Genomic DNA, 141286 nt, shown 5'->3' on the forward strand with positions numbered 1-141286 from the left:
CTGTCCTTGTTCACACTGAGGATGTCACCTCCCTGGGACCCCAGCTCTGCATGAGTTTCTGGGGCAGCCTCCCACCTATTTCCAATGGCAGCAGCATGAGACAGAAGGGCCACTTGGGTGAGTGGGCAGTGAATGTCCAGCTAGACAACGGCTTCAGTTTAATCATGCCTCCTTACAGGTTTTCTTGTCAGTGTTGGCCTTGTAGGAGTTCTTCCTCCTCTTCCTCCTCCTCCTCCTCCTCCTCCTTTTCCTCTTCTTCTTCTTCTTCCTTCTTCTTCTATATTCAGTGAGAGGTGGGGAGGCAGAGACAGACTCTCGCATGTGCCCCGACTGAGATTCATCTGGCAAGCCCACTAGGGGGCGATACTCTGCTCATCTGGGGCCCTTGCTCCATTGCTCAACAACCGAGCTCTTCTTAGCACCTGAGGTGGAGGCCATGGAGCCATCTTCAGCGCCCAGGGCCAACTCACTCCAATCAAGCTATGGCTGCAGGAGGAAGAGAGAGAGAGAGAGAGAGACAAGAAGGAGAGGAGTGGAGAAGCAGATGGGCGCTTCTCCTGTGTGTCCTGCCTGGGAATTGAACCTGGGACATCCACACACCAGGCCAACACTCTACCACTGGGCAAACTGGACAAGGACCACTATTTTTTTTAAACCACTTCAGTCCTGTATATTTTAGAGGTTGAACCCTACCTTTTTTTGTTATGTTTCATACTAGAAACTGTTTTCAAGACATACCATATATAAGATCCTCAATGAACAAGTGTTCTTATAGTGTGGCCTATCATGTCCCTGGTCCCAGGTTACAGCCGGGAGGGTCTCGGTGCAGAAGGGAAGGGTGTCCAGATGACTGGGGACACCCAGCCACAGGCCTGTCTCCTCCCTGACGGCCCTGAGGCACCTGCTTGAGGGAGTCGGCGCACTAGGAGCCGTGATGAGAAGGATGATGGATGGTATCTGGCCCTTGGACGGAGGTGCACACACAGGGCCTGTGTGAGCGGTCTCAGCAGCAGCCAGAGCTGTGTGGTGGGTGGGATCAGGAGCCCCGCGGGTGGTGTCTCCTCTCCCACAAAATCAAGGCCAAAGCAGCACCCTGAGGGTCCCAGGTCCAGCCTGGATCCGGTTCTGGAAGGCACAAATGCTGTCGGAGCTGCAGAAGCTGCTCCCCTCATCAGACAGAGCCGTGGGGTGCTCCACTCTCCTCCTCCTTTTAGGGCTATTTTACTTGATGGTCTTTTTCTCTGAGTGTGCCCAGGGGCGTCTGTTCTGAGGTAGCTAAGGCCCCAGAGGGATGGCTGAGACTGATCTGCCCGTGCCTGACCAGGGACCCCAGGCAGGGGATGGGACTTCTGGTGGTCAGGTGCCCAGGGTGAGTGGGTGAGTGGCTGTCTGAACCAGGGTCCTGGCTGGTACCCTGCAACCACACCTCAAGGCGAGAAGCCCCCCAATAATGCAAGCTGCCGAGCTCTCTGTACACCGGGCACTGTTTTGCAGTGGCATTCAAGCTGCCGAGCTCTCTGTACACCGGGCACTGTTTTGCAGTGGCGTTCAAGCTGCAAGCTCTCTGTACACCAGGCACTGTTTTGCAGTGGCGTTCAAGCTGCGAGCTGTCTGTACACCAGGCACTGTTTTGCAGTGGCGTTCAAGCTGCGAGCTGTCTGTACACCAGGCACTGTTTTGCAGTGGCGTTCAAGCTGCGAGCTCTCTGTACACCAGGCACTGTTTTGCAGTGGCGTTCAAGCTGCGAGCTGTCTGTACACCAGGCACTGTTTTGCAGTGGCGTTCAAGCTGTGAGCTGTCTGTACACCAGGCACTGTTTTGCAGTGGCGTTCAAGCTGTGAGCTGTCTGTACACCAGGCACTGTTTTGCAGTGGCGTTCAAGCTGCGAGCTCTCTGTGCACCGGGCACTGTTTTGCAGTGGCGTTCAAGCTGCGAGCTGTCTGTACACCAGGCACTGTTTTGCAGTGGTGTTCAAGCTGCGAGCTGTCTGTACACCAGGCACTGTTTTGCAGTGGCGTTCAAGCTGCAAGCTCTCTGTGCACCAGGCACTGTTTTGCAGTGGCGTTCAAGCTGCGAGCTGTCTGTACACCAGGCACTGTTTTGCAGTGGCGTTCAAGCTGTGAGCTGTCTGTACACCAGGCACTGTTTTGCAGTGGCGTTCAAGCTGTGAGCCGTCTGTACACCAGGCACTGTTTTGCAGTGGCGTTCAAGCTGCGAGCTCTCTGTGCACCGGGCACTGTTTTGCAGTGGCGTTCAAGCTGCGAGCTGTCTGTACACCAGGCACTGTTTTGCAGTGGTGTTCAAGCTGCGAGCTGTCTGTACACCAGGCACTGTTTTGCAGTGGCGTTCAAGCTGCGAGCTCTCTGTGCACCGGGCACTGTTTTGCAGTGGCGTTCAAGCTGCGAGCTGTCTGTACACCAGGCACTGTTTTGCAGTGGTGTTCAAGCTGCGAGCTGTCTGTGCACCAGGCACTGTTTTGCAGTGGGGTTTGGAAAGTCCTGTGCACACACGCTGCTCTGGTCTGGATGTTTGTTTCTTTCCTCCACCCCCTCACCCCTGCCCCAAATTCATATGTTGCAACCCAGCCCCCAGTGTGATGGTGTTCGGAGGTGAGCCTTTTGGGAGGTGACTAGGTTTGGATGAGTTTGTGAGGATGGAGCCCCTGTGATTGGGTTGGTGTCCTTCTATGAGTCCCAGAGATCTTGCTTTCTCTCTGCTCTTTGCCATGTGAGGACATGGGGGCTGACCACGAACCAGACAGAGGTCATCACCCGTCATGGACTCTGCCAGCATCGTGACCTTGGATGTACCAGCCTGCAGAGCTCAGAGAAGCAGAGGTCTGTGTATGCCCGTCTGCAGCGTTCTGTTGTAGCAGCTGGAATAGACCAGGATGCGTGACATTCTTTCACTGAGCTCCCTGTCCCAGGTGGTGCCCTAGACAGCAGGGACACAGCCGTAACAAGAGAGCTGAGGAGTGGTGGACGGGCTGCTGAGCAGAGAAGGGAGGTGGACCTGGGATGGGGGTATATTATGAGCTTCAAGGACATCTTACCCCTCTGCACGGACAAACCCCATGCCCCCTTTGCTGGGTTTCCGCAGGAGCTGCTGAGTGATGTGTTTTACCTTTGGAGTGGCAGGAATCCTCCACATCACACGTCAAGAAAGGGCAATGAAAAGCCCAGACTGAGCTCGTGAGATGCCGTCCTCCGTGTGACAACTATTGGTTTGAGCAAACTTCTCTCACTTATGGGCACTTGAGGTCTAGTGTTGCCGGGGACTTGGCCAGGAGGACACCTGGGGAGGGGGACGGAATCCTTATGACCCCCCAACAGGCCTGGGAGGTTGGGCCATGGGTGTCTGGCTCCCACCCACTTTATGGACCCTGTGACGCCACGGCATGGAGGGAGGGTCGGCTGCATGTTGGGTCATCTCCATCCTGCCTGGTCGTGGGGCAGGTGTGGAGCTCACAGAGCCGGCTTGTCAGCAGTGGAGTGGCCACAGCTGTCTCTCCACTGGCCTCCCCATGACAAACCTCACCGTCGGGACCTCGTTTCCACTACGCACCTCTATTTTACCATTCAGCTCCTTAAAGAAGCAAAAAGTTTGCCCTCCTAATTCTGAACATGGAAAACGGGCAAAAGGCGGTGTCCCAGAGATGGGTCCCCGAGCCGCTCTATTTCCACGTTTATTCATCAGTTGGGAGAGAAAACACAGACTATCTTCTAGCGGATTCCATTATTTTCTTACCCTAAAAGTATTTTAGGAAGATGAAAAATATTAAGACAATCAATGGTGCACAGTCATTGCCTTAGTCTTTTTTTCTGTCAAAAAATAATTTATAATCATGAGTCGAGAATTTGGATGAAAGGATTCTGATTGCTGAATACAGAGGGGTTTGAGCTGGTTGGTCAAGTCAAAGACCGGTGGCTCAGACTCTCCAAAGAGGAGGAAAGAGTGGGATCCTGAGGTCAAGGCTGGACACGCCCCCCTGGCCTGACCACCCCCCGCAGCTCAGGCCGTGAAGGGACCCACTTCCTCCTGGTCACTGAGCCCTGCTTGTGCTCACGCTGGGCGGTACCCAGATATGGATAGTCTTGCTGCCCAGCAAGCCTTCAGCGGGGGCTTCCATTGGGCAGCTCAGATGCCCTACCGGGCGAGGCCGTGGGGGACCTTCACAGCTGCGGTCACCTGGGCACGTGTGGGCATCCGCAGCCCGGCCAGCCTCTCCCCCAGACCTGCTCTTCTGGAGCATCTCAGCCACGGTGCCCCGGGTGCCGTGCGCCCTGGCGCTGATGTGACTCAGCTGGGACGTGCGCAGTGGAGCCAGCGCGCAACGAACGCGGAGGAAGCTGATGAGCCACAGCGAGAACCCGAGAACCCAGTACGTTCAGTGCTAATTGCCAGGTCTGACCTGCTCCGCGGGGGGCTCCGCGGGGCTTCCCCTTGATCTCTGGTTGGTTTATCTCAGCGAGATGGCGGGTTAAGACCGCATTGATCACCTACACTCTCCTCCAGCTCAGACCAAGCCGCCGCTCCTGAATTATTTCCAATTAGCGGATTTGTTGTTACACGTGTCTGTGCGTGGCCTCTCTTACATGCCAGCATGTGGCACAGCCACGTGTAATTAGGTTGAGTGACAGCCAAACGGGCCTCCCCACAGGGACACGAATGGTGCAGTTTCCACCCTTCCTCTGCTATAGTCACGACCCTCCCGGGAAAGAGCACTTTACCTGAGACCAGCTGGAGTGGGGTTGACGCGGTGGCTTCATCCCGTTGGGCATCCACGCACGGTGATGGAATAAAATACAAGTGTTTGTGTCAAAACAGGGAGCCAGGTGTCTCCTGGTTGGCAAAAGGCCTACTTGGCATGCACCATGATTGCGTTGCCATGGTTTGGTTAGGCTTTGGAGAAAGTGCAGACAACTTCATGTCTCCACACCTGTAGTCATGCCACGAGGTGCGTGCGCTGGGAATCGGGCAGGCAAATTGGCTTCTGAGATCGCACCGCTGAGCCTCTTCCTTCCCCTCCTGGTGGTAAGGGCCCATAAATCATTCTTTGATAAGATTAAAGGCCTTGTCTCCTCCTCACAGCTGGAGCTGCCAGTCTTGGAACAAGAAAGGGCACAGGAGGGTCAGGGATTGCCATGGGGTAGGGGAGCAGAGACCCCACCACTGCAGAAAGCCTGTCCCCAGGGGCCCAGCTCCGCCCTGGGCACTGCCCTCCCTGTCAGGAAGAGTGGGGGTGGGTGGCGTGGGTGCAGAGAGACTGCAAGGCCAGACCCTGCTCTCACCCTTTGCCCTCTGGACCCCAAGCACCCAGGACAAACAGGGCCCACTGCTCTTTATGACCTTGTGTTCGGTGGCATCTCCCTGCTTCCAAGCTTCGCCAGGGACATCTATCTCATCACTGTCATTCTTCAGACCGACACCTGGGCTGCCTTTGTGTGGGTCTCAGAAAGGTGACCCTCTGGGTGGACACACTCTGTGCTCATGTGTGGTGTGGCAGACATCTGGGCTGGGTCCCAGTCCCCTCCCCTGTTCTTGGCTGGGCACCATCTGCAAAGCCCTCCTGGAGGAGATGTGGTCATTTAGCAGACCTGTCTTTGCATCCAGGGGCTGAGTGACAGGCCCCCCAGTGACCCCAGGTGTGGGGGGGGGGCTGCAATGCAGCGTGAGCGTTCCGCTGTCCCTTCCCCGTGCATTTGATTTTTTACCAGGTGTCTCGGGACAGAAGAAGGGATTGGAGCCTGGTTCTCACCAACGGGCCTCTGTCTCGGCCTTGCGCAGGAGCCTGGCCACTGCCCACTGCCCACTGCCCGGGTGTCCGATTTAACAGCGACCTCACTCTACCCCGTACAACCTGTGTGCACTGCAGTATTTGGGACACTTTGTTTATGTCTTAGAGAAATAGACAGACAGGTAGATGGATAGATAGGTACTACAAAATGTGTGACAGGCTCTTGAGCAGAACGTCCCCATTGTCTGTCTCACAATTGACTACTGAATTCCCAGGAGGGCGTACTTCCCTAAATTCCTGAATGACCTCAGGGAGGTGTTATTCTGCTGTTGATGAGGGGAAATCCTCTCAGAATCTTTAGTAATGTGAAGAAATGCTCATACTATGACAATGAGTGAAAAATAGAATTTAAAGTCACATGTAGTACGAGCTGAATTAAAACTATTCTAAAATGCAGTATTAACTACAGGTGACCTATGCAGCATGCACAGTATCATATGATATGCAGAGATGAACAGACCTCCCGGGGAGGGGAGGTCACTGAGTGAGGCTCACACTCGTCTTGCCTGGGTCCCAGGGTGGGTTCATTATGCCTTTCTGTGTTCCCCAGATATGTTCTAGTAACACCTGGATGATAAAAATGATGATAATGCCCTTTACCGAACAAGCACACTCATGTGTGTCCAGGGTGGTTCTGTGGCCGCCACCTGCCTCAGTTTACCTTTCTGTGCTCCCATCACCCGGCCCCATGAATGGCCTCCCCTCCCCCAGGATATGCTGGCCAGGTGATCCCATCCACACCTGGACTTCGGCGACCGAGGGCACCTGTCACTCTCAGTTCCAATTCTGCATCTCCATCCAGGGCTGCGCCCCGAACCTCAGACTGACATTAGCACTGTGACCCTGGTGGCTCTTCCCAGGTGGCCCGGGGCCTCCAGAGTCACCACAACAAAAGCCATCCTCTTCTCTGCTTACCCACAAAGGCGTCTCACCTGGAGAAGGGGTACTCGGCCACGTACACCCCCAAGTTGAACAGAACCGAGGGGTCTGCTCTTACTCATCACCCCGCTGAGTCAGGATCAAACTGCCAATTCTCCTCCCAAGGACGCCGCCCCCCCCCTCCCCCGCTGGCTCGCTGTGGCGGCTGTCATCCAGGGCTCACCATCTCACAGTTGGTGAGTTTTCAGGAGGGAAGGACCTGGCTGGATCAGCATGCGTTTGGGAAGAGGCTCTGGCAGTGTGGGTGGGGCAGGGAACTGCTGATGTGACAGGTCGGTCCCCCACTGCCCTTTCTCACATTCCCCTGGGTTTGTTTGAACGCTGCAGGCCTCGGGGGGAAAACATTTTCATCTCTCTCTTGGATTCTTGTATTTTACTTAAAACAGCAGAGTAAAATGACTTGAAAAAACCCCCACCACCTACAAGCTGCAGAATTTTGTTTCACTGATCTCTCCCTGTCACCCAACATTATTTTTCCCGGAAGGTGACAATGACGTGCACGGGCAGACAGTCACATGTTTCTTGGGGTTTGGATCTGCTTCTGCTCAGGTCCTATTCTGCCACACCTTAGCCGGGACTTCCTGCTAGTTTGACCTGAATAATATGGAGAATTATGGTTATTTTTATTGGTTAGGAAAACTTAAAGAGTAGATTGTGTAGAAAGCCCTTTATAAAGAAAATTTCTCACTGTTTATTTTTTTTTGCAGGTAGATAAAAGGCCTGAGTTTATGGGGCACTAGTCATGTGCCCTGCTGGGGTCTGATCCCTGGGGGGTGCTGACGGGCCAGTAGATGTGCTGGTCAGCAATACAGGTCTACCTGGCATGGAGCCTCTGCTGATAGATGGGCCATTCCTCTGATTTCTGTTCCTCTGGAGAACAGGGTTCCCTGCTTTAAGAGAGTCCCTGAAATCCCCATTGGGATGAGCATCTTCCATTCATGGGGGTGCAGGGTTGTACTTGGGTTGAGCTTGTGGGGTCTCTGAGATGAATCTGGTTGAATCAAGAGCCAGAAGCAGGGGAAAGCCTCTGTCCTGGGGGCCCCATCGTATCAGTTAATTCATTAGTGGAAATCACCCTGTACCTGTTCCGTCCTGCCCCTGTCCCTAGAATGCAGCACACCGCCAGGCAGGGCGGAGGCTTCAAAGCCCCGCGCTAAGTGAATGCAGCTCAGCCCACGGCAGGAGATGGCGGAGGAGTCTGGCTGCTTTGAGGTTCTTTCAGGGAACCGTTTCTCGTGGTTTCAGCTCCTGCCCGGAGCCAAGCAGTCACCCCAGGTGCCTTGCACTCAGGGCACAAGGAAGGCAGGGAGGGAACAAGCATTTCCAGGCAGGCAGAAGCTGACTTTAGCAGAACCACTCCAAGGACAGGGCCACGTGGGGATGGGGAGAGACCCCACACACACACCAGTGTCTGTGGAAGCACCCACAGATGGTGGCTCCCACCGTCCGGGGAGCATAGGGTCAGCGCACGGGGCGCTTTGTTGTTGCAGAGAGCAGCACCCAAGCTGGACTCTGCCACGACTGGTCCCGGGCTCCCGCTTCCAAACGATGGAAGAAAGGGCTGATAGCTCTTACTCCAGCAGGACCCCGAAAAAAGGCCCAAATTTCCTGCCTAGAGATGCCTTCCCCAACGCCTCAGTCTGGCTCTGACCATCAAGACGAAGACACAGGTCGCATTGTGGACACTTACAAATGCAGGCACATGGGTGAAACGCTGGGGCTGAATAGGCACAGGCTTCAAATCTGCAGAGCTTTCTGATTTTAGGTGAGAGAAAAACGAAATCTTGCCAGGACTTTTGCATCAAAAGGAGAGAGATCAATTTGCTAGTTGGAAAAAAAAAAAAGGTTTACATGAAGAAAAATATGGAGATGCCAGCTATGCAAATTAACATATGCCCAGATCTAAAAGAAATCATGCCAGAACAGGAGGAAATTAAGCAAATTAGGATTATGAGGAAATAACGCTAAAGACAAACTGAAAGCACTCAGGTGCCTTCGTTTATCTGAGGAGGATGGTGTGGGCCAGTTCAGAGGTGAGGAGAGTCCCAGGCGTGTCTGTAGCTGCAGGTGGGTGAGTGCATGCTGTCCCCAGGTCAGGGTGAGCTCTTCCTGCGGGCTCTCCAGTGCAAGCCTCCTAATACTCCTTCCCCTCTCCTGAAAACGCACGGGGCTTGCTCCGCAGGTAACTGTGGTAGGGCTTTCAAATGGAGCGACCCGAGGATTTGCTTAGCACGGGGAATCCTCCGTCCGGTCCCGAGCACGCACTGCCCACGGCTGGGGCCAGGTCTCAGAGCTGCGGTTGCAGGCAGGGGACCCCAAGGAGGAGGCTGAGTGTCCGAGAGACCTGGGTCCTGTGGGAAGAGGGAGGTCAGGCAGGTGGCTGGGACGCACGCCGCCTGGCGGTGACTGCACGTGAGCAGCGCTGATCCAGGCTGTGGGCCTCGCCAGGGTCCTGGGAAAAGGGGTCCATCCTGGGCCCCAGGTAGTTCGTGGTGCACTGCAGAGGCCACGTGCGGCGGGTAAAGGAGGAACACAGAACCCAGGACCAGTTCACAGTGGAATTCCACGCAGCAACCGGGACGTCCTGTGCAAAGGCCCGGAGGCGACGGCCTGCTGCGTGGCACCGGAGCTGGTGGGGCGTGGGGTTGGGGCCGCTGGGAAAGATCACCCACTGCGGGTTTAGTAGAGTGTTTGGCAGCTTTTTCCGAGAGAGAAATCTACCTGTTCCCAGCGGCCGCCTAGCGTCGGGGTCTGCAACCAGCAGCTCCCCGGGGCTCTGCGCCCTTGACCGGAGTAAAGCCAGGCAGAGAGCCGACCTTGCGCGGTTCCGGCTAGAGTCCCCAACTGCGCCCGGCTCCTGCGCCGCCACCTGGGCCTCCGCTCGCCGCCGCGCGTGGATTCCGGCTCCGGGCCGGCAGTGTGTGCCTCCCGCGCCGTGCGTACCGTCCGCGGGGGCCGGCGGCCTCCAGCGGTAGCCGGGGAGCCCAGGGCGCGATTCGCCGGATCCCGGCCAGGCGCGCCCTCCGCTCCCCGCGCCCCGCGCCCCCGCCCGCCTGCCCAGTGGTCCGGAGGCGCGGGCACGCGGAGCCGCGGAGGGTGTGGGCGGGCAGGCGGGCGGGGACCTGGAGTCGGGGCGCGCGGGCTGGGGGCGGAGGGTGCGGGCAGGACCCGGGCCGAGGTCCGGGTGCAGGCGGGCCGGGTCGAGCCGAGCCCGGGGGACGGCGGCGGCGCGGCGGCCGCGCTCGGAGGGGCGGGGGGGCCGGGCGGCGGGCGGGAGGAGGGGCTCCCCGCGCGGGGCAGGGGCGGAGCGAGCGGCCGCGCCGCGGAACCAAGTGAGTTCGCTCCGGAGCCCGCGCCGCCGCCGATCCGCACCTCCGGCGCCTGCCGCCCCCGCCGCCGCCGCCGCCCGCGCGGGGATGTAGGATGCTGGTGGGCGCCAGGCTCCAGCGGCGGCGGCGGCAGCCTCTCCTCTGGCCGATGAATGCAGAGCCGCCGCCGCCGCCCTGGGTTTGGATGGTCCCCAGCTCGGCCGGGCTGCTCCGGCTGGGCGCCGGGGTCGCGCCCCCGCCCGTGCTGCTCGCCGCGGCCCAGCCCCCCGCCATCCCGCTGCTCCCGGGGCTGCCCGGCTGGCCAGCCCCCGGCGAGCCCCTGCTGCCGCTGGTGCCGCTGCCCTCTGCGCCAGACCACGCCGCCGCCGCCGCGCACCACTACCCGCCGATCCACGGGCAGGTAACGTGTTCCCGCTCCCGCCTCGGGCTCCGGGTCTCCGCGCTGCCCCCGGCCCTGGGCGCGACCCTCGTGGGTCCGGGCGGCTTGGGCTATGCGGCTCGCGCTCTCCCGTCCCCGCTGTTGCTGGCTCCCCAAACCTCCAGGGCTCAGCCTTGCAGCCAGGCATCCGCAACAAAGTTCACGCTTAGACGTCCCGTTCTGCCTGCAGGCAGCCCCCCCCCCAGTATTTTTCGAAGTCTCTTAGCCTAGCATTTTAGGGACCCGCACCCCAAGGCCAGAACTAGGATCGTCCTGGCCACAACTTTCGCCGGGGCCGGGGTCGCTGTCCAAAGCGCGGCGCTGAAGTGGCCGCCGCCGGAGCCCTGCGTTGCAGCCGCGCACCGTGGCCGACTTATCGCGGAGAAGTTAATACTTTTACAGTCTCTGCCAGACTTGAAAAGCAAGCTGAGAATCGATAGCTATTTCTGATTCTGATCTGGTTGGCTTTTTTTTTTTTTTTTTTTTTCATGGGAAAATAGACTCAGGACGATGCTTAAGAGAATTCAAACCAATGGCCCCCGGCAGGAAAATCCGCCTGTAATACTGAGAAATGTCACCGGGGAGAAACTGCCCCCACACCCCGCCCCCAACCTAGGTTCGCCTGAGCCCACCTAATTAGCGAGATAATGCCATTCTGCACTTTGAAATACTTCAGCATTTAAAACCCGGAATTAAAAACTAAAAAGTGACTGTACCTTTGATTAATGGTGCGACGGAACAAGGCAGGCTGGTTTTGGGTAAGATCCATTGTTTGCTACCAAACTATGCAGATGCACTTAAATCTGGGAGTAATATGTATTTTATTCCAAGGGCCGTCTTCATTAGCATAGTCAAATGAGTGGTATGTTAGAATACACCGTTTAATTAATTTTATTCCGTTATTATCTGATGAGCTTTTCTGAAAAGTGTTGTTAAACTCCTCCTACGCGGGTCTTTAGACCCAATGATACATCACTTATGCGGTCCTGGATATCGTATTTTGATGTGCGATATGCAGTTCCTATCGGTAGCTTTTTCTGTCTTTTCAAGAGGTTGCTATGACAGAGTGCTACCACTAGAGGTATACAACGTCCAGAAACTACATCCCACCGCCCACCCCGCTTAGAACACTGCATTTTTTTTTCTGTGTAAATTTAAAAGAAAAAAAATTAAAATCCTCATTATTCATCTTTTAAATATATATATATTTTGCGCTACATGTTTTCTGTTAAATGACAATAATTAGAACCAGAAGAACATGTTCCCATAACAGGAAAATTAAAAAAAATGCTTTTATGTCTTTGAAAGAAATAGACGTTGATGCATTCCATGTCATTGAGCAATGATTGTATTAGTTCTCCGCCGATGAAGATTCAGTTATGTTAATTAGGGAGACTGTCTGCCCTTTTCAGTATTTGCTCTTTAATTCAATGTGTGTGTGTGTGTGGGGGGGGGGGGGCCTTTGGTTATTGATGAGCTCACTTAGGGCTCCTTTGCCTTGGAATCTGTTTGCATTTGTGAGCCTTGGGCAACTTTAAATCTTAACCCCTTCATCATATTCTGAAAGCATTAGCTGTGTTTGTCTTTGAAAAAAGTGTAGTTCATACAACATGTCATATGGAAAGGCATATAGCACCTCTGCTCACTTATGAAAAGAATTCAAGAATTATGAAAGGGATACTCAGCATCTTACCTTTCCACCGTGGCTCCCATGACCTCAGGGCAGAAACCCCGCTTCTTGCCGTGTTCTGGCGGTTTTGTGCTTAGAAGTTCTTTCTCAGTATTGAAGAAGGCAACCTGGGTATGCTTTGTGATGATTCTAATGGGAAAACTTAGACATTTTCAAAATCGGTGAAAATTTGTGGGTTTTTCTTACTGGGGAAAGAGGTATTTTTTTCTCACAACCGAATACATATATTTTTAAATTTTTATTTAAAAAACAACAACAACAAAGAAACCAACCATTCCAGCATCTTTTGGTGCCAAGTAGAGTTGATTGACATAGACTAACAGCACACTCCCTTCTGTCTTCTTGGGTTCCAGGTGCTGGTCAGTGGCCCTTCTCCGTCACTAGGCCTGTCTCCCTCCTCCGCTGTGGAGCTGGTGCCCATTTTCCCCCATGTCTGCTCGACCGCCCTCCCACTTCCTGTTGGGAAAAGTTGGATAGACAAACGGATACCTAACTACAAGGTAAAAATGCAAACCGTTTCATCTGGTAAATGGGCTTCGGTTATTAAGCTGTTGTGTATTTCCATAACAACAGAAAACAGCGCGTTTTCTATTTGCTAATCAACCCCTGATTGACCATCAAGGTGTAAAGAGACACCTTTGTGGAGTGAGACTGGTCTGTTCAAAACCAGCAGCCAACTGGGAAGGGGGAGGGTCATTTCGTTTTAGCTTAAAACTGTTGGATTCCACAGAACAATATAAAATTTTACATTGTGAATCAGAATGTACATTTGACAATTTTTGTTTTTTTTTTCTTTATTAAATCTGTAGTCATCAGTCAAAATACCACCTGAGACATCCTATAATTCAAGTATAAAATTGAAAAGCAAGGTTTCCTTGCCATTACTACTTTAAGTGTTCATCCTTCTGATTGTTTATTTTGGCTTTGGAATTCAAATGTACTGACTACACTTGTTTAATTGAAAACTAAAAAAAAAAAAAAAAAAGGTAATGTGGTAACTTGTCTATACCACATGACTGACCCATTGTGGCAACTCTTTTTTTTTTTTTGTATTTTTCTGAAGTTAGAAGCGGGGAGGCAGTCAGACAGACTCCTGAATGCACCCGACCGGGATCCACTTGGCATGCCTACCAGGGGGCGACGCTCTGCCCATATAGGGGTGTTGCTCCATTCCAACTGGAGCCATTCTAGCACCTGAAGTGGAGGCCATGGAGCCATCCTCAGTGCCTGGGCCAACATTGCTCCAATGGAGCCTTGGCTGCGGGAGGGGAAGAGAGAGACAGAGAGGAAGGAGAGGGGGAGGGGTGGAGAAGAAGATGGGTGCTTCTCCTGTGTGCCCTGGCCAGGAATTGAACCCAGGACTTCCACATGCCGGGCCGACGCTGTACTGCTGAGCCAACCCGCCAGGGCCGTGACTCTTTAATCTGTACACTGGCCATGGTGCTGAATGGATCCAGTCAATAGTAGAAGACCAGCAGAGACAACTTTAACAAGACAGTGATTGTTATTGGAGCCCCGTGGATCTTTAAGTTGGAGAATGATGCGTTTACAGAGTCCCCACTTATAGACTCGCCAATATTTGATCAGTGTAAGACAAGATAAATATTTCACCGGAGCCTTTAGCCTTTAGCATGTGCGTGGGCTGAAATGTTATTTATACTTGCTTTCTTTCTTTTTTTTTTTTTTGGACAGATTTTTTTCAACAATTCCTTTGCTCTGGACTCAATGTGGATATACCCCGAGGAATCGAGATTGGTCCATGGGTACGAGAAACCTCATTTATTGGCCAATCAAGTCATGATGTCTCTGTCCAGGCCAGCTCCCGCCTCCAGGCCTCTTCCCACGATGGTGTTTGCCCCTCAGCCTGTGGCAGGTTGGTGCCCAAGTCGCCGTGGCAACGTGCTTTTTGTTTGTTTGTTTGCTTGTTTTGCTTTTGCCACAAGGCAGTTGGTTTTCGGCATGGACACTCTATTTGTCTTTCTCATCAAACAATTCTTTCAAATTCTTTCAGTGCAAATATAATTTCTTTTCATGGGCATAATTCCTTTGGATAAGGAGATTGCGTCTTGAGTCACTTGACTGTGTTTTGCGGCATGGGATTTGTCTTAAGAGGAAGATACGGCTAAAGAGATTTGTCCCAAACCATAGTTTTGGTGCTTAAGTTTTAGAATTGGACTAGATCTTCTGCTGGTAGTTTATAAAGAAGGGCACTAAGTGATCAGGAAACTCATTTTAAAAAACGTTTCTTGTGTGGGGTGGAGTGTGTATATCAAGGCTCCCTGGTCGGCAGCACATGTGAGGTTTTCATGAATTTTGTCTTCCTGTTGGGCGTGACCCTGGGTGTGGTCCTATAAAGGTACCGTCTTTGGGAGGTGGATTTTGTTCTGTCTTTGGAGTCTCATGACCCGAAAGGACATTTGTCCCGGAGTAAACTCCCATGGCACAATCCCCGGATGAACGATGGCATAATAAACCCACATCGTAACAGGGGGATAAAATCGCCTTATGAATTTTTAAATTGATTTTTAAAATCACCTTACCATGCGAGCGTATCCTGAAAGTGAACGTTGCCTGTGCCAAAATCATCTCGCAACACCTTCCATTACAGAATATTTTATGACTTTCAGAATCACATTAGCTGCCTGTAATTTCCTACCTACCAAGCCTGTCTCAGAGCGTGCCTCTGAAATTTAGTAATAAGGACATGCCCCCGTGGATAACGTGGTGACGATTGAAGAGACAGATCTGTTTGCCTCTCTGTTTGTCTACCTTGCGTCTTCTAATTTGCTGTGGATCTCATCTGGTAATAAGTCAGGCAAGAACCACACTCCACTGTTGGTGCTTTTCACGGGCTCTAATGATTCTTGACTGAAACTTGCCTTCTGTCCTTGTAATTAGGCATTAGTGAGTTATTAAAATCTGCGTGAGCACCATCCATATGTGCGCTTGTAAATATTTTACACGAAGATGATTACGATTCCTATTTCACGTCATGATGTTAGATGATGATTAGATGGCGTGCCTTATACCGGGATTCCAGCACTTGCAGATGGCTCTTTTGGAATACATAAGAATATTTTGGTTTCCTAATGCATTGGCAATCACCGTTGCCGATATCATTTAGAAATTTAGTTGAAAAAAAGAGGTGAATTGGTTGTTAGAACTGTGTAAACAAAATCTCTGAGTGAACTCTCCACTTCTTGGCTCATTCCTGAATATATTAGAGATGTTTTGCAGCATACCTTAATGCTCTTTAAAAAAAAAAAAAAAAACCAACCATGCTATGGATATTTTAAATATCTATTCAGCTGAAGAAGCCATCGATGTAGGAAACATTCAGACCTGTAGGGAATTTTTAATGAGAGTTTATTTGAGCCACAGTGATGACGGTTGCCAAGAAGCAAGATCCCAAATGCTCCTGAGGATAGCAGTTTTGCAGTCTCATGTATGCCTTTGAAATTAAGGAGGGAAAGTAACGAAGATTAGGGGGAGCAAGGCGGCGATCGGCTTACAGGAGAGTTAATAAGATTATGTTCTCTCTGGAGGGTGGTAATACCCTTTGAGGGGTATTACATTTCCTTTTTTTATTTGAAAGGTGCGTTAACGTAGATGTGTAACAGCAGTAGACAGGGCTGGCTTAGAACCTCTCACTAAAGAAGAGGCCCAAGGGGGGGTAATGGAGGGAGATGTGACTCTGGGCGGTGAGCACACAATGGAACACACGGACAACGTGTTGTTGAGTTGTGCACTTGAGACCTGTAGTGACCTATTAACCCTGTCACCCTAATGCCTGCCATATGAAAGGAAGTTATAAACCTGGGACGTGGCTATCCACCATGACCTGCCCAGTGAGGAATTCATGATCAGGTCACTTTGTGCGTTGATGGTCTTTGTCATTTCTCCCATTTGGTTATAAATCAGTCTGGAAGGTTCACGGGTAACCCACCTTTGTGTTGGCTGGCATGGTCTCACCATGGCTAGAGAAGGCTCGTTCCTAGGAAGTCTCCGGACGGACGTCGTCTTGTTGAAATGGTGGACCCCTGGGGGAGGGGCAGAACAGTCACCCTGAGATGTGAGGCTGAATTTTTATCCACAGGGAGAGGGAAGGGCAGGTAAATGGAAGGAAGTCAGGTCCTATGGCATCGTGGACAAAACAAAACAAAACACTCTAGATCATTCTGTCCTGGGAACTGTCATGATCTGAGTTTTGCCCTCTTGTCTCATTTTTTTCTCTGTTTGGCATCAAGTACGACATGTCAGTAAGCCAAGGAAGAGAGTTTTAACAGTTGTTTTATACATGTCCAGTGGTCATAAACAGTCGGACTATATAGGAAAACCGAAAGAACAAGTGTAACGATGATCAGGACTACCGTCATTAGTGGATAGGTAAGACGATCTGTTGATTTCTGCGGTAAACACCAGTCTGCAGGTGTACAGGCCTTGCTGATGTCTTGCAAGAGCCATCTACCTCTGAGGCGACTCCTCATCCTTGGGGCATCTTGGATGTCGGTGGTAGGCTCAGGCGCGTGTCGGGGACAAGGACCTGTGTCCATTTGCGATTGGGCCCCAGATAAGCTCCCTTCCAATGGAGCTGGAAAGTGTCTTTTGTCTGGTGTCCTTCCCAATAAACACAATCTCCAGGTAGCCGTCAGTGCACTCTAAAGTCTGGGTCTCCTGAGAGCTGCCTGTGACAGGAAGTGGCCACCTATCTGGCATTGTCTTGAAGTGACTTTATTAAACCTTGACAGGACCTAAGATGTCTCCTTTCCACCATGTCAGCTCCTAAATCCCTTCGTCCAAGTCCAGCTTGAATGCGTGTGAACATGGGGTTTAGGCCTGACCTGTGGGGGCGCAGTGGATAGAGCGTTGACCTGGAATGCTGAGGTCACTGGTTCAAAACCCCGGGCTTGCCTGGTCAAGGCACATATGGGAATTGATGCTTTCTGCTCCTCCCCTCTTCTCTCTCTCCTCACTAAAATAAATACATTTTTAAAAATTAAAAAAATAAAATGGGGGTTTATCAGGGAAGGACCCAGTGGCTGTTTTGGTTTTCCCATAACCCTGACGACTTGTTTAATTCACAATCGCTGTTAATCCACATGATATACCAGAAACATTTTCCATCACTTATGTCTTTACAACAGTTCCCATGTGATTTAACATAAAAAAAAAAGCTGCTGGAGTATTCCAGGGCCCTTCTAAAACACTGCAAAGTTATTCCTACACATATTGAGATTGTAACCCTTAAATAAACCTCAATTTCTAATCAAAACAAAGAAGTCAGCTAGCATTCTTCGGCTTGGCAAATTTATAAAGAGACTTTATAATCTCTAGAAATATATTCTATAGATTTCACAGTCATTTGTTAACATGGGTTTATATTTGTAAACCTGGGTAAAATAGGAATGTTATAATTATCATCAATAATTCAAAAGACACACCTGTTCTTAAACCAACAAATTTAAAATAGCTTTTATTTAGTAAGAATTAATGTTAGAGTACGTGAACTTGGAAAGCACTTTAGTTTCTACATCTCGGAGTATTTTAGAATACCCAATTCTTACAAGGACTTTCCTTTCAATTAATTTTACCAATGCCATTCGAAAGTTGAAAATGATCTTACGTTCACAACATTCATATGTGGACACACACAGACAGAAGCAGACTTTTTAGCCATGAGAAAAACTCACTAGTTGAATGTAATTTTTATTTTGGAGCTATTTACAATTTATATCTGTCCTTGACAAGTCAAATTCTAGATGACCACTCCCTTTTAAAACAAGGAAGGCCATTTTTAATACCGTGAAGAGTTGGGCTGATACCCAGTGACATCGTAGGTTGATCTAAATCTGCCTTTTGAAACTTTGAGAGACCAACAGGTTTTCCTAATTTTATAGCCAGCTTCTTCATTGTGTGTGCAAAAAAGATGGACTCAGAGGTATCAGAGGGCCCTCATCTCAGCTGTTTCATTGTTAGTGGGAGGCTGGCTACTGTGGGACTTGTCGACCTTGAAGGCATGTTTTCCCATGTTAATTTTAGGGTGTTTTGTGTGTGTGTGTGTGTGTGTGTGTGTGTGTGTGTGTGTGTGTCAGAGACAGAGAGAGGGACAGACAGAGACAGACAGACAGGAAAGGGGAGAGATGAGAAGCATCAGTTGTTCATTGTGGCTCCTTAGTTTCTCATTGATTGCTTTCTCATATCAGGACGTGCCTTGACTGGGGGGCTATAGCAGACTGAGTGACGCCTTGCTCAAGCCAGCGACCTTGGGCTCAAGCTGGTGAACCTTGCTCAAACCAGATGAGCCCGCGCTCAAGCTGGCGACCTCAGGGTCTCTAACCTGGGTCCTCCGCATCCCAGTCTGATGCTCTATCCACTGAGCCACCAACTGGTCAGGCTAGGGTTTTATTTTTTAGCTCTGTTAGGTCTGAACAACCTTCTGGCGAAAACCAGCCTTTACACGAACATTTCCAGATGAGCTAAATGTGATGACTCTCCCTATAGGATGGCTATATACCCTAGAAGGTTACAACAATTCTTAGTCACCCAAGAATACCTGAGCAAGGGCCAGGGAGAGCTTACTGTGCTCCACCAGAACTACGATGCTGTCCAAGACATGGGCACCTCTCTCAGGGTGAACATCCTTTCATGATTAAAAAATAAAGCCTTGATTGGGTAGCTCAGTTGGTTGGAGCATCGTCCCAGAGTGCCAAGGCTGCCGGTTTGATTCCCAGTCAGGGTGTGTATAAGAATTAACCAACGAAGACATAAATAAATAGAACAACAAATCAATATTTCTCTCCCTCTTGCTCTCTCTCTCTCTGCCCCTTCCTCTTTCTCAAAAATCAATCAATAAAAGAAAATTTAAAAAAAACTTAACAAATTGGATGTGTAAGAAACACATGTCTCAGCATAATAAAGGTCCTAGACGACCATCCACAGCTGACATCGCATTCAGCAGTGGAAGGTCAGAAGCTGGTCCTCATGGCTCAGGAACGAGATGTGGACGCCCACTCTCCCCACTCCTAAAGAACGTAGTATTGGAAGTCCCAGGTAAGGCAATCAGACAAAAACACCCAAGGCATCAAATCAGAAAGGAAGAAGTAAAGTTGCCTTTATTTGCGGATGACATGGCCTTATACACCGAAAACCCCAGAGACTCCACCTGTTGGAACTAATCAACGAAGTCAACGATGTTGTAGGACACCCAACCAGCACTCAGAAACCATCTGAGTGTCTAGACCGTAACAACAAGAGACCTGAAAAAGAAAAGGATTGTAAACAAACCCATTCACAGGAGTACTGAAAGCGATAAAATACTTAGGGGTACGTTTAGCTGCGGAAGGAAAAGCTCCACACAGTGCAAACTACATGACTTTGACTGAGAAATTAAAGAAGAGACAAACAGCAGAAAGATGTCCTGTGTTCATGGGTCAACACGGTTAATATTATTAAAATATCCATACTGCCTACAGCCATCTGTAGGGTCGGGCAATCCCTTTCAAAATTCCAATGGCATAGTTTACAGAAGTAGGAAAAAGAATCCTAAAATATTTATGGAACCGCGAACAACCCTGAATACCCCAAACCGTCCTGAGAAAGAACAAAGCCAGAGACATCACGCTTCCTTACACAAACTATAATACAGAGCTGTAGTAATCAAAACAGCATGGTACTGGCACGAGCATGGACCAGTGGAACAGACTAGAGGACCCAGGAGTAAACTCGGCCTATGCTGTCAACCGATATTTGGAAAGGGAACCAAGATCACTTCCTGAGGAAGGGACAGTTTCTTGAATAAATGATGTGGGTAAAACTAAGTAACCACATTGCAGAAAAATGAAATCAGACCCCTATCTGACACCACTCACAACAATGAACTCAAAATGAACGAAAGGCTGAAACGTAAGACCCGAAATCATCAAGCTGCTAGAAGAAAACGTAAAGAAAGTCTCCTTGGCACTGGTCTTGGCAACCGTTTTCCAGATATGACACCAAAGCAGAGGCAACAACAGCAAAAAAATCAACAAACGGGACCACTTCCAACTAAAACTCTTCGACCGGCACAGGAAACAAGGAAATGAAAGGCAACCAGAGAAATGGCAGAAAATATTTGGAAATCACGTATCTGGATAAGGGGTATCTATCCAAAATACAGAAAGAACTCATAAAGTCAATAACAAAACCCCCAAACAAGCAAACAAACAAAAACCTCCAAACAATCTGATTGGAAAATGGGTAGAGAAACTAAACAGACATTTCTCCAAAGAAGACAGACGGGCGGCCAATAGGTCCATGAAAAGAGTCTCAGTATCACTCATCATCCAGGAAAAGCGAATCAAAACCACAAGGAGCTATCACTGCATACCTGTTCGATGGCCATTATCAAAAAGACGAGGGATAACAAGGTTGCAGGTTAAGCTAACAAAATATGCACCCAGAAAAGTAGAAAACATGGATTGGAGAAGTCAGACCTCAATCAACAGAAAGATATTTTGTGTTAGTTCGCTGGAAGATGCAATAATGTTACAATGTCAGTTCTCTCCAAACTGACCTATACATACATTTCACGTCCTCCCAAATAAAACCTCAATTTCCTAGTGATTGGAGGAGCTCATCCTATCATTGGTGTGGAAAGCCACAGGAAGCAGGGTGGCCACCACAGTTTTGGAGGAAGAAAATTAAATGTGGAAGACTCATAAGTAAGTGATTTGAGTGCTTGTGATAACATTGCAGGAACGCAGGCTTTGTGGAACTGGCAAAAGCATGAGAGCAAAGATCAATAGAAATCATAATAGACCTTCCAGGAATAGACACACCTATGTGGCTGATTGATTTGTGACAAAGGGTTGAAGGCGATTCAATGGAGAAAAGCTTGCCTTTCCAATCAATGAATGGTTTGGGAACAACTGAGCACGCATCTTTAAAAATAAACAAACAAATCTTGACCGAGACCTTGTATCGTATACAAAATTGAACTCAAAGTAGTTTAGAGATGTGATTGTAAAAGCCTCAAAATGCTAGAAATTCTGGGAAAAAACCCCCAAAAAAACATAAAAGAAGAACTTGTGACTTGAGATAGGCGAAGATTTCTTAGCAGGAACACCAGAGGCATGAAACATACAAGAAAATGTATCAATGAGTCGGACCTCAGCCCCATGAGATGCTCTTTGAAAGTGTTGTTAATGAAATGGAAAGGAAGGCGGGGGAATAGGAGACACATTCACAGACAGCATTTGGAAACGTATCTAATGGAGAAGTAACCTCCAGAATATACAGAGGACTCCCACAAGCCGAAAAGAAAATGAACAACCCAACAAAAATGGTCAGGATATGTGAGCAGACTCATCACCCAGAAAGGCACAGGGATGGCTAATGAGCCCATGAAAATGTGCTCAGTCCCACCTATCCTCGGGGACACGCACCCCGGATGAGAGCCCCACACGCCCGCCCGGGTGGCTGTAACTTCCACGGGGCAGGGAGCCGCTGGTGCCGTCAGCATGTGCTGGTGGAAACACCACACGACACGGTCACTTTGGGATCGGCGTGGCAGGCTCCTCCGGGCACACCAGCTTCCTGTACCTGTTTTACCCGGCGAGTAGAAAACATACCCAGTCATGTCAAGCCACCGTATTTACCCAAGAAAAACAGACGCGTCCACACAAATACCTGTGTGCAGATATTTATAGCGGCTTTACCTGTAAGCAGCAGAACCGGAGAACAACCTCGATGTCCGTTACCTGGCAGTAGATCGACAGCGTCGGGCACAGGCAGCCCAGGGACGATGATGACGGAGGTCACAAGGAACAGACTTCTGGGGCAAGCCGCCGGCAGCTGAATCCCAAAAGCAGGTGCTGAGTGGGACCGTTTAGAAGCAAACATTTACATCACAGAGGAGGCCCTTGTCATGGGTTAAGACCCAAACCAGGTCAGTGGTTTCCAGGGGTTGGGGTAAGAGGAGGTTACAGATGACCGGGGGTGGGGAGAGGTTTAGGGGTTCTAGACAGTCACCTGATGATGCTGGTGGTGGTTACGTGACTGCTTGTGTCTACTGAGATTCAGAGAGCTGAACACCTAAAATATACTCTGCTGAATATAGATTGCACCTGCATGCACCCAACTTCTTTTATTTACTCATTTTTTTTCTAATAACACAAGAGACTTAAAAGACATACTCGGTAGGATGTGTGAATTTTATCTGACCCCGGTTTGAAAGAAAAAGTTGAAAGGCGATTGGAGCCATCCGGACGCCGACTACATATCGGGTAATATTAAGGGAATTATGGTGAATTTTATTAATCTGTCGGCGTGACCCGAGTTCTGCGCCTGCGCTCATTACAAGAGACTTTATACCTCAGAGACTGCCTCTGAGACCTGCGATGACAAAATGACGCCCGTCCAGAGTGTGCCGGGGAGTCAGGTGTGACGGTAAAACACACTGGTCTTGGCCAGCGCTCGTGGGGGGTGGGTGAGGTGGACGTGAGGCTCACCACACTGTTCTCTGTTATGTTACGGTTGGACCTTTCCCTAACGACCATTAAAGAAAAAAAAGTGGTAAAAAAAAAAAATAACACCATGAGGCACTCTTCAAAAAATGACAGTCCCAGACGGACAGGCACAGCGGTGCCAGATTGTGCCCCAGACAAGATGCGGACTCAGTGCAGCACGTGTGGGCGGGGGCTACCTACCAGGAGCACGTGTGGGCGGGGGCTACCTACCAGGAGCACGTGTGGGCGGGGGCTACCTACCAGGAGCACGTGTGGGCGGGGGCTACCTACCAGGAGCACGCTTTCCTGAGAATTTCTGTCTTAGGGATTTTCTCTCTCAAATGTGGGATGTACTCACTGGGGGTGCGGACGGACCCTGTCTCGGCGGCCGTCTCCTGGGAAGGCGTGTGGGTTTGAGGAACACAGCTGTCCTGTGGACGCATCTATCCTGGCGCGATGCCCTGAGGCCCTGCCCACCGTCCTGAGTAGTTTTGCAAGTGACCAGCCACACGTGTCCATCCGACGTCCGTCCACACTGGCAGGTGCTGTTTGCCGCCTTTTATGAGACAGTCAATCGTCTTCACTGCGTAATGAAGATGGGCAGAGCCAGCGCCCTCCTGAGCGTCGCCAGCTGGTGGACGGCACCGCTCTGGAACTGGGCCTGTGGAGACCAGACACAGCCGGGCGTCGTCCCCTGCGCTGGCTGGAGTGTCGGGATGGAGGCGAGGTGTGGCGGGGGAACACACCTGCCGAATAGCACCGGGCGGAGTTCTGCTCCATGCGCCCAGAGCCTGTGCCCGCGGCTCTGCTGCTGCGCAGAGGGGTCCAGCCGCTCTTATGGTCGGCGACCCTCAGGCTGCCTGTGCGGGGTGGAGTCTGCTGCTGCAGCTTTAATGAGGCACCCATCACCGTGTGGTCGGGGACAGTGGCCTGGAGGGATAGTGGGTCACGGGGTCGGGGGCTCAGCGCTGATCCTGGATCTTTAGGTCTACGACTCTGCCCCCAGACCCTGAGCCCACCCAGTCCACCCAGGGCAACAATTCAGCGTAGGGGGCTGAGGGTGTGGAGGGGGACACGCTCACACTCACCACAGCTGCAAGTGATGATACGGAGGCCAGTGCCGTCCAGCTCGGACTCAGCCCCCGGGAGCAGCAGAAAGGACCTGAGCTATAATAGAGTGGACCGCACAGGATAAAACAGGGTCTGGATGGGTGGGGACTTGGATTTCTCTCTGGAAATCTGATCTTCTCTCTCTCTGGGCAGCTTTTCATCTGGGAATGTCACCCCTCTCATCGCTGACTCTCACTTGGGGACAAATCTGGACATTACTTTCTTATTTCCTGGAAAGACTTGAGAGGAGGGGGTGGCCCTGGCGGAGGTTGGCCGGGCTCTGAGGTTCTGCTGGGTGTGCTGCGGTCCCTGGTCCTCTGGGAAGGCCGGTGCACATGGGGGCGCTGGGGTAACAAGGGGGGGCCGAGAGGGGTGCGAGGACAAAGGGCCTTGTCAGAGGGGAGGGGGCGGGAGGCAGCGCAGAGCTGGACCAAGGCTCTGTGCTGGCAGGCGAGGCCGGAAACGCGGCCATCGGTGGAGAATGGTGGTGTCGGCCTGGGAAGGAGCTGCTGCCGTCCGTGGGGTGGGGACTGAAGGCTTCAGGGGAGAGGGGAGGGCCACCCCCAGGGGACACAGGCTACTGGGGTGCCGTCTGGAGGAGCGGTCAGAGGGCCTGTGAGCTGTGGCTGCAGGAGCACGTGCTGTGTCCAGGCTCTGGCCACTGGGGTCCTGCGGCGGGCTCCAGGGGGCTGTCCAGATGGAGAACTGCAGGCTGAGAAGGTAGGACTGGATGATGGGTTAGATGACGGTCCCGAGAGGAGGAGGAGTCTGGGTGATTCCAGCGTTTTCGCCTGGGTAACTGGGGGCTGCGGGGGAATCCAGGACCCCAGAGCCAGCCTGCAGGGACCCCTTGAGAGTCCCAGGACCCCAGAGCCAGCCTGCAGGGACCCCTTGAGAGTCCCTGGCCGTTTGTGGAGAGACCGGGTGAGCCTTGTCAGGGCATCTGTTGTTGGGCCGGCAGGTGGTCTGTCCTCAGCACTGTCCCCCTCACTGATGAGGAGATCGGGAGGAGCAGGTCCCGTGAGCTTCTCCAGGTCACACTGCTGGTTGCTGAGCCTGCTGAGGTCAAGGCCGACACTCTCCTCGTCTCAGTGAGGCCGGGTGGCACCCAGGAGGGACGGACTGGGCAGGCTTCCTTCCTCTGTGAGTGGCCATGCAGTTCCCAGACTGGGCTGGGATGTGGAGTCAGATCAGGGTCATCCAGCCCCTGCCCATGTGGGTTCTGGGCGAATGGACACTCCCTTCGAGTCCAGGTCCCACTCTGCCCCCAGGTGTCGGGCGACAGAGAAAACAACCGAGGTGGGCTCCCCGAGCTGTCTACACCCCACCCTGAAACCGACAGCCGTCCCCCGCTCCTGGGAAACTCCCGCTAAGTCGGGAATCGGGTGATTCTTCTGAAAATGGCCAGAATGACAAACACCAAGAAAAGCTGACAAGACCAGGAGGTCGCCTCCTTAAGCAATAGTTCCAAACATGTGCGATAACGTGAGCTGACCCATCGCTGAGACATGAAACCCCATCACTGGGCCTCCCTGAAAGGGGTGGGTTGAGAACTTTGGGGTTCCTTATTCCTGGAGCTGCTGTGCCCAGGCTCGGACACAACACTCTCAGAGGACAGGGAGGAAGGGAAGGACCTGTGCTCTCGACACCCCTCCCTCTGCCCGCCAGACGTCAGACCACAAGTGCCCGCTGGCCCGAGACCCTGGCCTTACCCCCTGGGAACCCTGCTGCACCGCAGCCCGCGAGCCTGGGTCACCGCCCTGATCACACCACCATTTCTGCAGATACAGTTGCCGGTTGGTAGAGATGCACCTGAGATTTCCACTGGAGCTGAGATCACTTGCTAAATAGACACAATAAACTAACGGTTGTTTATTTATTTTGGAATCTGTGGCTCTGCACGGTGAGCACAGCAGCTGGAACTCTCGGGCGAGGTTTCCACCTCCGCGGAAGACCCTCCCAGCCGCCCCTCTGCCGTCCTGGAGATGCGGGGGTCTCCCCTCCACAGCATCCTCAGGCAGACCTGCCGTGCAGAGGCCCCCACCCCTTCCCTCGGTAAAGGTGCAGAGTTAAATGTAGATGTTTTATCGACTGCAACCCCAACTGAGTGTTTGCTGACCCTGCAACCCCAGAATGTCCTCTGGACTCAGCATGTGTCCGGCGCAGTGGCTGGAGGCCCAGGCCCGGGCCCGGGATGAGGTCCCCCCCAGCACTGCCTGGTCTCAGCTCTTCTCTGAAGAATGCAGGCAATGACCCTCTGGGCTGAGAGCGGGCTGTCCCCACGGCACGCCTAACACAGACGAGAATTCCTGGAGGGCGTGGGAGCAGGTGGAGCCATCCGGCCTCGGAGCAGCACCCTGTGTGGGGACCCTGAGTGGACACCGCGGAAACTTGCAGCACTGTGCCCGATTAGCACGCTCGGCCTGATGCTCGATGGATCTTGAGCCCCTGCCCGCCCCACTGTCCCAGTTCCCACCAGTTCCCATGGTGCCAGCCTGTCTCTCTCTTACTCTCTTTGAATACTGGGAAAAGCGAAACCAGACTGCAGTCCGGTCCCAGCTCTGGAGGCAGGTTCTCGGAGGCTGTCAGTCAGCAGGTCGCCTGCGAGCACAGTGGTCAGCACAGGGCCCGCCTGCCCCCCACGCCCCCGCCGTGTGGCTGAGGCCAGTGGAGGTTTAGATAAGTCAGCGTGCCAGCATTGGCAGAGGCCTCCTGTGCACAGGGAGGTGCCAAGGAGAGCGTCCCCCCGACGCGTGGGTGTCTCAGACCGGAGGGGCCGCCTGCAGAGGGGCTGGGTTCAGACACAGTGCTGGCGCTGTCACCGTCCACGGCCCTTCCTGACGTCCCTCAAACCTCCCTGAACCTGCAGTCTTTGGCGGCCGACAGGAACATGTGGCTGTGAGGGGGTTCCTGGGGACGGACACCCCAGGAACACAACTCTTTGCAAGCGGGGTCGTTGCGGGGGAGATGATGATGATTAAGTTAAGATCTAGGTCAGCACAGAGCGGAGCACCAGCCCCTGCAGCTGCTGGCCGCCTCCAAGGGAAGCACATGGTTAATTACTGTTTTGCTTAAAGCACTGATTTTTATAAGGAACCCTTGTGGGAGAGCCACTCTGGCGTCTCTCTTAGCTGGCTTAGCACTTTCTGTTTTTTCTTTTTGGCCAGACCTGCCTTATCTCACTGTTATTCCCTCGGCTCAGGGATTCTCAGCCGTCCTTTGGGGACAGCGAGCGATGGAGATTATTTATCAGTCGGCAGGAGTTGCTGAGTGCCTGATCCTCTTCCCGGAGTCAGCTCGAGAGGCTCTCTCGGGGAGCAGCTGGCGTCCCCGGAGCGCCCCAGGGCCTCCGTGCACCTGCGAGCCGGCTCCTTGGGCAGCCGGTACCCACAGCGTGTATCCGTTTGCATCAGCGTCTCCCGTGGCATCGTGTTTCCGTTCCCGGCGTGTGTGGTCAGGCGTGCAGAGGTGCTGGGCAGATGCCCGGCCACGGCAGGGGGCGGGGAGTATGGAGAAGGGTGGTCAGACAACCCTGCAGGCCTGGTTCCTTCTGGCCCCCACCCGGCAGGGGGAGTTCTTAACACCCGTCTCCCAGCGTGCATTCTGCTCCCCGATGGGTGCTCGTGTGCATGTGTCTGTGTGAACTCACGTGTGCTCTCCGTGTGCTGGAGGCGGGTGCCGGGTTCTGCTCCTGCACGTGTGCACGTGTGCATGTATCTGTGTGAGCTCACGTGTGCACTCCATGTGCTGGAGGCGGGTGCCGGGTTCTGCTCCTGCACGTGTGCACGCGTGCATGTGTCTGTGTGAGCTCACGTGTGCTCTCCGTGTGCTGGAGGCGGGTGCCGGGTTCTGCTCCCGCACGTGTGCATGTGTGCATGTGTCTGTGTGAGCTCACGTGTGCTCTCCGTGTGCTGGAGGCGGGTGCCGGGTTCTGCTCCCGCACGTGTGTACGTGTGCATGTGTCTGTGTGAGCTCACGTGTGCTCTCCTTGTGCTGGAGGCGGGTGCCGGGTTCTGCTCCCGCACATGTGCACGTGTGCATGTGTCTGTGTGAGCTCACGTGTGCTCTCCATGTGCTGGAGGTGAGTGCCGGGTTCTGCTCCCGCACGTGTGTACGTGTGCATGTGTCTGTGTGAGCTCACGTGTGCTCTCCGTGTGCTGGAGGCGGGTGCTGGGTTCTGCTCCCGCACCAGGCACCTGGTTCTAAGGTCCACACTCAGTGCTCCCCGCCGAGGCCTTGGGGTGCCTTCTCCCTCACCCCCGATCAGGAAAGTAATTTTGCTGATATTTGGTTATTGACTTTCCGTCTCCACTGATCATACCCGGCCGGTTTTGTGAACTCACTGGTGAGTGTGTTGCATTTTTTGTTTGTAACCAAATAAATTTAAAACAAGTTAAAACTATCTTTCCATGTATATGTTTTTTTCTTCAAATGAGCAGATACGTTTATTTCCTCATTTCTCTTTTCAGCTGACGCATCCTGTTGACAACAAAATCGTAGAGCGGGGATGAAAATGTCCCCACACTCCCACCTACAAGGCGGCCTCAGCCTTCACATCCGTTTCTGTTGAAACACTGTTTGCTTCTCGGTCATCGGTAAACCTTCGCTTTGAACATGGGTGACATTTGTTCCACGAGGTCGCTGGGCAGCGGTCCCCGGGGTCACCAGGTTGGGCGCTGTCTCCTCGCAGAGAGAGAGGTTGGCTTTAGAAACGGCATGTCCAACCACCAGGCACAGCAGCAGGCCTGCCCCTGAGCCGGGCAGACAGGTGGATGAACCCACCCCCTTGGACGCCCCGCGGAAAAGGAACACGCACATTGGGTCCCGAGGGAGAGGAGCGTTCGTAAGGGGCTCGGCCATGTGTCGACTTCCACAAAATGGTTGTATCGACCGAGGCATGCATGCCCCAAATGCTCACGGTGTTTGACCCTGGACCTCTGTCTGAGGGCAGTACGTGCAGGAATTAGCTTCTGGGCATGTGGTTATTACAAGACCATACCTGTCACAGCGGGGCTGCTGGGGGAATGTGGCGTGTTTGTGTGGCGGGTCCTGTGCTGGAACGCTGGGCTCTGATGCATGGTGGGGGTTGGGGAGGTGTTTGCTGATAAGGGGAGGGTTTGTTTTGTAACCTCTCATGGTCAGAACTCTCCGGCAACCCCACTGAAAGCAGAAACCCACCTAGTGGTTCTCAACCCTCTGTCCCTGCTTTGATTTTTTTTCCATGGTGCTGTCAGCCTTTGCATAAAGCAAACCAGCAGGATGAGCACGGGGGAGCGTGTCCCCTCCTGACGGGGGTGCTCCTGGGCCAGGCCTTCCACTCGCTGCCCGAGGAGTGGGCCGTGCCTGGTATCATGCCCGCCACGTGCAGGACCGCACGGTGCAGACGGATACCCGAGTCTGTAACTGGCTGTGCTCCCCGAACCCACTGTGACTTGTCCCCGCGTAGCGCGTGTCCCTCCCGGATACGACCGTCCCGGCTGCTGATGCCCCTGCCCCGGGGTGCACGCACCATCCCTCACGCCATCCCTCACGCCATCAGGAGCGGGTGGCTCATGTTTCCAGTGTCTTGCCGTAAACCCACGTCTACCTTAAGGCACGGGACACGTGGGCGAGTCATGGGAAAGGACCTGCTGGACTCAAAGTGGCGAGCTGTGTTCAATTTATTAAAAACAGAAAAACCCACACGTTTCCAAATTGCCTTCCAGAGCGGGGCACACGTGAGGTTTCCACTGTCCATAAAAACCGGTATCTACAAACTATTTCTTAGAAACTGTAATTATTTCAGGGACTGGGGATTCCATTTAAAAAAAAAAACAACAAAAAACGTTTGGAGGGAAAAGCAGAGACAAAAGCAAACTTTTACGTTCTAATAAAAGCCAAAACCTGCAGCTGGGATCTGTGTTTGGAGCCTGAGCCCGGGCAAGGCGCTCCGGCGCTGAGACCGGTGTTGGGGTTTCTGGCATGTGGTGGCCCCTCTGCTCAGAGCACAGCCCCTGCTCCGAGCTGAGCCCGCCCACCCTGGTCTGTGTGGCCTCCTCCCCTACCCCACCCCCAGCATCACCCCTGAGTCTGTCCTTCTTTCCCAGGACCCGGTGACTGTCTGCGTTGTGGTCCGCCGGTCGTCACACAGCGGCGTGGGCCCCGTGCACCCCCTGGTGCTTGGTGAGCCCATCCCGCTTCGTCCTGGGACAGGGGTGCCCCGATTGAGCTTCCGGGGGAGCAGAGGGTCAGCACTGCTCTTTCTTGTTTTCTGCGCTCGCGAGCTGTGTCGTGAACTGGCGTCCATCTCCTGTGCCCGCTGGGCGTCCCCGTGCTGACCTCCCTGTCCCCCTTCTGCAGGTGGTTGCCACAACAGCCATAAGCCGGTCGGCAGCAGCCCGGCCATTGCCATCACCGCCGCCACAGCCATGGTCGCCGTGGACCCTGAGGGGCTCGGGGGCCCGTCTCCCCCCAGCGAGCAGCCCTGCCACTTCCTGACGCTGGCCCCCATCACGATACCCCTGCGGACCGCGCCCTTCTCTGGTAAGTGAGGGCCGTGCTCCCAAAGCCTCTGCGGGCTCCGGGTTCCAGACGCCCCAGCGTGTGCACCGAGGCGGGGACGGTCTGCCCACAGGTGCCCGGCTTACTGCGTCCACTGCTGTGGGGCAGCCTGGCTGGCTCGGGGGCGGGGGTGGGCAGGTTTGGGAGGTCAGAGGGGTTTGCCCATCCTCAGTCTGTACACGTGGACTAGTCCGTTCAGCAAGGTTTTGTTCAGTCTGTCGGGCGTTTTCCTGCCATCAGCCGAGCCTGTGGTTTCTGTTTAGAAATGGCCCCCCCTTACTGACCATTAGGGGCCGGAATGTGGAGAACGAGGCATGGCACCGGGAAGTTGGGAATTTTCTTACGTGGAGCCTGGAGGGAAGGAAGTGAGCCGGATGCTGGTTAGTGTCTCAGCCAAGGCAGTGCGGGAATGCACGCGTCCCATGTGGAACGCTCTGGGCCTGCTCTGAGCACAGGGGCCAGAGGCCTGCCCACAGTGGGACCTGTGTGGAAGCCCACTGAGGATCGTGATCATGGGTGGCCACAGAGGTATCCGAGTCCTAGCACCATGGCCACGCTCCCCTGCAAAGTCCTCAGGGTGGCAGCCAGCAGGGCTGGTGGACTTCCCGGTGTCCTGAGCGATGCCGGGTGGGTTCTGGGGCTCAGGACGGAGGAGGGGGACCCGGGTGCAGGATCGGTGGTGACTCCGTGGTTCACAGGGGTGTCTGTGACCTGTAACCAGCACGTCATGTGTCCCAGCCGTCCTGGCGAACGCACAGTCAGGTCCTTCCTGACATGCAGCAAAAGCCACGTTGATTGGGAATGAACGACCTTTAGAGTAAAGCGCTCACGTTTGGTGGACGAGGAGTGTTCCAACTTTGGTGTCGGCTTTTTCTGCGACCCAGTGGGCCTGGGGCAGAAATTCTGCAGAATTCCAATATGAACTTGACACTGAAATTCCCATGCTGCGGTCAGGGTTGTGGATTGCTCGGCTGCCAGGAACAGGGAACTTGTTGTGTGAGCTCCTGGTGGAGAGAGAAGTAGCCGTGTGGGGTGTGGCTCTGGGAAAGCCCGAAGGGGTCTTCTCGGCACCAGGCCTTTGGCCCCCACGTGCCTCTCCAGGCCTGGTGACTCCCTGGGGTCAGTCGAATGTTACCTTCTCAGGAACTGAATCTCGCGTCCTCCTGGGGTCAGCGCGGCGGCGATCGTGCGTTTAGGGTGGGACCGGGAAAGGAAGGAACCACGTGGACGATCTCTGGTGTGGAACGTAATCTATGTATTTACAGCTGCGTCAGGATTTTGGTTCCAATCCATCGGCTTCATCGGTGTTGATGAAGGAGGACTTAACTGGGTTTTTTCTTCCCAAAAAGTTTATCTTAGGAGAGACGATAATGCCACGCAGCCCAGGGTGTGGGTGTCACGTCCTGCATCCTCTTGGCGGGTTTATAAAAGTGACATGCTAATTAGGCGTCTTTTTGTGATGGCGCTTTATAAAGCTACATAATCAAACTTGTCATTATGTGCGTTCGGGTATAAAAAGACAGGCACGAGCCCTCCTGATGGCCCGGACGCTGTCAGAGAGATGGAGGGGCCGGGCTCAGCGGGCCACTTCTGAAATTGTGTTCATTGTACTGGCTGTGGTCTAGTCGCCTCGAAAACCTCGCTTTACTGTAGAGGCACCTGGTTCAGTGTGACATACAGGCCATTGGCTGGGTGTGGACCAATGACCCCAGCCCGGTGAGTGACCTCTGAGCTCTGTGGCCCATCCCAGGCATCTGTAGTGATGTGGGTGGACCCAGGTGCCCTTGGTCACAGGGCGTCTCTGGACGATGTCACCTCCGAGCAGTGTTTTCCTGGCTCTCTCCTCCTGACCCCAGGGGGAGGCATGTGAGTGAGTGGCCAGGTTCACAGTGAAAACCTTTGTAGAACTCCCCCCCGAGCCCGTTCTGAAAGCCAGGGCTCGAAGGGGACATATTGGGGGAGGGGGGATGGTTTGTCTGCCTGGGCTGCTTTGAACTTGAGCCACAGCCAGTAAATGCGTCCCAGTGAGATGAGGGTGTGAGCCCTCCTGGTGAACGTTCCTGGTAGGGTTCAGGCACCTGCTGTGGAATCCCTGCTGCTTTAAACACAGGTGGACTGGACGCGGAGGGGAGGGGGAAGAGGAGGAGGAGGAGGAGGAGAAGGAGGAAGAGGAGGAGGGAGGAGGAGGGGGAAGAGGAGGAGGAGGAGGAGGGGTAGGAGGAGGAAGAGGAAGAGGGAGGAGGAGGGGGAAGAGGAGGAGGAGGAGGAGGAAGAGGAGGAGGGAGGAGGAGGGGGAAGAGGAGGAGGAGGAGGAGGGGGAAGAGGAGGAAGAGGAAGAGGGAGGAGGAGGGGGAAGAGGAGGAGGAGGAGGAGGAGGAGGGGTAGGAGGAGGAAGAGGAAGAGGGAGGAGGAGGAGCAGGGGGAGGAAACACCCTGTCCAGGGCCAGGTGGGGGCTGGGCAGAGCTAGGACGGGCGTTGTTAGCACAACAGAGTTCGTGGACCCAGAAAACGCAGCTCTCAGTGGAGCTGGCTCCGTATTCAGATGGGTTTGTGTAAAAGCGTGGGAACTTCTGTGTGTCCACAGATGAATAATCCTGCTGGCGCTGAGAAGCTCGTTCCCGTGTGTTGGTTGAATGAGCTTGATAACCTGAGAGGTCCCGCACGGTCTAGTGCTCTGGCTCTGAGCGGGGGCGTATTTGGAAATGGCCAGAGACGTTGTTTGGGGAGGAGGTGTGGGTACCGGGGTCCCTTCCACAGCACCCAGGACAGCCCCTGGTGTCGTGCCCGGAGCGCGAGCAGCGTCTCGGTGGAGAAGACCCGCTGTGTGTTCTAGAATTCCGCTCACGCTGGAAACGGGCCGGGGTGTAGGAGCAGTCTACTCTCACCTGTGGGAGCCAGGGACCCCGTCACCGCAGGGCTGGGAAGGAAACAGGTCGGCACTGGAAACGTCAGCATGAGCGCGTGGTGCGAAAATGATAAGCCTCTGACATGACTCAGGGTTTCGGTGAAGATACGGGTCGAAAGCACTCCGTGACCCGTTCCAGACAAGCTGCGTGTTCCCTGTCAGAGGCTTGCCGGCGCCCGCAGACAGGCTGTTCTTCTAGAAGGACCCGTGCCGTCATGGGTGCCCGCGGGCCTCGTGCTCACCTTGGTCTGTTAACACCTGTCCTCTCGCTGGACGCTGAGTCACCTGCTGGCGGGCTGCGCTGCCTCCCCTGGTCCAGTCTTCCCCGGAACCCTGGGCTGTGTCCACGTGAAGGGTCTGTGTCCTGAGTCCCCCCCGGTTCCTCTCTGGCCTCTCTGTCCACTCTCCGCATTGTCCATCAGTCGGCTGCGTAACCTGTTTGTCTGAGTCACAGAATTTCTGATCCTCGCCGCAGGTCTGCTCCTGAATCAGACATGAGGGCAGAGAGGTGGGCGCAGTGGGGGTTATCTGCAGATGTGGGCTGAGACGGGGGCGCTGGCCCAGGGGACAGTGACAGTCGGGTGCCTGCTCTGCTTTCCTGCCCCTCAGACAGGTGCTGACTGCGCAGTCTTCCTCCTTTCCGACCGTTCCCTGCAAGCCTCAGAGTTTTAGATCCGGGAAGAGACACTTTAGGGGCAAAAACGTGCCTGGCATCCTAGGGGTGTCTTAGTTTATAAGGAGAACGTGATGTGCATCGAGGGGAGAAGGCACCCTTAGCAGGAGGGCTTGTGGCAGAGCACGGATCGCTTTCCAGACCTCGGGGTGAGTCCTCCGGCCTGGGCCGCCACCGTCCGGTCCGCAGCCGTGGCCCAGGTGCAGCTGGGCGCACGCCGTCGGGGGGCGGGTGGTCATGATGCAGCTGCAGTCCTGTGCCCGCCCCTCTGATGACAGAAATGAGAGGACTCTTGTTTGAAGGACAGCGGTCGTTCCTCTTAAACTTTCCTCCCACCGTTTCCGCAAGCGTGCAAGACAAGATGGAGGACCCGGTGTGCGAGGTGCTTCTGGACACTCGTGGAGCAAATGACCATCTGGTGCGACGATGAGGAAGTGCCAGCTGCCCGGGAAGCCGTTCGCCACCTGTGCTCTACTTCCAGGACAGTGGAACGATTTCCTTCGAACATTTTGTCCTGCCGTCGCACAGCTGGGAAGTGCCTGGTGTTTGCTCCCCCCTCTTGGTAACCTCCCTGCAGAGCGACAGAAAGTCCCCTTGCTGGGGTTCCCCGCATGCAGCCTCGCCGTGGCCAACGCCGCCCTGCCGTTCGGGGCTGCAGACCTTCCTCGTTCTCATCCAGGATGTGTCTCCTCCTCCCCTGTCACTAGAACTGTCATGAAACATATCGACATCTCAGAGATTCTCGGAGACTCAGATGCCGTTGCAGCATAATTACTAGCACTCCCAAGTGCCCGAGCCTCAGCCGTGTGTTTTTCGTACAGGGATTGAGCAGCTTTCCCGGGGAGGAAAACACTGGATTTAAACAACCCCAAAATAAAAGAGTTGGTACAGTTTGTCGTCCACAAATGCGCTCTTGTGGAGGAGCCGAGCGACCCTTCGCTGAGCTGACGCCCCCCGCAGGGTGTCAGGTGCAGGGTCTCCATGGTGGAGAGCCCACTGCCGGGGCCCAGTGGGGCGTGGCAGGAGGGTGCCCACCCTCAGCGGGGGTGTCTGTTCTAGCTCGCCCATCCAGAGAGGTCCTCCTCTGCCCGTGGCTGCCAGCCGGGCACCGTTCCTTGCCGACATCCCCGCGGAGTGAACGCGAGCATTCGCCGTGCCCCCCTTGAGCTCATCCGCTCTTGGAGAAGAAAACGGGAAACAAGCCAGGCGCACAGAAGCACGCGTGTGTCAGCGCCGATACACAGACCCCCCGACCCTCCCTCGGAGCCCGAGAAAGCGGGCATTCCTGGCCCCTGATGCTCCCAGGAGCTCAGAGTCCTGGCCACCGGGGACTGTCACCCCCTGGACATGTGCCCGATGTTCCTTCGCTGCTTGAACAACATGCCAGTGACACGTGTCAGCTCTAAACTACACGCTGCCGAGTTTAGGCTTTTCCGAATTTCACATCAGTGTGTCATCGTTCACATGTTCTTCTGTGATTGCCTTTTTTTCTCTAAATGATAGTTTTTTTTATTTTGTTTTGTCTTAATTTTTAAAAATGCCATCTCTGCCGATGCTATTCACTGTCACACAGTCCCGTCCCATTGGCCTATGCCCGTGACTTCACACAGTTCCGGGCACCATGGGGGGCTGTCCTGGCCATTTTCTGACGTCAGCTCAGGGGCCCCCTCCCTCTGGGAGTGCTTTCCTCTCCTGCAGACACGGCTCTGGCCGTTGGGGCCCCTGCTCAGATTAGAAGCCGGGTGTGCCATGACCTCCTGCACCCCGATTTCATCTTCAGCCCGTTTCTCCCTTGAGCGCCAGGCTCACAGGTCCAGCCTCCACTGGACACCTCACACGGGAGGCAGCGTTGGTTCCGACCCGGGGTCCTGCTTACAGAACCAAACTGAAGAATCTGTCTCTCTCGTAATCTTCGAGTGAGCCTTGCTCTCCCCTCGTGCTCCCCGGGTCAGGCTGTTGCACCCCAATCTGCCCGGTTGAAGCCCAACCAGGGCTCTCTCTTGGCTCCCACTTTGGCTAGACCCCTCACCTCCAGCCCACGAGCCCTGTTGTCCCTCCTGGACTCTCCTGTCCACCGTCCTCGCCCGAGCCAGTACCCTCTGCCCACTCCGCCCTGCATATGCCTCTTCCACCCGGGAGCCAGAGCTCACTCCTCAGAAATACGTGTCAGCCCCGGCTTTTCCCTGCTGAGAGCTCCTGGCCACCATCTCCCACTGAGCTTAGAACAAACCCCAAACTGCCCCAGTCTCAGGGAGACGCTCTGTGACCCCAGTCGGGCCTCCCTCATGTCTGGCTCCGCTCTTGTCCTTCCATCATGCTTGAACCCCAAACATGTCACCTCCACAGCTGCCTCAGGGCCTTTGCATGGCCTGCCCTGGACCTTGAAAGCTCTCCTCCCTGTGCTGTCCATGCTGGTGGCCCCTCCGTCATCCAGCCTCAGCTCTCTGAGACCTGCTCATCCATCCTAAGTGCCCGCTGGAATAAACTCATGACCGTTCAGTCACTTTGTAGCAGTTTTCCTCCTCTGGAATTGTCTTTAGTGCCTGTTTCTGCTTATTTTCTCTTCACTGCCCCTCCCCCCCCGCCCGCCCCTGAATGCAGCAACACAGGTGTTTCCTGGAGTGAGGGGGGAAGGGACACAGGCCTGCTCTGACCCCCACCCGCCCAATCTTCACACACAAGGTCACAAAATGGGAACACTCCTTCCGTGCCTACCTGCACACCAGAGGGTGTCTGCGCCGGGTCACCTGCCACAGAGCCCTGCTCCAGACCTCGCTCCCCGGCTCAGGGACGGGGACGTTGAGTTGGGGACCTCAGAGAACAGGCTGCTCTGGGAAGCGCTTCCCATGAAGCCAGTCTCTGCATCCCCGTGAGATTTGAGTGTGACCAGCTGGCCCTGCTACGCTCACACGCCGGCGCACGGGTCCGGTCCCTGTGTGGGACCTGGGGTCATCTTGGGAGGGGACCCGGGGAGTACTGTGAGGAGAGGGGCAGTCAGACGAGAGGACAGAAGGAAGAGGTGTGGCCGCTTGCTGCTTTGGTGGGAAGCCCCAGGGAAGGCTCGGCAGCTGCGCAGCTGTGTGTGTGTGTCCTGTTGCTGTTGTCTCCACACGCTCACGCCAGCCGGGGTGGCTCCTTCCTGGGCCGGGTCCTGTGTGCAGTCCATGATAACAGCACTGTTGAAGACGGTACCCTTGGCCGGGGCCATCGGAGGCGACACGGGTGACCGGGTGACGTCTGTTTAGATGTGGGAGGGGACAAGTGCCCTGTTGTGCCATCTCTGGGGCAGTGGCCCCATGGGCTGCCGGACATCTTCAGGCTCAGCTGCTCTGGTCTCAGGTCCTAACTGAGGCCAATGCTGCAGGGAGGGGGCTGGGCACACAGGGAGGGGCCGGCTGGAGGTGAGGGGCGAAGGGCGAGCCCTGAGTGCAGGCTGGAGGGGCAGAGCCTCCCTAAGCAAGCGAAGCCTGCCTCCCGGGCGGGCGGGCAGGCAGACACGGCGGGTAGGACGGGGACCGGGGCTCCAGGGGGTGCCCCCGAGGCCAGACTGGAGGGGTCCCACTGTTTCAGACCCCGGAGCCCGGAGCCCTGTTCCTTTGAGCTGGATCGAGGGTCCCCCCGCCATCCATCCTTAGAAACGCGCACCCCAGGGACACCTTCCAGGCGTTTTTCTTCTCTTTTCGGGAGTGAGGCTGATGGGCACATTTTTAAAACTTGAGTTAGAATTTCACATGACAAAGCGGATTCACATTAGCCATTTTGCCGTCAATAAGTCGGTGTCACTTAGCAACTGAAGGTGATGCAGTTGACACCACCATCCAGGCCCAGAGCATTCTCACCACCCCAAAGAGAGCCTTACACCCTTGAATCAGCGCCGTCCGCCCCCCCCTCCCCAGTCCCAGGGCAGCCTCTAAGTGCTGCCTGTCCCTATGGTCGCCTGTCCCTGTGGTCGCCTGTCCCTGTGGTCGCCTGTTCGGGGAGCTCCATATACATGCAGTCAGACAGTATGTGACCCTGTGAGTCTGGTGTGTGCAGACCCCAGAGAATAAATTGAATACTCTCTCTCTCTCTTTTCTTTTTTTCTGGAAGATTTTCTGTAAGACGATAACAATCTGTTTTCTTGAAGGGCCGACAGAACTCTCCTCCGACTCTGTTGGGCTTTGTGTTTTTGTTGTTGTTGGAAGATCTTGAAGGGATAAATTAATATTTTTTCTAGCCATGTGACAATTTCAATTTTCTTTTCTTTCTTTTTTTTTGAGTTTTGGAAAACTTTTTTCTTTCTGGACATTTGTCCATTTTTTTTTTTCTAAATTTTCAAACTCGGTGATGTGCAGGTATCAGAGGCCTGCCCGGATTGTTCAACTTCTGTGGCAGCTGGGTGTCTGCTTGCTAGTGAGCGGGTGTTGCTGTGTGACAACCGGCTGCGGCCAGGCGGTGGGGGTGGGTGTTTGTCCTCCCTTCCACCCTTTAGGGCGTGAGAGGAGCCCGAAGGAGCCCCCCTGCCGGGAAAGCACCCAAGGCCACCACTTTCTGCTAGCTGACGGGTGTGGATGGAGCTCCAGAGCTGGGCTGACGGATTGTTTACGTTTTCTTTTATAGTCAGGACAAGGATGATGTTGGGGGTAAAAATAAATGAGGACTGAATGTTACTTTATCACCCAGAGACTCTAACGCTCCCTGAGTCAGCGAGCAGGGCTCTGAGCTGTCTGTTTGTCTGTTCCTTACACACACACACACACACACACACACACACACACTCACCGTCCTTAGGGGCAGCCATGGTTTTAGGGCTAACCCTGGGGATCAGCTCTGGGGAAAGGGGCATCTCAGGTGCTTCCCACACACCCAACGTGGGGTCCTCAGGTTTTTACAGCTGTGTTTCCAGCTCACCTCCCCTTTGCTCCATCCCCCCCTCCCCCCTGCTCCACACCAGCTCTGTGTTTCCAACTCACCTCCCCTTTGCTCCATCCCCCCCCCTCCACTCCAGCTCTGTGTTTCCAGCTCACCTCCCCTTGGCTCCATCCCCCCCCACTCCACACCAGCTCTGTGTTTCCAGCTCCCCTCCCCTTTGCTCCATCCCCCCCCCTCCACACCAGCTCTGTGTTTCCAGCTCACCTCCCCTTGGCTCCATCCCCCCCCACTCCACACCAGCTCTGTGTTTCCAGCTCCCCTCCCCTTTGCTCCATCCCCCCCTCCACTCCAGCTCTGTGTTTCCAGCTCCCCTCCCCTTTGCTCCATCCCCCCCCACTCCACACCAGCTCTGTGTTTCCAGCTCACCTCCCCTTTGCTCCATCCCCCCCCACTCCACACCAGCTCTGTTTCTAGCTCCCCTCCCCTTTGCTCCACACCCCCCTCCACACCAGCTCTGTGTTTCTAGCTCCCCTCCCCTTTGCTCCATCCCCCCCCCCACTCCACACCAGCTCTGTGTTTCCAGCTCCCCTCCCCTTTGCTCCATCCCCCCCCACTCCACACCAGCTCTGTTTCTAGCTCCCCTCCCCTTTGCTCCATCCCCCCCCCCCGTCCACACCAGCTCTGTGTTTCTAGCTCCCCTCCCCTTTGCTCCATCCCTCCCCCCCGTCCACACCAGCTCTGTGTTTCCAGCTCACCTCCCCTTTGCTCCACACCCCCCCTCCACACCAGCTCTGTGTTTCTAGCTCCCCTCCCCTTTGCTCCATACCCCCCCCCGCTCCACACCAGCTCTGTGTTTCCAGCTCCCCTCCCCTTTGCTCCATCCCCCCCCTCCACTCCAGCTCTGTGTTTCCAGCTCCCCTCCCCTTTGCTCCATCCCCCCCCACTCCACACCAGCTCTGTGTTTCTAGCTCACCTCCCCTTTGCTCCATCCCCCCCCCACTCCACACCAGCTCTGTGTTTCTAGCTCACCTCCCCTTTGCTCCATCCCCCCCCACTCCACACCAGCTCTGTGTTTCTAGCTCACCTCCCCTTTGCTCCACACCCCCCCCCCCCGCTCCACACCAGCTCTGTGTTTCTAGCTCACCTCCCCTTTGCTCCACACCCCCCCCGCCGCTCCACACCAGCTCTGTGTTTCCAGCTCCCCTCCCCTTTGCTCCATCCCCCCCCCCCCGCTCCACACCAGCTCTGTGTTTCTAGCTCACCTCCCCTTTGCTCCATCCCCCCCCTCCACCAGCTCTGGAAGTGGGACCCTTTCTGGGAGATACGCACACTAGACCAGAGCCTCTCGGGGGACGGGTTAGAGGGCTTGTCCCTTTCCAGCTGTGATGTCCTGGTGCCCCCGGCAGCTGGGTGTTGTTTTCCTTCCGTTCGGGCACAGAGTTGGCCGGGGAGTAGAGGGAGGAACACGGACACTTAGAAATGCTTCAGGCTGGGGAGTGGACTCTGGGCCCCTCCCTGCGGTGGCTCTGCCAGCTCTGAGTCCCCTGTGGAGGAAGGTCTCTGTGTGCCCGAGGGCCGTGCCCATCTGCGGAGCGGGAGTCCAGTGCTTCCGGGGAGGGTGCCAGCGGGAGCAGTGGACTGCAGCGGCCAACCTCCGACTGCCGGCAAGTGTGGATCGATCTGTGGTCAGCACCACGCACATGGTCACCTCCGCACACTCGTTAAACGTGCTTCCTCGTGTCTGAGCCGGAGTGAGGGGACAGTCTGAGTCCCGCTCGCTCGCCGGAAGCGCGGTGGGGGCCCGAGGGTCTGGTGTCTCCACCCAGAATTCGGAAAGTTCTGTCCGGCTGGGTCAGCAGCTCACGCGGACTCACTCCGTGCACGCGCCCACCTGACCGTGAGGGTGTGACCCGGCGGTGAGCGTGAGTGTGAGGGTCGTGTGACTCGGGCCACACAGGTCACTGGGTGACAGGTGCTGCTGGGGGGGGGGGGCTGCAGGGACATAAATAACTCTGGGAGGCGGATTTGAGGAAGCATCTGTGTCACAGGGGCGTGTCCCAGGCGGACGTCCTGTGGATGTTTAAGGTCATTTAGGGGCGCGAAGCCTGGGCACACAAGGCTGGCCACGCAGATGCCGTTGACCCGCACGCACACGTTTCACACTCGGATGACGGGTGGGCGAGAGCGTGCAGGTGTGGGTTGCCACGGCGCACACAGGAGACATGCACGTGGAGCCCTCACTCTAACGTCGTTAACGGAGAGGACCCCGCACAGGTCAGCCGCTCAGGCTGTTTCGGAAACAGGCACTCGGACGTCCTGGACACGGAACAGTGCCAACGGCTACGTGTGTTTGGACCCAGACAAGGCAGAGCACCTGGTGATGCGGACAGACAGCGCCCTTGGCCCCCACGCTGCCTGCCACAGAGACCCCCCCAGTCCTGGCCTCTCGCTGGGCCCTGGGGCAGCCTGCCCGAGGCCCCTCGCAGCCCTGCCTCCCATGGTCCTCTTCTCACACGGGCCCAGCCTGGGCAGCCTGGGGCCAGCTCCTTACTGGGACACCTGGTTTAACCATTCACCGCAGTGACTGGCCAGCTGCCCTGGGGAAGCTCTGCCCCCAATCAAGGCTGTCGCCCTTGGAAGCTGCTGCAGAAACAGTGTCCCCGAGGCATGTGGCCCTCTGGGCAGGGGCGGGGGGGGGCTGACTTGGAGAGCCGTGCCCCTACCTTTCCCCGGGTGACAGCGCACAGCCAGGAGGAGCGCCCCCCGCCCCCCACAGAGTAATCACTGCAGGCACTTAGCTGAAGCCAATGTAAACCTCTCAGTGTTTTTCCAATTTATTATCTTAAGCCTATTAACAAGCTATGACGGTGGCTGCTTTTTCCAAAAATAATTAATCAGAGACGAAGCCAGAGGATCCCGAGGAGGGGCAGCTTGGCAGGCCTGCCTGGCGGATTAAATGCCGCAATTAGCATCTCTCCCCCGGCCCCCGTCCTCTCGACCCTTTAATTACATTTTGCCGGCGCGCTCTCCAGTATGTGTTGGGAGTCACGGTCCCTGCCCCGCATGCTGGTGGCAGCGACACCCTCAGAGGGCGCGGAGGTCCTGCCAGCCCCTCCGCAGCACAGATGTGCTTCGAGAGGTTCTGATCCTTCCGCGGGGACGGTGCGAGGGAAGCCGGGCTCATTCCAGGCGTGGGCCCCAGGCGTCAGGGACAGCGATGTCACCGCCATGTGGCCCCGTCTTTAGAGCAGGAGCTTGGTTTATTCTGGGCACCCAACAACCAGCCCTGGGTGGGTTCCACTTCACCCCATGCCTGCCAGCAACCCCCCTCCTGGCCCCTGCAGAACCCGCCTCTTCCTGGGGTCACCCCAGCTCCTCCGTGCCGCTGCCCCAAGCCCAGAGTGTCCTGGGCAAGAAGACCTGGCCGCCTCATATGCTCATGAGGAGGGACACGTGCCAGGTCTCTCGTGAGTCTCTCCTGACCCAGGGAAGCGGCACCGACTCCAGCTCCGCGGCCAAAGGGGCCAGCTGGGCTCTTGGGTCCATTCTTCTCTGACTTTGTCTGGAAGGAAAGCGCGTTCAGACTGCGATGTGACTGCAGGGTCTGTGATGTGATCTGGAGGAAGAACTGATTGCTTTGCCCCGACCTGTCAGGGGAGTCCCACCACACCCAGAGCACCCCCGAGCCTGACGTCCTGGCTGTGGCCGGTGGAAGGACCCTGGGCTTGAGCTCACTGCCGTCCACTCTCATGCTAAATTTTAGTTTTACCCCCCCTTCCCCAGCGAGTCTTCGTGACACGGCACTTCAGGTACCTTCCCCCCCACCTCACCGTCTTTGCCGCCTGCCCAGAGCGCCTTCTCCTTCCCAGGGGTCCCCAAACTTTTTACACAGGGGGCCAGTTCACTGTCCCTCAGACCGTTGGAGGGCCGCCACATACAGTGCTCCTCTCACTGACCACCAATGAAAGAGGTGCCCCTTCTGGAAGTGCAGCAGGGGGCCGGATAAATGGCCTCAGGGGGCTGCATGTGGCCCCCGGGCCGTAGTTTGGGGACGCCTGGCTGTAACCCAAGCCACCCGCCCACTTCACATAGTTCGCTGCCTGGGCTGCCCACCCTGACCTCGGATCTCCGTCCTCGTGGGGGTGTCTGAGTCCCCACGGAAGCCCGTGCCAGCGTGCGGGCAACGCGCCTGGCCCTGCGCTCTGGGCACGCCCCCAGCTCTGGGCTCTCCCCTTTGCACATTGGTATCTATTCATGTGCCTGCACACGTGGGGACAGTCGGCCAAGGTGAGGAACCACGACTCCCGCTGCACCCTGGCGGCCGGGAACCCATTCCAGAGGCAGCCTCTCTAACGGCTGCTACTTTTATGGGTTGTTTTTTTTTTTGAAACTTATTACACTTATTTTATTTGACTTTAACTTTTTTATTAACGTATCGTAGGCACACAATATCATATTAGTTTCCAGAGCACACCACAGGGAATTCCACACGATGTACCTTATGATGTGATCACGGATACATGCACAACAAAAGCAAAACCGGAAACTGGACCACTTCCCTACATTACACACAAAAACAAACTCAAAGTGGGTGGCAGATGTCGACGTCGGACCCAGAACCATAAAACCCCTAGAAGAAGACATGGCCGGCGACCGCTGCTGTTGGTCTCAGCAATATCTTTACGGTCAGGCCTCCTTGGGCCAGAGCAACAACAGCAGAGGTAAACAAACAGGACCACAGTCAACTGATAATCTTCCACTTCCATGTTTCGTATTTTTGCCGATTTTCTGTCCCTTTCTGACCAGACTGTTGGTACCTTTATTGCCTTTGACCTGTCGCTTTCGGACAACGGCCCAGACGTCGTAGGAAAGAGGGATCTTATTGCTGGTTGTTTGCTGCAGTGTCACGGAGATGTCAGCTCTCACTGACTAACAAGCCGTCCTGACGTGTGGTGGTTCTTCCGGACGACCACCTGCTCCTCTCCGGAGTCTGTGGACCAGCAGCTCCGGCTGGGCTCAGGGCAGTGGCTCTCCTGCTGGTATCAAGCTCTCACAGCCGTTGTGGGTTTCCTACGTGTTAAATTCGGCACAGGACACACCCGCGGGCGCTGCGGAGATGTGCCTTTTAATCCAGTGACAGCAAGTGGGGGGGTGGTCGGCATCTGTGGAATTGCGCCCCAACAATTTTTAGAGGCCTTTTGGTCTAGCTGCTGAACAGCGCCCCGAACCTTCCAGAGGTCTCAGCATGGTGTTTTAGGGTGACAGCGGTCATTCAGGTTTGGCCCTGGCTGCGTTTTGCTCTGAGAATCACTCCCCACCTGGGGCACCTGGGCACTGGAAACGGGGTTCTTTCTCCAGCTCGGCAGGTCTTGGGCCCTCTCGGTGCTGCTGGCAAACCTGTTTCTGGTCTCGCTGCCCTGGCTCTGCTCATGTCCCGGCAGACGCGGAGGGCAGTGGCTGATTGACACTTGCAATCTTGTCTGGAGTCATCTTCTGAGGTCTCCAGGTGGCTGAGTATTTCCCCGTCTTCCGCGTCACATGGGAAGACACTGCGCACAGTGGGTCTGTTCGCCCACTTTCTCCTGTCCTCATGGCTTTTCCACCTCTGTGAGCAGATCCTCCCGTTTTCTGGCACCCACTTCCCACCCGGCCCCCAGGGGACTCCCATACTTCCTGCTTCCTGCCCGGTCCCCAGGGGACTCCCCACACTTCCCACCTGGTTCCTAGGGGGCTCCCACACTTCCTGCCCGGTTCCCAGGGAACTCCCACGCTTCCTGCCTGGTCCCCAGGGAACTCTCACGCTTCCTGCCTGGTCCCCAGGGAACTCCCACGCTTCCTGCCTGGTCCCCAGGGAACTCCCACGCTTCCTGCCCGGTCCCCAGGGAACTCCCACGCTTCCTGCCCTGTTCCCAGGGAACTCTCACGCTTCCTGCCCGGTCCCCAGGGAACTCCCACGCTTCCTTCCCGGTCCCCAGGGGACTCCCGCGCTTCTTGTCCGGTCCCCAAGGGACTCCCACACTTCCTGCCCAGTCCCCAGGGGACCCCCACACTTCCTGCTTCCTGCCCGGTCCCCAGGGGACTCCCCACACTTCCTGCTTCCTGCCCGGTCCCCAGGGGACTTCCTGCTTCCTGCCCGGTTCCTAGGGGACTCCCACACTTCTTGGCCTTTGGCTTGGGCAGCACTTTCTGTGCCAGTTGCTGTGCCAGTCACCTGTGGCTGCAGGCGGTCACCACAGTACCGACCTCCCAGTGCCCAGAGCTGGCCCTTGGGGCTAGGCGTGGCTGGCGTTCCTCTGCCCCTTCACCTCGCTGTCAGCGGTCAGTCTCCCCCAGGGCTGGCTGAGGCCGGTGCCACAGGCCTGACAGTGGTGACTGGCCCTGTGCTCTCCTCTCTGTGTCCACACGGAGATCACAGGGGTCTAGGAGCAAGACGGAGGACAAGCCCAGGGTCAAGCCTGGGCTCATCATGTGCTTACACAATCCCCCACAAAGGTATTGATACCCTTTTAGGTGTTTTAAGTTAACTATTCTTTAAATAAAACACTTAGAACTTTCCTTTTTGCATAAAATGGCGGGTTTCTTTCCTAAAGTGGTGTCTTTTCTTCATAACCTGAGGATGTGAACATCCTGATTCCGGCTCAAGGTCTGAGTCCCTCCCCCACACCCCCTCCACTCCCCCACCCCCCTCCACTTCCCCCCAGCCCCCCCAGCCCCCATCCACTGCGTTTGTGCCTCGTCAAGAGTGTCAGGAATCATATTCTGTCCCCAGGCACTGCCAAGAGGTGTTGGCTTTGTTCCTAGGCTGGCTCTCCCGGTGGAGAGGTGGGTAAACACATGAACAAGTTTTCAGTGTTAAAATTAATACAGAAAAGGTGCTATTCACACGAACAAGATCCGGTCCCACAAGCGTCCCCAGCCTGGGACAAGACTCTGGTGTCCAAGTCCAGTGGACACGTCAACTCAGCTCTGGTTGTTCACGGTCCCCGTTGCCGAGGCCACGGTGCTGAGCGCTTGCATATGGCCAGCCTGTTCTTCAGACCCCTCCCTGCACCTTTCTGTCTGTCCTCCCCCCACCCTCCTGCCTCAAAGCTCCTGTCACCCCGAGTCTGTCCCCCCGGTGGTGCCTGCAGCGGCAGTGTGGCCGTCTGGGGCTCCTCCCAGCCTCTGTCTCCGAGCCCCTCCCAGCCCCTCCCAGCCCCTCCCAGCCTCTGTCTCCGAGCCCCTCCCAGCCCCTCCCAGCCGCCAGCCACACTTTCCGGGGGCGTGCCCTGCAGTGATGTCCCAATAAAAGAAATTTCCAATTCCTTTGGTGTTTAAAATTCTCATTTGCCTTTGGTCTTGATGGATAGGTTGTCAAGTTACACAACAGGCGCTTGAATTGTTTTTCTCTCGAGAAATGGCTTTCCCAGTCCTCTAACATCGGACCCGCGCTCGGGAAGACGCGTTCCTGTTCCCGGTAGCTCGCAGGTGGCCTGCGTTTCCTTTTTTGGGAAAATACTGTGGTAATTGTACCCCTTGTCTCTTTGATCTACAGTGACTTTATTTTTTTCTAATAGAATCTACACATTTAAAAATGTTAATTCTGTGGAAAATTCTGTGGTCCTCTCAATACAAAAACTTACGTTTTTATGCTGCTGGGAAAGTCTCTTCTGTTTACACACATACACGTGTGTGCTGTTCATATAGATCATAGATGGTATTTTATAGTGTGCTACATGATACATGACAACATGTACTCTGTGTAGGATAAAATATCTGCAGTATGATAGGAGTATCTTCTCACATAGTCCATGTTCACACAGATGTTGACATCTGTAACACATGTTACAGTATTATGCTGTCCCCTCCCCCACCTGCATGTGCTCTGCTTCTGGGGTCCCATCAGCAGGCCGCCATCTTCTCTTCTTGTTTTATCTCATATTTTGTAACCCTTTGACTTCTTTGCCCACATCCTGAGAGGCCACTTTACCTGTTTGCAAAAGGCATTGACTTCAGAAGGCGCTCCCGCCCTCTGAGCCTGTCTGCGCGCTCCCCGCCCTCTGAGCCTGTCTGCGCGCTCCCCGCCGCCCTCAGCTCTCCTGCGGCGCGCGGGGCATCTGCTCACCTCCAGACCACCTCCAGATGCAGGCGTTTGTCCTGTTCCATTTCACTTCTCTTCGGGGCTCTGGCCCAGTGGCCCCCGCTTCTCAGGGGTGCCTCTCTGATCGGCGAGTCTGTCTCTCCTGCTGCCAGGTCTCTCGTCTTTGCTTTGCATGGGGGCTGCCCTTCCTGGGTGAGGAGAGGACGGTGCGTGGGTGGGTCTCCCCTGCTCGGACTGGGCGGCCGTGGGCGTGGCTGTGTTTCGACGTCTCGTCCTTGTCATCGAGGGGCTGTGGTTCTGTCCGCCCTGGCACCTCCTCACCAGCGGTCCTCTGCCGCTTAGCTTCCGGAAACCTGTGGGGTGCTCTCACCTGTTACAGACTTCGCCCCCCCCTCCCCTTGTTTCTGCACCTGTTGTTCTTCTGTGTTTGTTACAGGAGGGGCCTCAGAAGGGACAGGCAGCAAGCAGAGGTGCCGTCCCCACAGCCTCAAGGAGTCTGACGGTGCGCTGTGCTCTGGGATGTGAGATTAACGTCCTGCCTGCGAGACTAAACTCCACCCGGGTGGGGGGCTGTGCTCCTTGTCACTTCACTGTGGACCAGGCAAGCCTCAGGGACAGACGTTCATTCTTTCTTTCGTTTGTTCGTCAGGTGCTTCCCTGGTGCCTGGATTGCCAGTTTAGAAGGAGGCAGCGGCAGACCCTGCTCTCTGGAAGCTCACTGGTAATGCCAATAACCCAGCCCCACAGTGAGGACCCTGGGGGGGGGGGGTCCTAAAGCTGCTGCTTCCAGGGGTAAGACACAGGTGTCTGGTCACGTTGCCTAGGCACAGTCCCCGGAGGTCCGAGGCGTGACTGCCGAGCCCAGCTCCGTGCACGCCTCCTGCCCAGAGCTGGCGTGACAGGGACTGCGTCAGGCTGGCAACGTGTCCCCAGAACAAGGCCTGGCTTCTGCACGTGGACCTGAAGACACGGGCCTGCTGAGGTTTCTCTGGGCTCCCGGGCAGGTGCTCCTAGGTCCAGGGCCGCGTCCCATCCCAGGGACAGGGCAGGGAGAGTGGTCAGGATGAGGGCTCACTCCCCCGAGCCCTGGTTCCCTATTTCCTGACACCCCTTAACCGTGCCTGCCTGTCTGGTCAGGAGTGCCATGCTCTGAGTTCTGGGAAGTTTCAGGAAGACCCCGTCTCCTTCTAAGGGTGACGAAGAGCCCGGGAGGGTTGTGTACTCTGACCCGAGGCTGGCGTGGCCGCTGCAGACGTGGACGAGGACACGGCCCTCAGGGTGCTGGAGCTGGGCGGAAGGTTAAGCGGCGAGATTTCTGAGACTGTTTCTCCCCCGTGCGGGCAGGTGCTGCTGGGGTTGTGCTGGCCGTCCCGTGACCCGGGCAGGTGCAGCCGGGGTTGTGCCGGCCATCCCGTGACCCGGGCAGGTGCAGTTGGGGTTGTGCCGGCCGTCCCGTGACCCGGGCAGGTGCTGCCGGGGTTGTGCCGGCCGTCCCGTGACCCGGGCAGGTGCAGTTGGGGTTGTGCCGGCCGTCCCGTGACCCGGGCAGGTGCAGTTGGGGTTGTGCTGGCCGTCCCGTGACCCGGGCAGGTGCAGTTGGGGTTGTGCCGGCCGTCCCGTGACCTGGGCAGGTGCAGTTGGGGTTGTGCCGGCCGTCCCGTGACCCGGGCAGGTGCAGTTGGGGTTGTGCCGGCCGTCCCGTGACCCGGGCAGGTGCTGCCGGGGTTGTGCCGGCCGTCCCGTGACCCGGGCAGGTGCTGCCGGGGTTGTGCCGGCCGTCCCGTGACCCGGGCAGGTGCAGCCGGGGTTGTGTCGGCCGTCCCGTGACCCGGGCAGGTGCTGCCGGGGTTGTGCCGGCCGTCCCGTGACCCGGGCAGGTGCAGCCGGGGTTGTGCCGGCCGTCCCGTGACCCGGGCAGGTGCAGCCGGGGTTGTGCCGGCCGTCCCGTGACCCGGGCAGGTGCAGCCGGGGTTGTGCCGGCCGTCCCGTAACCCGGGCAGGTGCTGCTTGCCCACCCTCCCCTCACCTCCGTGTCTGCGCGGGCGCGCAGCAGAGCAGGCACGTCTGGGCATCCCTGCAAATACACGTTGCCACATGGGGTGTTTGCAGAAGATGTCCGATTATCACCCAACTTATTTCCATTCTTTAACCACTTGTCCAAATCGGCAAAAGGCTTTCTTTCAAGATAATAAATAAGTAAATAGATAACAGGGGAACATATTCATCGTTCGATATGCCTTTATGCTCAGGAGATGAGTTTGTATGCTGACATTTAATTCTCATTTTCATTCTGGGCGTCGCGCAAACGCCTCTTTGTCCAGCCTGGACTATCTGCAGATCTCCGGTTCCTGTATCAGCCTGTGGTTTATTGCTGTTATTTATTTGCTCGTGACCAATAGAGGCTGCATTTGAGGGGAGGCGTGAAATGATATTTCCAAGGCAGCTGCAGATAGGACTTGTGTTCCGGGTGAGAGGGACAGGCTGTGCCCTGCGCTTGGCTCTGGGCTCCACTCTGTCCAGCTTCCCGAGATGTGCAGCCCCCCCCCCCCCGTGGCCGGGCCTTTGGGAAGGGCACTCTGCTTGGTGGCAGCAGATGAGTCAGTGCACATGCCACATGGGGCGCTAGCTGTTGTGGGCACGTGTGCTTGCTGTGTGAGTTTTGCCAGGACACCCCCGTGACCAGGAGAGATGGCTCCCACCTGCCCGCACGCTGGCTCCCAGGACTGCCCGGGGGAGGGCTACGGGCACTGCGGTGCTGAGCCAGAGCTGCCAGCCAGGCCTCTGTCCCTTCACCCCAGTCCTCCTGGTGGCAAGAGGGCTGGGCAGTTGGGGGCAGCGGCCAGGGCTGTTTCCTGAGGTTGTGCCGTGGGCAGACTTGAAGGGCCAGGCTGACTCGGGTCCTGCGGGCTGTGGTGGGAGAGGGTGTTGTGGCTGGGAGGGTGCCAGAAAATTGGAAAATCTTGACGTGACTAATGGCGCCTTGACTTTTCAAAATGCAAAGGAGCATTTTGATTAAAATGAAGCAATTTCCCATACCCTGCCTGAATTAGGAAAGCCCTGAATTAAGGCTTTGGGGGTGGAGGGTTGTACACAATATTCTGGCTCCAAAATCAACCAAATACACACAGAAAGAGCACAGGGTAAACACAGCTCAAGCCCCCCGATAGGAGGGAGCGCACCCTTGTTCGGAGGCGTTCTCGGGGGGGAGCCCCGTCCACCTGCAGGGAAGATGCAAGAGAAAAGCCTTTTGACCAGGTGAACTACAGAAGTGACATTTTTCTACCCAGCTGACTCTTTGACCAGCTTCCCGAGCGCAGGGGTGCAGGTGGCTCCTCCAGTCACGGGAAGCGGTGCCCTCACACACCTGGGCCACCCGGTGTCCTCAGCCAGGTTCTTCTCCAGACCTGCATAAAAGGCGCTGACATTTTAATTTTTAATTTTTTTATTGTGGCAAAGGAACTCCACGAAACTGCCCTCACCACCCAACCCTGTACAGGCTTGAAGGCTGTGAAGAGTTTCTGTCCTCGGGTCTTTGGAAACCTGAGGGCGTGGTGGCAAAGGGGTCAGCAGAGAATGGGAGGCAGGGCTGCGGAGGGTTCACCAGGATGCCTTCACTGCAAACGGACCGGGACTCTGCAGAGTTTGGGGCAGACACGGGCGGTGAGATGTCTTCTGGTTGGTTACAAAGGGTCACTGGCTGCTAAGAATCAGCCTTTGGGGTAGACAGTCGTTGGATCAGGTGTCATGCGATGACATTTGAAGAACCGTGGGTCGATTCATGTCCAACAAATGGATTGGGTGAAGTTGATCCGCAGTAGCCTGTGGGGACACACAGACGCTTTCACTTCTGCGCTGTGGACCTTTCTGCTCAGAGTAGAGGCTCCTGGGGGCTGGTTGTTAAGGACACAGAGGCACCTCTTAGCGTCCGCACTCCGGGGTGGTCAGCTCAGGTTTCGGCTCCCCTTGGGTCATCCTGTCTTCAAGCCAGGAACCACCACTTCCTCAAAGCGTCCCCCAGAAAACGTTTTCACTCTGCTCCAAGGTTTCGTATTTCATTGCACTGTTTTCACAACTTGGGTGCCGAGCAGCCGGTGATAAATGGCAAGAAATACAGGTGTCATTCACAAAGTTGCATTAGGAAAATGAGCGTATTCTACTACGGGGTGTCCTTCCAACAGCCCGCGCCAAAGGCGCGCGGCGTCTCAGGTGCAATGCCGCGGGGTTAACAGGAGCAATCACAACAAAAACATTGGTTATTTGCTTCTGACAATTTTTAAGAAAGAAAGCAATCTCTTGAAAGTCTAATGGAAACTGAAACAACAGACTCTCTTTTTAGTGCAGCATATATTTGATGATTTTGAAATGGATGTTTTAATGTAGCGTTAAAACGGGTTATAAAATTACATATAAAAACAGTGCTAACTAGAGAAAAATACCTGGACAGAAAAGGACCGGTAAACGTAGAAGGAGAAAGAAGTCACCGAAAAGACGGAGACCCTTGAATGAATGATCTACATTGTGTGTGTGTGTGTACATGCACCTATGGATACATGTGCATAAACATACAACATACATATGAACACTAACTCATTTTAGAACAACACAATGCTTATGAATAAAGGGACGCAGGGAGAAGAAAAACCCATGAATTAATAAAAAATACAAAATGAGTGTAACTTTGTTACAAATCAAAGACTGAATTATAACAGTGAGACCTCAATATATTACAGTGTGATCTTGCCCTCCTCCCTCCCTCCTGCTACATTGTGTCACATTGTATCACCTTGCATTAAAGAGACTGACAGACCCTGTGATTAGCAGGATGGAGCGTCTCATCCATGAATATCCTCTGACCAACCATCCTCCTTAGGAGAATTTAGTCTTAGGATACATGAAATTCACTCGGGGTTAGAGCGATGTGATACTTAAAAAATTAGCAGTGACTTACACTTCCAATAGTATCATAGATAAGTTATTCTTAACAAATTAGCAGTGACTTCCACTTCCAGTAGAATCATAGGTAAATTATTCTTTGCCATCACTCCTCTATGTAGCCTATTTCAAGCACTATTTTGCAAAGACTATAGCGCACGGTGAGCTGCTGACCACATCTTGTGTCTCAGAGGCAGAGATGAGGAGGGTGAGGAGATGTTCATAGAGGGGTCTTGCTCCCGGCCTTCTATCTCTGGGAGTTGAGAGGTGTCTATGTGACACACTTGTGGGGGAGGGAGGACTAAGGGTGGAGGCAACTTTCAGGCAGCTCCTGGCGGGGGGCTGTCCACACACAGACTCCTGAGGAGCCCACGCTGATGAGACACACTAGCTCTGCCTGTGGCGATTTCTCTACACACTGCGGTTTTAAGAAAGATAGAACAACACCTCTTTTAACACCATTTTCGGGATTTCTCAACATCTCTTGCTCACTTGTGTGTGAACCAAAGTGGGCCAGGGACCAAAGCACATGAGAGCCATGTGGTGATGTGGGCAGTCATTCCTCAAGGCGTCCTCTGTGAGGTGCCCTCTGCAGGGGTGTAGCCGCCCGATCTCCCTGCAGTGCCCTGTACCCAGCGGCAGAGCCTGGGCGGCAGGCACAGCGAGTGTCCGGAGCCGTCCACCTCAGGTCAGCTGGGAGTCGCTCGCTGTGGACGGGCGTCTCCCAGTCAGTGGGGGGGGGGGCTGGTGGCCGCAGGGCTTGGATGGCTCCCGGTGGGATGACTGGTCACTTTCCTGGCTCCGCAGACCCCTCACCCTTTGCCCAGCCCACCGGATGTGTTCGGGGGATGGTAAAGGTGTGAGAGGGAGCAGGCCCACAGCCCCCGGCTTCAAGCCATCGCCCTGAGTCGTGTTGGAGAGTCAGGGGCGCAGGTGAGTGTCCCAGGGGCATGTTGGCACACGGGCGTGCACTTGAGTGCCAAGACCTTTCTCAAAGACCTCGATGTTCTGTGTGAAGGTATTTCGCTTCCTCCCCAATCCTTCTGTTTGGAAAGAAATAAAGAAATCTGAATGGAATTCTGAAGGAAGACTTAGCTCCGCAGGCTCTGACCCCAAGCGTGTGTCGGACTGGAGGAGTATGGCCCCCAGGTCACGCCAGCCAGGTGACAGCCTGTAACCTAAAGGTACACCAGGAGAAGGGACTCGCAGGTCACTGAGTGGCACCTTTGCCAGATGCTGGGCCTCTGGGAACAGCACAGACGAATAGCTTGGGATGTTACACCCATGCTTGGGGGACTAGGAAGGAGAGTTGTGGCCTGAACGAGAAGGAGAGAGTCAAAATCAGGGGCCGGGAGACCGACCGACCGACCGACAGACAGACAGATGGGGACGGCCTGGTGATGGCAAAGGCAGGAACTGACAGGACTTAGAGCCTGAAATACTAATGAGCCAGCAGAGTCTCTAGCACGCAGCTCCCGACTGCTGCTGGGTATTGACTTCAAAGGCAGTGGTGCTCCACAAAAATTTAAATGCCAGACAGGCGCCAGGAGAAGAGTTTCCCTTTTCCGTTTGAAAATGAGACAGAAGGAACTTTACTCGTTAAGTGATCGATATTTGAATGAATGACTGGAGTAATCTTTTCATACTAATCACAAGGCATAACTCAGTCCTTTTTCTCTCGTCAGTAACCCATTTATCTCGCTGGTCTGCAGGAGCCGGGACAGTGAGACAGCCGGCCGAACTGACAGGGAACCGTCAGCTGGTCTGGGGGCTGGACTGCGCTGGGGGCCAGTTCAGTGAAAGCCGCTGGTGTCTGGGACTGTGGAGGGTTCCGTTTCTCCCCTCTGAGCCGCGTCAGGGTGATCCCGGGAGGTGCCGGCCGCCTCAGGCTGTGTGTGTGTGTGTGTGTGTGTGTGTGTGTGTGTGTGTGTGTTTGGGGTCACCCTCCTGCTCACGCCCGGATGACAGAAAAGCCGAAGCTGGCCCTGGGACACGGCACAGCCTGAGGCCACACCCCGGGGCCCCTAGGTGCATGCTGAGATTCTAGTTTGCAGCTGCGAGCCCTGGAGGATGAGGAATGGTGGTGTCTTTCTCAAGATGTAGAGATGGGAGTCCCCTCTGGGCTGGGCACTGGGCTGGGCTTCCACCAGCCGTTGCATGTCCAACCTTGGTGGACAGTCCAGGAAAGCTTCCTTCCCATGGTGCCCAGGGGCCCCACCCACAGAAAGTACTGGAGAGCGGCATCTGAACTGGGTATTGGTCTCTCCTGAGGCCTGAGGACAGAGGGCCATTGCTGTTGTGAGGAAGCCAGAGGCCAGGAGCGCACCTGACAGAGCAGGCCAGCACCAGGGACAGAGGGAGAGATGCATCGTGCTGCCCAGAGTCCACCTGGTCAGGTGCCCCAGGAGTGAGCCCCATGCTGGGAGCTGGCTGAGAGCCCTCTGGCCTGAGAACCTCCCACGGTCAGGTCTTTGTTTTGCTGCTGTGCTTTGACTCCGAAGCAGGAAACCTCAGTTCCTCCCAGTCTGATACAAACATTAAAGCAACGTTGTATCTGTCTACCTTCCCCTAGCAAGGGTTCCTCCTTTTTTTTCTAAACGAAGCTGGGTTGTTTTTTTTGTTGCTGTTGTTGCCTGGGTTTTTACACTCACAAACCATAATTATTTTTGATTATATGTATTTACTGTGCGGCTCATGTACCTTGAATGCCGCGAGAGTGAGTTTGTGGCTGCGTTTCTGTGTAACCTCTCCCGGCGACGAGTTCTCTCCACATCTGCCTGCCTTCTCGCTGAGACCGTGCCCAGCCCTCTGGCTGGAAGCCTTCCGTTCTCAGAGTGGAAGCCTGCCCAGTTCATGGCTGTGGTCTTCACCATTGTGGCTCTCTGTGCAACCGTGAGAACCCACTTCTTTTCTGGCTTCTCCTTGTGTTCTGGAAAGATGGTCACCTGTTTCGGGGACTAACTAGACTTGTGCTGAGTGAAGATTCACCAGGCGACTCAGGTATTGAAGGGAAGTGAGTGTGTGATTCTGAGCCGTGAGTTCTCCACGTCGTTTCATCCTCATTAAGACGATTTTTATTTATTTACTTATTTACTGTATTTTTCTGAAGTTAGAAGCAGGGAGGCAGACAGACAGACTCCCGCATGTGCCCGACTGGGATACACCTGGCATGCCCACCAGGGAGCGATGCTCTGCCCATCTGGGGTGTTGCTCCATTGTAATTGGAACCATTCTAGCACCTGAGGTGGAGGCCATGGAGCCGTCCTCAGCACACAGGCCAACTTTGCTCCAGTGGAGCCTTGGCTGCAGGAGGGGAAGAGAGAGACAGAGAGGAAGGAGAGGGGGAGGGGTGGAGAAGCAGATGGGCGCTTCTCCTGTGTTCCCTGGCCGGGAATCGAACCCAGGACTTCCACACACCAGGCCAATGCTCTATTGCTGAGCCAACCAACCAGATGATTTTAAACTAAGTGTTGAATCTGCACTCATGAGGCAACGTCATTTATTTTTAGCCTACAACCACCCTGGGGTGCTGTTCCTCATGTGAGGGTGGAGGGTGACGTCAGGGGTCCCCACGGCTCCGGACGTCACCCCCACTCACATCTCCCTTGTCTGTGTCCTTCCACTATGGGGACGCTGGCCATGAGGTTGGGGCTCCCTTCACACGGGCTGCTTGTTATCAGCGTCTGATGGTGACTGGGTCTCGATGTTCATTAAAGGGCATCCCTGATGTGACAAGTGTGGGTGCCGTGACGGCAGCTCCAGGTGCCGCGACAGAGCTGTGATGTGAGCTGTGGTCCCCGAGGTCATTACGTTACAGTGAGTGTGGCCTCGCGGGCCCTGTCCGTGTGCGGTGGGACATGGTGCTTCACGAATAGGTGCATTTACCCTCCCAGCGCCTCCCCCAGGGTCCTCACGGGTGACTGGGTTGTAGGCAGCGTTTCCAGCCTGAGGGGTGCGGCTGGGCATCTGCTCTCTGGGCTTTGCTGTGAGACATTTCTGTTGGAGACACATGGTCCAGCAGAGAGGCTGCTACGTTAGGTGGTAGCAGTCTGTTCTCCTGAAAGCGCCCGTGTCCAGTGGAAACGGTGGGACACAGAGCAGGGACAAGGTGCCCCCCCCAAATCACCTTGCTCTGTATTCCCTCGTGGACGTGCTGGTAGGAGCCTGTAGGTCCCCTCGCCCCTGGTTGGTTCACAAGGGATTGAACACTTGGCTTGCCTGCCGGAGGACCCTGGGGAGAGGCTGTGTCAAAGCTAGAATTCTGCCCTCAGAGTCCATTCCGGGTGGCCATCCTCCCCAGGACGGGGCTAGTGTCTTGTCCCGAATCTAATAGGATATTCCATGGGGCACAGCCCCCTCCCATGGCTGACAAAACCCTCAGACCTTCTCTCATGACCTTCCAGATTCACCTTCTAACCCAGTGGGCCCCAACCTTTTATGGGCCACGGACCGGTTTAATATCAGAAAATATTTTCACGGACCGGCCTTTAGGGTGGGACAGATAACTGTATCATGTGACCGAGACAAGCGTCAAGAGTGAGTCTTAGACGGATGTAACAGAGGGAATCTGGTCATTTTTTTAAAAATAAAACATCGTTCAGACTTAAATATAAATAAAACGGAAATAATGTAAGTTATTTATTCTTTCTCTGCGGACCAGTAGCAAATAGCCCACGGACCGGTACTGGTCCGCGGTCAGGGGTTTGGGGACCACTGCTCTAACCCACATGCGAGAGACCTGAGGGAAGGGACCAGGTGAGATGCCCCCGGGAAGGAGGGCATACCCGTGACCCCAGGAGTACCCTCCTCTCTTGGTGAAGTGATCCCAAACACAGGCCAGGTCTCCACTGTTCCGTGGAGCTCACTTCAGGGAGTCATGCAGGAGGTCTCTGCAAAGATCTGTGGGGCTGAATAAACTGAAAATCTAGAATGTTCCCCTCCCTCATCAGAGAATCTTAGTGCCCTGCCAGAGCTCACACAATGTTGTGGGCACCTCTGGTCATTACTGAGCCTAAAGGGGCCCGCCCACCCAACGAGGCAGCAGAGCCAACTGTGAGCCGGGAGTCTGCAGTGCAGAAATGAGGGCCGGTCACTGGGAGGGCATCAGGCTAGGGGGACGGGGGGGGGGAGCTGTCACTTAAAACCCGACCCCTGATGGCTTCCGGGCAGGGTTTCTGAAGGCGAAGGTTGAGGGTCAGGTGCCAGGGGTCGTGGGGGACACTGTAGCTTCTGCAGTTTCCCTCCGTCTGAGCGGCTCAGTCTCTGACGTCGTCTGGTCTGCAGCCTCCATCACGGTGGCCGGTGACCTCACCGGGCTGCGGAACGTCTGGTGAGCGTGCGTCGGCGACGTCCTTTCTGCGGGAAAGGCAGGGACTGACGGCCGTGTGACCCTGGCTGTCGTCCAGGCTGCCGTCGCTTTGGGCTTCCCCGGCGACGTTTCTCTGTCCTCTTGGGAGAGTGACCTGTGAGACATTTTCTTCCTGGGATTTGCTTCACAGCCAGGCCTCCGGGACGCGACTCATCTCCTTTATAATCTTTGGCCCTGGGCGGCGTGACAACCAAAGCAGCTGAGACATTTAGTGAGAGCCTGAGCCCGTCTCTGGACGCTGGGACTCACCCCCGCACCTGTGCACGGTGACTGCCGGTCTCATGATTTAGGTGCAGGGATTATGGCGAGTTGCCTCCCTGCTGCTGGGGACGTGTGCCTCTCTCAGAACGCTGAATTTTGTGTAAAGAAACTGGCACCGTATTTCAGACCCGAGGCCCATTAGAATAGTTCTAATTCATATGCGACTTGAGCATCGTTCAACATGTAGCCATCGCTGTCCAAACACAAGTGCCACTTGCGGGTAATTTGGAAGCATTTGTGGGATGTGGGACGTCCAGGACGCCTGACGGAGCATCAATAATTCACGGTTTCGAGGGTCCCATCATCTCCGCCACGCTCGCTCCGGCGCGCACTGCAAAGAAGCGGCCACCTCACATGTCCCGGACCCTGTGAGGCTGTGTCATATTTATTGCGTAATCCGTTACAGAAGTCGCGTTCCGGATGGAGCGAGGGAATTCTCATGGGCTTGGGTTGTTGACAAATGTGTGACTTCGCCCAAGAATAGGAGGGATTTCGTGGGTTCCCATGTTCTCTGGAGGAACAGGACTTCAGAGCTTCCAGAAGAAGGTAGATGTGAGGACTGCCCAGGAGGGCACCGCCTCCTCTCTTAGCTGCAGATTGGGGTGGGGGCCACACAGGTTCTTCCTCGTGTGCTTGCCGCCACTGATGTCCAAGAGGCAAGTCCTCTGCAGACAGACACGCTCTTCTTCCTGCAGGATTTTCAGGCAGCGGGGACATACATCCTGGCTTCTGGTGTCTGCGTTTCACGGGCCCCACAGCACCCCACGGGGACTTGGCTGGCTCTGAAATAATGGCACCAAAAAAAGTTTATTTTGCAAAGAGCTCTAACATGGTTCTAACAAGTGATAATAACAAGTGTAATTTTGTTATTGCCCAATACGGGGCACATTTTAAAGATGGGTTGACTTTGAAATGCTACATCCCTGTGACAGTCTTTCGGAAATGGCCCACGTGGAGACGCGGGCTGTGGTTACAAGATCCTGTCTTCCGTGGGCTGCCTTCTTCCTGCGGGAGGAGGAGGCGGGTTTCCCGGGATGGTGTGCTGGCCCCAGGGTCTACGGTGGTCTTCCTCGCGTGCCTCTTGGCGGGTTCCGTAGAAGACGACGTTGAGAGGGAAAGTCCTTGTTCTGCGGCATCTCTTCTCGGCATCAAGTCCCTGCAGCGGGTTCCTCTCGCTAACCACCACCAGCAGGGCCCGTCTCAGAAGAGTAGTAGCTTTGGGTATACAAGGCCAGGCTAGTTTACCCTAGAAGCAGAGATGTGGTTACGTGTTTTTTGTTTTAAATGAACAGGAAATACCGGTAGGTCCTTTGAAGATCCGTATAAATGAAATGCCTATAAACATACGATTGCCTTCACCAGTGAAAGTCGTCTCTAAAAAAGAGCTGATTTCCTTGATAAAATTGTGAGGTGTGTCTTGCTCAAGTTGTTTCTGAAATGCACAGGAGGTCTGAAAAGTGTGTATTTTCTGTAAAAATCTGGTGGTGTACATTAGGACCATACTGAGCAGCAAACTTCCTGGAGAGTTAAGTGGGGCATTTGGGGTTCAGACACGGAGCGTGAAGCACTTGTTAATTCACTTCCTTCTCTCCTTGGGGACCAGGGTCCCTATCCTCACCTCTTCCCTGAATACAGGTAAGGAGGGGGACTCAGAAACTGCCTCTGTGCACCCCGGATGACCTGCGCGTGTGTGGTCTTGACCCCAACCATGCTTAGCTTTGGGGGTCAGTTTCCTAGTCTCTGCAGAGTGGAAGGCTGGCACCAAATGTGACTTTGTCTGTTCATTCTCTGATCGGTCCAGGCCTCCAGGTAACGATCCACCTAGATGGTGGCTCTCGAGCGGTGGGTCATGTCCAGGAAAGACGGGACACCAGCCAGCGCTAGAAAGTGAGCCTTCCCAGAGGGCCTGGCGTCTGTTAGCCCTTGTCGCAGCCTGTGGGGAAGGTGCCGTCCTACCCCCTTTTATGAGACAGGGAGCCGAGGCCCCGCTGGGTTCTGGAGGAGCTTCCAGGTGGGAGTCCGGGGCTGACCCCCTGCTGCCGGGGTCCGGAGTCTGTGCTCTTGACCATCATGTGAAACACGCCAGGCGGGCGTGGGAGGTGGGGGCTGAGCCTGGAGAAGGCGGAGGCTGGCTTGTGTTGTGCTGTCTTTGTTTCCCACTGGCTCAGTGGGAGGGGTCCCACACACAATGCCCAGGGTACCAGGGCCACAGAAGATGGCAGAGTCTGGGTGGCGTCAGTGTGCCTGCGTGTGCCTGCGTGAGCCTGCACCTGCGTGTGCCTGTGCGTGTCTGCGTGTGCCTGCACCTGCGTGTGCCTGTGCGTGTCTGCATGAGCCTGCATCTGTGGAGAGAGACAGAGAGATGAGAGAGAGTGGAGGCAAACATTCCCAGGGGCCTCGACCCATCAAACTGCCTTTAAACTCCCTCTCAGCTCTCTGTAACTCATTCACACTCAAGTGTAAATGGTTGTAAGTGACTTTGGGTTTGTATCTCCCTCTGGGAAGTGACTGAGTGGCCAAGTTAGTTCTAGAGCAGGTAGGGTATAGGGCCTTCCCCTCAGAGGGTCGAGGGGCTGAGCTGGCCAGCAGGACAAGCCCACTTCTTGTCCGGGTGTGGCCACAGCTGCAGCAGAAGGACCCAAAAGTGGCCTTTTGTGCTCACATAGGGATTAGCCTCCGCCAGCCGCCAGACCCACCCCTCCGTGCCCATCTTCCTGGGCAATAGGAAGCACTTTTGCTGCAGGCTTGGCTGTTGTGGAGGACTGGGCAGCCAGGCGGTCAGACCCCCCCGGGATGGGGTTCCACGCCCGTCCCACCAAGGAGGGGCAGAGGCGGGCGGGCAGCTGGGCAGTGAGTATTTCAGCCGCAGCACTGATGGTGACAATGGGCTCTAATGTTCCCTCCCACCCATCCTATGCACTGTTTTCTCTTAACAACCCTGGTTTGGATTGCTTATTGAGGGGAAAAAATGGACAATTCTGGTTGATGAGTCTTCGCTCCTATGACATGAAATACATCTTCTTATAAAAGCCATCAGGATCCACTTGTCCGCCATGGTCGGCGGAGGTGAAATCCAGCCTCCTGGGCCGAGCGGCAGGCTGTTGCCTGAGCCCACGTCCTGTGAGCCATCCTGCATCCCCAGCAGAGCTGCCGGGAGGCGGAAAAGAACGTGGGGCATGTCAGAGGTCAGAGGCGTCTGGTCCTGTCCAGTCTGTGGCTGGGGGAGACTCAGTTTACCCCACTGTAATACATGTGTCCATGTTATCCACAATCCTCAAAACAGCCCTCGGAAGAGGCAAACAATTGTAGTGATGGCTTCTGCATAGCGAGTGAGCCGGGCTGCGGGGACTGCGGTGACCCCTGGAGGGAAGCAGCCTGCGGCTCTGTAAGCTCCACTTGGCCTCAGTCCCCACCCGGCCCTGATGTCTCACACCCGACCCACCCTGATTTTATGAGTCTCTCTAGACTTTGTAAGGTCAGGGCTATTTATTTCACTTCTTTATCTTAATTAAGGGCAGAGGGAACAGGAACTGACTCGCTGATTACTCCCGGCTGGATTTTGCCAAAGTCAAACTGTTTTTATTTAAAAGGAATTGAGGTCTTCCTGTCTGGCTCCAGTGGCAAGTCTGCTGCAGGGACAGAACCAGCTGCTCACGTGTCCATGTGTCCTGCCCCGGCCTATGGCCTGTGTGGGTCTGTGTCCATGCGAGGCCGGGCAGCACGGGTCACGTCCGCGGGCAGGGAGCGTCTACCCCTGCGGTGACCTGCCGTTGCTCTTGGTGCTGTGGGTGGGCCACTTTTTTTTGGTCACATAATTTTGCTGTGGGTCTTTTCCCACAGTGTACTTGTTTCTCCCTTTCCGTGAGGTTTCTGGTTTCTGCGCCATGAAAGGTCAGAGACCGTGCTTGGCCTGTGAACACGCTCTTCTCGGCCTCAGAGATGTTCTTGGGAGCCAGGGCCTCATGTCCTCTCTTCTGGACGCCCACGGCCCTCTGACCGCAGCCAGCACCTTGCCATGGGCTGCGCTGGGGCCCTCCGAACCTTTGTCTCCCACAGGTACTCTTACAAGCAGCTGGCCCCACTGGGGGGCTGCCCAGTGTGGGCTCCAGCATCCCTGCTGGGGACCCTTTACCACCTCGGCAGACAGAGAGCCCCCAGGAGCTGAAGGCTGTGCTTTCGCCAATTATGTTTATTCCTCTCTATATTGGAGTTAAAATTTCTGTGTATGTTTAAATATACAGTTTAAGGTAATTTTACCTCAGCAGTTGGTGTGCTCGTCTAGTGGTGCGTCCCCCTTTTAAAATGCTACGACGGACTTAAACATCACCGCATCTGATGAACCGTTCGTCTCCCGCTGCCGTGGGTGATGCGGCCTCAGGGTCACAAAAACCTTGTGTGACTTATGGCCTGGAGATTTCCAAACGATCAGAATGCGTTCGTGGGTCAGGACCAGCGCTGTCTGTAAATACAGATGTGTCACACTTAGAAATGCCGCGTGATGTTGGATCCAGGGGAGGACTCTGGATGGAACAGGCCTCACTGCTGTGTGGATTGCCATCTTGAGTGTCTGAGGTCAGCGAGCATGTCCTCTCCATGGAAGCCACCACCCCCTCCCCCATTAGTACCTGGCCTGTCCCGAGAGCTAGAAGCAGTGATGAGCTTCGTGGGAAACATTAACACAATGACTTTCGCTCCTGACACTCACTGTGCGGAGCACACAGAAAGTGGTGACCAGGACGTCAGCCTTGTAGTGAATCTCACGCACAGAGTCTCTGGTCTCCTAAAGGAGCGGCCCTAACTCAGGACGAGGGGGAGCTTCCAAACCAAGAGGCGGATACCAAGGGGTGAAGGTGTCGGGGGCAGACAGGAGATGAGCGGACGTCTGCAGGTGAAACCGGGGTCCGTGGGAAGGAGAAAGGTGAATGGTGGCAGCCCCTAGCGTCCCCTGTGTGGTGTGCGTCCCATTGAGGCCGGCTGGTTGGGTCTGACCTGCGTCCTGGGCATGCAGAGGGTGTGTGGTGAAGATGGGAGGGACTGTGGGGCCAGATTAGTCAGCTTCATGTGGGAAGCTCAGGAACTGCCACACTGGCCTTGGACTTGAGCCCTGGTAGAGCTCCGGCCCCTCGGGCCCTGGCCCCGATCGGGGGTCCCAGGAAGCCGGCTTCCTAAAAGGAGCTGTGACTACACAGGGCATGCCTGGTTCTGCAGTCAGCAGGCCCGCTGTGTTCCATGTTGTTTGTGTCCTCATCCTGACACACAGGGACCTCCTCTAGGTGATATCGATTCACTTCTCCAGTCACCAGCCATCCTCACTGGTGCCTGTGGGTGCTTCTTAGGGCCTGGGGTACCTCAAGTCTCCTGCTGTTTGGTGTCTTGTGGGGCAGGGGTCTTGTTTTCTTCCCAGTTTGTCCCCAGTGCAGGAGCAGAGCTCAGCACGTGGGCGGCCCCGAGCTCCTGCGGAGCTGGACGCCCACGTTGATGGGTAACCCCTCTGCGCAAACAGAGCTGAGAGCAAGATGCACAGAGTCGTGTTTGCTCAGGGCTCACCTGGGGCCAGGTGCTGCGACGGACTTTGCATAAATGAGCTCTCGGAATCTTCCTAGCGGTTTTGGGGGAAGCCCGGGATGTGGTCCCCACCCCACAGGCAGGGACAGGAGGGACAGGTGGCCCGCTGAGCTGGAGTCTGCCCTGAAGCTGCGGGGCTCCCAGACCTGAGCCCTGGGCAGCTCTCTGATGCCTCCCTCAGAACCTGAAGAACAGAATCATGTTTAAATGCCTTATGGGAGTTTACAAACACCTGTTTCTAGTGAAGAGTAATTTTATAACATGAACTCTCGTGCCAATTATATCTGTTTCCTCTGTGTGCATTTCTGTGCAAATGTCCAACAAGCAGGCTGCCCGCATTTGAGCCCTCCAAGGTCAAGGGAAGGTCAGCGTGCAGATGTTGATTTTGTAGAGAGTCTGGTGTTCCTTCTTCCCGGCCGTGGCATGTGCCAGCTTCCCGGTGCCAGGGGCTGCACCCACCATGAGAGGGACCCACGTAGCCTCTGGGGAGGAGGGAGCTGAGGACCAGCCACATGAAGTTTCCCATCATGCATCTGGTGGATGAACATGCCCTCGCATTGTTGATGCCGACTCTGATTGAGGCTGATTAGGAGATGGTTTTCTGGGCCGTCTGCCTTGAAGGGCATTTTTAGGCTGATTAGTGATTAAAGTCCTCAGATCTAACCAGAGGCGGATTAAGGTTGATTGAGCCCCCGGGGCGCAGAAGAAAATATTGGACCCCTTAAAAAAAGAGAGAGAGAGAGAGAGACAGGGAAAATAAAAATACATGTTAACCGTATTTTTAATAAATAAAAAATATTATGTACTATTCATGTTAGAATTGCACATATGAAATCAAGCTTGGTGTCATTAGAAAAATGTGTAAGGTTGAGGTTTTGCGGGGCCCTTCAGAAGTCGGGGCCCAGGGCGCATGCCTGGTGCGTCCTCCATTAAATCCGCCGCTGTATCTGACATGCAGTGGAGGGTCAAACTCTCCTGGGAGCGGGCGGTACATTTGGAACGGTTCTGTAAATAGAGTTACAGAAGTGTGGCCCACACCAGGCACCTCCATCACCTGTTATGGCACCTGTCACCCTGAGCCTGGACCAACGGTCCTGTCTTAAACCATCCGAACCACCCACACCTTAGCTCTTTTCAACTCTTATTATAAAATGGGCTTTCATTTGCATCTGTGGTGGCTCACATCAAACGTTCATACGTTAGTTGTTTTATTAGCCACCGGTAAATAGGCCTAATTCAGTAGCTTCCGGTGTCACGAAGACTCTTGAAATAGCAGACTGTTGTGTGTGCAAACTAGAGGTTACCTGAGAACCTCAGAGCATCATCTATACACTTCTGTCAAATGCCCTGGAACCTCCCTGCTTTTATTTACCGTTCCACTTTGGAGCCTAAAGGTCATTATGGGCTCATTAGGTGAAGTCTCATAATTTTGATCTTATAGATGCCAAACCTGAATTAATGAAAATTTCCATCATGCCTGTAGCTGGATGATTGATGTTTCCCATCATGCATTTGGTAGGAGGAATGAAGCTTCCCATCATGCACTTAGCAGGATGAATGAGGTTTCCCATCATGCACTTAGCAGATGTATGAGGTTTCTCATCATGCCTTTAGCTGGATGATTGAGGTTTCTCATCATGCCTTTAGCTGGATGATTGAGGTTTCTCATCATGCCTTTAGCTGGATGAATGAGGTTTCTCATCATGCCTTTAGCTGGATGAATGAGGTTTCCCATCATGCCTTTAGCTGAATGAATGAGGTTTCCCATCATGCCTTTAGCTGGATGATTGACGCTTTCCATCATGCCTTTGGGATGCTCTTAACTTTAGGTCATGGAGGTGGACACTGAGAAGGCCTTCAGGGCCTTTTCACTAAGACCTTGCCGAAGAAACTGGGCAGAGGGCAGTGAGGGAAGGGTTGGCCTCCATGGCCAGCCCACGAGCCAGGGTGCGGATGGTGTCAGCAGGCAGCGGGAGGGGACAGGGAGGCAGACACAAGGTCAGCTGAGCCTGACCACACTTCTGTGTGCCACCCAGCAGATGAGACAGACAGTCTCTCACCCACTGAAGAGATGAGGATGTCGTGGCCACACTGCACCTTGGAGTCACCAAGTCTTTGTGTCGTATGTCCTTGAGCATTGCTAGCCTGAGGGAGAAACCAAGAAGTGAGTTTGCTGGGAGACTCCGCAGTGGGCTCAGCTGTATGCTTCCAGCCTTCAGGTCTGACACTCACAGCCATCTGGGGATGCTGATCTACTTCCCGACAATGACCTAGGTCTCGCTTGCAAAAGACTGTCCCATCCAAGAACAAAAACAGGCGTAAGAGCGATCCCTGGTGTCCACCCTGGGGCAGGCAGGGTTCCATTACTCACCCGTCTTGCTCTCCTTGTAGCCCACGGGGAAGGCATGGTAGGTGCTCTTTTGACTCCCTCCTCAGACGGGCAGCTGGGGCCTCTCTCCTGCAGCCACACTGCCAGAGGGCAGATCTGTGCCTCCCAGGCCTCCCTCCTTGCCCGCGTCAGGCAGCGGCAGAGAGCGCCTGTCACTGAGGGTTGTGTACACGTGTGCACAGGACCTCAGAGATGCCGGGTTTCCTATCTGTCATTGCTTCACAACCTAGGAAAGAAGGGAGAAGTATGCACGTTCCTGTACCTTCTCAGCAACAGCACAAAGATGGCTTTGCATCAACCTAAATGCGGAAGGAATTTCTGTTTATTTGGTAGCTTTGCTCTCTTTTAGTTCCCGCATAATCCTTTTCAATCAGAGAAATGGATCCTGCCAGCTGCGATGCTTCCAAGAGGTGGCTGTGGGCCAGCGGTGGGGCTGGAGCCCGCTGCCAGTTCTGAGGCCACAGCTGAGGCCCCCTTTCTCTACTTGTGCTCTGGGGTGCCACTCATGCCAAGGGGACCAGGAGACTAGAGTGGGTCCAGGGCACAGTGAAACAGAGCGAGAAGGGAGGAGTAGGACCTGGTGGGAGTTCAGGCCACAGGCAAAAGTGGAGTCGAGGTAGTAGCCTCATCTCCCGGCAGTCAGGGCTGGTACCAGAAACGAGGGATCTGGCTCAGAGACAAGGGGCACGGAACCAGTGAGCAACACACAGTGTCAGGGCCCAGGAAGTGGTGTAGGGCTTAGGAGCCATGGTCTAGGGGTCAGGTTCAAAATGAAGCTTTATCGTGTAAAAGCTGTCTGATCTTAGGAAAGCCATTCAACCTCTCTGTACCTTATTTTTTAAATGTAAAACATGGATTAAAAATGTGGTTGTTTATAGTGCAGAGGGACATGGAGGAATTAAATGAAATATGGATGTAAGGATGCTTAGTGCCGGGCCTTGTACAGAGTAAGACTCCAAAAGTACTTGTAGTTGTGAGGATGGTGATGGTGGTGATGATGGTGATGATGATGGTGGTGATAATGATGGTGATGGTGGTGATGGTGATGATGATGGTGGTGATGATGGTGATGGTGACGATGGTGATGGTGATGATGGTGGTGATGATGGTGATAGTGGTGATGATGATGGTGGTGATGATGGTGATGGTGACGATGGTGATGGTGATGATGGTGATGATGATGGTGATAGTGGTGATGATGATGGTGGTGATGATGGTGATGATGATGGTGATGATGATGGTGGTGATGATGGTGATGATGGTGGTGATGGTGGTGATGATGGTGATGATGGTGATGATGATGGTGGTGATGATATTTGGTGATGATGGTGGTGATGATGATGATGATGATGGTGGTGATGGTAATGGTGGTGGTGGTAATAATGATGGTAGTGATGATGGTGATGATGGTGGTGGTGATGGTGATGATGATGGTGGTGATGGTGATGATTGTGGTGATGATGGTGATGATGGTGATGATTGTGCTGATGAATGTCATGGTGGTGGGGGTGGTAGCCATGTGGCAGTGGGGGGTTATGTGGCAGCGGTGGTAGACATATTGTGGTTAAGAGCAGAATGCACACATCCTGGGACCAGAACAGTAGAAAGCCCTCCACCACTCCCAGGGCATGGTGGTGGGGTAAGACAGAGCTGTGGTTGCTGGCATCTGCAGGTGCCCAATCTTACCCCTGGGTCACCAGACACTGTCCTGATTTGGGAGATCTAGTCTAATTCTAGTCTTACCTGCTGGCCTGAGTGCCCAGGATGGCCCTTTGCCCCCTGCAGGCCAACCTTCTTCTTGCATTTGCAGATGGAGGGCTGTGGGGCCTCCAGCAGAAGGGGCCTGGCCATGCTGTGCCCCCACACCCACACAGCCTCCCCGGCCTGTGTTCCCTGCCCCTCCGTGACCCATTGCTGCGTCCTCAGAGCACAGATGTACATGCAGCAGGCACTGTCCAAACACAAGCGTTCAGAAGGTCCCCAAAGTGAGCCTGCATCCGAAAGGGAGATTGAACGGAATGTCTCCGGACATTTCATTTTGATTAAAACATTAAAGTGCACAGCAGCTCCCCATGGAAATTGTAAATCTTTGCTGTAGGAAAATGAGAAGCCGGGACCGACGAAAAATAATGACTCGGTGTTTCAGTGGCTCGCAATGCCTCCACGATTTTACATGGGAACTGTGCTGTCGCTGCCAAATTAATTTTTGGAAAATGAGTTATTGACTGCAGTTATAATTTATTACTAATGAGCAAGAATATGTTCGTAACCTGGGCCTGATGGGGTAGTTAGCAGAGCAGGAAAGAGAATGATGACGGGCAAGGAGAGGGGCCGGAGGGGGCCCCCGGGGCGGGAGGAAGAGGACGGTGCCCCTGGACAGAACCCAGAGGCTCACGGTGGAATGTGCTTTACCCTGTGGCGCTCTGAGTGTAAAGTGCGTCCCTTAGTGTTGGTTTGTGGGTTACCATCCTCGAGAGGTTCAGTGAGCATGTGAAGGGGCACAGCCCGGACGCTGTCCCTGGGAAGTGTTTCCCAAGTGGTCCCTCCCACCTGCCCATGGAGGCATGGCTGTTTGGCTGTCTCCCTGCAGAGGGGGCTGGGCAGGGAGCCCGTGGTCAGAGGTGGCTCTGGTCAGGGCAGGGACTACAGGGAGAGGAGGTGGGTTCCCAGCTCTGCTAGGGCGGTCGTGGAGGCTCTGACGTGGCCTCTGAACTGACACTCTCTGCAAAGCTGGGGACCCTGGGAGAGCCCACCAACCACAGTGTCCTTGTCTTCAGGATGAGCAAGCGACAGCTCTGTTGTTCTTCTGAAGTTACAGAACAATGGGGGGGGGGAGGGAGAGGGAGCAGGGAGAGGGAGAGAGGAGAGAGAGAGAATGGATATTGAAATGTTGGAAATCGACAGTGTCAGCCTGAATTTAAGGCCAGGCTTTCTGTTTTCTCCAGGCAGTCTTCATCTCACTGGCATCTTTGCTTAGCCAAAAACGCACTTGAAAACTCAGAAAAGAACTCTAGATTTTAAATCCCCGGTTTTGTTTGTCTGACCAGCCCCGTGAGATGATGAAAGCTCTGCCGTCCAGCCTGACCCACGAATGTCGTACCCGTGGGACTGAGGTATACAGGTGTGTGTGTGTGTGTGTGTGTGTGTGTGTGTGTCCAGGATTACAGTGGTGAGCACACAAAACACAGCTCATTCTTCTGTTATAATTCATTAATTACTATGTTATTTGCATACAAACAGCTGTAAACTTACTGCTGCCCCAGCCTGTGTTTGCGTCCTGCACTTTGACCACCTCGTTGCTAGGATTCTGGGGTGGTGTTTACAAAGCATTTACCTTTGACAATTAGTATTAAAACAGAAAGTTCTCTTTCAACCCTAAAAATGACTGAAATACTTGTCTTTATTCAGCTAATTGCACACAGTTTATGTTCTAATTTATTTTAACGAGCAGTTAACTGACGATGACACAATGACCACGGCAGTGCCGTGTGTTGTGGGGCGGTCACCGTGGTGGGTGGTCAGCGGGCTCTGAGCTGCCGGGACCTGCAGGACTGGGGGCGGGGCTGGGGGACGCAGAGGCCGCCGGCTCACATGTGACCAGAACAACATGTTCTGCATTTGTAACCACGTCCGTCTGGGACAGGGACGTTTGTGAGGGTAGTAGGATCACTTAACTGGCCGGGCCACATGCGTGTCGGGATGTCTGTCCCTCCGAGTTCCAACCGGGATTCCTTTAGCGATTTTTAGAGGAAACTCCTAGTTCTCATCATAGTTAGAGGATGCAAGTACGTATGCGCTTCCTGTTACACTGGAAATGAGCGGTAAGGTAAGCACGGGCGTTCCAGAAGCCCGCGTGCTTGTTCCGGCTGAGAAACGGCTGTTCCCCTGGGCAGGGCAGGTGGTGGGCGGGCGGGGCAAGCAGGAGCGGCATGCACACCAGCCTGGTGACTGTGGTCACTCGTCTGCGGGAACTCAGAGCAAGGACCGGGCGCGGCACAGGGAGCTCCCGGAGGCGTGGGGCCCACGTCGCCCTCACAGGTAGTCCCGGGATTCAAATAATCTAACAACCGGCTCTCTGCCCTCAAGACCATTTTAAGGAGAAAAAAAAACAATATACCGAAAGGTGGTTCCTCATTTCATGCACTTAATACTTAAATAAGAACAATAAAAGAGATACACAAAACTAGACTATGTTATAAGAAAGTTTTAAAATACTAATGAAAAAATATTAAATAATACCTGACACCCCCAAAATACCCCTACAAAAAAACTGCGATTTAAGGTTATTTTCATATGGCTTCTTGATGGGCGTCCTCACTTGCAATGTTTTTCACCTACAGACGTAACACATGTGGCTACGGGTGCTTAGAACACACTGTGGCGCAGATGAACATTATAAAGAGAGTGAGGAATGTAAAATTGTGATTTCCACATTGGGCGGCTGCCCAGGCACCCACCTGAGAGAGAACCCTGATGACAAGTGACATTTTAACAACCGGTTTCACCGACTCAACACAACATTAAGTATCGGTTCTGCCGCGCTGGTGTGAACCGGCCGCATCCCAGCCCCGCTCACAGGGTGACACCCGCACCCTGCCGGACGGAGCCCATCTCCGTGGGGCCTGTGGCTCTGGAGGTGCCCAGTGGGAGCCGGGAAGCCATGCTGAGGAAGGCCAGGCTTACAGACACCCCCGGGCACCATAGTCAGGGAGGCTCGAGTGCTGGGGTCGGCATGGCTCGGTCAAAGAGCATTTCCGGTTGAAGTGACCGGGGAAGCACTCACGGAGGAGGGACGCTGGACTGGGGGGTCCCTTAGGGAGGGGCAGTATGGAATGGGACCTCAGAGGAGGTCTGCCCTATGCCCTCTTGGTCCCTGGCAGGCTTGGTGAGGCTGGGCCATCCGAGCCTGGGGCTGATCCCTTTATTAACATTGAGCCTGGGATTTAATTTGTCGAGATGATGAAGTGACCACGTGCCAAGGCCAGTGCCAGTGAATCGCGTCCTAGATTCTGTGTCCAGGGCTCCCACGGCCTCTGGTGGACGCATGCGTGTTAAAAACAGTCACGTCTTCACGACGCTGCCCTCAGCGAGGTGGCCCTGGGGGGAGGTGTTTCTTCCTAGGCTCGTCTGGACGTGGTCTGCACAGCCAGGCCCTGGAAAGGGGACCCCGCCGCTGGAGCCAGCTCGGAGGAAGTTCTCACCTTCTCCCCGGGGACAGTCCGCTCACGGGAGTGTCTTTGGGAGAGACAGGGAGGCAGGAGGCGCTCCCGGGGGACGTCACTGGGGACCCATTCTCACGTAATGTGGCTTCCGGGGGGGGGGTGCTGCTACCCAAGTCTGAAGCCTTCTCGCCTTTCCTCTCACTTCTTACTTTTATTCCCATTTTCTGACATTAGGAGGAACTGAAAACCTGTTTAGATTTCCTAGCTTCCCATTTTAGAAGTTGGGGTTGCAGCCACGAGCTGAGATGCATCTAATTTATGCCGCGAGAGACTCCCCTTCTCCATTCCACCGCGTTCGGCAGAAGGGTCTGCCGGGACCACGGCACCGTGTGGAGGGGAGCGCGCCCGCTTCCTGGGCCGGGAAGGAACCCCTTCTCAGGTTCCAGCGGCCATAGGAACCGAGGGATGAGCTTGGACTGAGACGGGATGGGGCTGGCCACGGTGGGGGCCACTGGACATGACTCAGTGGGACTCTCAGGGGGGCCCCAGGGAGAGCGGTTCCCACACAGACAGGTGAGCACTCAGCACCTGGCCGTGGCCCTGGGCTCAGAGGCCACGCTGTCTCCAACCCGGGTTGGAAATTTCTTCTGTCACCTACTGAGACGGTGAGCTAGGAGGTGTGTGAGATTGCTCTGCCACATCTTGTTGGCATGAAGGACAAGTCACATCCCCCAAGGTCACACATCTCTCACCTGGTGGGCCGTAAAGGCGCGTCCACCCCCCACCCCTCCGCCTGGACCGCGTCCGGACGGACTCGCGGAGAGGACACCGTGGAGCTTGTGGAGGACGTGCCTCGCAGCCAGGCGCTCCTCTCTGCTGCAGCAGAAAACCCGGGGTCGCTCAGAGGAAAGAACAATACACGTAACCCCCCGACGGTGAGGATCCAGGGTGTGACACCAGGCTCGGGAGGGACGTCGGAGGGACCGCGGCGCTCGCTCTGGCGTGGACGCCCCACCCCGAGGCCACAGCGCTGGCCTGACGGCCCGTGCCGGATTCCCATCCACGGGCCCGTCTGTTTCCTGGTGGCCGGGTTGCTCTGCGTGTGGAAGGGACAGACTGACGTCTTCCCGTGGGTGGCTGTTTGTTCATTTGTGCCTGCGTTTCGGCGGCCACTTATTAGGCCTCTGTTTTGTGTCAATCACACAGTTGGTTTAGAACAGATTTAAAGATGAAAAATGTGGCTACTGTTCTCAGGGTTCTTACAGACACATAATGAGTCATTCACTGTGTTCTGCTCCAGCAGAAACAGGCCTGATGTACATATTTTATAACACAAAGGACAATAAAGTCCTTAGTCTGCAGTGTGTTCCAGGCTTTGCAGAGGGCGGGGCCCTGACTGGCTGCCTGGGGTGGGGGGGCTTGTCAGGCAGACAGGGAGGCTCATTCCAGGAACTGGAAATGTCCAGCACGGAAGGGGTGAGCTGAAAAACCCACAGCTCAGCCCAGCCAGAGGCAGAGAGAAGGACTGGCCAGTCATCCAGTGGTGGGGCAGTGGCTCTGGCCGGTCATCTAGTGGTGGGGCAGTGGCTTTGGCCAGAGGGGTGGGTTGGTACGCCAGGGCTGCGTGGGTACATGGCAGACGAAATGCTGAAGACAGCGGTTTCTGCCTTTCAGGAGTTTGTCTTCCACGAAGGAGCGATGCTGAGCCAGGTGCTTTCGGGCTCTCTGCACAGGGGTGAGAGGAGACGGAGCCAAGGGCAGTGCCAGGATGTTCCGCCCACCGTGGGGAGTCAGGGGCGGCATCCCACGGAGGAGGGGCGGGCTCACTCGGAGGGGCCGGGACCTGAGCTGCACCACACACTGGGTCTGGGGAGGGTTCTGGCCGTGGAGATTTCCTGGAGAACAAGGTACCGACGAGGATGAAACGGGTCACACTCGATCCCGCAGAGGGTGACGTGCCGCTGAAGGGCACGGAGGCCCACGGTTGTCCACGCGACGGAGGTGCTGGCCACAGACCAGAAATCCAAGAGCGGACCTGTGTGGTGCCTGGGCCCCGTAGAACTGGGGAAAGGAACATCAAAGACCAGAACCGTCATTTGAGTGTTTCCGAAACAGAGGGTCTCTTTTTCTATACCCCCTGCTTTGTGATACGTGTGGGCCGCACGGCTGTTCATTGCTAACACCTCTTCAAAGAGGCAGTCATGGAAAGTGCAAAGCTCCTGGAAGATCTCTGCTGTGTTCTAAGAGCCCGAGCGCCCCCCGTCCCGGGTGGTCGTGAGCGGAGTCGACAGAACGGAGCCCTGCCGGGTCTCCTCCGCCCCGTCCTTCAGCAAAAGGCACCTGCCCTTGTCACAGAAATGCCTCTGCGTGTGTGATGGACCGGCGTGTCCGCGGCCACGGCAGATGGATGACTCTGACTCAGGTGGACGGGTGGTTCGCCAAACCGAAGGGGACCGTGGCGGGTGAGGCTGCAAATCGTGGCTCTGAGCACGGCCCAGCCTTTCCCCTCAGCGCACGGACCAGCCATCCCAAGCCTGTGTTTGTTAAAGGTTATGTTTGCCTTACGCTAATTAAAGCCATTTGTATCCAGTGACTGGAAGAACGTCCCTTTTGAAAATGAAGAAAATAACCGAAAGAAGTTGTGTGTGTGTGTGTGTGTATGTGTGTGTGTGTGTGTGTGTGTGTGTGTAAAGAGTCTGAGTTAATTTCATCAGCGAGATGAGTCCCAACCACCATCTGTCTCCCACATCGAGATGTGGACGTCAATCAGCAGGTGAGGAATGCGTTTCACATGGATTAGCCAGCGGAGGGCTGCCTCAGCCTGGGCTCCCCGCCGAGCAAACGGCCCACGTGTGATGGGGCGGGTGAAGGGTCACGGGGGGGGGGGGGGCTGTGGCCGGTGTGCAGAGGGACAGGTCAAGTTCCTGTGCAACTGGCCGTTTCCATCCTGTCGCGGTCACGGTGGAAGGATCCAGAACACACTGTGCACGGGGCGGACACCTCTGTACATATCTGCTCGTGTCGATCGTGCAAATGGGCTGGGTGAGGATGGAGTCATCACTAATCCTGATTTATAGCTAGGAGGATTTTTTACAAAATGGATGTTTATTGCTCTTAAATTAAATATCTAAGGAGTCAGGTGCCAGGCCCGAAGACGCCCCCGGAGGCTCCCGGCATCTCATAGAGTCCGCGCTGGTCACCCTGACGCGTGCTTCCTTCCCTTCCTCACGGTGGTCCTGCGAGAGGCGCGTCACCCTCTGTGGGAGACGCGGGCCCCGTGAAGGGTCTGGGATACTCAGGGGGCAGCTTGACGTGGAGACACGTCACCCTCTGTGGGAGACGCGGGCCCCGTGAAGGGTCTGGGATACTCAGGGGGCAGCTTGACGTGGAGACAGGCGCACTTGGATTCGCCGCGGCATTGGAACGCGTTGGTTCCCGCGTCCTGATTGGCGGCCGCACCGGCACGTGGCAGGAATGGATGGCCTCTCCCGATGTGATTGACGGGAACTGTCACACGCCCCCTGTGAGATCTCTCACGGGGGAGTAAATCCACTGCCAGGGCTTGGAAGCCCCAGCTCGGTGAACAGGGTGTTGTCCGCCGGCGGGGCGTGCGCCTGGGGGCTGGGCTTGCCCGTGAGGGAAGGAGGGCAGAGGCCCCGTCTCCGGCTCGCAGGGTTCATCCCGGGTTTCCATCTGGGCGGGGGTCCTCTGCTTGCTCAGCCACAGGCAGCCCCTCCATCGTGTGAGCACCACCGCGGCAAGCGTGAGCAGCCCTGTGCGCTGCACAGCAGGAATCTGGATGTCTGTGCTCCTTCCCCAAGCCCACGTGGTGGTGTGGCCCTAACCCCCAGTGGGGTGATAGTGTCCCCTGAGTGAGGAGACTCCCGAGAGCGCTCTCCCTGCCGTGCGAAGATGGCGAGACGCTGGTGTCTGTGAGCCGGGAAGAGCTCTCACTGAGTCCCACGAGGCTGACACCTTCGCCGCGGGGCGTCAGGGTCTCTCGTTGATGCTCCGTGTTCCACGGTTATTTTGGCTTGACCGCCCAAGGTCACGAAGGTGGTATTATTCGTTTTATCCTGTTGGGAAAATCGAGACTCAGAGGGGACAAATGATTGTCCCCACACGTCAAGGTGACGCCCAAGTTCGCCTCTGTGCTGAGCCCGACACCAGTGGGGTCCCTGAAGGCAGGTGGCTGCGTCTCACCCTCCCCGATTGCTGGTTCCCCCAGACCAGCTCCACCCCCACTGCCCTCCCAGGCCGTGGCTCCCCGGTGAGAAGCTCCAAGCTCCCCCAGAGGACTGGAGAGTGTGCTCAATCATGTGGACAGGGAGTAGTGGAGATCCTCTGGACCGGGCCAGAGTCCACAGTGGGCAGTGTGTGTGTGTGTGTGTGTGTGTGTGTGTGTGGAAGGGGGGTGTCTGTGCCCTGCTGGCCTGAGCCCTAAAGTCCCCTGTCGTGGGACTGCATTGGACCCAGAGGCCCAGAGACACAGCCCCTCAACCCCCCCCCCCCCCCCATAACAGAGATCGCTCCTAATAGGACGCAGGCCATGTCATACTTCCTGTTCTAGAAACACGGGCTTCTCAGATCTCCCTTTTGTATGACAATTGCTTTCATGTGGAATTCCCCCACCCTACCCCCTTTTCTCTCTCTCTTTTTTTTTTTTACAAAAATGTTCCTTTTGATAAAATTTAATAATGCCACTTAGAATATGAATATATTTAATCGTGCGTGTCTCTCCTCGGTGTAACTGAAGGTTACATGAAAAGGTGCTTTGAGAGAGTTTCAAACCCGTAGCGATGCAGACACGTGCTGAGATGGAGGAGGGGCTGGATGTGGCGTCTGGGGCGGTAACGCTCAATTTCAGCCTTGTCAGAAGGTCCCTAAGAATAGAACGGCTCTCTGAAGGTTCTTCTTCTTCTTTGAAGTCATAGTAACAGTGGAGAGGGGCCTTGGAAAAAAAAAATTCAATGTGAAAATAAAAATCCTTTTTACTTAGATGGAAAAACACTGCACATTATACGACGTGAATGACGTCTAATGTTACAGTGACAGTTTCCTATGTTGTTCTCCTGTTTCCTCAGCCGCCGCTGCTCCCTGTGATGTCCCAATGGGGGGCAGGGGGGGTAACCTGGCTTCGGATGCCCCTCTGGTCCCACCTCCCCTCACAAGTGCCTGGCACCTGGGGTTGGAGTTGGGTCATGTGTCTCAGCTCTGGGACTTACACCTGCTGTTCCTCATCTCCGTACGACGCCCCTGCCCCCTGGTCCCAACCCCTTCCCATCTTTGGGGGTCTCTGTTCTGTGTCAGCGTCCCAGGGTCTCTGTCCACACTCTTATGGGCACAAGTCGCCTGCCCAGCTCCAGAAGGTCATCCTGTCCCTCACCCAGGCATGCCCTGGTCACAGTGTTGGTGAGTCACTCGCTGCTGACCAGCTGGCAGGTCACCGGCCTCAGATGTGCCTCGTGCCAGGCCGAGGGCGGGGTGTGCTCGGCTCACACTATTGACCAAAAGGTGAAGTAAGAGGTGTCACCCTTTGTCTTCGGGAAGGACCAGTGTCACTGGGCACAGAGATGAGGTGTGTGGTCACCTCTCTGCAGTGGGACCAGAAGCGGTTGCCGGGAGCCCAGGGTGCCCGAGACCCCGACCTCACACAGGGCCCCCTGTACTCAGTGCTATGACAGAGCTGTGCCCTGCCCACAGCTGTTTCTGTGACGGTGACGTTCAAGGTGCTACTCTCTTGCTATAGGTTATAGGTAGATGATAGATTAGCAAGGTTTTCATAACCTCAAAACCAAGATCAGAAACCTGTGATCCTTGCTCGATAACTTGGCTTTGAAGGTGGTCATGCTGGGGGGTCAGACTCTGCCTGAACTTTCCCAGGTCACGAGGCTGTGCTGGCTTGACCGCCCCAGTGCATGCTCTGTCATTCATTTGGTGGTGAATCTTTGTGGTGGACGACGAGGCCGGTTCTGCTGTTCAGCCTCATCAAAGGACAAGGTGGTCAGCCTGGAGCACTGACCCCTGGAGGCTGGGCTCGGTGGGGAGCGGTCTGAAGACCTGGGAGACACCAAGGTGGGGCATGGGGGCCCACAGGTGTGACCAGGTGGCCGGGGCTGTGGAGACTGCAGGTCCCGGGAGGGTGAAGTTCTGCAGGACCTGTTTCCGAGTGAAGGTCACTGCCCCTGAGCGCAGGGCACCCTGTCTGAGAGTTTAAGGAGCCCAGCTTCTCGAGGATGGCCGGGAAGCACGTGCAGCCAGGCGGTAGTGACCCTCTGCAGCCTTTGAGGACCGGCCGAGATGCTCAGGATCACACTGTCAGTGCCCAGCTGATGGAGACCATAGACATCGATCTGCAGACCTGCGCCCTCCTCCCAAACATACCTCAAGGGCCTCTCGCCAGTCAGCTGCTTGTCCCTCTGAGCTCCGGCACGTTATCTGTCATTCATGCTGCCGACTTGTCCTAAGTTCATAACCCCGTGAAGACCGGCAGCCCCACCGCGCGGAGGCTCCAAGCGTGTCTTGGGCGCCCCCCCCCCCCCCCCGCGGACACCGGGCTCTGCAGCAGAATTCTCAGGGTCCCACGAGCAAATCCGCCTTGCAGTGGCCGGGGCGGGATTGCAGCGCGGGGGCCGCTGTGGCCCAGAGCATTGCTCTTCCCACCCCGCCAGCTCTAGGCCCTGTGGAAGCCGCCTCTGCGACAGCTCCCGAGGGACCACCAGGAGGCAGAGGCACCTGAGGACAAAGGAGGGAGGGGACTTCATCCCTGTCCAGGTAGGGGGGCCGCTGAGACTGCACTGGCCGCACACCAGGGTGTATCGCTGAAGGGAGTGGTGGACAGGGGCTCTCAACCACAGCAGAGTGGCTAGGGGACGGCAGGGACACTGCGTGGATGCGTGAACACCGTGAACGACCCAACCAGCAGGCGCGGGGTCCAGAACGGTCAGCCTGCCGTGGAGATAGGGTGGCGCGCAGGCTGGCGTCCCCGAGGGTTCCTGCCCCTGGTGTGGAGCTGGCCCCAAGTAGCAGACGAGGGCACAGCACACAGCCCACCCCTCTGACACCCCCAGAGATGTTAATGCCCATGGAGGAGGAGACGAGAAGGTGCCCTTGGGGCAGAAGAGGGAAGCTGAGCCCTGGGTGAGGGAAATGGTACACTTTGGGGCAGTTTTCAAAGATGTTGCCCACGTTTCAAAGCTGTGCCTAGTAACACATTGTTTTTGTGTTTTTACAACAGACAACTTTTTTTTTTCTGAAGTTAGAAGTAGGGGGGCAGGAACAGACAGACTCCCACATGCACCCGACTGGGATCCACCCGGCATGCCCAGGGGGCGATGCTCTGCCCATCTGGGGCATTGCTCCACTGCAACCAGAGCCATTCTAGCACCTGGGGCAGAGGCCAAGGAGCCATCCCCAGCGCCTGGGCCATCTTTTGCTCCCATGGAGCCTTGGCTGTGGGAGGAGAAGAGAGAGATAGAGAGAAAGGAGAGGGGGAAGGGTGGAGAAGCAGATGGGCGCTTCTCCTGTGTGCCCTGGCTGGGAATCGAACCCGGGACTTCCACATGCTGGGTCAATGCTCTACTGCTGAGCCAGCCGGCCAGGGCCTCAGACGACTTATTTTTGATGTCACCTTTAAGAGTCACAATGCTGATAGAAGCGTGTTCATTTCTGCATACATATGTCCGCTTTTCTTCTGTTCTAACCACACAGTGGATTTACGAGCTATCCATTTATCTAACTCCCGTGATTGCTATAAACCCACCGTCACAATCCGAGTCACGTCTGTCTGTGCGTGTGCAGGGGAAGGGTGCAGCTGGACAGTCCCCTGAGCCCCTGGTTCACCACAGTGACAAGCCCAGCTGTGACTTCCATGAGAGCCGGCCGACAGCGCTGCCCGGGGCGTGAGCCCCAGAGTCCCGAGGAGCCTGGTGCTGCCCAGGAGGGTGGTGGGTGGGCGGACGTGGCTTACGTAGCTCAGCCTGTGCTGGGAAATGGATGTCTGCTCTCTGGAAAAGGTTGAGGGCTGCACTCCGGCCACACACTATCCCTGGGCCGGAGGGAGACGGCTGTGCAGGTGTGCAGATAGATGTACCTGGACCTCTCTCCCTCCGGCTCCTCCCCCATCCCTTCTTTGCCCATTTCCACCTCCACCTCTGTCTCCACCTCCACCTCTGTCTCCACCTCCACCTCTATCCTTTCTCTCCTTCTCTGGTCCTAGTCTGTGGTCCCTCTGTTCCCCCTGCACCTGGCAGAGCCCCCCGATGTGTGAAATGGATTTCCTTGTGGAAATTGTGTCATTTCCTGGTCTCTTTTGCTTTTGATCTCTCTACTTTTGGATGGTAATTATAACTTTGGACACGTTGTGAGGTCTGTGGGACTCACCCAGAGCCTGCCCTTCTGTTCACTCACTCACTCACTCTCCACGTGTTTCTGAGGTCAGAGAGGTGGACAGGGAGCTGGCTCTGTTGGTCACTCCCTGGACACGTGCCAGGCAGGGTGCTGACTTCCTCTGGGCATGGCAGGACGTGGCCAGCTCCTGGCAGTGCCCGGCTGGCATCTGGCGTGGCCCTCTGGGCACAGTACGGTGCTGGGTCCAGCCCCACACAGACTCTAACCGCCACCGGGTCAGGAACCTCACCTCCAGGGCAGACGGGCACTGAGCCCTTCCCTGCCACCATCAGCAGTGGACGCCCGCGGGCGCTGGGCGGGCTTCCTGCGTCAGCGTCCTGCTCTTGCTCTGCCTCAGAAGGCTGCCCTCCTCAGAGGTTCCGGAACAGTCCAGTGAGGACAGGCTGTCATCTCCACAGGCTGCTGCGTCCATTGGTGACAGGGGGTCCTGTGAAGTCACACGGGCCAGCAGCAGAATCCCGAAACTATACCGAGGTCTGGCTGGGGACGGGTGGAGACGTGCTCCTTGTGGTGGGGCCACTTTACGGGGGTGGTGCCACCTGACAGGACAGTGACCTTTCTTGTGGAGAAAGCTGAGCTCATGTCCTGTCACCCAAGTGTTTGAAGCTTTTAGTTTCTGCAGTGTCCGTTCTGAACCCACCACCTGTGAGAAATGCAAGGGGGCTCAGAAGTCACCTGCCGCTTACGTGACATTACCTCTGTCACAGTGGAGCTCGGGAAGGTGCCCACAGACCTCGTGTGCTGACCTTTGTGGCAGACCAGGGGTGGGTGATGGGTGGCACCCGCAGTTCTGCGCCCATCGAATGTCCCTTCTCACACGGGGTCCCAACCGCTGCCCACCACCTGGGCCCACGCACAGAGCAGGCTGAGGACATGGCCTCTGAGGCTCAGGGGCCAGGCAACGGTCCTGTATGCCCGTCCCCATGACAGGGCTCCTGCCCTCGCTGTCGGCACGGGGCTTGGCTGTTTGTTCTGGGGCTGTGTTCGTCCGTGACATGGGGAGGTAGTTCTGTCCCAGGGACAGAGCATTGGTGGGGGACGTTCTACGTGTCACCTTCATGCCCGGGCAGCTGCGCTCATGGGCTCAGGTTCCCGGCTGCATCAGCCACGCCGTGTGGTGACATGCCAGGGAAGCCCGCAGCCTCTGAGGCCCCTGGGGAGAGGAGGGGACAGGAAAACAGGGTCCTTTGCCACCTCTGCACCCGGCCACGTTGACCACCCTGCTCCCTGCAGCACGGGACGCGGTGGGGGCTCCCTGGGAAGTCTCCCCTTCGCCTCGTTCTTCCCCTCCCTGAGCAGCTGGAGTTGAGAGTCCAAGGGCAGCTGCTCAGTCTTGTCTCTTTCTTCAAACGGCTCACCAGCGGGACTGGACAGTGACCGTGTCACAAGGACAGGGTGGAGCCCGAGCTCTGGGCGAGAGGCACACGGGGAAGGGGGTTATTAAGGAGCGTCCACTCTGCTCCAGGCTCTCCTCCCAACCCTCCAATCCAAGCCCCGCCGTCCCCCGAGGCTTCCCTGGGGTTGGCTGTGTCTCTCTTGCTCCTGCTGGTGCCCGGGACCCGCGGCGGGCACTCACTGACCACTCGGGCGGCATTGGCACCGCCCGCCGGCCACTTTCCCGAGGACCCCGTCTCCTTTAATGTTTTCGGTTCTCACAGAGGCAGCGGCGGACCCGGAAAAATCAATGCATTCTTCAAGCCTCATTGAGAGCCATATACAGTGGGCCTGAGTGGGCCATTTTTATTATCTTAAACATAAATTGCATTTTTCCCTTATTATCAGGTTTTTTCAAAGGCGCCCAGGGCTCTGTCAATGGACCATTCCAGCCCTCCCCAGCGGTTCGCTTTGTAACCTGGAAAACAATGTGCCGCGTCCATTTCTCTTTCGTGTAACACGAGGTGGCTGCTCCTCCCTCGCCAGAGCCTTGCAGAAATCATTCTTAGGCGGCGCTTAAGGGGAAACCATTCGATTAAAATACCGTCATTGTGCTCCCTAAGACGACTCTATCGGTGGGTGGTTGTTACTTGTTCCTGCAGGTGAGAAATGCTCACATATAGAAATGGGGTCACTGGATTGTGGGCCACAGAGAATGGAGCCCCAGTGACTCCAGGATTGTCCCCCCTGCCCACCCCACGTCCTGCGCTGGCCTCTCCTAGAGAGGGGGAGCCATCCATCTCCAAGCACAGTCCCCCCCCCCCAAGGACGTGTCCCTGAGCTTGTCCCAGCGGCACTTCCCATCTGCTGCGGGCGGGGGCCGGCGTGCATGGGCGTGGCTGTGAGATGGGGGCCGGAGTGCATGGGCGTGGCTGTGAGATGGGGGGCGGCGTGCATGGGCGTGGCTGTGAGATGGGGGCCGGCATGCATGGGCGTGGCTGTGAGATGGGGGCCGGCGTGCATGGGCGTGGCTGTGAGATGGGGGCCGGAGTGCATGGGCGTGGCTGTGAGATGGGGGGCGGCGTGCATGGGCGTGGCTGTGAGATGGGGGCCCACGTGTATGGGCGTGGCTGTGAGATGGGGGCCGGCATGCATGGGCGTGGCTGTGAGATGGGGGCCCGTGTGCACGGGCTCGGCTGTGAGACGTGTCTCTCTGAGCCCTTCCCATAATGACTAGCAGGCCCGTGACAACCCGGAGCTCATCCTGCCCACTGTCCCCTCCAACCTCCGGGCACCTCCAGGGTCGTGTTGGAGAAGGTTGGTTCCAAAGGCTCGACCCGTCCGGGGTCGCCATCGGCTGTTCAGGGCAGACAAGGTTGAGTCTCTCCTCTGCCCTATTCCTAGGGGATACCCCATGACCTTGAGTTAGGACTGAGCCCAGCAGGAAAGCGGAACCAGAACGTTCTCACCGGCCCACCAGGGGCACACTGTGTGCCTCTTGCATTTCTTTGGGACTTTACGCCAAACAGCTCCAGATGTCCTGCTGATGTCCGAAAGCCCAGAACTGGGAGCAACGTAGGAGGTTAGTTTCATTTTATCCGTGAGGAAACTGAGACCGAGAGACGTCGGTATTGAGTGAATTAAAGTGACACGGAATTTCAGAACCACGCTCCGCATTAGGCGACGCTGCTGACAACATTTCTCCTATCTTTTTTGACAAGCTGGACAATGTTGACTGACCTGCAGCTGTTTTTGATTTTAATAATTCTTGAGGAACAACGTTTTGGACGTGTGAAGATGTCCTTGTGCTATATTCGACGTGAGCCTCCACTGCTAGGGTGGGAGGGGGGGCACACTTACCTCGTCCCTCTGTCCCTCTTCTGTCGTGTTTGAACTGCCCCTGAACTGGGGCTTGATCCTGGGTGACAGCAGGTGCCTTCGGTCTGGGTGGACGACAGAGATGTGACACGCTGGGGAGCTGGCTGTGGAGTCCGACGAGGACATGAACACGCCCACCTCATTCTTCTTTTATGGGAACGAGGTCGGTTCATTCCTGAGCCACCAGAGTGCCCAGAGCCATATCGCACCCAGGAGATGGAGCTTGGCTTTTCTGTCCCCGCTCTCCTCAAGGGGACAAGTGACTGCCCCCGTCACCGCCCGAGCGCTCTCGTCCCTGCTCCCACGGGTCAGCCTCCTCGGTACCCTGCAGCATTTTGAAGGAAGGGGCTGATTGCTCCCCATAAACCCCCGCCCCTGTCTGGCTCTCACGTGAGCAGCCAGTGTGTCCTGGTCAGTTCACGGGCGGGAAGACTGTCCACTTCCACCCCTTCTCTCCTTCCAGACTTCCAGGAGACCTTCCCCGTCCTCCTGTTGCTCAGCCGTGCCCAGAGGAGTCTAACCGAGGGCCATCGGCGAGCGTGACGCAGTGCAGGGCTGGTCTCCACCAGCGACGTGTTAGTGGCGCCTGAGGGTGTTCCCGCCCACCTCTCCCCGGGGCGGGAAGATGCCGCGTGCACCCCGAGTGCTTCAGCGCCCACAGTCTCACAACCGCTTTGTTGATTTTCCTCCATAAACGACTTCTCTTTGGCACGCAGGGGAGTATTGCATGACCATATCGTCAGAGCCTGTGGAGAGCCCTGGAGCAGAGAGCACTTTAGTGCCTCGGTGTGGACCCCAGAAGTGGCCGTCCAGGGAGAGCCGTAGAGAAGGCACCGTCCTGGGTGCGGCAGCCGCGACGCAGACCCAGTTTCCAGTGAGAGAGCTCGGGGCGCGCGCCTACTGCACACCTCCGAGGTGGCTGTAGACGTCAGGGCCGGTCACGGTGCTGGCAGCAGGGAGACCACACAGGGCCAGGCACAAACCTCGTCTCGGGAGTTCGGGGGGACGGGTGTGATTAGGGGGTTACAGTGGTCACCCAACCTCTCTTCTCAGTGAGGACTGCCACGCCACTGACCTTACAAAGGTCACTGTTCTCAGTGGAAGACGGACTTTTACGTCCTCTCCAGATGACGGGGGGAGGACATGTGAGTGCGGCTGCTCCCGCCCGAGGGCAGTACTGTTGGTACACGGTTCCACCGGCAACTTTCCTGACACAATTTGTACATACAATACCGTGGTCACACGTGTTCTGACGGTACGCAGCCACCATGTGGACTTGAGGCAGGTGCTGTGGAACCAGACACAAGCCCAGCCTTCCCTGATGGCCCCTCGGGCTTGAATGGAATCACTACCCCAGGGCCTTGACACGTGCTCCGGCAGGAAAAGCCCTCTGTGCATTTCTAGCCACAATGCATGTCCCTAAATGCGCCAAGTCCGGGGTCATAACTGAAACGTTCGATTTCATTTGAAGTTGAAGGTTTTCCACCCTTTCTCTTGGTTCTGCTTGGGACTGGGTCTCCGTGGAAGGGGTGGTGGGGGCGACGAGGAAGCTGGGCCCCACAACTGTTTCCTGAGCTCCCCTCTGGGGCATCGTTGGTGGGTGGTCAGTTCGGGAGCCAGCTGAGGCCGAGACGGAGCCCCCTGGGTAACTCATTACAGCACGGGCTCCGTAGGAGGTGCTGTGGGGACAGGGTGCCCAGAAAAGCTGTATGAGTCTAATTCAGCCCCCACCCTGCTTGATGGTTTGCTTCACCGGAGGAGGAAGACACCAGTGCCGAGGGTGGCCGGCATTCAGGTTGTTAGGACTCCAGCTGTCAGACGGTCTCCCGAGCAGCGGAAACAAGGGGGAGGGCATGGAGGACATGTGGCCAGAGCGGCATTGACGTGGACGCTGGTGCACAAGCATGGTTCACCTGAGGGTGGGGTGGCCCCGCTACAACGGAAGGCCTGCAGGAAGTGGTCCCGTGCTTGCAAAACAGAGCCCCCTCTCTGAGGTCTCTGGGTCTCTCCCCCATCACACCCATTCTTTCTGGCAATGCTTCTGTGTCTGTGACATTTTTCTCGAGTCTCACAGCCAACAACCTGCTTCCTACATTGTCTCCTACCCTGTGGCTTCCCTCTGGCTGGAGACGCAGTGATCGCTGACTCTGTTTTGCAGACAGGGAGCCGGGGGTGGGGACAGCGTGGCCCTGCACAGGACCTGTAGAGACCGAGGTATCAGGCTCCTCCTGACCTTGACGTCTTGACAAGCAGTGGGCTCTGGGCGCGTTGGGGCCAGGCCGGGGCTCTGCTCAGCACCACGGGGGTCAGAGAACAGAGCGTGGCTCCTGGGGTCAGGGGTCAGGTTTGGTTGTACAGCTCAGGGAGAGGCTGGCAGCCCCTGCCCCAAGGCTAGTCCTGAAACAGGCCCGCGTGTGGCATTGCCAGGCCCCGAGGTGTGACTCTTGGCGGTGGTCACAGCTGCTCAGGGGTTTGGTGTCCGGTGCCACCTTTGTGCAGAGACATGGTCCATTGGCTGCCAGCCTGAGCTAAAGGCCCTTTAACAGCCCGGCCCAGCCTGCTGGCTGTGGGCAGAGCCCGTGGGGTCTTCAGTCTGACAGCCAGTTGATGAGAGCCTTGCTGTGGTCATAACACCCTCTGTCCGTCCATCTGTCCACCTGACAGAGAGAGGGGACCCATCTTCCCTGGGGTTTCTGCCTTGTCCAGGAGAACGCCCTCTGTGGGGTCCAGGACTGTCCCCTTGGCACACTGCTGTGCAGCTATCAGGGTTCCGGGCACAGACGTCCACCTCAGGCGTGATGGCTGGGCCCCCGTGGAAGCCCAGCCCGTGGGGCTCCTTCCCCAATGGAGGCCAGAGGAGGCCAGAGGCAGCAGGGTCCTGAGGAAGCTGGGAGGCAGGTGGACAGGGCTCTGGCCCTTCCCCCCTCCACCCTCCAAGTGCAGATGCCAGGGCTTCGAGGGGACTTCGAGGCACCTTCCTGCCACTTCCCGTGTGTGCACACATGTGCATACACACAAGAACACACATGTGCACACACAGGAACACATGTGCACACACAGGAACACACATGTGCATGCACACAGGAACACACATGTGTACAAAGCAGCACATCGTCCTCCATCCTCCCCTCCACGGGGAGGGATTCACCTGGGACCTTCCTGGGCTGGACAGATGCTTCCAAAGCGTCCTGACCACGCGTGCCTCTCGGGGTCTCTGTGGTGACTGTATCTGTTAGGTGGGTGCGTGGGTTTGGGGTTCCCTCCGAATTCTCAGCACTGACAGTGGCCCATCTTGGAGCCGCTCCTGACACCTGCTTGTCTCTCGCAAACATTGAAGGTCGATGTAGACATTTTGAAACAGGACGGAACTTAAACTTCGTTTTTCTGTTGAGAATCCATGCTTCTGACATTTCTTTCCCCCTTTCTCCCAAACGGCTTTTCAAAGTGCTGGGTCAGCTGACTCCTGGCAGAGCCAGCAGCCACCTCAGCAAGGAGCCAACAGAGGAGGGTGGGACCGAGGGGGCCCCTCGTGGCCACCTGCCGTGGAAAGTCTGAGAAAGTCTGTCCCACGTCGGCCCTCTGTCCTTGTCAGGGAGCGCCTGTCTCCTCAACCAAAACCCACGTGGCCTGGTCTGCAAGGTGGGGCTGACTGCGTTGAGCACGGGGGCTCTCGCGGCCAGAGGAACTAGGCGTCGCTGGAGGGACTTGTCACGAGACCATGTGACAGCACAGGCCTTCGGGGGATGCACTGTCGGCTCACCAACTGAATGTGCAAGCTGGCGTTTTGTCCTTGTGTTGTTCTTCCAAGCTGACGTGGAATGCTAATGACGACTGTTTTGCTCCCGCAGAGAAAAGCAGGAGGCGTGTCTGCAGGCCCCGCCCTCCAGCCCTGAGGCTGCCCACGGACAGGAAGAGCCCGGGCAGGGGCGAAAGAGACAAGGTCAGTCCTGGGATGCAAAGCTCTGGGTGGGGGGGGGGGGCTGAGGCTGCAGACCCTCCCCAACGCCCTCCACCTACACTTCGCTGGTCCCCACACAAGTCCGTCGAACCCAGAAATTGCAGAGGAAGCCCCGGGGGGGAGGGGAAGGCGTAGGAGACGCAGCCGGCCGCCTGCTCGGACCCGGGGCCCAGAGCTCGCCGGGCAACGCTCTGTTCAGAGGAGGGCGGGTGTGACCCTGGCCCCTGTGTCCTGTCCCCACATTTCAGGGGATGCTCGTGCACACAGATTAGCCGGCCGTGGGAAGACACCCCCCAGACCGTTCCCTGGTCAGCGTTTGGCTTTGACTCTTGAAGAGAACCCAACACACATTTTTTTTTTTTGTTATTATTTTTTTGTTGTTTTTAAGACGTTCTAGCCTTAGGCCTCCTCTTTTCCCAGTTGCCAAGTGGCATTTGAGGCCCACCCGCGAACGCCTTTGGCGTGTTGCTGCCACACAAACCTGGGAGATGCTGCCGTGGCTACATCTGAAGGTCCCCAGAGGAGCCTATCTCGCCCCGACCTGCCCGGGGGACGGGAGGCCTCTGGTCCGACCAGGGTTCCGTGGACACTCCCTCTCCCTTGGCATTGTCAGCTGTGTCTCTGCTGACACAGAGGCCCGGGACAGGGACGTCCCTGTCACGCTGGTTTCTGTGCCAGTTCCCCAGGCGTGGTATTCCTGGGCCCCATCCCAGCCAGCGTCCATGACTTCGTGTCCACCTGGTGCCAATGCCGTGGTGCGAGCGGGCCGCGCGTGCTGCGTACGGCACACTAGAGCTTCGCTCCTCGACGCGGGGTTTCCCTGTGCGGGATCAGGTTCGCCCTGCAAGGTGATTGATTGATTGTGCTGATCAATCAGCCCGGCCGGGACCTGCGCTGCTTCCTGCGCCACTCTGCTCTGCGGGTCTAATTCACCTGTATTACCTTAAGCGTGAAGCGGGGGCTTCCCCTCAATGAGCCGTTTTTATTGCCAACAGGATATCACCACTTGCGCGGCCCCGGGAAGGGGCCGCCGTAATTCGCGACTCAGAGTCCTGGCATCGCCAAAGTGTCTGTCCTGTCACTAATTACAGCCACCGTCTCTCCCCGAATGGTTAGCGGGTGATCCACTGCTCAGAGGCCCCTTGTTGGGTTGCCACCATTCAACTCGCCCCAGAGTGAAAACCTCCCCTCGTTTTTCTAATTGAACGAGCGGCATAAATTCTGGTCTTCATGTGTTTTTCAACACAACCCTCTCTGAATACTCCGTGACATTAATTATGCTTCTCGACCTTGTTGTAGCAGAGGAAACAGAGACGTTTTCTACAACCCCCCAAATTCGAAAAACAGACTGCTCTTTAAAAACTTATGAATTTAGGGGACATTCTATGCATGACAACTCACGTATGTAGTGTGGGTACGTGTCACAATGAGCCACGGGCCCCGGGAAGACCCCAGAACAACAGCAATGGGCACGTGTGAATGGACGACCCCCCGTTTTCGGGGCCTGACTTGTCTAATGGCAACGAGACGTCCTGCCTGCTGTCGCCGTTCCCAAGGAAACGGGGGAGCTTTCCCGCGTGAACGCTTTCATCCCAGACTTCCCGTCCTTCCTCTTGGGCGTTCAGTCTTGGTGACGAGAGCTCTCTCAGCCTTCAGCTCATGGGTGGACAGTGTCACTAGGCCGTAGCCTCCCTCTGTTGTCCACGGTCTGACCAGAGCATCAGTTTACACATTCCAAATTTATCTCACCTTTGGCTCCTTTAGACACATGGTTTGTTGTTTTGTTTTTTTTTCTCTTTAATTTTAAGGAATAAGACTTAATGTTCTTTTAGGAGCTCAAGCATTCTTTATTTTCTAAATGCAGAGAGAGGCACACGGTATTGTTCAAACCCCACTGTGCACAGAACTGCTTCCACAGCATGACGCCCCTTGAGCTCTGCCCCCAGCTCGGTGCCCGGGGAAAGGGGACAGTCCCTGGTGCCACCAGACTCTGCAAGGACGTGAGCTCACGCCCTCCTGCCTTCAAGCGACCTGGATGTGGCCGGTCCGAGCTGCACCCAGGACTTCTCACAGCTTCGAGTTTCTCTGTTGCCAAACGCAGCGTTTTGCTGGCATGGTGACTCCAGCCGCCAGGTCATCCTGTTCTCAGAGATGAATCCGGTGGGCTCGCCGGCCCCCAAGAAGCAAAGGCATCCGGGAGTGACCCTGGGCCACTGCCATCCACTGCATGTCTGCGGAAGCAGAGTGCTGAGCTCATCTGAGATAATTGGGAGACGCCTTTGTCTGAGTGGCTCCCCGTGGTCTGTGTGCTGTGGACTCCATATCCCCAGCACAGCCGCCTGGCCCCCGAGCTCAGTGTGCTGAGTGGGGCCTTGTCACGTGGTGACCATGGGCAGGCCCGTCTGAAGGAGACTTGCTGTTCTCTGCGTGGCTGTCTGTAATGGAGGATGGGTGTTGACATAAAAAGATAAAACAGTGCTCTCCTCTCCTCTCTCTGTTGACAGGAGCCTCCATCCCTCCTGGAGGCGGGAGAGGACAGCGCGGCCAAAGGCAACAGACCGGTGGCCTCCACCCCGGTGCCGGGCTCCCCCTGGTAAGAGGCGCAGAAACCCGAGAGCAAGGAGGGGTAGCCTGTCTTGTCCCCACAGGGTGATGCGTGCGCCTTAGATAAGATGGTGGCTCAGACGTTCATCTGCAACCGGATGGCAGGTGGAGGGAGAACAGACTTTCGGTGGTGCCCCTGTGAACGCCCGTTAAAACTGTCACACCAGTGCGTGTGCGTCCACCAGACCGGGGCTGCAGGAGTGGCAGCCTCCCTCTGGCTTGTGGCATCCTCTGCTCCAGAGTTAGGGACGGGGAGGGGGGGGATTCTTAAAGGAAAGCGCGCCTGGCTCTCCCCGGCCGCCCTTGGGGGCTCCTCGCCTGTGAGAACGCCCTGCTCCAAATGCCTTCCGCAAACGAGCACCGTCTGCAGTGTCTTAAAATGTCCTCTCGCCGTGGAGTGATCCGGACATAGAATGAGAAGGTTATCACAGGACGAAGTAGTTTCGGAGCCTGAAGCCGGGAGAGAGTGGGGGGTGGCGGGGGGGGCACGGTGCCCCCCGGGAGCCGACATCGTCGAGGGAGCCCCCCCCTTGTTCTCGTGATCTCAGCTGTGGTCCCAGGGGCTAGTGACTTAGGACAGAGGTTCCTGTCACTCGGCCAGTTCCGAGGGTGTTTGGAATTTGATGCCGGGAACTGGGGACAACGATCACCAGATATTGACTTCCACGTGGGCCCGAGCACTGCCTGGGGTCTCCTGTCACAGACTCCCTCCTGTGTGCTTCAAGGCAGGCCAGCCTCCCAACTCACCATCTGGGGGGGGGGGTCGAAGTGAGTTCAGTACCAGCGTGTGTTCTGGGGGGCATAATTAAGTAGAAGGCGTGACCTTCTGGTTGTGGGAGCTGTGGGTTTTCCCATTTGGCAATACCCTGTAAACAATGCAAAACGCTGAGTGGGGTCCAGACCCTCATACAGTCCAGCTACCTGGAAGCTGTCCCAACGCCATCCTTGTGGACACTCCATTACGTGGGCATGGGGATCGATGAGATCACTGGCCCCTGGTGACTGACCCCAACCTCGGCCCTCCGTTCCCTACCTGGAGGTCTACAGGTTCCCACCCTTTCGCCACAGGGCTGGCTTCCCTGGTGCCCACCCAGCCCCCAGACCCTTCCCAGAGCCCCTCTGTTAGCCTCACCCAGGAGTGCTTGGAAGGGGCTTCATCACGCCCCTCTCTTCATGGACGAAACACCAAGGGTTTTGGGTCCTCTGTGCCAGAAACAGGACCAAGATCAAACACGTAGGTTTTATTATAAACCACGACCGCCCAGGAGGGGAGGCGGGACGGAGGCTCCTCCTCTCTCCTCCCTAAATCCCCATGTCCGCAGACCCCTTGGCCCCCCCACCCACTGCACCCCATGGACAAGCCAGGGCTACTCGGCCTGCCAGGCCAGCCCCACTGGTCACCCCGAGACAAAGACAGCGGAATGAGGAACGAGAGCAGACAGCAGAGGACACACACACAGAGACACCACGTGTCGGTTCCAAGTCCGCAGCCCTGGGACGTCGTGACCCAGTGAGCGTCAGGCTCGGTCCCCCGGGGGACACTTCTCTCGGGACAGGGCGCAGAGAGGCTAACACAGATGGAGAGAGAGACCCAACGTGTGTGTCTGTGTTGGGGGGGTGAGGCTGAAGCTTGGGGAGAGCAGCAGCCTGCAGAGCCTGTAAACGCCGGGCTCTGCTGCTAGAGGGGACCGTGCAGATCCCGTTGTGGAGAGCGAAGCAGCAGCTCTGATCCTCTTTGATAAAATCCAACTGTCCTGTATATTAGGACTGCTAAGTGGGATGTTTGGTACTGGACTTAAAGGACCCTGGTTCCATCGAATTCTACCCTCTGGGGCACGGGGACAGAAAGAGGGAGGATGCCGCCATCCAGAAGCCACACAGCGTGACGGAAGAGGGGGACATAGACCTGTCACTTAAAGTGTGCGTAAAACGACGCATAAAATTAACTTTCGTGCTGCAGCTGGCCTGGTCCACTTGAAACCACCTGTCACGAGTGGGTAGAGGCCCATTTCTCCAGGGGAATCCCTCTGGCGTGTCCGCTCCGCCAGAAGCAGCCTGGCTGAGTCGCACCTGTGTCTCCGCGGCACAGAGCCTGGGCACTTTGTGCCTGGATATAAACGGGCCGTGTTGATTGTTGCCATTCCGCTCTCTCCCGGGGAACGGTGCCTGGTGAGTCCCCGACCAGCGGCGCTGTCTCCCCCTCCCCCCCCATGTCAGAAGCTCGGGGGGTGCTGGAAGCTAGTGAGGTGTGACCATTTCCCGCCCTCTGGGGCGATCCAGGGTGCTGGCTCTTCACCTTGCCAGGATTTCTGGGGGTGTCTCTGGACCCCGCACCGGGAGCTCAGATGGGGGATATTCCCCGTACAGCAGATGATCCAGGATTGGGGAGGAAATTAGGCCAAATAAGTCCCCAAACATAGAGCCTCCTTCTCCATGTCCAAATGGAAAGTGACAGTGGTCACCTGGCATTTACAATGTGCTCGGTGTTACAAGTGACCCACAGAGGATTTAAATGAAACGGGGGAGGGCGTGCGTGGGTTATATGCAGATACCACACCATCTCCTGGCAGGCATCCGTGGGTCTGGGTGCGAGAGCTGAGGGTCCTGCAGCCCCCCGCCCGCCCCGCACGGACCCTGGGGTGGCTGGAGTCTGTGTTTGCAGGGCCAGTGCTTTTGCACTTTTAAAGCACATAGAACAGGAGGAGAAGTAAAGAAAGAAAGAGAGAGAGAGAGAGAGAGAGAGAAAGAAAGAGGAAAGAAAGAAAGAAAGAAAAAGAAAGAAGGAAAGAAGGAAAGAAAGAAAGAAAGAAAGAAAGAAAGAAAGAAAGAAAGAAAGAAAGAAAGAAAGAAAGAGAGAAAGAAAGGGAAGGAAGGAAGGAAGGAAGGAAGGAAGGAAGGGAGGGAAGGGAGGGAAGGGAGGGAAGGAAGAAGGAAGGAAGGAAGGAAGGAAGGAAGGAAGGAAGGAAGGAAGGAAAGAAAGAAAGAAAGAAAGAAAGAAAGAAAGAAAGAAAGAAAGAAAGAAAGAAAGAAAGAAAGAAAAGAAGAAAAAGGCTCCTTTTTCGGTTAAACTAACTTTCCCTACGTTCACTTCAACCGATGGAGAAAGTAACCCCGGGAACTCAGTGAGGAAACAAGCTTGTTGACCTGGGAACACAGGACCTGGTTCAACGCGCGGGGGGGGGGGGGGGGGGACCTGTTGGAACGCATGTGTTCCGGTGTCCTGTATCTCCAGTTCTTCAGGGGAAAGGGCAGGACCCGGGACGGAGGCTCGTGGGACGGCCGAGCTCTCTGCGGGCTCCGGTCGGCGGTGGGGCCGTCCCTTTTCTTTGGAAACCCGGTCACTGGGAGGACTTCGGGGGTGGGGGCGACCTCCAGGCCGGCCATGTCCGACCCGAGTGTCCGATGCCCGCAGGTGTGTGGTCTGGACGGACGACGACCGGGTCTTCTTCTTCAACCCCACGATGCAGCTGTCCGTGTGGGAGAAGCCCCTGGACCTGCGGCACCGTGGGGACCTCAACAGGATCATTGAAGACCCGCCCCACAAGCGCAAGCTGGAGGCCCCCGCAGGTACGGCGTGCGGGCTGCTGGCCGGCCCCGGGGTCGGGGCTGCGTCCGGACTCTGTGCTCCTGGTGAGCGAGTGGAGCGGACGGGAGAACTTTATTCCTGGTGGGGGGGGCAGGGGGGGATTGATTTTTAAGGAATTGTTCACTATTTCAAAATTCAGGAACTCAGTTTTTATAGCACCTTCTGCGGAAACATCGATCCCGCCCGAGGGTCGGCTCTGGCTCTCTTTGCGAGTTGTATTTTTAACCGAGAGCCAACCCTCCATTCCCCCCCCCCCCCCAGCCAATCCGGATGTCCTAGCTGGCACCGTCATTAGCTGGCGTCTAATTTTTTCTGAATGTCTCATGCACCCCAGAGGTACACACAAACAAGCAGTGTATTTTCTCCCGCCTCTGCCCGAAGCCACCATTGTCTATTTGAGGGGTCCCGGAATTCAGGGAACCACGTGCCTGGGAAGGAGCTAGGTGGGGGCGCAGGAGCAGCTGCTGCCGACAAGGCGGCCCCAGACCCGGAGAACGAACGTCATCGAACGTCTTCAAAAAGTGTCCTTTCCACATAGACCCGCTGCGGGTTTGATCGCCTGCGGGCGGGGCGGGGAGCCCGCCCTGAGCTCCTGGGGAGCCCTGGGGTCAGCACAGAGCACTTGACCACTTGAAAGATGGAGCTTTCGGTTCGGTTCGCGGTGGTACTTCTGATTCTGCCCCCTCTCGGGCTGACGCCCATGGCAGCAGCCCACAGTGTTAGTCAGATCGGAGGCGTTTAATTGGCACTTTAGAGGGGAGTATTTTTCTTGACATTTTAACAGCGCTGGGGGACGCGGTGACAGCCACCCTTGCGAAGCCAGCGGTCATCTGTTAAGACGGAGAGATGGCAGGTTTCATGTGTTTATTTCATGTCAGATAATAAGAACATTCTTCAGAGAGCTTGAGTCAACAGAGGCTGGAAAGAGAAAAGCATTCTGGGTGCATAATTAACGGAATCGGTACTCACCGCACTGTGGGGTGGGGGGGGAGGAGAAAATAATTTACCTGCCACCTTTCCGAGTTCTGGCTGGGCTCATCGTCCAGCCCACAGGAGACAGATTAACCGGGGACAGTGTCCCAGGTTTCCGATGGCTGTGCCCACAGGGCTCCATAAGAGCATGGGGCTCGAGGACAAGCCAGGCCATGAAGGTGGGTGTGTCACCCAGACTTCAAAGGGCAGGAAGACAGCTCCCCGCAGGGATGGAAAAGCCACTGTTTGGAAGCTGAATGTTTGCAGGGCCGTCTCCCACGGTGGCCGTGCTGGGATCCTCTCTGTCTGTGACATGTAGCTCACGTGAAACTAGCTCATACGGTGAGAGCTTCCTTCTCAGAGCAGGCCCTCTAGCTAGATATCTTTTGGTCATGAGAGGGAAGGTCAAACTTTCTTTCTGAGTTTTTTTGTTCCTTAAAAGTCACCATCTCCTACAGAGGCACATTTTGGGGTGATGGACCCTTCTCCCTCTCAGCTACGTCCAGCTGTAATAGAAATGGGGTGCAGGAGTTTTCTCCACCCTCTGATTGACTGGCGTCCATTTTTAAAAATTCATTTTGGCGGGGAGGAGCAGGAAACACTAACTCCCATATGTGCCCTGACCAGGCAAGCCAAGGGTTTCGAACCGGCGACCTCAGCGTTCCAGGTCGATGCTTTATCTGCTGTGCCACCACAGGTCAGGAGACTGGCATCTGTTTTTAAGAGGGATACTTCACACGCTGAACGAGGGCTTGAGCTAAAGCCCCAGGTAGAAAACCACTCTTCTACCTCTACTAGAGGCTGCAGGTGCTCCTCCGTCTGTGATGGGGTCCCAGGGCTCCATCCTCTTGGACGCAGGACTTTGTACGGTGGTGGGGAAGGTCAGGAGACCCCATGGCCCGTGAGAAGCGCTCGGGGCATCGTAGCGGTGGTCACGTTTTGCTGGGTAAGGGATCGGATCACGCCGGCAGGCTCCTTGCTCCTCGGCTAGCTTGCCCTCTTGTAGATAATTGGGTGCTGCTTTTATTTATTTTTCTGGAGCCTTGGTGGGCTTGAGCAGGGAGCTGGCTCATTAGCAGTCAAGTGCAGTTTGTTGCTCTCCAATTCTTCTCATTTGTAGCAAGCCAGGGCAGGTCCAAGAGAAACAGAACCTCTGTTCGCACGCTCCCCTCCCCCCACAGGGTCCCCCGCACCAGGTCAAGCTTCGGGAGGACCGCAGGAGAGAGACAGACGGTGGAGAAAGAGGGGCTGAGGCGTGTTACAGATTTCAAGGATTCACTTGAGCAAAAGCGATTCTCACCGGGGAGCCCGGAACAGGACGTGGTCGGGCGTGCCTGGCCCACAGGGAAAGAATTCTTGGTCAAGGTGTGGGCGCAGGGATGGGACAGCGTGGGCGAGCTGTGGCGTGAAGCCTCACTGGCTGTTTGTGACCGGCCGTTCTTGTTCTTGGTGTTTAGATTGATCTGGTTAGCTCCGGGCAGGGACAGGTTTAGGTAGAGGCCCCGGCTTTGAGCTTCCTTGGTCTCACGGCCACCCTGTCTAACTTGTTTATTTCACGACAGGGACGAGGGTGACCTGGGTTCACGGGTCAGTGCTCCTATAAAGGAGGAGGGGAGAGAGCGAGGCCCTCAGTCTCACCAGCACAACCGGGAACATGCAGTGAATTGAGACACGACAGATGCAGGTGTTTCCCCCACCCCCCACCCCCACTCTGGTGGCCCTGGCGACTCTACCTTGGTGGAGCTGTGATACTAGGATGGCCTGTGCTGACCCGAGTTTTTAACCTTGCTTTCCCTTTTCAAAAAAAGATTACTTAAACCGGTCACTTTTTTTAAACCTGAATCTTAAAGACGTGCCAGTGACCTCAGTTCTCGGCTTTCTGTCGCGGGTGGAATGGAGCTTGCCGCCTCACATTTCCTGAGAGCCACCCGACGGTTCTGTGTGCTGCGGGGCCCTCGGGACAGGAGATGTTTCTTCTAAGGGCTCATTAGCAAGTGCCGGGCAGAGTTGATGACTGTCAGCCAGCAGTCAGTGGCATTTTTTTTTCCTGCTGAGTCATCTGTCGTGACTCATGAAATAATTTGACCCTAATTATGATAAGAACCAGCCCTAGGAGAGATTGTCACCGGCGGAGATGTCAACGTTTTGCTAACTGTTATAGACTGGTGTGTAGTCATAACTGTTTCTAGTCTGAGGCAGAACAACTGAGTGTTCCGGTTGATACCCAGTATTCTGTAAGAGGAAGCAAAACAAATTGTATAAGGACCACGTGTGGCTGCTATTCGGTTTAGAGGTGTGCATGCACATATGTACATGTGTGCATGCATGTGTATGTACATTGTGCATACACACGTGGGTTTGTGTGCATATGCATACGAGGGTGTGTGCATGCATGTGTGTCCATGCATGTGTTGTGTGCATGTGTGTGCATGCATGTGTGTATGCATGGGAGTGCATGCATGTGTGCACAAGTGCATGTGTGCATGCATGGGTGTGCATGTGTGCGTGCATGGGTGTGCACATGTGCATGTGAGTGCATGTGTGTGTGTGCATGTTTGCATGTTTACCTGGACAGGCAGGCACTGAAGGGGAGCTGAGCATGTGTGGCACCCCCAGTGCAGCGTACCGAGCTGCTGACGGTGCTGAGCTGCCCGTCCTTCCGCAGATAAGGAAAAAGCACCCTTTTCACACTGGGAGCATTGCTGAGAGATTAAGACGGAGGCCTGAATTATTTTCTAATTATCTTGCAAAGCACCCAGGTTTTTTATGGCTCCTGCAGCCGAGCTGTTAGTTGAGAGGAAATGCCTGTGAACTAGAGGGAAGTGGGGAGCGCTTTCCAGGCGTCCGTGACGTGCTGCACTACTCCTGGGCTCTAATAAGCTCTTCTGTTTAGAGGCTGCAGATGCTCCTCTGTCTATGATGAGGGGATGTCCCCATAAACCCAGCCTGAGTCGAAGCTATCACAAGCCACAGATGCATTTACTACACCGAGCCTCCGGAATGTCATAGCTCAGCCTTGCCCACCCGGAACGTGCGCAGAGTGGCTCCATCAGCCGGCAGTTGGGCAGTTACCTTGGGTTTCATCTCACGTCCTGGGTGGGCAGCCTTCATCTTCCTTGGCCACAGGCTGCCGGGATCAGGGCATGCCATCTCTGAGGGCCATTATTCTGCAAGCTGCCATCGTCCTGTTTATTCCACACAAGAGAGAACTGAGGGCACCAGGTGAATGAACTCGACCAAGGTCGCTCTGCTGTTAGAGGGGGTCCTGCTTTGCACCCTGGTGGGTCTGCCTCCACGTTCCAGGAGGGCTGCCTGGCCCAACGCCCAGGCGTGCGGAGAGCACTCCGGTCCCGTGCCCAAGTCGGGAACAGCCGGGTGCAGGCAGCCTCTTACATTCATGCTGATTTGTCCCCAGCCTGCGACAGTACCCACCTCGCTGGCTTCACTTGCCCTATAGACAATTTAGTCATTTACGTGCAAGACCCAGGTACCTTGGTGATGACCTGCCTTTCACTGAGTGGGGCATACGCTGTCCCCTAGGCCACTCAGCTGCGACTGTGGGAGGGCAGCCGTCCCAACTGTGTTTGCACACGGGGTCTCCACCTAGAGTGGGACCAGGGGGCCACACTCAGCAAGACCCGAGACCACGGGGAGTGGGAATGCTTAGTGTTCTCCAAGGGGCTCATCGGGGGGAACAGGGGCTGAGGGGGGCTTCCCCTATGCAGACCTACCTGCCTGGCTCTTTGGAAGCAACCCTGACCTCCACATGGACCGTGTCCCACCTCCGACCCTGTGCAGGGGCCCGGCCGGAGCTTCCGCTTTGCACAATGAGGGAACCAGGTGACCCACTTCCTCAGCTCTGTTTCAGCGCCCACACTGGCCAGTCTCTGTCATATGACCCCAGAGAAGGCGGGGAAGGAGCAGATGGCCACCCCTGCAGGGAGTCCTCGCTGACCTGCCCGGGAAGCAGTGAGCAGCTGCCCATTTTACCTAAGGCTGGTGGAACCTGCCAGGCAGCCCCGTAGGGAAGGGTCAGGGCGGCCGTGGGCACTGCGGGTCCTTGTGACTCTGGACGGCACTCACCTGCCTGTGGGTCACCACTCTAGGAGGGGGGGTTCTGCACAGAGGGGAGGGAGTGCCACTGGCCTCAGGCGGGAGGAGACTGGGGATCCCGCTGACATCCACGTGCGCAGGACGCCCCTCCTGTCACCGGTGCTGGGCCGAACAGTACAGCCAAGAGCCCGGAAATCGTCCCTGGGCTCCGTGCACCCGCCCCTCTCCCGCACCGCCCTCAAGGACCCCGATTCCGCTCCATGTTTGAAATGTCTCCTTTCTGGCACAGCCTCTTGGCAGAGTGTGTGTGTGGTAAGACCAGCTGGCTCTGCTGGCAGATGCCGCCAGCCGGCCAACGGCCGGGTCTGGCTCAGGACTCACTCCGGTCCCATGACGGCGCGGTGCGCTGTGTGGGATGCGGCGTGGTGGCCATCAGTGGGAGGAGGCCCCTAGAACCAAGATGCCGGGTGGGCTAGAGCCTACTGGAGCCTCCAGAACCAACCCCACCTTACGAACAGCCACGCTGTCTACGGGGAAGGTGCAGCTGCCACCAGGCGGGAGCCGGGGCTGGGACGGAGGCGTGATTGGGAATCCAGGCCGAGGGCGCAGAGGGGGGCTGTCAGGTGGCGCAGAGGGAGGGGGTCGGAGGGCCTCCAGTTATTGGACTGGACCTCGTTTGTCCTGGACCTCGTTCTCCGTGCAGAGGGCCTCCCCAGACAGGACGGGCACCCTGGGCAGCGGGCGGCAGGCGGGGTCACGGGGTGCTCTGCAGAGCCCAGTCCCCTGCACCGGCGTCCAGACGGGGATGGGGGGGGCACAATCGTGAGAAAGTGGTTTCCTGGGAGACACGTAGAAATGAAAAGCAGGTGGCAGGCAGTGGAGACCGCAGGCGGCGTGGGGAAACCGCGCCTCGGTCAGGAACACTCCTTTTCTTCGCTCCCTTCTGCGGACGAACACGAAACAGGGAAAGGCCTCTTTCCTGCTTCATTCTAAGAGCTCATCCAACATGGACAGAGTGACCTCTCCGGGGCAAAGGAGGGGAGCTCTCTCACAGATCAGTCCGGCGTTTTGAAGTAGACACAGAGCCAGCAGAGAGGGACGTGGCCGGAAGGGGAGTCTGGTTATTCATGGTGGTGAACAGACAAGGAGCCTGGGTCTGGGTTCCCCGCGGGGACACCAGGCAGATCTGGAATAGAAGGGAGCGCCTGGGAGCCGGGGGGATGCTTCTGCTCCTTCAGTTCCCTGTCCTCCGGCCCCTTGGTGAGCCTGGCTGCCCCTCGATGGACCTGGCCGCCCCTTGGTGAGCCTGGCCGCCCCTCCATGGACCTGGCCGCCCCTCGGTGGACCTGGCCGCCTCTCAGTGGATGGTGGCTGGGGACGCTTCGCTACAGGAAATGGGGGTCCTGTGGCTGAAATGGCAGGAAGTGTTTGTTCCCAGGGAAGCGGGTTGCAGGAGCAGAGTGAATGCCAGAGGGAACCCCATTTTCTGAGTTTCCCCCAGGAGTCTGCAGGCAGGCGTCCGGCCGGTCCCCCGAGCGGTGCGTGCCCTCTCTCCACCCACACTCCCCTGTCTTTCAGCCGACCACAGCGACGGGTCAAGTTCCGAAGACAGCAGGGAAGCCCCGGTCCTGAGAACCAAGAGGAACCGGTAGGTGTCCGTGTGCGTGCCCCGTGGTGTCTCTCCCGGGCAGGTCGTGGGGGGGTGGGGGCGGGACCGCAGTCGGGGACACCGTGGCTCATTGGCTGAGCAGAGCAGAGGTTCAGTGCTGACAGCCAGCGGGGGGTCTCCGGCTCCATCTCTGCTATGACCCCAGGAACCCTGAGTCTCGGTGGCTCTTCCTTCCGGAGCCCTGTGGGAGTGGACCAGGGCGTCCATGTGCCAGGTGAGAGGTGGGTTTGGGGGTCAGGTCCTGATCTCGGGATTTTCATCAGCCAAATGAGATGGCGGAAACTCCTGACGGCAACTGGAGGTTACCGTGAACGTGAGGACCCCCATGACTTCCTGCCACACGTGGGGCGTGACGGGGCGTGACAGGGCGGCTCCCCATGGGAGCCTGTGCACTGCCTTCTGTTCATGGTGGTGGCAGCACCTGTGGGCGGGAAGACTGCCCTTCCGCTCAAGCCCAGGGGGTCACTGTCACCCCCTGAGCCCCCGGCAGGCCCCGGTCGGTCTGTGCTGCTTTTCCTACTGAGTTCCACATAAGGGGGTAAAAGTCGGGGTCAGTGTGTCTGAGGATCCCAGGAGGGAGCGATCGAGGTGTGACGTGGTCGCCGGGCACCCATCTTTGGCCAGGAGGGGTGGCTGGGGGTGCATCTCAAAGGCAGCACCCCCCGAAGGAGTTTCTCAGGCCACTCCCGGAGCTCACATGGTGCCCAGAGTCCCGGCGGAACTGGCCCTCGTCAGGGCCCCGATGGTGCAGTTAGTCACCTACCAGGCGTCTGTGTGTCACCGTCCCCGTCCCCCGCCCCGTGTGGGGTGCCCCAGACCTGCGGCAGGGAGCTTGCTGTCAAGAACGCCAGCACTGTTTACATCTTCTCTGTTGAAAAATGCTCCTTGGAAGAAGCGATACTTGTGTAGTCATGGAAGTCTGCCGTTGTGAGGGGAAGTGAGAGCCTGTCCGGAGAGCCGGCGGCCAGTTTCACCTCTTCAGTGTCAGGAAGGAGAGAGCCCAGGCCAGCGGGTGCCGGGCAGTGGGGTCCGGAGTGGCCTCGCCTCTTCCATGGATGCCCACGGAACCACCGACCTGCAGAGTTAGACCTGAGCGGGATCGCCGGGCCCTTCGATGTCGTCACCGCTGGGCCCCTCCCACCATGCCCTTCCTTATTCTGATCAGGGCCCAGGAATATGGTCATTTCAACAGATAACAAACAAACATTACAGAACTTTCCAGAAACAGTGCAGGGAAGGGTAAGCACTGTCCTCCCGTAGGAGGCAGGAGTCCCCTCTTGGGGTGAAGGGGACATGGGGCTTCCTGTGGTGCTGGAGTGAGGAAGCCCTTCACCCAATCCCCCAAGCCTCTATTTTCATGCTCTTTTTCCCCAAAATCTCCTTAGAAAGTCACGTTGGGGCATCAAAGAGCCACAGAGGGTGGACACAGAGTGACTCCAGCGGGGCCGAGGGCTCCAGGAGAAGGAACACCCTGCATCTCCTTACTTCTGCGTTCTTGCCGTGGGCATCAGCGAAGCCAGTCTCTGCTGGTCTTTGGGGAGACATCAGTGATTTTGAAAGCCAGACGAGGTCCCTGAGGTGCAAGAAAGGCGGAAATGCCGCCGTTACTCGGTGACTTTGAACCCCTGTTGGAGGGAACGGACTGGGACCCAGGCTGCTAGGACGCCGCCTCCATCCCCCAGTCCGCCGGAGTCTCAGCAGTTGGCACCTTCATAACGTCAAAACACTCGTTTCATCTGAACAGCAGCCGCGACTGAGCACGAGCCCTGCAAGGCGCGGGGAGGTCTTGCAGGATGCCGTCCGTTTGGCTCGTGGATGTGCCCGAGAAGCCGGGGAGTCACTCAGGCTTCCGTCACACCCCAGGCGTCACTGTCCCGGGGCAAGAGGCAGACCCACCCCTGAGGTCTGGGAGGGCAACGCCTCAGCAGCGGCCACGGGACTGGACAAGGGTCCAGCATGTCCCCGCGCTGATTCATGAGCCAGTTCACATCCGTGTCTCCGCTTCTGTCTGGAAGCTGCCGCGTTCCGACAGGTCCCTCCCCAGCGCCCGTCTGCATGTCACTGGCTCTGAGTGGACGCCCCAGGCTGGCTGGACGTGTGTCTCTGTGTGTCCGTGGCGGGTTCTGACCGTGGGTCCAGGCGCGGCACAAGCTTACCTCTGCCGCAGGGCGGTTCTGTCCGGCAGACGCTGGCCTCCGCGGTCAGAGAGCAGACCTCCGGGGAGCCGCTGAAGTCCACGCATTGAGACCGCTCTTTCTGTATAAGCTATAATGTTCCCTGATCAGAAAGCACTTTAAAGCCCCCTGCCATGTCCGAGTCCCCCACCTGCAGCTGCATTGGCTGTCTTGAGAGATGAGGGTCTGACAATGACGAGATTTGGGGTGATGCCCTTCCCCCACCGACACCGTCAGGTCCTCGGCACAAGTGAGACCCCTGTGGACACTCTCACCCAGACACCCAGACGGAAGGAAGTCAGTTGTACCAATAACCCGGGAGCAAATGAGGCTGTTCCGAAATGTCACCATGACCAGCTTTCAGGTGACTGAAATGTTTGAAATGACCCGGTGAGGGCCGTCCCAGAACACACACGACTCAAGGTCAGACCTCCCTGGACCCAGAAAACGGGCAGTTGGCTTCCCCGTCTGTGTGGTGTCCGGCGGTTCTGTTCGGCCTGTTTCTGATGTGTGGTTCTGTTTAGAGTTCAGATTTGCTTCTCACATGTGTTGTTTTAAGCACTTGGGGTGCTGAATGAAACAAGGGTGTTACGTCAAGCATCCAGCAGAAGCGTGCTGTGTGGCGTAGACACCCGGGTGAAATTAAGCATAAGACGCATTCGAGAAGAAAGGGCCAGCGATACATTGGCTGGGACGAAGAGAAAGCTGAAGTGGACCCTCCTTCCTCCAGGGGACGGCCTCACTGTCCATCCTGGTGCCAGGTGTGGAGGCCGTGCAGGCACGGGGCAGAGGTCCCGTGGCACCTGCATCCACGCTCGGGCCCTGGCCACCACCTGGGTCCCTGGGTCTGGCTGGCCTGCAGGCCCTTAGGCCGATAGCCTACAATTCCACTCAGTCTCACGCTAACTGCCTGGAGGGGCATTGCACCCACCGAGGCTGAGGGCATCGTGCCCCCCGAAGCTGAGGGCATCATGCCCCCCCGAGGCTGAGGGCATTGCACCCACCGAGGCTGAGGGCATCATGCCCCCCCCGAGGCTGAGGGCATTGCACCCACCGAGGCTGAGGGCATCGCGCCCCCCGAGGCTGAGGGCATCATGCCCCCCGAGGCTGAGGGCATTGCACCCCCCGAAGCTGAGGGCATCATGCCCCCCGAGGCTGAGGGCATCGCGCCCCCCGAAGCTGAGGGCATCATGCCCCCCCCGAGGCTGAGGGCATCATGCCCCCCCCGAGGCTGAGGGCATCGCGCCCCCCGAAGCTGAGGGCATCGCACCCACCGAGGCTGAGGGCATCGCGCCCCCCGAGGCTGAGGGCATCGCGCCCCCCGAGGCTGAGGGCATCATGCCCCCCCCCGAGGCTGAGGGCATTGCACCCCCCGAGGCTGAGGGCATCGCGCCCCCCGAGGCTGAGGGCATCATGCCCCCCCCGAGGCTGAGGGCATCGCGCCCCCCGAAGCTGAGGGCATCGCGCCCCCCGAGGCTGAGGGCATCGCGCCCCCCGAGGCTGAGGGCATCGCCCCCCCCCGAGGCTGAGGGCATCATGCCCCCCCGAGGCTGAGGGCTCAGTCTCGCACGACCTTCCCTGCTTCAGATGCCGGTATGTGCGGGGACCACCCAGGCCACCCACCCTTCTGTTCAATTTGGCTATAAATTCAGGGTGCCCACACACCCCTTCAGTTTTGATAAATCACTAGATGCCTCACAGGACTCAGAGAGCCACCCTGACAACGACAGACGGCGTGAAGGGGACACCGCGGGAGCGACAGAGGCAGGGGCACCGGGGCGGAGGTCCCGGGGGGGGCCCCGAGTGTGGACTCAGGGTGCACCCGCTCCTGGTACCCCGTTACGCTCCCCAGCTAGGAAGCTCCCCAACCTCCTCATACAGGACTTTTTGTATCAGAGTGTCAGTAGGGACCGTGTCTTGGCATGACTGATGGAATGTGGGTCATGTGACTGATCTCAGCCTCCAGGACCCCCTTGCCCTTCTGGGGGGGGCTGGCAGCTCCAACCCTCCGGTCTGGGTCTGGCAGTTGCCAGCCGTGGGCTGCAAGAATGTTTAGAACATGCGCTCCCTGGCTCTGTTGTCATGGGTGCGGACCCCGTTTCCCTGAGCTCATCAGAAACAGGACAGTGGCTGACATGGCGATGGCCATCTGCTGAGTGAGTCCACAGGATACCTATTTTTCTTTTTCTTTTTTTTTGTCAGATCAGCAAAATATTATAATGTCGTTTTTTGGTGTGCTGCAGAATCTTAGTAATTAGTTTATGTGACGGGAGATGAAACAGGTTGGCATCGCTGTTCTAAAGGGTGGGGGACAGAGGCAGGTGTGGGGCTGCCCTCGGAGTAAAGAGACCCCAGCCTACAGCCCCAGACTCGGGGGGGGGGTGGCACCTGCTGGGGGTGGGGCAGGCCAGACGAGACAAAGCCCCCTCCCTGCCCGTACACGATGCCAGGACATTTCCCTAGCAGTGCGTCCGTCCAGTGAGGGCCCTGCCATGCAGTGTAACCATGCCCCCCCCCAGAGGCCGTTCCCCACCCCATCCGGCCACTGTGGCGTGGGAACCCAGACACTGTGACCTTGGGGGACGCTGCCTCTTCTCCGCAGGGTAGTCTTCACTTGAGCTCGCTTTATGAGAAGTCTTCGCATTGACTCTTCTCTGAAGGTACCGAAGTCGTTCAGCCATGAGGATATTAAACGATACTTAGCAAGTTTGCATTTTCTTTTGAACCAAATCTAACGGAAGGAATGGCTTCGCCGTCTGGAAGCATTCCAGGGCTTCTGCGGGAAACGTTGTCGAATAAGCGGTAACTCGCAATCGTCGGTGAGCTCGCACCACGCTGATTAATCTTATTTCAGGTTACAACAACCCAAGTCTTGTTTCCACACTTCTATTTTTCACTAATGAAAATGTATTATGAAGAAATCCTAATTATACTCTTTGGAATATATAGTTTGCAAATCCGCTGGTAGTTTTCCTTTCTCAGAATTCCACAAGGAAAGAATGTTAAGTTTTCTCCTAAAAGAGTTGGTGGATAAGTAAGATTTTTCTAATGGGCTGAGCAATAGCTCTTTTTCTTTGCACTGTTTTCGTATTAGGTTGGATTAATCCAATTACAACCTTAGGGCGTGAAAGCCCTTGTTAGCATAGAATGCTGTTAGGCGTAGAATAGTCTCAGTGGGTCCTCAAATTGGTCTAACGGATTTTCACAATACCCTGGACAGACAGTGACAGAAAGGCCACCTACTTAGTGGGATTCACCTGGTCCTGGCCACTAAGTGACCCTATGACCTTAAACAGTCCCATTTTCTCCTCCCAAAGGCAGCAGTAGTGAAGATATCACCCGTGTCCCCGAGAGTCCCCCAGGGGGCCCCTTGGCCAGGTTGGCCTCCTGTACTGTTAGCAGCACCCCTGCCTCTACTCCTGGATGCTGAGAGCACCTCCCCAGGGGTGACCACCACAAATGTCTCCAGACACTGCCCAACGTCCCTGGACCAAAATCACCCCCAGCGAGAGCTCGGTGCCAGACGTGAGGGTGTGAGGGACGTTAACCATCTAACCCCGGGGGGTCCTGGTCTCCCTGTTGTCACTGAAAATCTCCGTTTTGGGCTAGAACACAGGACAACGCTCTCCACACCCCGAGTGGCGGTAGAAGAGCTCTCCTCGTAACGGTCTTCACACAGTGGTGCAAAATGAGGGAGCCTCTCCCCGAAAAAGTGGAGCCAGGTGTGCAAACGCTGACGATTTGTTCAAGTGGAAGGTGTACTCCTGTGCCTTGGGTGACAGCCGCGTCTCGCAGCATGACGGCTATGCCGGGCTTCCTTCCCCGTGGGCCCTGGCGGCAGCTGGGGTGCACACAGACCTCTGGCTCTTCTTCCACTGGGGTCCGTTGGTTAGGGCTTCCATCTCCGCTTTCTGCCCCAAAGACAACACCACGGTTCAAGTCACAAGAGCAGACACCTCTGCTTTTGCTGGGTTGATGGCACTGGGATTTAAACAGAGTTTTCAAAGAACGAGAGGCTTTGCTCGTAACAGGTTACTCAAGGCACCTTCAAAGCTGTGATGAAAAATGGCTGGGTCTCCAGCAAAGGCGGATTAAGGTCAGTTGAGGCCCCGGGCGCAGAAGAAAATACTGAGCCCCTTAAAAAAAAAAGAGAGAAAATAAAAACACGTTAACCCTATTTTTTTTTTTTTTTTTGTATTTTTCTGAAGCTGGAAATGGGGAGAGACAGTCAGACAGACTCCCGCATGTGCCCGACCGGGATCCACCCAGCGGACGACCAGGGGCGACACTCTGCCCACCAGGGGGCGATGCTCTGCCCCTCCGGGGTGTCACTCTGCCACGACCAGAGCCACTCCAGCGCCTGGGGCAGAGGCCAAGGAGCCATCCCCAGCACCCGGGCCATCTTTGCTCCAATGGAGCCTTGGCTGCGGGAGGGGAAGAGAGAGACAGAGAGGAAGGAGAGGGGGAGGGGTGGAGAAGCAGATGGGCGCTTCTCCTATGTGCCCTGGCCGGGAATCGAACCCGGGTCCCCCGCACGCCAGGCCGACGCTCTATTGCTGAGCCAACTGGCCAGGGCCAACCCTATTTTTAAATAAATAAAAAATATTATGTACTATTCATGTTAAAGTTGCACATATGACACCAAACTTGGTGTCATTAGAAAGAAGTGTCATGTTGGGGTTCTGGGGGGGCCCTTCAGAAGTTGGAGCCCAGGGCATGTGCCCGGTGTGCCCACCTTTAAATCTACCTCTGGTCTCCAGGGACCTGTTTAACTCTCCGCGTCTTGTGCCCCAAAGGACCGAAGGCCAGGTACGTGTCGGGCCAGAGGAGGCGGAGCGCGAGGACAGGGACAGCAGGACGCCGCCACCCCAGATCCTTCTGCCCCTGGAGGAGCGGGTGACGCACTTCCGAGACATGCTCCTGGAGAGAGGGGTAAGGGCCCGCACGCCGGCCGCGGCTCCCAGAGCCAGTCACGGAGTCCCCGTCCCCGCCGCCTGGGATGTGCTCTGCTTCCTCAGGGGCCCCCCGGAGCAGGCCGGCTGGATGAAATTTGGGGGTTTTTGTCTGGGAGGAGAGAGCAGAGCGTGGGAGGTGGGGGCCTGGCCGGAGCCGGGGAGGGAAACGGGATGGGTCTCCCGAAAGGGACCGTCCCCGGGACCACACACGGGAAGCGCCGGTCTGTGTTGAGCTTCCTGCTGGCCCATGGCCGGGCTGCAGGGTCCACACCCCTCCCAGAGAGACGGTTTCCTTCCTCACGCTGGATCTTCCCACCTCCGGATCCGCCCAACTGCTTTTAGTTTCTGAGAGGTCTTCATTGTCGTTGAGTACGCATCTCATCTTTGAAAGCATTTATTTGATCCTCGAACCTCCTTCCTGTGGGTTCATCTCCTGCTTTGGCTCTGGGGTAGAACAGTGAGCCGAAACAGTAGGTGAGCCCAGCTGGATCTTTCTTCACACCATGAGATGTCACGCAGAGGCCACGAGGGGACCCTGGGTGTGATGATCATTGTCACGAGCGCTGTCCGTGACCTTGGGAATGTAAAAGCACCCCCCCACAGTCGTCAGCACCCCCACCCCGGGGCCGGTGCAGTGGGAGCTGGGGCGCGGGGACGTCCGAGCAGGGCTCTGCGTCCTTTCGTGGCCCCGGGTTACGCAGCGAGCCACGGATCCTGGAGGGTGGGGGCCTCCTGACACCCCTGTAGGTTCACCTTACTCAGAGCTATGTTGTCATCTGTTTGTTTTGGACATGCACCATCCCCAATGTACCGTCACGGCATCAAACTCACCCACGTGGGACCAGGGCTGCCCAGGGGACCCTCCTTTCCTTCCTGAGGGCGCCGGCGGGCTAAGTGCAGATGGTCACTTGCGGGGATCCCAGTGCCATTGGTTGACCAACAAGATTTCCTGAGCACTGTTGCCTCGCCGGGGGTGGGAGGTCTCTCTCATCTCTAGATGCTCAGATGTGAGCTTTGGGAACGAGAAGCAGCAGCCCCATTGTGCTGGTTTCCCCTCCGGGAGGAAGAGTCCGGGGTGAAGCCTGAACCCCAGCCTTACGGGAGTTCAGAAGAAACCCACACGCAGCTCACGGATCGCAAAGACCGACCTGGATTTACTGCTGGTGGCATAAAGCAGGGCACCGTTTATGACTTTTTGACTTTATAAAATGGGCCAGCACACTCCATAAGTTACTCGTGTCCATGAGGATGCCGTCGCTAAGCTCGTAAGATGTCTAGTTGCTTAAAAATGAGGCACAGAAAAGGTCATTCTTTTTTTTTTTTTTTCATGCACTGAGTGATTAACAAGACTTATTTTTTTTTTTTTTATTGTGTTTGCTCAGGAGTTCATGTACTTGTGGAATGATGAAGCCAGGTCCTGGGGGTTTCTAGTGGCTTACAGAGGGCACAGTTTGAGGAGGACTGTGGGGACTGGGGGTTGGGGGAGGGCTCCGCTCCGTGGTTTTATAGAAGGTAATTGATGGCTCCACGGAAGGTTGGCTTTTATTTCGTTTTACTGTTCAAACCACAATACAGCTTGCTTTTAAATTTCAGTCTATAAAGGGACCCCTTTAATTGAATAGCAGATTATTAATCTAATCCTGCCTATCTAGAGAAATGCATTCGAGACAATTTATTGAGGACAATTTATTGAGAACCTCTCCCTTCTGTAAAGCATCCTTTGGAAGTGAGTCTGGCTCTCCCAGGAGCCGGGAAAGAAGAGGCTCTTCATTCAGGGACCTGGGGACCCTCTGTGGGTGACCCAGCTGTGGGCAGCCTCTGGGAGGCTCGCTGACCCTGCGGCCATCTATAGCTGCAAGCCCTGGACTTTGGCTCTACTAGAACAAGGACCTCACAGATGGCACACTCACCACGGCCGGGCCACCCGTCCCCAGCTGCACAGGGACAGCCTCGGCCGGAAGGGTGCTAGGGCACAGTGGGTACCAGTGTAGCAGAGGCTCTTTGCTGGGGTCCTGTGGCTAACGTGCAGGTAGCAGGCAGCAGGAGAGGCGGCCCAGGATGTGAGGATGACGAGAGATGAGTGACCCACATCCCGGGCACCCTCAGTGTCCACTCTACACGGCGGCTCTCTGCTTCACGGGACGCTCATCTGCCTGAGGCTCCTATGGCAACTCCCCCAACTCTCACAAGACACATAATAACACCACTAATAACATTGTGCCTTAAAAGGAATGCATGCTTGTGATAGAAAATTTGCAAAATATTAGGAAAATAAATAAGAAAAAAAGTTCCCCTGAAATGGTGCCTTAAGAGACAGTCATTCTATCAATTAGGTACATTTTCATCCAGTCTCTTTTTCGGAATTACAGTTTTAAAAAACATCAAAAATACTGTAAATGTTTTTATCTTGCAGCCTAACAGATATTGAGCTATAAATATGGCCAAACAATATATATTATATATATATTATATATAATTATTGTATATATTTTAATATACTATAGTCAATTTCATAAGGTTTAACCTGACGTCTAACCTTGTATACTATTTCCTCATTTTATGCATTTTAAAAATATTAGTATAAATGTTCAGAAAACGTTTCTGTTGAGGGCGTGAGAGTTCTCCGTCCAGAAACCCCACCCCTCATTTACAGAGCACCGGTTCCCAATGCCGCCACCTCCAACGACAGTTTGATGGTCCCACTGACGCGTCATCTGTGTTTTGCACAAACATTTGCCTGACGTCCCAGCTTGTTTTTGAAAAAGGCATTTTGTACCAGGTACTCCCGCACCCCCCAATCACTCCCCCCACCCCCGTAACTGTGGGCGGCAGGTCTGGAGGACCCGGTTGGCCAGCTCACGGCGCCGGCACTTGCAGAAAGAAGCTGACGGTGCCGGCACTTGTAGGTGTTCCCTGTTGATGACTTGAAGAATCTTGTTCTGTCTCTTGGTGGGTGTTTCTTCCGCTTCTCCACTGTGGCTGCTCCTCCCGGACCAGCCACCTCGGCCTTCGGGGACTCAGCATTTCAGACACGGGCACCTCTCCATCAGCACTGGACACTCTGCTCACGGAGATGACCCCTTACAGCGGTCTCTGAGGTGAAAGAAGCCCTCAGCATCAATTACATCCACCAAGTATATTGTGGAATGACAGCATAAAATTCTATTTATCCATCAAAGTAGGAAAAAAGCAACCCTGAAATCGGTAGAAGACTGTGAGCCCGGGAGAACGAGGGTGGGAGTCGGGGTGTCCCAGGCTCCCCACTTACCTCTCGTAAGCAAGAGGACATCTGGCTCACCTGAGCTCCTGGAACTTTCCACAGGCAGACCACGCCCACCTCTTAATTCAGAATGAAGTATTTCTGGAGGCCTCGCTCAGCCCAGGACCAGTGGGAGCCAGGATGCAAATCCTCACTTCCCGCCCCTGGGAGGCAAACCTCAAGCAGGTTCCGGCAGGTCCTCCTGGACTGTCCAGGGCTCCTGCAGCACCGTTCTGTTTCTCCTTCCGCATGTCCATGTCCAGCGTGCCGGGAATCAGTGCCTGCGTGCGCCGACTGCGCCCCCCCCCCCCCCCGTTGTCTCAGGGTTGCTTCCAGGAGATCCACAGAGGACCCTGCCTCACCACCCGGGACACGCCAAGGGCGCAGCCTGTCTGTCCCCCCGCCGGTCTGCTTCCTTCCGGGCTGTGTCCACCTCAAACCGCCTTCAGTCTTCAGGAGCTCCGGAGCCAGAGACGGAGGAGGACACAGCCATGTGCTCCGGGAACCTGTATAAAGGGGGAAACGGTGGGAGTGCTGATGACCAAGGACAGTGCTGGGTGTGAGCCGGAGCCTGCAGGCAGGAGGGAGGGGCCCAGGGTGGCTAGGCGTCCCGTCGGAGTGGAACTGGCAACGTTCGGGCTGTGGGGTGCTTAGGAGGAGAGAGCCCTGGAGGGGCAGGTCAGCACCTGGGCACAGGAGGGCTGCTTCTCTCTGGAACCGCCCTGCTGCTCACGCGGTCAGCGCCTCCTCCGTCACAGAGCAGGGGGACCATTCTGCCCGACATTTCCAGGAGTCCCCGCCCCGCTCCCCGAGACTGTCAACATTCCACCCTATTCTCAGCCCATGGAAGGGAGTCCCCGGGTGCTGCTGGGCCATCCTGCTGATAAAAGAACGTGTGAAGATTGAAAAAGGCTTTGATTTTATTATTAAAGATAGAAGTTGCCAACTAAATAAATGCATGTTATGATGTACCCAGCGAAGCGTGTGTATGTGGAAGCAGCATTGCTACCAGGAACAGTTTAACCCGCTTGGAGCTCGGACGTGAAGGGGATGTTGTTGAAACAGCCAGTGAGCCCAGGAGCTCACCCCTGCCCAGGCCCCAGGGGCCTCCTGACCCACGTGGCATGTCTGACGGCGCCTCTCCGGGGTCCAGGTTCCTAAGTCGGCCCTGAGTGTCTTACCTCATCCTGACCCCCCAGATGCTCCTGCACCCCCTGCCACGTTCAAGCCCTCGCAACTCACACTCCCCACGGCTCCCGAGTCCTGGCCTGTGCACCACAGGAGCCCTCCTGACCCCTAACCAGCCGGGGGGGAGTGGCCTTCATGTTCCAAAATAATCATCCTTCTAGAATATCTCTCCCCAGGCTGATGGAGAGATTCCTCCCGTGTCCCTCGGCTCCTGTGCAGGTCCCCGGGGAGGTCCCCAGCGTCTCTCAGGGGTCATTACCTGTCTCGTCCCAGCCCACGGGCTCCCTGCTGTCAGGCCCTGTCTCATCTTCTCTGTATCCGCAGCACCCAGCACAGGGCCTCAGGCGTAATCAATATTCAGTAAATGTGTTCAAATGCACACATTCATTTTTAATGACTTGAGCATTTCATTGCTCCACCTGCTGAGAAGTTCTACAACCCCAGACCCCCTGGAAACAATAGCATCCCAGCAGCCGAGGGCGCACCCAGCGCCCAGACCCTGGTTTCTGACCCATTCTCCTGGATGACGGACTGGGGCTCCTGGGAGAACCAGCTGCATTCAGGGCTCAGGCAGGGGACACACCGGGTAAGCCGGGGGCATCTTGAAGTGACAGAAAATAAGGAAGTGCCTGTGCCACCCCCCCCCCAAGAAAATGATGAAGGTTTCTCAAAAGGACACAGAAACCAACCACGAAAGGTCTCAATGTTCAAAGCTGGAGCAATTTGAGCAACAAATATAGTGGGATTGGATTTTAACCCAAAGCGCGAAAGAAATCTCCTGGAGCTGGCACCGCTGTAAGTCGAACGTGGGAGAAACACCCCAGCTAGGAAGACTGCAAATTGACTTCTGTAGACACGTCCTCTCGAGAGGTGGAGCCCCCAGTGGGGGTTCCCAGTGACGTCCCCCCAGAGGGCACAGCAGGGGAAAGGGGCAAAGAGCGAATCCGTAGAGGAGAGCCCTCGGCCAGGTGACCAAGGTCAACATCACCAGGGAGAGCCCTCGGCCAGGTGACCAAGGTCAACGTCACCAGGGAGAGCCCTCGGCCAGGTGACCAAGGTCAACATCACCAGGGAGAGCCCTCGGTCAGGTGACCAAGGTCGTCATCACCAGGGAGAGCCCTCGGCCAGGTGACCAAGGTCGTCACCAGGGAGAGCCCTCGGCCAGGTGACCAAGGTCGTCACCAGGGAGAGCCCTCGGCCAGGTGACCAAGGTCAACATCACCAGGGAGAGCCCTCGGCCAGGTGACCAAGGTCAACGTCACCAGGGAGAGCCCTCGGCCAGGTGACCAAGGTCGTCACCAGGGAGAGCCCTCGGCCAGGTGACCAAGGTCAGCGTCACCAGGGAGAGCCCTCGGCCAGGTGACCAAGGTCAGCGTCACCAGGGAGAGCCCTCGGCCAGGTGACCAAGGTCGTCACCAGGGAGAGCCCTCGGCCAGGTGACCAAGGTCAGCGTCACCAGGGAGAGCCCTCGGCCAGGTGACCAAGGTCAGCGTCACCAGGGAGAGCCCTCGGCCAGGTGACCAAGGTCGTCACCAGGGAGAGCCCTCGGCCAGGTGACCAAGGTCAACGTCACCAGGGAGAGCCCTCGGCCAGGTGACCGAGGTCAACGTCACCAGGGCTAAGCTGAGAGCACGAGCCCTAGCTACAATGGAAGTGTCACGCTGCTCTGTGGGATTCCTCCCCAAACCCATCACCCCGGTCTGACCGTGAGCCAAACCGAGACTAATCCCAGGTGGGCACCTGACCAAGCATCCTGACCACCATCGTCGAAACTGCCGAGGTCAGAGTCTCAGGGACAACCTGGGAAGCTGTCACCGCCCAGAGGAGCCTCAGGAGACAGGAGAATCAAGCTCATGGCTTGGCTGGGGTGGGATCCTGCAGCGGACAAGGAGAACTGGGTAGATGCAGAAGTCGGAACGCAGTGTGGACTTCTGCTGGTGACGTTGTAGAAAAGTCTAGCTGATCATGGGAGGATGTTGACAGCCGGGTTGATGAGGTTTGGGGTACAGGCTCACTTTGTAATCAACTTGTGACTTTTCTGTAAATCTCAAACTACGAAATAGAATTGTTTTTGTTTAAGGTTTAAGTGTGGATTAAAAATCAACTAAAATGATGGTAACCTTAGGCAATTTGCAGGACGTGGCCCCCTGCCCTGGGCTGGGTGCTCTGATGGGTCCTACAGGTGTCATCTCTCCTTCCATATAGGGACAAGCCAGACAGTCATGGCTCCCCAGGAGTCACTGGGCTTCAGGTCAGAGGCACGGGCCTCTGAGAGATGTCCAAGGGAGGAAGAGTGTCACGTGTGTAGACTACATTTCCTGACACCCTCTGCATCGATTTCTTAGCTCTTGGTGTGTCTGTCCCTTTCAGACAGCACCACGTCCCCGACCCGGGGATCTTACCGCTGTCCGTCAGCAGTGACCGTTTCCGCGGGCTCCAGGCTTAGCACCGGAGCTAAAAGCGACTCTGCCGGCTGTCTCCCTGCAGGTGTCAGCGTTTTCCACCTGGGAGAAAGAATTACACAAGATCGTGTTTGATCCCCGCTACCTCCTGCTGAACTCTGAAGAGCGGAAACAGGTAACAGGGTGGTGGGGCCGGGGACGGCCGGGGATGCAGCAGAGCTGGTGGACAGGCGCCTGCGGAGGAGGGGGGAGGTGCCTGCGGAGGAGGGGGGGAGGTGTCGGCAGGGGAGGGGGGCCCAGCCTGGGAGTTTGTGGCCACCATGCACTGGGTGGGCGGAGGAAGGTTATCCTGCTCACGAGCTTGGTGAGCGTATCCGCATCCGGGTGAGTGTGTTACGAAGACCTCAGGTCTGCTCTGCTAACGGTGACGCAGGGGAGGCGGCCTAAGCAGAGGATGGACGGCCCCAGAAGAGCCAGGAATGGACCAAGGGAGCTGGGCTGGAGCACGTTGTAAAGAGAAGGCTGGCAGTGGCCCCCCGGCTCATACACCCATCAGCTCATGGAGCCGATACTGGAACTCGGATGAGCAGACAGACAAAGGGACGGTTGTGCCAACTGGGGCCGACAAAACGAGGAGAAAGTCACACAGTCCAGCCGGGATCCGGGGCTCCATGGGCCCTTACAAGAAAGGTCTTGAGATAAATTCTGGAAGCGTCCGGATTTCAGAGTCGGGGAGAGTCTGGCCCAGGAGGACATCAGGCTGTCAGTTACTCCCGCAGGCTCTCCCAGGAGGCTGTCAGAGCTGCATGGAGACGGATGTGATAAGAGTTTTTTCTGTCGTTGAGGAAAATGGAGGACTGTGATCACTGGTAGTAGTTCACCCTCATGTTGGGATATTAAAAATCGCAAAGCCCACCCACTCAGCGATGAGAACACAGAGCGAGCAGCCCATCTGTTTTTGTGACTGAAGCACGCTACGCCCTCGTCAGAACCCCCCCCCCACTGGCCGATACGTACCCACCGTCCGCACAGAAGGGAGAGGGTGTCCCCTGACCTGTCTGCTGTGGTCAGCGCTGTCTCCTCCAGTTTGTGGGTGTTAGGAGCAGCGCTCAGCCCTTTTTAAGGAAGGTGAAGACCTAAAGACCCTCTCGACCTTCAGAGAGAAGCCTGTTGATGATCTGTGGGGAAGTCACATCTCTTAGAATGACCGGAGCGGCCAGGGGGCTCCGTTCACTGGCTGAATTCAGCTGGGTGGGTGGGGTCCCCGGTGGGTGGGGTCTCCTGCCCTCCCGAGGTCCGGGGACAAGGGCATCCCAGATGAACAGCGGGAGCTCGGAGTGGCGGAGCTTCCCAGCCTTGGTCAGAGAGGGCAGGCGCTGACAGAGATAGGCAGGGCCTCCTGAGGAACACCTCCTGCCTGCGTGCTCTGAAGGCAGGCAGATCAGACCAGAAGGTCAGCTCACACCGGGACTCCGCTGCTTGGGGACAGCCTTCCAACACTCCTGTGAGACCAGCGGGAGGAAGCCTGAGGCCAGGCTGCAAAGGGAAGCTCGTGCAGAAGCTGGAGGGGATGGGAAGGAGCTGCTGGCTGACGCACTTGGTGTGAGAGTCCTTGGATTGTGAACTCCGGTGTGGGAGAGTGCGCCCCACTCGAGGAGGCAAGAGGCGGCTGGGTGCAGGAGGGGCGGTCCTGAGGCTGAACCGGTTAGGAAAGCAGTTGTCGGGCCCCGTTCAAAAAGCCACCCTTGTGTTTATGAACAAAACCAGCCAGCGTGGGCCCAGCCAGGAGCCTCTTGTCAGCACCATACTCCTGGCGAAAGTCACGTCTCCCGGGGTGGCCAAGGGGAAACGGATGAGCTTGTCCAGAGAGTGGGGGATGGAGTGTGGGGGTATCAAGGGCAGGTGATCAGACCCGTTTCTATGGTAACACACGGTGCTTCCTCTTGTCACACTAGAACCTTCCACAATGAGACAAGAGCCCATAGTGCCTCTTTGGAAAAAGTCATGCCCCACTTTGAATAAAACTGGTATCATTTGCTAAAGAGGGGGGAAAAAAACCAAACCTTTGCTGTTAAATTATAGCCGCGCATATCCAGCAACGGAGCGAGGAGAGAGGAGAGAGAACTGATTATGCAGATAAATGGTTCTGGGCAGAGAGAGACGTGGGTCTTCCCAGCCAGCTTGGAACCTGCAGCCAGCACGGCTTTCTCGCCAGATTCAAAATTAATACAGCGAACCTCTGGCTGACTACGGCGCCCTGCGCGTCTGCCTGGGTGCTAACCCAGCGCGCACCTGGCGGGCGAGCTGATTGGGGGCAGCCCGAGAGCGTGCCTCGCCGCTCTCCTCACGGGTGGACCGCACCAGCCACGGCGGGACCCCAGACCGCGCATGTGCTCTGCATCAAGTCCCGTCTGTGGATAGTTCATTCCGCTGCGGAGTCTTCAGGAGGCGTCCAGCGTTCTGGATTTCCAATCCTCCAGAAGCTCGCCGCGACGGGCAGGTGCCGGAACCGGAGATTAAGCCGCAGAGCCCTCTGCCCGCCCGCGTCCTGCTGCAGGAGCACAGTCCAGTCCCTTCCAAGGCCCGCATCCGAGTCCGGTACCCGCCGTGGCCACTGCTTGGGCTGACACAGGGTTGCCCTTTTGGGGCCTTACAGGAGCACATGTGGGCTCTTACTCATCTTTTTATCTGTGTTTGCACACACCTTCAAATGACCTCCAGCTTGTGTTCCTTCCCATCTCAGCGGGATTGGAGAGATGGGACCCAGCACCGCGCTGTCCGCCTGCTTTGGTGTGAGAGTCTCTAGTGACCGTCTTCTTGACGTTAGAACAAGGATCCGTCTTAAGTGAATGAAGGTTGGATCAGTCAAGAGGCTGCCACTAGGGAGATTTGTGGTGGCGTGTTGTTATGTTGGCCACCAGTGCCCGGAAGCACCATCCCGGAGTCACAAAGGGATTTGCCTACTGGAGTGTCACATCCTTTACCACGAGGAGCTGGGCTTCCTGCTGGGCTGGCCTTCCAGGCACACGAGTGGTCACACAGGGAACATGCAGTGTTCTGTGTCTAAGGGCCAGGGCTCCTCTGTGGTTGCTTCCACACCGATGACACCCCCAGGAGAGGCTGGCCTTGTCCCACGAGCCCCACATTCACAGGGATGGAGGTCTTTCTGGAGACCAGAGTATGCGGAATCAGATGCCAGGTTGATTCAAGGGACTATGACGTCACCGTAAAAGTCGACCAGGACAGACTCCGTCCTCTCCTGTCGCTAGTACCATGGCCGTGATGTGAGAGTTAGCGAGGCCGGGCTGCAGTCTTGCTCTTGGAGCTTGGCTGGCCCGGTGTCTGTTGGGGGTGCACCCTGGCCTTGTGGGCATCCAGGCTGTATCCTGGGCAGTGCTGCCAGGGCAGGACTGTGCCTGCAGCTCTGGCCCCCTCCCGGGGAAAGAAAGGCTCGCTGCCGGTTCTCGGCATTCTGTGTCGTTTGAAACATAAGGTTTTGTTGCTGCAGTGCAGGGTCCTAAGACATTTCTCTTGTGTGTGTTTGCAGATATTTGAACAGTTTGTCAAGACGAGAATCAAAGAGGAATACAAGGAAAAGAGAAGTAAACTGCTGCTAGCCAAAGAAGAATTCAGAAAACTTCTAGAGGAATCGAAAGTGTCGCCCAGGTACGGAGGGAAACGTGTCAGGTGCTGCCTGGGGCTGGAGACTCACCAGCTGTTGTCAGAGGGGCCTGTCCCATCTATTTAGGTTAAGTCACGTGCCCTGACATCCAAAGTGTGACTTTAGGGGCCTCTGGAGGGAAGGCTGCCTCTGCCTGTGTGGCCAGACAGTGACCGCAGCCCTCCCCTTCCCTGTCCGCCCTGCACCTGGGCCAGTGACCACAGTCGTCCCCTTCCCCGTCCGCCCTGCACCTGGGCCAGTGACCACAGCCGTCCCCTTCCCCGTCCGCCCTGCACCTGGGCCAGTGACCACAGCCCTCCCCTTCCCCGTCTGCCCTGCACGTGGGCCAGTGACCACAGCCCTCCCCTTCCCTGTCTGCCCTGCACCTGGGCCAGTGACCACAGCCGTCCCCTTCCCTGTCCGCCCTGCACCTGGGCCAGTGACCACAGCCGTCCCCTTCCCTGTCCGCCCTGCACCTGGGCCAGTGACCACAGCCGTCCCCTTCCCCGTCCGCCCTGCATGTGAGCCAGTGACCACAGCTGTCCCCTTCCCTGTCTGCCCTGCACCTGGGCCAGTGACCACAGCCGTCCCCTTCCCCGTCCACCCTGCACCTGGGCCAGTGACCACAGCCGTCCCCTTCCCCGTCCGCCCTGCACCTGGGCCAGTGACCGCAGCCGTCCCCTTCCCCGTCCGCCCTGCACCTGGGCCAGTGACCACAGCCGTCCCCTTCCCTGTCTGCCTTGCACGTGGGCCGGCTTGCTAACCTCATGCGCAGACCATGTCCCTGCCCCATGTGGCTTTCGGCATGGCAGCAGCCCAGGCGCTGTGGCCGGAATAACTAATCAGTAGGTTACCCCTCCTGAGAGATCTGATTTTAGTCAAGGACTAAAAACAGAAAACACAAGACCGCAAAATAGACCTCCCGCTGTCCGCGACTCCTTGGTTCTAGAAGCTGGAGCGTAGACTGAAGATCCGACTCAGGGCCGATGAGCCCGGGCCCACTGGTTGCCAAAACTCACCCCAAATTATCAGGTGTTATGACAAACTCATGGGAAGGCAGCTGTTGGTAACAAGAGAAGTCCATACACTTAACTCTCCTCTAAAATTAGCCTCAGTGGACAGATAGGCTTTGAGAATACTGAGCAGCTCCTACTCTTTGAATGATCCCACTATAACTTGAATAAATACAAAATGATTGATTTTGATGTCCTTTTTTTTAGATTGGGATATTATTTTTCAATGGACATTTGTGCGTTAATACTTTTTTTAATTGAGTGTACCAGTTCAGAAAACGTGGGTTCACAAAACCATAGCGGTGTCAGGTGTACAGCTCAACAGAACACCATCTGCCCACCACATTGCGTGCTTGTGGCTCAAAGCCACGCCTCCATCTGTCCCCGTCACCCCCCCTTGGCCCACTCACCCCCACCCCACCTCCACCTTTCCCTCTGGGGAAAGGTCACCACACGGTTGTCTGTGTCTCTGTGTTACATGTAGACGTGTTCTTTTGCTTAATCCCTTCACCATTTTTCCCCGGCCCCCCGACCCCTTCCCGGCCCCCCCCCCGACCCCTTCCCGGACCCCCCCCCCCGGACCCCTTCCCGGACCCCCCCCGGACCCCTTCCCAGACCCCCCCGACCCCTTCCCGGCCCCCCCCGACCCCTTCCCGGCCCCCCCCCCGACCCCTTCCCGGCCCCCGACCCCTTCCCGGCCCCACCCCGACCCCTTCCCGGCCCCCGACCCCTTCCCGGCCCCACCCCGACCCCTTCCCGGCCCCCGGCCCCCCGGACCCCTTCCTGGCCCCCCAGACCCCTTCCCAGCCCCCCCGGACCCCTTCCCGGCCCCCGACCCCTTCCCGGCCCCCCCCCCGACCCCTTCCCGGCCCCCGACCCCTTCCCGGCCCCACCCCGACCCCTTCCCGGCCCCCGACCCCTTCCCGGCCCCCCGGACCCCTTCCTGGCCCCCTGGACCCCTTCCCAGCCCCCCCGGACCCCTTCCCGGCCCCCGACCCCTTCCCGGCCCCACCCCGACCCCTTCCCGGCCCCCGACCCCTTCCCGGCCCCACCCCGACCCCTTCCCGGCCCCCGACCCCTTCCCGGCCCCACCCCGACCCCTTCCCGGCCCCCGACCCCTTCCCGGCCCCCCCCCCGACCCCTTCCCGGCCCCCGACCCCTTCCCGGCCCCCCGGACCCCTTCCCAGCCCCCCCCGACCCCTTCCCGGCCCCCGACCCCTTCCTGGCCTCCCCAACCCCTCCCGGCCCCCCGGACCCCTTCCCAGCCCCCGCCCCTCTGCTCTGACAGCTGTCCGTCTGTTCCCGGGGACCCTGCCTCGCTTTCGGTTTTATCCCTCAGTGCGTGTGTTTACCAGATTCCACGTGTGAGGGCGACCAGACGGCGTGTCTTTCCGTGACTGGCTCATGTCACGGAGCCCATGCATTATTATTTCTAATAAAACCGCACAAATGCGACATTAGTTTTTTAAGTGGACATTAGTGATGCTTACTCTCTGTGAATATAGGTTTCTATATTTTGATCGAAATTGGTTAATTCGCTGGGTCAATAATTGGATAGCATGAGCGCGTATTGGTTGCCTAGTCCTCATAAAGCTCCTCTAAGGAGTGAAAAGAGAGAGCCTTTCCGGACAGGGGAAACTTAGCACAAATTACCTCTATTGCAAAATGCATATGTGTCTAATGATTCGTAACTTGTGGTTTTCTGCAGGTGGAGCCTCAGGATGAGGGGGATGCGTTCTAGGAGTGGCTTCCCTGTCCCCTCATTCAGAGCTGGGGGTTGGGGGTGAGGCAAAGGACCAAGGAGTTTGGCTCTGAGCCCCAGCTCAGGGCAGAGACGGGCCCTGCCCTCCTAGGCCCTGGCCAGGGTGTGAGGCCTGGGGCCTTGCTGCAAAGGCCCAGCTCCTGAGGACTGGCCTGGCTGGGCTCGCTGGCTCCCGTCCGGTCCCCTTCTATCCATCAGTATTTGGGCACTCACTCCATGACGGCTGCCGTGGAGTACATGGGGGTTATAGCCCCGACAAAGGTCCTGCAGGAGCCCTGCCCAGTTCTCTAGCCCTCTAGACAGGGAGAGTTTTCTTGAAGGAGACATGGTCGTCCTGACATCTAAGGATGAGTGAAGAAATAAGGGAAGGCTGTGCCAGCCAGAGGGAACAGCATGTGCAAAGGCCTGTGGTGGGCAGTGACGGGAAGAGCAGGGACAGAGAAGGCCTGTAGGGCAAAGCAGGGGTGCTGGACAGTAGCAGGCTTAGAGGGAGAGAGAAGGCCGGGGAGGCCGGAGAGGCCAGGCTGATTTCTGGAGGCGGATGAAATGTGCTCATGGGGTCAGCAGGTTAAGTCAGGTCGGGACCCTGGCAGCCCCGGTGGGAGGAGCCCAGTGTGGGGAGCAGGTGAGGCAGGTGTCCGGGGCCCAGAGCCCATTTCCCCCCACCCCCTCAGCCGCCCCTCACTCCCCTGGCCCTGCAGCCAGCCGCTGGGGCCGGAGGCGGAGACCCTCGTCGTCCGTCTCACGCTGGGCCGGCCTGCGTGCACGGTGCTGCAACACCAGGACCCAGCTGCACGGAAGGGCTCAGAAACGTCTTGTCTTTTCAGGACCTCGTTTAAGGAGTTTGCAGAGAGGTATGGGCGGGACCACCGATTTCGGCTGGTTCAGAAACGGAAGGACCAGGAGCACTTCTTCAACCAGTTCATCCTTGTTCTTAAGAAACGGGACAAGGAAAACAGACTCAGGCTACGGAAGATGAGATGAGCCCATGAGAAACGCAATAAGACCGGGAGGTGCGGGGGCGAGGGGGGGGGCGGTGGAGGCGGCGGGACGTCTGCGCGGCGGGGGCTGCTGCGTCGGCTGCGGTGGGCGGCGCTCTCGGGCCTGCAGCCTGGTCCTCAGAGGAGTACTGTTTCATATTGAAGCTCTTTTGTACAACTGCAGAGTTTGATGCATTTCTAACTGCCATGACGTGTGGATCCCTGAGTTGCTTTCATTATGCAAATTACTTGTAACAAACCCTGCGGCAGGTTGGTGTGACTTGGCAGAAGCAGGCACCGTCTCAGACCACCCCAAGGTGTTTTCACGAGTTGGGGCCGATTATGTAAGATTTTTCTGGAAACCTCTGTGAGTTCCTTCGGTTCCTCGGAGTTCCTGGAATTGGGGGAAGGAATCCCTCGCTCAAGTGTCCTCATGTCCCGCTCTCGTTTTCTGAGTAGTAGCAATAGGGTCCTTTATCATTAACCATAGTGACATCTGTGAACATCGGGACACATGGATCACCCCCGGGTGTCTGAGGGTGATTACCACGTACCCCCCGGGACTTTGGGCCTGGCAGGGGGGCTGCACTTGTCTGTGGGAGGTCCTACTAAAAAAGAATTATTTTGTACAAAACCATCAAATAATATTTGAGTTATTTTTATTGTATGCCCAGAGTGTGCATGAGACTTTTCTCATCATCTTTGTATAAAAGAAATTTTTTTAATTTTTTTTAATTAATAAATATTTTAAACCAATGTGTATTTTAAAAAATCTCTTTATTATTTTCTTTAAAGATCTTTTTTATTGATCTCAGAGAGAGGGGGGAGAGAGAGAGAGAGAGAGAGAGAGAAAAGGCAGAGGGGAGAAGGAGCAGGAAGTGTAGTTGCTTCTCATATGGGCCTGGACCAGGCAAGCCAGGGGTCTGGAACCGGTGACCTCAGTGCTCCAGGTTGATGCTTTATCCACTCCGCCACCACAGGTCAGGCTATACCAATGTGTTTTTGTGGCCCAGACCCCCAACACAACCTTAAGTGGAAAAACTATGTCCTGACTAAAGATACTGTATTTGGAAAGACTCATAAAAATGTGTACGTTTGCACATATGGGCTATGTAAGCTCAGCTCAATCCGAAGCCTTACTTTTCAGTTTACTAGTCCTGGGTGGAATAGCGTTTGATGAAACCCCAGATAACTGTCGTCTTTAAGTGACTTGGGACCATTTATTTTGGATATGCATGCCAGTGTTCATCTCAAATGGGAGTCCAATGGCCCAATTGGGTCTTCATAAGTCAACTCATTCTCCCCTGGGTGGACCCTGGGAAAGAAGGCACCTACCAACAAGGGTCCCGGTGGCTAACTGGGCTCAAATGTAAAAGTGGAACCTAGCAGACGTGTCCAAACCAGGCCTGTCAGGCAAGCTGCATTTCAGGGACAATCCTGCCCTAAGCAGTCCAACTGCCATCCGGAGCTGCACAGCTAGACCCGACCAATTGGAGTGCTCCATTCTGACCAATAAAGGCAATGCTTTTTGGACCAATCAAACTGTGAGGATTTGGAGCCCTCATTGACATGAGGACAGACCAATCAGGGGCCAGGGTTGGAGACCTCTGTCTATATAAGTCAGCTCCCCCTCGGCTGTGAGAGTGTACATTCCCTTTCCACCTAAGTGAGAAGGGCGCATTTTCTCAGCTGAAACATGGAAGATGTCTTCCCAGACCAGAGCTGAGCATAGCTGAGCCGAACCGGGTAGCCCGAGTGCCACCTCACCCCTGGGGCCCCCTAACAGCCGTGCTGTGTCACAACTGAGCAGCTGTACTGAGTACAGTTTCCTCCTTCACTGTGCCCCACACCAGAGGTTCCTGTTGGTGTTGAACTGGCACCAGCGACCGTTGGTTGACACCTGGTACCTCTGCCCACCACTCCCACTGAGCACCACGTTGTATATTGCTGAAGGAACAGGGCAGGTGTGAATCGGATGTCCAGCCTCATGGGGTGCCAGCTCCGGTCATGATGACTGGACATTGCCCAATGATCACATTCATTCATCTGTTCCATGGGTGCCGTTGAGCTGTTCCCAGGAGGTGCCAGGCACTGTCATCAACATAGAGGACACAACAGGAAACCACACAGGTGTGACCCTGCCCTCCGGGAACTTGGCTTTGGAGCAGGTGCAAAGGAATGACCTGGCCCATGTGGGGAGGGCCACAAAGGGGACAGTCGCTGAGAGGGAAGGTCCAGGGCTGTGTGCTTGGGGAGAGCAGCCACAGGGTCCTTTGCTGGAGCAAAGGTGGGGCCAAGACAAGCACAGGCAGGGGCAGGAGGACACCCCGGAACTAGGGCTCAGTGGGGCCAAAGCCGAGGGAGGGCAGGGCTGGGAAGAGGCTGAGGCTCATGGGCCAGCTGAGGCGGGAGTTCTCGGGGGACAGAGCAAGCCCAGGGCCTGTGGAGGGCACCTTTTTGTCGGATGCACGTCCAGCCATGGGGAGATGCTAGGGCTGTGTCTTCCCATCTCATGGGGTAGCCTTTCCCATGAGTCCCTGGTCCTCAAGGTCATTTTGCAGAATCTCGAACTCAGACAGCAATCAAGTTAGCACCGTCAGTATTTGCCCCACTTTCTCCCTGGTCCTTCCAAATCTCACCATTCCCCTTGTTCGGGAAGCACGAAGGCTTTCGATCACGTCAGAGCTGAATCTTCAAGGTCACCAGCCGTTCTCCTAGCAGTGACTTTGAATGTCTTGCCTCTAATCACGTACGCACACGTGAGTTCATATCACATTTAATCTGGGGAGCGGCCATGCAAGCGAACCCACATTCAGTCCCTGCCCTGCCTCTGTCACCCAGGGTCAGGACCCAGTGGTGTGGATGTCGCCCTGGGGGAGGGTGACTGGACATCGATCTGTTTCCCTGGCAGTGCTTCACAGCAGCTGGCCGGCGCCTGGCCCGCCTCCACTCCCGCTCCGACAGAGGCCCGCGTGTGGCAGGCAGGGAGCCTCCAGACGGTTAGCCGAGGACCAGCTCCCAGTCGGCTTTCACGAAGGCAATGGGTCTCCCAGCCAAAGAACAGCTCCATCTCCATTCTGCCCACGTCACCAGGACACGGACGGAGCTCACCAGCTTTCTCCCCGAACTCCCAGCAGCGGCTCTGACACCAGCCAGCAGCTTTTAGGCATGGCCCCACGCTTCTGAGCACGGGCAGGGAGTTGGAGGGGAGACCTGGGTCTTCCTGCCTCAGCGCGTTGGGTCACAAGCAGAGGTGCATGACTTTTCTGCACTGACACGGTCCGACGGCCCTAGATTTACCCCAGGCTGGCATGATCTGGAAGTGACGTTGCCTAGAGATGGGCAGAGGTTGTCATTGCAGAAGCCAGCCCTCTGCAGGCAGCCCTCTCCCTGAGGAACATAGCAGCTTTCTGGCAAGGCCACCGCTGCTGGTCCTGGCGATCTTGTGGGGCTGCCAGTCCTCACTCCCAGCCCTCCAGATGCACCTTTGCGGGCTCCCTGCTGCCCCCTCTGCAGGTAAAGCTCATGCCCTCGGTGCTGCACCCACAGGGTCACCCCTTCAGGCAGATATGTTCTCACCTTTGACCCCAGGGTGGTCCTGCTCCGCCTGCCCCACCCCACTGCTGGGCAGCCTGGACAAATGGCTGTGGCCCTGGGCTCAGCCTCCTGTCAGCAGGGCCTCCTCAGACCCTGCGCCGGACACACACGAGCGGATCCTCCTGCCAGAACCCCCCACATGGGATGTCAGAGCAACCTTTCCACCTGAGGGTTCACGTCCGTGAAGCTGCCCACGCACACAGGCACACGGGGCAGAGGGGTCAACACGCAAAGTCTGCCGGGAGGCACTTTCGTCTTCGGGTTTGGCTGTCTGTCTTCTTTGCCTCTCTGACTTGCCACCTGGCCTGTGACATAGTTCTACAGCAAGGGGGTCGCTGGGCACAGGCCCCAGCTAACAGGACTTTCTCTTCCACGGTCTGTCCTCCGTCCTGTAACTGGGGTCCCATCCCATCTATTGTCACCGTGGCAGGGCAGGCCATCTAAGGGGAACAGCGTGAGGTAGAGTTGGCCAGCAGCAGTAAGCAGACATCCTAAACATTTTTATTTCAGGACGATCATGTCAGATTACCAAGAAAAGCATCCCTTCTGCGTGCCCGGTGCTCATAGTGGAGTTCCCAGAGCCGAGTGGGTGCTGAGGAAAGTGATGACGAGTCAGTGCTGATGTATGTATGTGTGTGTGCGTGTACTGTGCACATGTGTATGTAGTATGTGCACATGTGTGCGTGCAGACAGCCTGAGGCAGTGCCTGGTGCACAAGTGTGGCTCCAAGTAGCCCCTCTCAGCAGTTTCTGTCACTACCCCCTCTGGCGCTGGTGCCGGCTGAGCTGGCCAGCCAGGTGTCTGCATCTCCCGTGCCCCTCGCTGGATGAGTCTCTTTTCATAGGTTGTCCTCCTGGGACCCCACCGTGGCACAGTGTGGACCGTCCTTTGGGAGATAACCTGTCGCTGTAGCAGACAAAAGTCAGGGACATGGGGACGGACAGGGTGACCACTCACAGGAGAGGACGGATTACCTTCTACACTGACAGAAGGGCGTGGGGCTGGCTTCGGTGGATAATTGTCCTTGGCTCATCTCCGAGTCCATCCGAGATGGATGTCCTCTAATTCTAGAAGCCTGTGAAGTCTCGAAATGTGGGCGTCCCGTGTGCTCCCGGCCATACATCACCTTCTGGCAGCGTGTGCTGAGGAATGAATCATTTTTACGACCCTTCCAACCTCCGCACTTCTGCACATGCATTTAACACAAAGTCAGAAGTCTCCACCCCCGGCCTCTGTGGTTCAGACGGACCAAGCCAAGATGCTCTCTGGACACACAGGTACCTGCTGACCATGCCCTCAAAGACGTGAAAAGAGAACTCCTGGTCTAATTGGGGTTCCCAAGGCCAAAACCGGCACATGGCTGGAAATGGCCGTTTCCATCGGTTTCAGGAGCCATCCGTCGGCACGCCCGATGGTTTCGGTCAGAGTGGGCTCCCTCCAGGACAGCGGCCATGGACCGTGCTCACAGCGACCCTGGTCGGGGTAGCTCATGTTTACTGCCCCTAAATTTTGGTTAAAGCACTGGACCGGGGCCATAATGGCAAGGCATAAAAGGGCCTACAAAACATGCAGGATTTTTAGGTTTTATTTAGGATATAAAAGTAATATTTATTGTGGCCCTGCACATAATAAATATTTCTTGCTCCAGGCATCATGACTTCGCAGCATGTGCCAATTTTAGAAATGGAATGGTCCGTAAAGACCCAACATTCGGCCGTGTCCGCACCACCAGTGCCTGGGCAGCAGAACGCAGTCCACTTTGCCTGTTGGCGTCCACAGTGTGAGGGACTCAAAGGGAGCTGTTCCTGCTCTTCCACAGCTGTCCTGACCTTGGTGTCCCAGAGGCCAGGTCAGCAAAGCCTGGGTTACCGACGTGGGGCATCCTTTGTCCAGAGGGCCCTCTCTGCGGGGCCCCTGCCAACAGCCTAGCTGTGGGGATCAGAACAGCAGGGCCACACGTGGAGACTAGACACAGCAGACACCGAGTCCCACCGAAGCTCTGGCCCGGTTTGTTCTGGGGCAGAAAGGGAGAGACACAGCCCTGCCCACCAGGAGCAGCTGGTGCAGAGAAGGCAGAATGAGGAAGTGGACCGTGCTGGTCTAGGGTGGACCAGTCCTGAGGCGACCACGGGAGCTCAGACGTCCCCAGCGTGGACTTTGCCAGACCTTTCCCTGCCATTGCAGGCCGCTCCATGCTGGTGATGCTCTCAGAAACCCACAGGGCGGGCAGGGTCATTGCCCCAATTTACCGATGGACACACTGAGCCACAGAGAGGCCGTGAGCGATCGGGCTGGGACTGGAGCCCAGGCAGGCGGCCTGGCAGACCCTGCTGTCTCACTCAGCAAAGCCCCACGGCAGTCACGCTGGGAGCTTACCGCCGGGGCAGGCTCTGAGGTCACTCACTGCTCCCTGCAGACCCTTGTCCCCCCCAACCCCCAGGGTCTCCAGCAGCACGTCACTGGCCCAGAGCCATGAGGCTAGTGCACCCCTGACCTCCGCCTCTCTCCAGGGCTGGACAGCGTTGTTTAAATAAAGCCTGTGGGGCTCGAGATTCTGGCAGCCAGAGGGGCAGCCTGGGCTGGCCGTTAAACTGGAGATCGGATGTCACTGTGACTAAACCACCCTTCCCATCTTGTGGCGGCCAGGTGGGCAGGGCCAGGTGATCAGTGGGGTCCACGGAACAGCTGGGTCAGGGCCACGTGCAGGATGGCCTTATCCCACAGAGGGGTGTGGGTCTGGGCTGCTCCAGGCATGACAGGTACCCCGGCCTGTGGGAAGAAGGGTGGGGGAGGTCAGAGAGATGGCAGGCGTCCCCCCACCAGCCAGCAGGAGAGGGTAGGAGCCCAGCATTGCCCGCTGGCCGCTTCGTTGAATCTCCTAGCCACAGCATTGTTACAGCCCCATTTTCCTGTTACTCAGGCTGAGATAGGACAGAGACTAGATGGCCTGATTATGCCCCATATAATGGATTAATCCAGGAAGGTCTTAAAATAAAAACATTTAAGAAGAACTATCTGGGGAGGTCATTAAACCTCATTTAAATTCTTATCAAATAATGAAAATATCTTCAGGAAAAGGAAAAAAAAAAGATCAGTCTTTTAGCTATGTGCTCACTTCCATGAGTATTTGTGATTTCAGCATGAGTCTGAAGACCAATTTCCATGAAAATATTGAGGACTTAAAAGTCTTTTTTGGTCACAGGCTAAGAAAACAGGACAGGTTCAGGGTGGCTCTGTTATGGGTCCCTAACCGTGGGGTGGGGAGTCCTTGTCACGGACCGGATGGCTCCCCTACAGCTGCTCTACCCCCTGGACGGGTGCCCTCAGACGCAGAGAGATGACCATCCCCCCAGGTCCTGCTGGCCCCACCCACCCGCAGGCCCAGCCCCTGCAATGCCTACTTCCTGTGACCTCCTGTCACTCCTGGCAGGGCCATGGCTGGGCTGCGCCCTGACTCACACGACCTGTCCTGCGTGTCAGCCTTCCCCTGTGACAGTGGGGACAGCAGTGGGACAGAACTTGCTTCCTGTGCTCAGAGCCCAGCCCACCCAACACCACTCATGTACGGGGTCAGCCTGTGTATCCCTCCCCAGCCACGTAAGTAGCCGGTCGGCCCGAGATGGAGCTCCCCCAGGATGGGGTGGGGCAGAAGCCGGACCCCACCTGTCTGCTTCTCAGGAGTCATGGGGCCCAGCAGACAGAGAGGGGCAAGGGGACTCGCCAGTTCCTCCCGGTGACCTGGGGAGGCCGCACGTCCAGAGGGCTCGGATTAGCCCTTCCTGCAGACGCTGACCCGCTCAGGGGAGGCACCCGCCCAGGACGAGCCAGGCGAGGAACGCCCCCCGCCTGGCAGTGCGGGCCGAGTTGGTGGAGACCCCGTGGCAGAGACCCAGCTTGGGCAGGCCTGGCCTAGGAGAGGAGGCGCGAGCCTCTCAGAGGGGTTGAGGCTGGAGCAGCACGCAAGGCGGATGGTTCGTCGACCCTGACAGGCGGGAAGGTGGTCGAGACATCAGTATCTGTCCCTCCTTGCCTCTGAACAAGACTTCTCTGTGCTCCGGTGAGATGTGGACCTGGGAGGAAGTAGGCCTTTAAAAGATTTGCATGATGGAACTTTCCAGACATGCAGAGGCGGAGAGAGAATGACCCCCAGGCACCCAAGCAGCACATCGGGATCCGGGCCCTGCAGCGGGGTCCCTTGGACGCTCCCCACCCCATCAGTCCCAGATGTCAGACCCCATGGGGGTCAGCACCCAGGGCTGAGGCTGATAGAGGGGCTGCGCCCAGCCTTGCCCAGCATGTCGGCTCACGCCCGGGCGTGTTGTTGTGTGCCTCGGGGACCCAGGCTCTCGCTCCTGCCAGGCCTCTCAGAGTGGGGAAGCCCTGTCCCTGTGCATGTAATGTGAGGAGGGACAGTATGGCTGGGAGCACCCCTCATATGCCACAGCCCTGTGGGGGCTCGGATCTCCTCGGGTGCTGGCTAAGTCACGGAGCAGATGGAACATCGATGAGCGAGAAACACTGGGGAGTCAGGACCCGTGTGTGCGTGTGTGAGCATGTGTGTGCGTGTGTGCATGTGCATGTGTGCGAGGAAGGAGAGAAGAGCAGCTCAGGGTGGGTGGTCCATCCGCAGTGGCAGTTCAGCAGTCGCTGGCAGGCGGTGGCCCCGTGGAACCCCTGGGCAAGTTCAACCCACAGTGTCCCGTTTGTACTTGTGCTGGGAACGCAAGTGCCAGACACTTTGGGCACAGAAGTTATTAAACGCATAATCACCTTTTGAAATATTCATTTTATTTTGCTATAAACATTTTTTTAATGAGCCCATAAACCTCGCACGTTGTGTGGCTAGGGTGCAGAACAGTATTGCAGGCGCATGTTTTTGGAAGGGGGATGTTTTCGAGGAACCTCGGACTGGACATTGGGGACAAAGCACACAGCAGGGACTGGAAAGGCTTGCAGAGGCCCTGGGGCGGGGCGGAGCAGGGTGGGGCAGGACGGCGAGGGTGGGGGCATCCCAGGTTCACAAGGCATTTTCCTTCCTTCTCCAGGCTGGGAGTCAGATGTTTCTCTAAGGACCTCTGACTCCTCTTACTGCAGTGGTCCCCAACCCCCGGGCCACAGACCGGTACTGGTCCATGGACCATTTGGTACTGGTCTGCAGAGAAAGAATAAATAACTTACATTATTTCCATTTTATTTATATTTAAGTCTGAACGATATTTTATTTTTTAAAAATGACCAGATTCCCTCTGTTACATCCATCTAAGACTCACTCTTGACGCTTGTCTCGGTCATGTGATACATTTATCCATCCCACCCTAAAGGCCAGTCCGTGAAAATATTTTCTGACATTAAACCGGTCCGTGGCCCAAAAAAGGTTGGGGACCACTGTCTTAATGGACAGATAGAGGAGATTATATATACAAACATATTCATACACATGTACTTTACATTAGAGAAAGATGGAATTTTATGTTTTTAATTGACTATCTTTAAAATCATGGATCTGGTCCTGTGAGCCACCTGGTCAGGTGGCTCAGTAGCTAGAGCCCCAGCGAGCCAAGATTGTGGGTTTCATTCTGGTCAGGGCATGTGCAAGAAGCAACCAATGAGTACACAACGAAATGGACCATCTACGCAGAACAACGAATTGATGCTTCTCTCTCTCTCTCTCTCTCTCTCTCTCTCTCTCTCTCTCTCTCTCTCTCCCCCCTCCATCAATGGAAAAGTTGGCCAATACCCCACTGCCATGACCCACAGGTATGGAGACGGTGGGCACCCCTTCTCACTACATTTTCTGGTTAGGTCTGAGCTTGGCTTTTGGATTAAGGGAAATCTTAACAAGGATATTTCCATCAATTCCTACTTAATGGAGCGTGTTTACTGTCACTGCTTTGATGATCAAGGGTGGGTCTTGGGACTCCACATCTTACGTTGACTTTACTTGCGAAGCGGCTGGAAGAACGGTAGGTGATTTAGAAGATCATTGATAAACAAACATAAAAATTATACAAATTTGCTAGTGAACAGGGCGAGGCAATCCACCATAGTAGAGAGACATTCATTACTTACTAAACTAGAAACGTTTAAAAGCAATGACTCGTCACTGTCTATTAAGTAAGGGAGCCGGGGAGCTCGCTTCCACTGCTGAAGGGTTACCTACTGCAGACTTTTTCCTCGACTTATATAACTTGACCCAGTGATTCCTTTCCTTAGTACCTGGTCCCAGGAAACAGCCACGGTGACCATTAACACTTCTCGGCAAAGGCGCTATTATGGCTATTATAGCTATTATGGCTAATATCAGGAAAACGCACAAGTCTCATGCCCAACAACAAGGAAATATCGCGCTGGGTCCTACGACTGATAATTACAGAACCAGTCAGGGGCTTCTTGAAAATTGTCCTCAATTGGTAAAATAAAAAAATTGACTGTACAATATTAAGTAGGGAAAAGGACATAAAATCACAGACGTGGGATAAGCTCAATTAGGTCAATACGTGCGCAGAACAGGGTGCCAGTGTCTCTCACGGGGCTCCCCCAGGGCTGACGGCGTTCAGGTCTCTGAAACACGTCTCTTTATAGTTTCTTAGGATCATGTATCACTTTTCAATAATAATAATTAATAATAATGACAGAAAACCCCGAGGGGCATCTTTTCTGCAGAGAGGGGTATGGGGCCCTGTGGGCTGAGCTGGGTCCCAAGCCCCAGAGTCACCGGGTGTCAGCTTCCCCCTTCCTGAGCCTCCTGGAAAATCAGATTCTTCTGTCCGGCTCTCTATTGACTCACGGAGAACCTCATCACACATCATTACCCGTTTATAGATCTTAATTTTCCAGTCTGTTTTTTTTTTTTTTTCTTTTCTTCTCTTGGTTTATTGTTATTCTGTTTATTTCGGGGGTATGATCGAAATACAATTTCGGTTTCTTTATTTTCCTCCTTAGAGAGTATGTGTTATCTGGCTGGGGGCGGGGTAGCTGTGGCTCACGCAGTCTTGTTAAGGACAGATCCAGAGGGAAGGGGGGACTTGCACCCTGGCCCTCTGCTGGGCATCAGCTGTCCTTTCCAGAGAGCCTAGGGGTCCCAGGCACCTTAGGGGGCAGGAGCTTGGTGCTTCCCTGGCAGGCAACTTGAGCCTAAGCAGCCCCCCGTGCCTGGAAGGAGGAGACAGGTCAGGTGAGGGGTTGCCGTTGTGGGGCTGGGGCCGGTGGCCAAAGGCTGCGGTTCCTGCCTGAGCCAGTGCACAGAACAGCCCCAAAGGGCGCGTTATACAATACACAGGAGCGTGTTCTGTGACCTCTGAGGTGCTGCAGGCAGCGTATCCGAAGGAGGTCTGTGATTCCAGGGCCCACACGGAGACCACGCTGTGGTTTGTCCTGGAGAACAAACCCGAGCTGGGCACTGACCCCCAGCTGCAACATCTGCCAGAGTGGGGGACGGCTGGAGCTCTGCCCCTCATGCGGGGCACCTCTCAGGTAGAGGACCGGACAGTGGCCTCTGAAAGGGCCGCCCCTTGTCATCAAGCCAGCAGGACCCAGCCGCATGCCCTGTGAGGAGGCCTAAGCATGGGGGGAGAGAGATGGACGCTCAGCTGGCCACTTCTCTGGAAGGTTGGAAACGGATGCCCCAGGGCTTGCCGTGCTGCTGAACCCCTGCATCCTGACCTCCAGCTGGGCACCTTCTCCGCCCGTTCTGAGCGCTGGGGACGCAGCATGGCCCTCTGGTCTGTCCTAGCAGCAAAAGAGGGGACAGTCAGGGTGAGGGGGCAGGCAGCCACAGAGGCCAGGACTCCCCACAGCTGAGAGCAGGAGGTCCTGACCTCTTTGAACTGATGAGTGGGCTCAGGGCTGGGCATGCCCCGCTGCAATGCCTCCAGCCGCAGGGGCGTGAGTCACTGTCCCCAGCCCAGGTGGCACTGTCCAAGCTGGCCACGGTCACTCTGAGTTTGGTCCCTGTGATCTGGACAATACCCTCTAGCCACACGTCCTCCCTCCCTCCCTCCCTCCTTTCCTTCCTCGCCGCCTCCCTCCCTTCCTTCCATCCATCTGGGAATACCCAAGTCTTTCCTGTGTAGTGGCCAGGCCGCAGCTGATGGAGACCCCCTCACCTGGACGCCCTCACCTGTGCATCCCGAGTGAGAGGCAGGTGCTGGTCTCCAAGGACGCTCTCTGGGATAGTGAGTGCCCGGAAGTGGCGGGAGGACATGGCAGGAGCTGGCCAATCAGGGAAAGCTCTGTAAGGCCATTTCAGCCGGGTCTGGAGGCTCAGGTAGACCCCCAGGTGAACAGGAAGTAGGCCGGAGCATCTAGGCAGAGGACAAGTATGGGCCAGCTGAGGGACGGCTGCTTCAGGTGCGCCGTGCACGGGAGCACAGAGCTCGGAGAAGGCCACCGAGCCAAGAAGGGTGGGCATCCGTGCGCTGAGATCCGGCCGGAGGGAGGTCAGCAGGGCACACCCAGCACCCCGCCCCTTCCTGCTTCAGGGATACCTGCACTTCCTGCTGCCGCTCCCATCAGCACAGCTCCGGCTGGGGAAGCTGCCCCAGAGCCCCCTGACATCCGGGGCCGGGGCCAGATGTGGGCCATGTGGGCCGGGTGCAGCCTTGGGGGGGGCGGTGATGGCAGGTCTGCATGTGGCTGGGGCCTCCAGTAAACATGTCCTTGTGCTGAGCCTGAGCCCTGTCCAAACACGACCCGTGACCTTCAGCAGGTGGGGTGCGTGGCGTTGCTGACCTGTGGGAGCCGTCACGTGTTCTCTTCCCACGCAGGGCCCACCGTCCTGTGTTTTAAGGCCCAGACGCTCAGGAAACGGAGCCGGGGCCATTTCCGAACTGAGCTAGCTTCCTCCTGAGCCCCCGCGATCCAGATGAGACAGCTCGGGAGCCACGCCGTGGGACCACTGACCCAGCACGAGGTGGCTTCTCGGATGTGCCAGAACCAGTCTTCCCGGACCAGGAGTGCCGGGAGGCTCAGTGCTCACTTCCTCCCGCCTCTCATTTCATAGTGGGGAAACTGAGGCCCTCGGCCAGACACTCAGGGAGGGACCTGGTCACTCAGGGGAAACTGAGGCCCTCGGCCAGACACTCAGGGAGGGACCTGGTCACTCAGGGGAAACTGAGGCCCTCGGCCAGACACTCAGGGAGGGACCTGGTCACCCAGGATGAAAGCTCTCCCCCAGCTTTGATATTTCACAGCTGGGTTATTTTTAAGTAGCAACGAATCTCAGCGTCCCGGAGTCCAGAGCGTGCGGGCGAGGGCGCGTGCTGGGCACGCAGGCCAGCCAGGGCCGAGCGACACCTTCCATCAAGGCAGCTGGGGGGGCTCCTCCGTGCGTGGGCTCGCTCTGGACCCTGGGCGTGGCGTCTGTTTTCTGGACAGCAGAGCTCAGCCGCCATTGTCTTCTTTACGGGCACGATTGTCAGGCAGAAGTGTACGCCGCAGACAGTCCCTCCTGGGAAATCTGGTCGTAGAAGTTACACACGTCCAGAAGATCAGCGGTTCTTCACTTACTATTTGGTTGTTTTTTTTTTTAACCACGGACTCTAAAATTATGATGAAAGCTATCATCTCCTGACTCAGGCTCACGGTCATGTGTGTGCCCATTATGCTTTATTGGATTGGAAATGAATATATTTAATTAAGACGAATGAGTATATTTTATAGGATGCATCATTGAGCTTGAACGTTTTCATGCAAAAATTGATCTCTAGTTTAGGGAAAATAATTCACACACATCGTAGTGGGGCCAAAAAACCCCAAAATTAACCCCAAAGAAGCGAACTGTCCATTCTGCACGAGAAAAGTGGACAAGTGGACGAGAAGGCTGCCTCCACCGGGCTCCGTGAGTTGAAAGGCAGGTGGGCCCTTGAACACGGCCGCCTGTCATCGTTGACATCTCATTGATGTTGATTTTCATCTTCGTGGCAGAAAATACTAAAAATGCTGATTCTCAAAAAAAAAAAAAAAATCCGTTGGCAATAGACTTAGAGCTTCTAGGATTTAATTTGCATTTTTATCCAGGACCCAGAGGTCTCCAAGTTCAGTGTGGAGTCAAATTGTTCCATGCGCTCTGCAGTCAGGGAGGTTGTCACTGACAAGACCTGTGCCCTGGACTCCCTGCCGAGGGTCAAAGGCTGAGGTGCGTACAGCACCGGCTGTGGGATTGAGCTGCTGTCACAGGAGCTCTGCAGAATTTCCAGGCATTGACAGCTTCCTGTAAAAAAAAACCACAAAAAAACTTTCATCCTTGGATAGGTGTACATTCAGAACACAGAGAGCCTGTTTCTCCCAACGGTAACATCTAGGACAACTCTAATTGATGTCATGGCCTGGATATCAGTGTTGAAAGAAATAAATGACAGTGAATAAGCCACACACATCCCCATGGCTCCCTAGCCCCTGGCCATTGTGTGTCTGTGATTGTGTCAGTCCACCTCTCCCCCTAAATGGAATCCCACAGCACGGAGCCTTGCGGGATTCCCCCCCCCCTGCTCAGCACAGTTTTCCTGAGAGTCATACAGGTTGATGTGTAGGTCTACAGCTCCCTCCTGTCTGTGGCTGAGTCTTGCTTGGTGACATGGATACACAGTTTAACCCTTCACCCACTGCAGGACACCTGGGTCTTTTGTAGTTTGAGGACATTATGAAGAAAGCCTCTGTGAGCAATTGGGTGCAGTTTTGTGTGTGTGTGTGTGTGTGTGTGTGTGTGTGTGTGTGTGTGTGTGTGTATGTGTGTGAACATAAGTCTGCATTTCTCTGGGACAAGTGTCCGCGAGTGTCCTGGCTGGGTCATGTGGTGGATACACATTTAGTTCTTTTCTTTTTAAAGAAACCGCCAGTCCATCGTTTTAGCCCGTTCTTTCCTGGGGTTCCTCTTCTGTTGTTCACTCTCCATTCGGAGAACTTCCTTAAGTGATTCTTTCAAGTTGACCTACGGGTGATGAATTCTCCTAATTCTCCATCACCGGCGGGTACGCTCGCTGGGTATAGAATCCTGGATCGCTTGCGTTTTCTTTCCAGCGTTTGAAAACCAGAGTCGCTTCCTGCGGTCCCTGTGGTTTCTGGTGAACACGCACCCTCCTTCCAATTGCTTCTCCCCTACAGGTAAGATGGCCTTTCTTTTTTTCCCACTGCTTTGAAAATATTCTCTGTCTTCAGTGTTCATAGGTTTGACAGTGACGTGTCTTCTGGATTTCCTTCTCTGTTTGAAAAACTTAGAACATTTGAGTCCTTATTTCTTTGAGTACCTTTTCAGCCCCCCCCTCCCTTGTCCCCCCACCACACCCCCAGGACCACCCCCAGGACCCTGCTGACCTAAACGTTTGTGTGTTGTTAATGTCTCACGGGTCCCTGAGGCTTTGTGCGCTTTCTCCTGCGTGTTTTCTCACTGTGGCTCCGGTTGGATGATTCCACTGTTCAACATTCAAATGGCACCCCATCTTCTCGTACAAGATGACCTGATTCTTTCCTCTGCCCCCTTCATTCTGTGGTTGGCTGTCCCATGTTATTGTATTTTTCCACCCAAAATTCCTTTGTGGCTTCTGTCAATCTTCTGATTCTTGGCTGAGACTTTCCACTTCTCCATCTGTTTCTAGCATGTTCATAAATGCTCACCAAGCACACTTATGACGATGATTTAAAATCTTAGATGATGCCAACATCACCGTCATCTCAGTCTCAGCATCTATGGACTTGACGTTTTAATTCAATCCGAGACATCCCTGGTTTTTGGTATGAGGAGTCCTTTTCTATGGGAACCTGGCCATTAGGCTCTAGGTTATAAGATTCTGGGTATCATTTAAACCTTCTGTTTTGGCTTCTTTTTGCTGCTGTCACTCTGGCAGGAGAAAGGCTCCATGGGTGTGCCGGGCAGGGGGTGAGTTCCAGCTCCCCCACTGGCCTCCTCTGACACCATCCTGGCTGAGGGGTGGGAGCCCTTGTTACCTCCCCTGTGTTTCTGTGTCCTTTGTGACATGTGTGGATGACCCAGGCGACAGGGATGGCCTGGCCACCTCTGGGTAATGGAAGTCCAGCCTCCCCCTCAGCCTCCTGCGGCACCATCCAAGGGGAGGAGATGAGAGGGCATCTTGTCACTGCTGGGTGGGGGTCTCCATGACGACATGCCTGGGGAGGGAAGGAGGGGCAGCCTTTGCACAGCCCAGTGAGATGAAATCCTGGCTCTCTAACAGGCCGTCTCACACCATCTGCTGGGGTTCCTGGGAGTTTGCTGCAGCCGGGTGAGGGAGGAAGTCTAGGCTCCCCCCCTGCCTGCGGACAGAGGCCTGCAGGATGCTGGCTCTTTTCATGCCAACTCAGCGATGTATGAGGCAAAAGAGAAAACCCAGGGCATCACCCTGGTGGCTCTCCTGGAGCCGAGGTGGCCAGCTGCCTTCCCGTCACTTGTCCGGTCCTCTTGTGTGTGTGACACGGCTAACGTACAGCGTCTGGCTGTCCTTCGCTGGGTGCGCGGGGCACGCAACCTCTGCTCCCTCCTGCTGGGAGAAGCCAAGAGTCCTCTCTACAGAGAGGTGTGGAGGGCGTGGCACTCTTTACCTTGGACATCTGCCTGCAGGACTATGTGAGGGGCCCCGAGGTTGCGATGCCGGCGTGCCCCCCTCTCCCAGGGCAAACTTTCCAGTGGCTCCCCACCTGGGGATGGCCGGCCCTGGGTCACGATGCCCACCTGGCCGCATGCCAGCAAAACCCACCGAAGGAGTGAACCCACCCCCCTGGTCCTGGCAGGCTGTCCCCAGACTGCTGTGCTGTTCTTCCCCCAGAGTCCAGTGCCTGTAGGAAGTTCTAGCCAGCCTTGAAGCGCAGAGTCTCCGAAAATCAAAAGGATTTCTGTGGAGAAGAGGTGTGTCCCCGCCTTCCCCTTCTTCACAGAAGTCCCTTGAAAGGCAGCGGTTCCGGACTCTGTCTTACGAACGTGATAAACTCTGTGGTCGTCGACGAGGCACTTTCAGGTTATTGATGGTGGTGTTGGAGTGTCATCTGAGCTCGAGGACAAGGAGACATTGCGGCTTCTTTCCTTTTTTTTTTACACAAAAACACCAGAGCCAGATGGTCCTCCAGACACAGGCAGCGCGGCTGCTGCGTGCCGAGTGCCAAGATGTTCCCTGTGGCCCACGTGACTCCTGGCAGAGCAGCCTCTCACAGGTTCAAAGGGACGTGCCTCCTCTGAAGTTTAGAAAAGAAGCAAAGAAGGGAGACGGGGACGGGAGGCATGCGGGTGCGGTGACGGCGTCGGCGGACAGGACGGAAGGCAAGCCTGCCGCACGAGGAGACCCGGGAGAGTCACCCGGGTGCAGGGCCTGGGACACGTGCGTGGGCCGGTCACACAGAATGGCAGGGGTTCTGGGAAGGGCCGCACCACCGGGCACAGGAAGTCTGTCCTCCCCTCCCTGCACGCTGAGCCACTGGCCTGCAGCCCCGTCCCAGGAGCCCAGGGTTGTACCTGTGTGTCTCGCTTCATGGGGTGTCTCCCCTTTGGCCTTGAATGAGCAGCCGTGGGGGGTGGGTCAAGGCCAGGTTTTGTCTGGGGGCCGAGTTGAGTTTTGTTTGAATTACAATCTTTGCACAAAGAGCAATTCTCCAAGGCACCTATGCAAACGCAAGTAAGGAAATTACTGCGAATGGGTCAGCTGTCCCCAAGCTCCACCGAAAGCTGCCCCCCCATGCCCTTTGGCTCCCATCCCCCTCAGGGACAAGCGTGAACTCATCACACACCTCTGTTCTGTCTGGTTTCCCTCTCTTGGCTCACCTCGACAGCATGAAAAGAAATGTCAACTCGAACACCAATCAGGGCAAAGTAGCCGTCTCTAAGTTCGGACCACTGGTCACAAAGATGGCTGGAGGCTGTCTCGCAGCGTCGGTGACGGCGGGGTGTCGCACCCAACTCTGCATGGGCTCCAAGCGCTGCCCGCAGACCCAGAAAAACGTCCCCCCGAACGGGACTCGGTGTGGCCAGAGCCTCAGGAGAGCGACTTCTTTGTTTCCTCTCAAGGGCAGAAGTCCTGCGCAGCGCGGGGCCCCGCTGCAGAAGCTGGACACGGGCACTCGGTGCCCAGAGGGGCGGACCAAAGCCTTAGGGTAAAATGTGCAAGGAGGTCCGGCCGGCACGTGGATGTGTCATGTGTTGCTTATGGTCATCCAGGGTCCTGAGGTTTGAAATGTCCTGTCCTGTCAGGAGCCTTCAGGTTATAGGTTTTTTGTGTGGTTTTTGTTGTTGTTGTTGTTTTGTTTTGTTTTGTTTTTTGTATTTTTCTGAAGCTGGAAATGGTTAGAGACAGTCAGACAGACTCCCGCATGCGCCCGACCAGGATCCACCCGGCACGCCCACCAGGGGCGACGCTCTGCCCACCAGGGGGCGATGCTCTGCCCCTCCGGGGTGTCACTCTGCCGCGACCAGAGCCACTCTAGCGCCTGGGGCAGAGGCCAAGGAGCCATCCCCAGCGCCCGGGCCATCTTTGCTCCAATGGAGCCTTGGCTGCGGGAGGGGAAGAGAGAGACAGAGAGGAAGGAGGGGGGAGGGGTGGAGAAGCAGATGGGCGCTTCTCCTGTGTGCCCTGGCCGGGAATCGAACCCGGGTCCCCCGCACGCCAGGCTGACGCTCTACTGCTGAGCCAACCAGCCAGGGCCTTTTTTGTTTTTTAAATTCAATGTCCCATCCTCACAGAGAAAGAAGACTTGAACCTGCAGTAAGTCTGGGAAGAAGTGCAGACTTCCGGTACAAACTCTTCCCTCCTCACACTTCTCCTTACGCAGCCGCAGGGAAACGCCGCGGTGGCTGGGGCCCTGGACCCTCCACCCGGCCCAGCGGTTCACAGAGACGCAATCCCCTTTCCTGGACTCGGGAGGCCTCCTCACCAGACGCCGAGGGAGACCATGTGGAGAAACTATTGCCTTTCGGCGTAGAAGTGTATATTCACCAGCGGGATCTTCTACACCTAGTTAGCGGTGGTTTTGTGTTTTAAACACGTGTGTTCTGTGGGTTCCAGCTCTTCCCTCGCTTTGATCTGCGTGAACGTGCAGAGTTCTCTCTTTTTAATTACCCACGGGAACTGGGCTGTCCCAGGGACCTCGTCGAAAGTGTTGTCCCTCTGGATAACTTCTATTTCATCATTTTAGAGAGAACTGAGAACTTCATTTTTGATTTGCTAGAGATAGCGGGGAACAAGAACTCCATTTCCAATGCATTTTGAATAAGGAGCCACTACAACTACCGGGTCTATATCCCTGGGTCCTGGGGGTAGCCACTCAGTCCTTTGAATTCCCTCATGATAGGAGCGGGCGTCTGTGTTGTTCCTGGGGGGCCCTGGACCACGTCTGAGCTCGTGGTAGCTCGGTGACTCATGGTGAGACCCTAGGTAATCTTGGGGTGGGGCTGGCTACGCTGGGGCCACCAACCATGTGATTGGGGGGCTGGGGCTGTGAGCCGCGGTATCAATCTGACTTGTGGGGAAGGAGAGCAACTGGGGGCTGAGTTCAATCACGTGGCCAATGATCCAGTCAGTCATGCCATTGTAATGAAACCCCAATAAAACCTGCAGACACCGGAGCTCAGGGGAGTTTCCAGGTTGCAAAACTCACCAGCAGGCTGGGGAGTGGACATGTCCTGCTCCCATGGGGTGAGGACACAGGAGCTCCGTGTCTGGGACTGTCTCAGACCTCAGCCAAGTGTCTCTTCATGTGACCGGTCCTGGTTGTAGCCTCTCTGCTGGGACAGTGTCACAGGCAGAGCACTTGACTGAGTTCCTGGGTCATTGAATTATCCAAGCGGAGAGGGTCAAGAAGCTCTCAGATTTGTAGCCAGCTGGTGGGTGGCTTAGAGACTCCTGAGTTTGCATATAAAGTAAAGGCCGTCCTGCTGGGGACGGTGTCCCAGGGTGGCACGATGTTTGTCAGCAACAACACAGCCACTTGGAATCACGCACCTGATGATGATTAGACCCCGGGTCCAGATGGCACTCACAGGCACCATTATTGCCACATCCACCGAGTACATCGCTCATTCGACGACTCAGAGATTCATCACAACAGAATTCGCCAGAGTCCTTGGAACTCGGGAAAGATAGCAATCCTTCACGAGCCCTTCACTCTGACTGGGAACAGATGCCTAGGTTTGAAGCGCAGCGGAGGAGGCAAAGAGGAACGTAAGACGTGGGATTTTATCAGCAGGTCTCAGAGCTGTTCAGGAGAGAGAAGGAGCTTTCCGAGAGGTGTCAGCTGACTTTCTCCATGAGACGACGGAGAAATTGTCAGGATCCAGCCCAGGGTGAGGGTGAGGATGGGGAGTGGGAGGAGGGTGGGTTGGGTGGAGGATGAGACCTGCAGGTGGGCTGTTGGGGTACACGAGTAGTGGGGGGTGTTATCATGATAGAGGCTCTGTCTCACAGTTCTGCCCTAGAGGTGTCCACACACCACGGCTGCAGTGGGAGAGGGGCCCCCCGTCCTGCCCGGTGGCCTGGCGAGTACTCACTCAGGTCCCTGGAGAAAGCACCACAACACCTCAGGCCCATGCGGCAATACCGACCTTGGAGATGCGTCCCAACCGTCCCGAGCCCCGCCCCGCCCCGCCCCGCCCCTGCCGGTGTGGGAGGAGGTGGGGCAGCATGGACCCCAGGAGGTCTGTGCCCACAGCCCTCCCTCTGAGCCCTTGGGGAAGCCATAGCTGGTGAGGTCTGGAGCCCAGGATTGTGCCACCTGGTGCCTTGACCTGTGAGGTCACCCAGCACCTGGCAGGGGGCAGGAGGAACCTGCCACAGGTGTGAAATGCATGGAGTCCAGAAATGTAGTGTGATCATCGCGTCGAGCATTTCATGAACAATTTCTGTTGGATTGCATGTAGCAGCGAGAATATCTTAAAGATGTCAGGTCAAGTAAATTATTGTGAAAATGAATGTCACCTGTTTTCTTTTTCTTTCTTTCTTTTTTAAAATACGGCTGTTAGATCAAAATGTGAAAATGACGGCCGTGGCCTGCGTCCCTCACAGCAAACCCGGGGGTGTTGTGGGGGCGTCTATTGTTCAGCCATGTGCTGCGTTGAAGAGGAAGGCCTGGGAGGGGCCCCCCAGCACTCAGATCCACGGGGTCCCTGTCACCGACTCATCCCGGCCCAGGAGGAGTAATTGAAAAATTCTGTCCTTGGCCCCAATCACCCTCTCCCCTGCGTCCCGCTGGGCCCACTCAAGTGGGCCCCCACCCCCAATGGCTCTGCAGATTAGCCCAGCGGGGGGCGGGCAGCCAGGGTGACAGACTCATTATTGTCTTCCAGGCTGCAGAGACGCCCCGCTGACAGTG

At 56.1% G+C, this 141286-nt stretch overlaps 1 protein-coding gene across 1 annotated transcript; it reads left to right on the plus strand.

The window, feature by feature from the left end:
* Positions 1 to 10120: 10120 nt before the first annotated feature.
* TCERG1L (transcription elongation regulator 1 like) lies at positions 10121 to 120395 on the plus strand. The gene is made up of 12 exons (XM_066355177.1): positions 10121 to 10465; positions 12527 to 12673; positions 13866 to 14046; positions 30107 to 30289; positions 86004 to 86095; positions 88618 to 88706; positions 92130 to 92284; positions 98907 to 98976; positions 105968 to 106103; positions 113061 to 113150; positions 116523 to 116641; positions 120239 to 120395. The coding sequence occupies exons 1-12, from the start codon at positions 10160 to 10162 to the stop codon at positions 120393 to 120395; spliced, it is 1725 nt and encodes a 574-aa protein (XP_066211274.1). The 5' UTR covers positions 10121 to 10159.
* Positions 120396 to 141286: the final 20891 nt, after the last annotated feature.

Source organism: Saccopteryx leptura, chromosome 13, assembly GCF_036850995.1.
Source record: "Saccopteryx leptura isolate mSacLep1 chromosome 13, mSacLep1_pri_phased_curated, whole genome shotgun sequence".
Classification (NCBI taxonomy): Eukaryota; Metazoa; Chordata; class Mammalia; order Chiroptera; family Emballonuridae; genus Saccopteryx; species Saccopteryx leptura.

Coding starts and splice junctions, on each gene's coding strand:
- TCERG1L (XM_066355177.1), top strand. CDS start 10,160: ATGCTGGTGGGCGCCAGGCTCCAGCGGCGGCGGCGGCAGCCTCTCCTC. Junction 12,674..13,865: donor AACGGATACCTAACTACAAG/GTAAAAATGCAA, acceptor TTTTTTGGACAG/ATTTTTTTCAACAATTCCTT. Junction 86,096..88,617: donor GCAGGGGCGAAAGAGACAAG/GTCAGTCCTGGG, acceptor CTCTGTTGACAG/GAGCCTCCATCCCTCCTGGA.